Source organism: Microtus pennsylvanicus, chromosome X (assembly GCF_037038515.1).
Source record: "Microtus pennsylvanicus isolate mMicPen1 chromosome X, mMicPen1.hap1, whole genome shotgun sequence".
NCBI lineage: Eukaryota > Metazoa > Chordata > Mammalia > Rodentia > Cricetidae > Microtus > Microtus pennsylvanicus.
The window spans coordinates 4123129-4267307 of NC_134601.1; the positions used below are offsets into that span (position 1 = coordinate 4123129).

Below are 144179 nucleotides of genomic sequence, written 5' to 3' on the forward strand. Positions count from 1 at the left end.
AAATTTATTTGACATACCAACCACAGTTCCCCCTCCCGTCTCTCCTCCCATTTCCTCCCCCCACCTCCTTTGTATCCCCACCCCCCCACATCCACTCCAACTCCGGCTCCATTCAGGAGGGGTAAGGCCTCCCAAAGGGAGTCAACAAAGCGTGGCATATCAAGTTGAGGCAGGACCAAGCTCCTCCCCACTGCAAGGCATCCCACCACAGGGAATAGGTTCCAAAGAGCCATCAGGCATAAGTCCTGCTCCCACTGCTGGGGGCCCACAAAAGACCAAGCTACACAACTGTCACCCACATGCACAGGGCCTAGGTCGGTCCCATGTCAACTCCCTAGCTGTCCGTCCAGAATCCGTGAACTCCCACTAGCTCAGGTCACCTGTCTCTGGATTTCCCCATCATGTTCTTGAGCCCCCTTGCTCATGTGATTTCTTCTCCCTCTCTTTGACTGCACTCTGGTGGTTTGGCCCAGTGCTTGACTGTGGATCTCTGCATCTGCTTCCATCAGTTGCTGGATGAAGGCTCTGTGATGACAGTTAGGGTAGTCACTAATCTGATTACAGGGGAAGGCCAGTTCAGACACCCTCTCCACTATTGCTGGGAGTCTTAGCTGGGGTCATCCTTGTGGGTTCTGGGAGTCTCCATGGCACCAGGTTTCTCTCTAACCCCATAATTCCCCCCTCTATCAAGATATCTCTTTCTTTACTCTCCCCCTCGGTCCTGCCCCCAACTTGACCATCCTGATCTCTCATGTTCCCATAACCCCATGCCCCACCCCCAGCTAGTTTACCCAGGACTTCGCATGTTTCCTCTTCCCAGAGGCATCCATGCACCCCTCTTAGGGTCCTCCTTGTTGCCTGGCTTCTCTGGGGCTGAGGATTGCAGCCTGGTTATCCTTCGCTTTACATCTAATATCCACATATGAGTGAGTCCATACTGTGTTTATTGTTCTGACTCTGGGTTAGCTCACACACGATGATTCTTTTTCTAGTTCCATCCATATGCCTGCAAATTTCATGATGCCATTGTTTTTCTCCACTGAGTAATAAATTGTAGAAATGTACCACATTGTTAAAGACAATTCTTAGAAGAAGTCCAGATTTTACTGATAGAGACTCCAACACCGAAATATTTCACTACTTTTTCTTAGCTTCTGGAAGACATTTTAAAAAACCGCAATATTCTAGGAAACTTCCCCAATATCAGCTCCATTCTGCAACAACAACAACAACAAAGCCCTGTCGTATCACAAGAACAGTTGAGACAACTTTAGTGACTGACTATGCTGCCCTTGACTTCACTGTCTAGGTTGCAAAACTTTAATCTTTGTGTCATCTGCACAAACATCCCAGATTAAGAGTTTTCTTTTAAACCTCAACATGAAGACATTTCATTTTCCCTAGCTATCTAAAACACTTGCAGTATGAAGCGTAAAATGCACATAAGATTATAAAGTGAATTTTCGGGGAAAGTTAAGGTGCAAATTAATATAGAAGAATTTGTTGAGGGTCGATGAGCTGGCTCAGGGGGTAAAGGCGCAAGCTGCCAAGTCTGGCCACCTGAGTTCGATCCCCAGGCGATGGAAGGAGAACTCTTCTGACCTCTGCAGCGTGCCTCATGTGGCCTTCATGTACCGAAACACAGGTAGACACACTTGCCCCCTCATGTGCATCTCTCTCTCTCTCTTTCCCTCTCTCTCTCTCTCTCTCTCTCACACTTATGCACACACACACATGCGCATGCACGCACACATACAACATAAATGAATATATGTATTAAAATTAAAAAAAAAATCTGTTGAGTCTGTTTTGCAAGTGTGGCGACTGAAGGACGTACTTCGAGCCTCGACCTGCTCCACTTCCAGGCCTGAAATAAACTCAGCCTTAGCCACTCAGCTTTCTCTGCTGACCTGCCAGGAAGAGAATGGTGCATATGGTGGGGGTAGCTGAGGTGGGATTAGGGCCTGTGACAACGTCAGTAATGTTTTGAAAAGTAAGTTGTTCCTGGGTCATTGTGGGCCGGGTGGACTAGAGGACTCTCTGGTAGCTTCCAGGGGTTTGGCTCATATCTACCGCTATTGTTGAGGCAAATGACAAATTTGTAACTAATTCAGCCTGTCCTTCATTGTCCTATGGCAGCTCCATTAATGGGTCCACCAGGAATGGCTTAGTCAGGTATGACAAAGTTTGGGTAAACTTTTCCTAGGTGGTAAAGATTTGGCAATATGTAGGCTACTTCCATTGCTCATCTCTAGGTGGGGTACTCAAGGGGCTCAGATAGAACAAGTGAAGGATTCCCATTGGGAATATGAAGAGGAAGGAGACACGGATCAGACACCGTTTGTAACCATTGCTCACAAGTTCGGTTGCGGAAGGTTTGTATTGTGACATGAAAATGAGACCGCCCCTTGTATGTAAGGAATTGGAAGTGAAGGCAACCTAAGGCAGAAGAGCAAAAATGCACGTCTTCTCGCCCAAGGTAAAGAGAAGCCAGCATAAGTCATGGGAGCGTTTCTTTCACAGATAGCCCCAGAACTGCTTTTGACACACATGAAAAGGAAAAGGGCCAATCTGCCACTCACGAGATGCTAGTCCACTTCCCTTCAGTAGGCAGTTGACTCTGTTTCTCATGACATGTAGATCTTAAAAACTAATAGCAGTTTTAAGATTTATTTTTCTGTGTGTGTGTGTGTGTGTGTGTGTGTGCACGCGCGCACGCGTGCAGAGTGTGCGGGTGCCCTCAGAGGCTAGAAGAGTGTCAGATCCTCTGAGGCTGCAGTTACAAGCAGCTGTGGGTTCTGAGACATGAACTTGGATTCTCTGCTAGCATGCAGTCTTCGCTGCTGAGCTGTCTCTCTGGCCCAATAACATGCATTTTTAAAAAGCTGTGCTCCAGGAAATACTTTGTGCCTGGAAAAAGAGCAAGAGCGATTCCCCGTTTTTAATGATAAATGTGTTTCCACTACTTACATTCATCAAACCTCTGCATTATTTTACTGATTGATAGTGGAATTGATTTTCCTTGGACTTTTGGGGATGTAGTTGGCACAGTTCTGAAAACAGATATTTCTTTTGATTCATTTTTCAGCTATGGCGACATTGCTGGTAACACATTCATCTTCCAGTCCATCACTTGCAGGGCTTTGAGTCAGCTCGTCTTTGACAGAGAATCCAAGTGGACGGGCAGAATGACATTTGCTGCCATAAATATGTACAATGTACAGCCGAGCCAATTTTGATGAGGGGTCATCAGGTGATTTTTGTCCGCTTTTCTCTAGCTTTTTTCTTTTCTTTGTTTGTTTTTCAATACAGGGTTTCTCTGTGTAGCCCTGGCTGTCCTGGAACTCACTTTGTAGACCAGGCTGGCCTTGAACTCATAGAGGTCTGATTGCCTCTGCCTCCTGAGCACTGGGACTAAAGGCACCACAACCGCCTGGGAATTTTCTTATCTTCCTGAGGACAAAATGAGTGACAGTAAGTTCCTGTCCCTTTATTTTTCTTTGAGACACTGTTTCTCTTTGTAGCCCTGGCTGTTCTGGAGTCGCAGTGTAGACTAGACCAAGCTGGCCTTGAACTCACAGAGAAGTCGTGTCCCCTGTCGTCCCCCGCCCACCTCTGTCTCCTAAGTACTGGGATTAAAGGCACACTGGCCCTGGTTCCTGTGTTTCTTGTTCACTGCTGATCCTCAGCTCCTACTTTGTGCCTGGCCCCGCAGAAGATGAGGAAATAGCAGAGGTGACAGATTGGGAGCGAAGAGAATTTGAGATCCTGAGACAAAAGAGACAGGGATAGGAACTGCATCCCTGTCCCGAAGTCGCAAGAGAGGAAGAGCACAGTGAAACCACACACAGCTGTTCTGGTGCGGGGATGAGCTGAGCGAAGCTGTGAGAGGAAGAGTCTACCTACACACAGCGTGGGTGCCATGTTATAGGCAGGGGCATGAAAGACCCCTAAAGTGATGCTGAGAGGCGTCCTCGGGGCTGCATAAATAGGCCCCCTCCCTGAGCCCTTCCCGCATCTATATTCTATCCCCTCCCTGAGACCCTTAGGACAAAACTGACTACAGCTGACTGGGAGGAGTATCTGGGTACTCAGGTGAGGGTTCTGTGACAGTCCTGTCCCGTGTCCCCGCCTTCTGCTTTCAGCTGTCAACTAGCCCCCCTGTCAGCTCTTTCGTCAACAGACCCGATTTAATTCCCGAGGACAGCAGTTTGCACCTACGCGCTGGACAGGATAGTCCCGCACAACACAGAGTCTCTGCTTTTTTGAAATCTTTATTATTTTAAAAATCTCTGTGCATGTGTTCATGCGTGCGTATTCCAGATGTGCACCTTGGAACGTGGATGTGCATGCTATGGTAGAAGTCAGTGACCAGGGGCTGGAGAGATGGCTCAGAGGTTAAGAGCATTGCCTGCTCTTCCAAAGGTCCTGAGTTCAATTCCCAGCAACCACATGGTAGCTCACAACCATCTGTAATGGGGTCTGGTGTTCTCTTCTGGCCTGCAGGCATACACACGAACAGAATATTGTATACATACTAAATAAATAAATATTTTAAAAAAAAAGAAGGAAAAAAAAGAAGTCAGTGACCAACTTTCAGAAGCCAGTTCTTTCCTTCCACCATGGCTTCTGGGAATTGAACTCAGGTCACCAGATTTGCACAACGAGCACCTCCAAGCCATCTCACCACCCACGGATTTACTTTTCAGTAAACACATACACACACTTAAGAAGTAAATCTACCCAAAACCCACAGCACACATCATTCCTAGGAGTCAAAAATCAGAATCGTAGCCCAGGCATGGTGGCAATGCCTTTGATCCCAGCTATTTGAGGTAGGCCAGTCTCTGAGTTTGAGGCCAGCTGGCCTACGTAAGCAAGTTCCAGGTCAGCTAGGGTTGCACAGTGAGACTTCCGTCTCAGAAAACAATTCGAATCTTCCAAAGACAAGGGACGAGATGGAATGTGCTCTTTGTCACCAATTCTATTCAACAGTACAGCACCAGAATATGAATTATTTAATAAAGCAAAGGTCAAGTAGCTTATTAAGTATAAATTCATCAGATGAAAATTGACTGAATTTCCAAAAAAAGTCCTAAGAAATGTAGGAAATACAAGCTTTTAAGATAACATTGGCAAAACTGTGTGAGAAATAAATATGTAAACATATATAGAAATATAAATCTTTTTTCTTTATTCTTCTCTCATATATTACATCCCAATCAGTTTCCCCGTCCTCTCCTCCCCCGTCTCCCCTAGGTCCACCCAACCTCTTTCTCCTCTCCGAAAAGAGCAGACCTTCCAAGGAATCAACCAAGCAGGACACGCTACAATAAGACCGATCAGAAACAAACATTTTTCACATGTAGAATATATAAAGTATATATATGTGACTATATAATAAATATCTATCAAACTAGTCAGTATGCAAGTAATTATAACATTTTACTGGAAGACATGAGAGAAGGGCCACATGGGAGTTGGGAAGACTTAGTGATTTTTCATCCCTGAGTTCATGTATATATTTTTAAAAATTACAATAAAAATCCAAAAAGGTTTTTTTTAACAGAAACTTGACAAGCGTATTTTAAAATTTACATGGGAGCTAAGTTCGCAAACACAAAAGGCACAGATGAGGCAGACCCGGCTTACACTTGTCAGGACCTTCTGTTAACCTTACTAATCCACAGTGTGCCACAGAGCGGAAGACCAGAGCAACAGCTTAGGACAGCAAGGTCCAGAGGGATCCATGTCCCGGGTAGAAACCCCATGTGCTCCAGAGGCAGCATCTGTGGGCAAATCCAGCAGGCAACATATGGTCCTGGGACAGTAAGCAATTTCTGTGAAATATTGCAAATGTCAGGGCATAGTGGGACCTGCCTATAATCATAGCACTTTGGAGCTAGAAGCGTCAAGAATTCAAAGCCAGTCTGGGCTATGAGGTGAGACCTTGTCTCAAAACCACAAAAGTAAGCTGGGTAAATGATTGGTTTTTAAATATTTTCTCGTCTCCCATCTCTCTCTGCCTCTCTGTCTCTGTCTCTCTCTGTCTCTGTGTGTGTGTGTGTGCAGTATAGGCATAAGCATGCCACAGCATATGTGTGGAGGCCAGAGGAATTCTCTGGGTATCCGTCCTTGACTTCCTACCTTGTTTTAAACAGGGTCTCTTTGTTGTTTGCCACTGCGTACGCCATGCTAGCCAGGCCACAGGCTTCCAGAGACTTTGGTCTCTGTCTCATGCTTAGCTGTAGGAGTTACAGATGGGTTACGGATTTCTGCTACTGCGTTTGGCTTTGGGGAGGGTCTACAGATTGAATTGAGATCAGCACGTTTGCTTACTCAACCATCTCCCCCCCCCCCGCACCCTCACACCAAATGTTTTAACTTCCAAACACATTATATACTTAAGGAAAACAATTACTAGACGGAAGAAAGTACAATATAACTTTAAGACTTCAAAATAGGAAAATATTTCCAGAAGAGGACACAGAAAATGCTGAACACAACAAAAAGGTTACTGTGATAGCACTGGCAATACTCTCATTTTTAAAAGGGTCTATAAACACATGTCCCTTTTATTCAGTTTCATTTTATATGCTCTTATTTCATATTGGCCAAATATCGCATGGTAACACATGTAACCATACTAGTCAGAGCAGAGAAGTCAGTACTTTCAATAATCAGGGAAAAATTAAGCCCAAAGTTTTTCAGAACTCTATGCTTATTTGTGAGCTGTGCTTTAAAGAAAGTGGCATAAAAGCAGGACTAGCCTGCAAGCCAGCTCGGTGGGTGCAGTACTTGACGCGCACGCCTGACCACCGGAGTTCAGATCCCATGGTGGAAGGAAAGAGCTCACTCTCCCGAGTTGTTCTCTGACCTTCACAAAAATCTAGATTCTGCAAATGATAGAAAATGATAGAACTTTCATCGTCTTTGTTTTTTGTTTGTTTGCTAGTGTGTGTGTGTGTGATACAAAGCTAGAAGGAAGACCATTTGCGAAGAAGAAGGGGACCATTTGGTGAAGGGAGAGGGTGATGGAGGGTTGAATATGAACAGAACATATAACATAGCTGTAAAAATATCAGAATTATATCACTTCATGCAATTCATATACAGTAATACTTTTTAAAAATAAGTAACACTGTAACACAAACATGAGAAAATTTTGGTAAGCTTTAAAACTCATTACCAAGAACCTGACCCATGAAAGAGAAACTTGGTAATTTAGAGAGTACTAAAATCAACAACTTCTCTGGAATGGATAATATTATGAGAATGAAAAGATAGGCCACTGGGTATAAAAACAATATTTGCAAAATACGCATCTATAAAGGACACTCAATGCATACACGGAAGCCTTCACATTGATCAATATGAAAACAATTCCATTTGAAGATGGGCAAAGGATAGGGCTGGAACAATGGCTCAGTGGATAAGAACATTGGCTGCTGTTCCAGAGGACCCACGTTCAGTTCCCACCATCCACATGGCCGCTTATAATTGTCTGTAGCTCCAGTTCCAGGGGACCCGACACCCTCACACAGACATACGTGCAGGCAAAACACCAATGCACAGAAAATGAGAAACGGGACAAAGGAAAAGTGGAGATGGCCAATAAGCACATGGACACATAAAGGAACTGAAAATAGCAATGATGAGATGTCACTACACACTTAGTGTGGCAGCTAAGATTCAAAAGCAGACAATACCAGTAACAGACAAGGGTGCCAAGCTGCAGGAACGCATCCATTGCTGCGGAGATCGCAAAACCGTGCAGCCCTTTTGAAAGACAGTTTGGCAATATCTTCTAAAGCTAAACATAATCTTAACATATGATCCAGCAACTGTGCTCCTTGGTATTTACCCAACTAATTTGAAATTTTATGTCCACACAAAAAAGCCTACATGTAAATGCTCTCAGCAACTTGATTCAGGAGCAGCCAAACCCCTGCCATGTTACCTCTAAACTAAGTAAACGAGCTGCAACCATCTATTATTGGGAGAGAAAAAGAAGCATGTTATCACGACACAGAGAGGACTGCTGGGTGCATATTCCTGAAAGAAGTCAGGTGAAAAAAAAGGCGATGTAGTGTAGGATTTCAACCATATGGTGGTAAAAATGAGTATCTAGCAGCTTTGGGAGAGGAAAGGGGCAAGGAAGGAGAGGCACGGGCTTTTCAAGACTATGAAATGATTTGATATGATAACACAATTGTGCTTATATACCATTGTGCACCTGCCAAACTCATTAAAGGTGGGAACACAGGAAGTGAATACTATTGGACTTGGACTCACAAGCTCCTAGTCCCAAGTATACTTGGGAAGTTGAGGCCGGAGGATCTCAAGGTCTTGGGGGGAGGTACTATCTCAAAATCAAAAGGATAGAGGGCTTCCCTAGTCAGCGTTAAGGGCCAGGTTCAACCTCAACTACTGGAAACAATACACAATAAAACAAACACGTATAAAACGAGAAGAGAGTGAACACTAGTGTGTACAAATCAAACAATTATTTAGGAGGCCAGGGTTTTCCCCAAACAGAATGTACTGTAATAAAACAATCTGATTATATTATAGATTTATGCAGTGGCTGACACGGGGTCATAGCTGGGAGTTTGATGCTAGCCTGGGTCTATACAGTGACTCTGTCTACCTCCCAAAAGAAACTAAAAAATAAATAAGAGTCCCAAAGAGAGGGAAGTAAGACATCTCTTTGCACATGAGCAGACTTTATAACACTAATGGCAAGCAACCAACTTGTACCTTCTGGGCTCTGCTTGGTAAAGTTGATTCCCTGGGCCAGTGAGTTAGCAATTCTGCAATGACTTTACATGTCCAATAACTTAAACAAGTAGAAATTAAACAACCCAGTTAACTGAATAGCAGCTGCTGGGAGTCAGGTTTCAGTTGGAGTGAGTTTACAGATAGGCAGAGAAGTTAGAATGGCCCATGGGTGATGTATTGAATAACAGCATGGACTCGCTAAGCATATATGTAGATGTTATATGTAGAAATAGCCATGCTTACATGTAAGTGCACGGGTTAGTATGCACACAGACATTTTCCTTGTTACATCCAAATGAAAAGATGTAGAAGCAGTGAGATTCCAGTGAGAATGAGCAAATCCAGGGGGCAGGGTTTGGTGTTGGTTTCTAATACAATTCTTCACTCCATGAAACCAGGCTATTTCTAGAAAACTGGTTAATTCTAGGGCTGGAGAAGGAACTAGACAATGTGAACTTAGGATGTATTGGCATTCCAGAAGGCAAAGGAGTGCCTAAAATAAACATTTGCAACGATGGGGGCAGGTCAAAGGGACACAGGAGCTCCCAGAAGAAACTCCCAGCGTTTACAACGCAAACAACCGTAGCTACAAAATAAAGATTCCTATCTGTGAGTCCAAACGTGAATAAATGACTAAATAAATTAGCATGTGGGATTGGACATATTTCAGAAGTTATTTCCATAGGAGAAATCTGGATCAGTTGTATAAGTACTCATCCTTAAGGCAGCATAGCGTAAGTTCTCACTCCCTAAGTGTGGGCTGTATACAGGGTCTTCCTACGAGATGTTGGGGGGACGGTGTACCTTGGCTGTCTTTCTCTCCACGCCCTAACATATAATTACAGTCTAATAACATCAGACAAATCCCTGTAGCAAAACATCAAAAAAGGTCTATGAAGCTGTCACAGCCAAGAGAAGCCAGGCCATGCTATCTGAATGCAAGATGGTCCTGTGGAGAGATTTCTGAAACACAAAACACATACTAGGCAAAACCCAAGACATCTGAATAAAATATGGACTTCAGTTGATGTTTTGCACTAATACTGGTTCATTGATTGTACCAAATGTCTTCAGTTAAAGTGTTAGGAACAAAAGAAAACAGTAATAGGACACACGAGGACTCTGTGTTAGCTTTCCATGTTTTCTGAAAGAGTAAAAATGTTCTAATAATCAATCTACCTTCCTATCCACGCCCCAGGAAAGGAAATTCACCTAATGGCATTCTAAGGATCTGGAGGCAGTAATTATCCCCTCCGTTCAGTCTGTTGCAAATCTTCGATTATGTAACATGGAGGCCTACAGGTTTTTTCTGAGAAAAAAAAAAGCGTAACTTTTTTTGTTTTTCAAGACAGGGTTTCAGTCCTGGCTGTCCTGGCACTCACTCTGTAGACAAGGCTGGCCTCGAACTCACAGAGATCCGCTTGCTTCTGGCTCCCAAGTGCTGGGATCAAAGGTGCATACCATCGCCTTACGACAGTTTTGCTTTTTTTCTACCTTTCTGTGTCTTTATTTTGGATACTAGCCGAAGCTTGTGCATGCTTTCCTGACGCTCTGGGCTCCCCCCCCCCCCCACTTCTCTATGGAGCCTCCTCCCCTTCTGCCTGGCAGCTGCTTGTCAGTCCTGTGGCTGCTGGCTGACCTCCATCACTGAACCCGCCTGCTTTCTTTAAAGACTACCCCTCTTCCTGGCAGCTTGCCTGTCCCATTGTTCTTCCCTTTAAACTAATAACATTGTCATCAACTGTCAAAAAAAGTTCAAAGAAGCAATTTTAGTTTAGAAAAACACCACTTTTTCTGTTTTTCGAGACAGGGCTTCTCTGTGTAGTTTTGGTGCTTGTCCTGGAAACTAGCCCTCGCCTCTGCCTCCTGAGTGCTGGGATTAAAGGTGCGTGCCACCACTGCCCAGCGAAGAAAAACACCACGTTTTAAAAAGACAGACTAAAGGGACACTAATCAGTGCTAATCCGTGAGCCTCGGGGAAGCAGGTATAAAAGCTATTTGAGAGAATGGAGAAATTTGAATATAAAATGGTTCGTGCTTGTTTAGTTATGAGAGTGGCATTGTGATCACGTGGGAGAATGTTCTCGCTCTTGTAGGACAGGCATACTGGCATGTTTAGGAATGTCGTAAAGTGTGACCCGTGAGTGTCTACGACCTCGCTGATATGATTAAGGAAGGAGGGAAAAGGACATGGGCGAAATAAACAACACTGGCAAGAAAGTTAGGGATGAAGGCCCTAAACGGGGACCCTCAGGCGTATCACACTGCGGTTTCTTTCACACTTCACAGGCTTCCGAATTCCAAAACAAAAATACAGGGAAAATGTCAGCATGATTTTAGATATGGGCAAAGTGCTAACTGGAGATTATCTGGAAAAATAAGCATGGAGGATAATTAGGGAAAATCCCCAGAAGGAATAGTGAGGTTTGGACTAGAGATGCCAAATATGAGGATATAGAGCTGGAGACAGACCAGCGAAGTAAAGCGGGTCTATGTTTATTACACTCAAGGATTTGGGTTAGACCCTCCAAGACCACAGAAAAAGAAAGAAAGAAAGAAAGAAAGAAAGAAAGAAAGAAGGAAGGAAGGAAGGAAGGAAGGAAGGAAGGAAGGAAGGAAGGAAGGAAGGAAGGAAGGAAGGAATTACATAGCAATGTAAAGCAGTTGGAATTTTTGTGTGGTTTCCCCCCTCTACAGACTGCCAAGTCCAGGAACAGATGTGAGATCATTCAATGTATGAAGATGACTCTTCCAATCAATGTGGAAGAAAATAACAAATGGGGTTGGGATAACCAGTTAGCTACTTGGATAAAAAGTATTCCTATTACCTAAATAAATTCCATATGAATGAAAGATTTAAAGTATAAAAGCAAACAAACAAAAATCCTTGAACCAGTATTGATGGCACATATCTGTAATCTCAGCACTTTGGAAGCTGAGGCAGGATTGTGGTTAGTTCTAGGCCAGCCTGGGATACACAGTAAGTATAAATCAGCCAATACAACAGAAAAGGATTTTATCTTAAAAAAAAAAAAAAGAAAAACCAGACAAATAAACAAAACCCCTTTAAAGTGCTAGAAAAGTATATTTAATTAATAAATGTAAAAGCATTCCTAGGCAAAGCAATTTCCCCATAGCCACAAATACTGGTAACTTTAACCACACAAATAAAACAAAGTTTGGGGTGGGCAGTGGTAGCACAGGCCTTTAATCCCAGCACTTGGGAGGCAGGAGCAGGTGGATTCTGGGAGTTCAAGGCCAGCCTGGTCTATAAGAGCTAGTTCCAGGACAGGATCCAAAGCTATGGAGAAACTCTGCCTCGAAAAAAAATTCAGAAAAACATAACTAAACAATTTTCTTAACTTGCAACAAGCTCAACTGAAAAATGAACACGACCACATAGTTCACTGAAAACCAAGAGACGAAGATGTGCACCATGTCTTCCATTAAAATACATTAAACCAGCTTGGTGGTGATGGTGCACACCTTTCTTTAATCCCAGAACTAGGGAGGTAGAGGCAGGCAGATCTCAGTGAGTTCTAGGCCAGTTTGATCTACTGAGTTCCAGGACAGCCAGTGCCATTACACAGAGAAACCCTGTCTTGAAGAATCAAATATAAAACAAAAAATAAAATAAATGCATTAAACCTTCATTAAAATGTAAGATTCCAATAATTTACTTTCAGATGATCAAACCAAAAACTGCTTCCTACCCAGTACTGGCATGGAACTGGTAAACAGTTCCTTCCATACTTTTTATGTATTAGGATACTGGGCCAAGATGTCTGAAGGTCACTTTGATAGTAGCTACTGAACTGAAAATGAAAAACACCCTTCGATTCAGAATTCTAGGGTAGCAATTAACCCTGTGGACAAAATCTTCTTAAATGCGTGTGATTGTATATTTGCTCCATTATTACTCAGTAAAATACTGGAAACAATCTAAATTCGCCAATGTTTGGAATAGTAGTTGAAAAATAATGTGTTTTTGTATATTTTGATAGAGATCTTATAAAACACAAGAAATTAAATGAACAAAGACATAAATTGATTGCATTAATGTAAAATAATGAAGTATATGTTGGGTGGCAACTAAAGCTGGTCACCTCTGGAAGAAGACATATTAGAGAGGGAAGAAAAGGGTTTTTTCCCCCAAAACACGGAGGAAAGTCTACTTATTTATAAACTACACAAGAAACAAGTACCACACAAATGTAACATATGCACTTTTCTAGCTATTTTTTGAGAATATTCCTTATTATCTAACAAAATTAAGTTTTTGATCATTCTAAAGCTGGTTTCTCTAATCAGGGGTTAATGTTTTAATTTAAAATTATTTTCACACATATATTTTGGTCATGTTCCTAAATGTTTTGATTTTCTGTATTACCATTTATTCCATGTGCGTATATTACATTTCCCTTTCCTTCCTAAATGAGAAACACTTTATCACGTTATTCTGAAATATCCTACATGGATTTTGATACTTGCGAGATTTATATATGGTACTTGCCCTTAGATTTTCATTAAACTTTTGATTTTTCCCTGATATTCCAATCATTTTTTTTCCTGTTTGTGGGGTTGGGTGTAGGATCTCAAACACATCTCTGGCTAGTTTGGGACTCACTTTGTAGATCAGTCAAAGATGTGTGCCACCATACCCAGCGCAATCGGGGTTTTTTGACTGTCATTTTAACTGCATGCTGTATTTGTGAGGCAGTGATTACATGTTGCTGCTCAAGGACCAAGTCCTGTACCCTGCAGGGAACTTGACAATTAGAAGTGACATTATGCAATGAGTGCAAAACCAAAAGCACATTAAGACTTTACATACACAGTGGGGTGTGGTGGTGCACACTGTAACCTCAGTATGTGGGAGGCAGATGCAGAACATGTAGGAACTCAAGTCCAGCCTTGATTATATAGGGAGTTTGAGGCCAGTAAGGGCTAAATAAATGAATCATCATTCCAAATATGTATGTGACAATAATTAAAGAAAAAGAAGCCATGAATTTGAAAGATAGTAAGAAGGGCTATATGGTATATGGAAGGGGTTGGAGCAGTAAGGGAAAGGGAGAAATTATGTAATTATAATCTCAAAAGCTAAAAAATATTTTTAAAGGAAGACTTGACATTAGAGTATGCATTTAGGAAAAAGGCATCATACTATTAGCTCACATTTTTCTGGAGACAGAGAAGCTGAAGAAATGAGATTAAACGTTAAAAACTAACAAAAACACTACTAAAAACAAGGTGAGACAATCACTTATTTATTGGACAGGGCAAGGTCATTTAAAGAGAGGAAACATATCCAAAAATGGGTTTATTGGTGTTACAGGCATCAAGGCTCACAAACAGTATTCGATACATCGTGGAAACAGGTCACGTACAGCCAGGAAGATGCTGTCATGTCACTCAAAAGTATGCCACAAGTGCTTGGGAAGCAATCATTAGGGAGTCACTGTGCATACTTGTCACCAATTCACACTCTTTACTCCCTGCAGCTGAGCTATTAGCCCATAGGATTTGGCTAGTTCCCTGGTTATGAAGTGTGTTCCTGCATTCTGGAGAACTTTTTAATGTCACTGAAAGCACATCAGTATAGGCTTACCTAGCATTAGCTCACATCGCTGTTTTTGAACTACCCTAGGTAGTAATGGACTCTCACACAGTATTGTAAATAAAACTCTGTACTGAACACACTTAGCACTGTTACAATGCACCCAAATCTTATTTATTTTATAGTACCGTAGTTCAAGAAGATAGCAGAAATTCAATGAAGTTGATTTAAAAAAAAAATTTGGGATGTTTACCTGGTCTGAGGTATACAAGCTGTCCGCAAAGGTGGACACATCTAAGATTTGCTATGTCAATTATTTGCCAAAAATTTTAGCATTATATTTAGCAGTATTTTCTTGGCTGGGTAGGCAAGAATAGATTGTAATATCTATTGTAGAAACTCAATAAATGTTAGAAGCAGTAGTATGGATGTTTGGCTAGAAGGAAAACTATTCTATGTAACAAGGTTAACTGAGGAGTCTGTCAGGAATTGGCTTTCTCTCTTTAAATCCATTAATTTATCAACTATTTTTTCCTGTGATACTGCGGATGAACCTAAGGCCTTGCACATGCTAGACAAAGCATTCTACCAGATTTACAACCCTAGCACCTCAACCACTCCTCTCACTGTATTTGGTTCTGGGTTCTCAAGATGAGTGTTCACTCCACATAGGAAACTGATCACAAAGACTAAATATTGCATTAATTAAATTTTAGTAAATGATCAGGTTATACATATATAGACTATTGGTCCCTAGGACCTAGGTGGGATACACTGGGAAGAAATCAGAGGTGACTACTAAAGAATACATGGCTTCTTTAGGAATAGTAAAATGGCCTAGATTTATCATGTAGTCGTACAATTTTGTGAGTATATTAAAAGTTACTTAATCGCACTCTTTTAAGTTTATATAACTTCTTTAAGGATAAGGTCTCAATGTGTTATTTCAATCTGGCCTTGAATTTGTGACAACTTTCCTGCCTTGGCTTCCTGAGTGTTAGGATTACAGCTGTGGGCCAGATCTGAAACTATGCCCTTTAAAAGGATGAAATTACAAAGCGTGTAGATTCTCAGGAACATTGTTATGAAAACACATTAAGGGAAGACAGTCTCCAAAGAGAAGAAAACGAGGCTCTTCAATCAAGTAAGAGTCAAGGAGAATGGCAGAAAGGCCTGATGGTACAGCATGCTTCTGGCATGCCATTTTGATTTCACTAGCATCACGTTAGTCCTTGGATTGACTTTTTTTTTGGGGGGGGGGTTGGGGTTAAGACAGGGATTCACTAAGATAGCCCATATTTGCCCCACACTTGTGATCCTGCTTCAGCCTCCTAAGTGCTAGGATTACATGCACATGCCACCACGCCTGGCTTGACTTCACATTTTTAGACTGTTTCTAAATTATTGTAGGCGATAAGTAGATTTCTTAGTTGTTCTCATTAGAGAACAGAGTCAGTGCTACATAGACTTAGCAAAACAAAAGAATCACAATCCAATGCCCAGGAGCAGGGATGTAGCTCAGTTTGTATAGTGCTTGCTTAGCATGCATAAGGTCAATCCCCAGGACCCAGAAAACCAGGTGTAGTGCAGCACCTATTATAATCTTAGTACTGAGGAGGTGGAGGCATGAGGATCATCCTTGGCTACATAGTGAGGTTGAGGCTAGCTCAGGTTATGTGAAATCTTCTGTACACACAAAAAACAAAAACCACAAAAACAAACCAACAACAACACAATCTTGTCCTCTGAGGCTGTGCATCACTGGGTAGAAAGGCTGAGTGAGGTTCTTTCTTAATGAAAAAAATGCCTCCAAGTGTAAGAACAGCTGGATCTCAAGACCCTGCCTGAAACAAACAAACAAACAAACAAGCAAACAAACAAGCTTCAGGTGGGTTTCCTTTCAAAATCTGCAGTTATTCCCTTTACGCCTATATAATTTAACAAAATTAATGTGTTGATGCTTGTGGAAAGCTATAATCTCTGCAAAGTAATGTGGAGCCTCTTAGTTTCCTAGCTAAAAAAGCGACTCCAATTTTCCTAAAAATAAAATTATTGTTTCTGAAAAACATTCAATGCTGTGTCCTTCTGCTCACCTTCAGCATGGCAGTGAAGATGGAGACTCCAAGCCAGCTCTCAATCAGAAGCTACAAAGCAACTTCTTAAATGACCTCAATTTTCTAAGACTAGCTCCAAATAATTAGAACATATTTGGCCCAATTTCTTTGTGTGTGCCTTTAGATTAAATGAGACATTTCCTTTATTTTCACTAATTCACCAATTTAGTATGAAATAAATAAGCCAAAAACTTTGAGTGAGTGAAACTGGCTAATGACAATCAGTTTTCCACAATCAATACTATTCTACATAGGCAAGATAATGAAGTCACAAATTCTCCTTTTGGTCTACTTTCAACTAGTCTTACACTATATAATCAGTGAAGAGTTTACAACAAAACAACATGAGTAATTTTACAGCAAGATGGACTTGTTAAATACGTATGACAGAATTTCTGACGCAAAATTTGCTCACTGCACACAGAATCTCAGAAGTGATGAAACAAGACAGCTGATGTTAGAAGGAATCTGGGAGTGGGGTCTGGAGAGAAACCATTGATAAAATAAAAATTGGCAAGTATCTGTAAAAGCAGAGTCACTCTTTATGGGACCTAAAAAAACCTGCAAAGTCACCATTTTGGTCTTCTTCAAGAAGTTGGTCTAATAAGAACTGAAGACCATTTGACTCTTGTGCTGCAAAATGCAGGTGTTACATGGTATTTTCAGGATTCCTAAAACCTGTAGTGCAAAAGAAAAGAAATCTATGAAAATAAATAATCACAAAAACCCCAATATTTTTCTGGGAAATGTGTTCGAAACAGTGACTTTTACAAAACATGGGAATTGTTTCAAATGAACAAAAACCTCTATACGAAACTTCGAAGATTCATTTCACAGATAACTTATACACCATTTGATTTCAACAATGTACAAATAAGGGCCATAGAGTATTTTAATTAGCTCCGAAATAGCAATATAAATACTGATGTTGGGGGGAGTGTTTTACACCCCAAACTCCAATACTCAACTCTGTCTGTCCTATTATTGAATTTGTAAAAAGCTTAACGGCGCAGGGAGTCAAGCTTTCGTAACTTCAATGACGTGTTAGAGGACAATGCATCTAGGTTTGAAGAACTTGGTGCATCCGAAGGCCGGAACAGCACTCGGCCACGATGATTAAACACATAAAAAGATGGATGATTCCTTAAGGTATCAAATGTCCTTAAAAAGAAAAAGAGCACCAAGTTTAGATAAACCTTTATAATAGCACATTTGAAAAATGAGCAGACTTCTAATTAATTATGAATTTGCTGTGAATTATATTTTTAAATAATAAATCTGAGATTAGACTACAAATGGTAATCACACTGTGTTGCATATTTTTACTATACAAACAATGTAAGAAATTTGGAAATGACCATAAAGTTCTCAGATTTTTTCTTCAGCCATTGATTCCCTCCAGAACACCTGTCAACAATAAGAAATACTAGATAAACTTCAGTCATCTCTACAAACTACCAGTAGATTATGATAAATCATATTTCAAATGCTAGCACACAGATGTACCTCTGATTATTCTCCTTTGGTCCTAAGCCTTAGACATTTCAAGGATCTGTTTTTCAAGTACAATGAAAAATCCTTTTTGGCCTTCTGTATGTACTATTGGCCAAACCCAACTATTTTGCTGCCCCTACTTGATGCCATTTGGTTTGGCTCCTTTCTTTTCTGGCCTCTTGCCTGAGATCCTTCAAAGACTCTCCCAGTGAGATTTGTATCATCTAAAAAAGTCCATAAATGTCCTGAGATATGAGTGGTTAGTGTTTGTTTTTAAATATTATTTTCCTAAAAAAAGAACCAGAGAATCTTCCCTTTATGGAAAAAAAAATCTCAAAGTTAGCCCCACTTAACCATCCAAATGGAAATATGGCGGGGGGGGGGGGGCTGGAGACGTAGCTCAAGGGTTAAGAATATATGCCCTTCCAGGGTTTAGTTCCCAGAATCCAAGCTGGGTGGGTAGCTCATTACTGCCTTTAACTCCAGTTCTAGGTGAATCCAATTCTCTCTGGCCTCCACAGGCACCTGCATGCACACAGTGCACAAAAACTCATGTAGCCACATATACATAAATACAAAAAAACCTTTTTTAATATCATATATTTCTTTTTAAAAATAATTTATTTTTTAAAAAACTATGTTTTCTCACTTTACATATAAATCCCAGTTCCCACTCCCTCCCCTTCAAAATAATGTTAAAATAAATGGGAATAATGAGGTAAATGGAAGGGGAATAAATTCCTCTAGTGTACAGATGTTTACTGTGAATTCTTCTAAGAAAATACTGTAAAGGGTTATTGTTTCTAAATAAAGAAGGTAGGGAAAATCCAGAAATGGAATTGAACAAACTGAAGTAAAAATATGGAGAAGGCAAGCAAACAAAAAACAGGAGAAACTTACAGAATAATGATGTTCTTTAATCTAGAGACAGAAAAAGGGCCGAGGACACAGCTTAGGTTCAAATGACAGAGGAAACAGAAAATTCAGTTATTCTTCCAAAGACTAAGCTGGGACAAGAGGATAAGAGAATAAGAAGGGGGAAGACAGAAGGAGAAGAGGGAAAAGAGGGAAGGAACCTGGATAATGTTTCTGAGCTATTTTCTATATAAGTATTCTCATCTGTCTTTCACATTCTAACCAACCAGTAATTTTAGGGCACTAGCAGGAACCACAGTCTACCACCTTGTTTTTACTTTTCTCCTTTTATGGTTTTGTTTTGAAGCAGGGTCTTCTTATGTAGCCCAAACTGTCTCGGAATTTACAATCCTTCTGTTTCATCCTCAAGAGTACTGGGCTTACAGGTGTATGCCATTATGCCTGGCTTTCAACTTCTACTTGTCCTATGACACCAAACACTGACTTGGTACTTTTGCCTCATTACTCCTACAAACTACATAATCAAAGGATATAAATGAAACCAACTATTGTGTAGCTAAAATCACACTGTAAATCATGTACAGAAAACAAATCTCTAGAAGTTAAATGCTTCTGGAAAGGAACTTACTTATTCTTTAATTCTGAAGTGGCATCCATGTCTTTGAACTCCCCTGCGATATGAACTATGCCATAACAGGTAACTGCAAAGGCCAGAAGTGTCTGAAGAACTATCTGTGAGTATAAAGATGCAGATTAACAAACAGCATGTGAATACTATTTGGAAAATTGACAATCCGCTTCCCCTCCGATGCAAGTTCTAACAAGCATTTCCCATTGCTACTCAGCAAGGAGTCACTTCCTGAAATAATTTGCACTCAGACACAATAAAATTTCTTAAATACAATAACACTTCTGATGTCTTAGGAAGTGAATTTAGCAACATGCTCAGAGAAGCAAAGTTGCCAAATACTGACTGGTACCAAGTCACTTAGAACTCAAGTACCAAACAGTGTCTGCTTCCAAGAGCAACTAAAACTCTTTTTTGTTATTCCATTACTGGTCAATATCGTAGAGGGCACAAAACATATATGAGCACAGTATAAAGAAGAGCAATAAAAGGTATCACGTACCCGCCAACCAGCTAAATGGTGTGGGAGGTCCTTCTGTCTATGGGTTGCTTTTATTGGTTAATGAATAAAGAACTGCTTTGAGCCTATGGCAGGGAAGAACAGAACTAGGTGGGGAAAGTTAGGCTGTATGCTGGAAAAAAGAAGGGCGGAGTCAGAGAGATGCCTTGGAGCCACTGGAGCCAGACGCTGGGAACTTTACCCAGTAAGCCACAGCCATGTGGTGATATACAGTTTAATAGAAATGGGTTAAATTAATGTAAGAGTTAGCCAATAAGAAGCTAGAGCTAATGAGCCAAGCAGTGATTTAATTAATACAGTTTCTGTGTGATTATTTCAGGTCTAAGCTAGCTGGGTGGCCGGGAACCAACATGCAGCCTCCTTCCTACAACTAAACTTTCAATTCTTCCCCTTCTCTTTTCGAAACAGGGTCTCATTATATATCTCAAGTTGGCATTAAACTCACCATCTTCCTGCATCAGCTCTTCCAGATACAGCAATTACAGGTGCATACCATCAAACCCGGCTTCTCAGAACCTTCCAAGTCCCTGTCCCATTATTTCCTTTCCTTTTTTCTTAAAGTTAACTACTGTACTTAATTATGTATTAATCAGTTCCTTGCTGTTTTTGAACAATTCATGAACTTCTAAACATGTTATTGTTTACTTTTCCTCATTCTGAATCTCATTTAAATGCACCCCAATACGTTCTTCTGAGTCTGTCTTCTCTCATCGTTATTTGTGAGATTCACCCCCACAGCAGTGGTCTTATCCTTTCATCGTGTTTAGTGCTTACCATAAGAAAACATCATGATTTATTTCATTATTGCTGTTATTTTTACAAGGTCAACAGAAATATTCCTATATGCCTCCTGGTACAGAGCATGTGTGCGTTCAGATTTATTACACAACACCAAACCGCTTTCCAAGCAGGTTGTACAAGCAACAATGCTTAATTTCATGTTTGAAATTAACCAACACAGCATTATGGGTCTGTTTTCTTAATTATAATTACACAAAATTTTAAAATTTGCTAATTGAGAATCCTAAGAAAGTTACTTTAAAAAAATATAAAAATACATGTATATGTTTGTATACATCTACCAAAAAGAAAAAGTGAAAGGAGGGTAAGTTAACAGCCACATATACTACATCTTTAGTTAAAAACAGAGACATAAACCCTGTCTCGAAAAACCAAAACAAAAAAAAAAAAAACAAAAAAAACCAGAGACATAATAAGCCACAAGCTAAGACTGTCTAAATTAAAACCCAATGACATCTGAAATGTTACTCTACATTCCAATCACCATTATACCAAAGAGATTGATTGGTTTTGTTGTTGTTAAGACAGGGTCTCAGTTCAATGTTGCTGAGGAAAACCTTGAACTTCTGAGCCTCAGGTCTACATTCCAAGTGCTTGGATTATAGGTGTGTGCCACCATGCCCACTTTATTGGGTAAAAAAGATCAAACACAGGGATTTGTATATGCCAGGCAAACACTGTACTGAGTTACATCCCTAGCCCAAAGGAGACTGTATTTCATATAACACAGCAAGAATGTGGTAAATCAATGAACTTTCATGAAAATATGTCCCAGAAAAATTATGGCCAAGGAAAACTAACTATAAATTAGGTGGAGTAGCACCCAGGAGATGAAGGCAGCAGAATCAAGAGTTTCAAGGCCAGGTTTGGTTATATTCACTTTCAGTGCTAGCCTAGGCCACACAGCCTGTCTCCAAAACAAAAGCAAAAACCAAAGCTAGCTAACTACAAGACGACATATATACTTAGTATTGGATAACGAATTGGGGGCTCTTCCCTGATGAGACATCTCTCCTACTCTCAGCATTCCTTAGTTGTCTGTGCTTCTTTGTCTAGTGTTGAGGCCCTATGGTCATCTCTTAAATCATATACATACAAGTAACATTATAGAAACTGAGCAGTTGTATTTATATATTTACAAATATATAGATATATACTTATACATGTAACAAAAATTAAAGAAATAGAGGCCATGAATTTGAGTGAGGGCAAGGGGTGAGTGCATGGGAAGGGTTTGAGAGAGGAAAGAGGAAATAATCCAAATATATTTTAATTTCAAAAACATATTTTTGTTTGTTTTTTTTTTTTGAGACAGGGTTTCTCTGCATAATCTTTTGGCTGTCCTGGAACTCACTTTGTAGATGATGCTGTCCTTGAATTCAGAGATACACCTGCCTCTGTGTCCCAAGTGCTTGGATTAAAGGTGTGTGTGCACCACCACAACCGGCTTAAAAACAATTTTTCAACTACATACATAATGTTTTTATAAAGGATGTAGTTTCAATCTTAATTTTGTTTTAGGGGAAACATAGGTGCCACAGTGTAAGGGTTCAAATCAAAGATAACTTCCAGAAGTTGGTTCTCTCTTATCATGTGGATTCCAGGGATTAAATTCAGATCATCAAGTTTGGCAGCAAGTGCTCTTTACCCACTGAGACATCTCACCAGCCCCCCAAAGCTGTTTCAATTGGTAAAACAAAGTACATGCACCTAAGACAACACTGTATATACATAAGAAAAAGCCTAAACTCTTGATAGCCCTTAAACTATTATGAATAAATGTGAAATTGCCAGGGAATGGGATCAGTTCTGCTGCTGCTATTCTTTGAATTTTGTGTGATTAGTTTATTATTTTTCATACCTATTATTTAATTCTGTTACAAAGAATTAACTATTTATATAAGTTTAAATCTACTAATAAATTATAAGTAGGGAACAGGCATTAATTCAGGTTAAACGCTACCTTCTTTAGTACAGTCAGCATTGCTTGCTTTTAGCTTTATTTTTCAAACGGAACTATTGGGCCAGTGAAATGGTTGAGTAGGTGAGGATGCTTGCCACCAAGCCTGACGGCCTGAAAATTTTCCCCTGGGACCCATATGGTAGAAGAGAATTGACTCCTGCTGATTATCTTTTGACCTACACACTTGTGTCATGGCATGAACGCCCACACACATAAGAAAATATTAAAAAAGGATATTTTATAAAAACTTGAGCCAAATGACAATTTTAAAAGGCCATTTTATACTGTGGATGCAGAAACTTTAGAAAGGCCCCCATTTCCTTCTTTAGTTTTTTGTTTTTTGACAAAGGGCCTTACTCTGTAGTTCAGGTTGACCTCAAATTCACAACAATCCTCATGCCTCAATCTCCCAAATGATGTGATTAAGGCTGTGAGCCACTATGTCTGATAAAAAGATCTAATAGAACTTTTTTTAAGATTTTAAGATCTTTAGATTTTATGGAGTGATAAAAGCAGGTGCAGCTGAGGCAAGGTAACACTGGCCTTTAGTCCTAGCATTCAGGAAGCAGAGGCAGAGGCAGAGGCAGAGGCAGAAGCAGGAAGATCTCTGTGAGTTTGAGACCAGCTAGGTCTATGTAGCAAGTTCCAAGCCAGCGAGAGTTACACAGTGAGACTCTAAGTCAAAAAAAAAAAAAAAGCAGGTAACAGATGTCATATCATGCCTGAAAATGATAAAAGAATAATAAAATAACATAAAAGTTACTATAAGCAAAGTGGCTTATTTTAAATATGAACTTAATGGACTATAAATGACCAACTTACATCTATTGGTAGTGATTCATCTTCCTTTTCTGTTAGTCGCATATAAGAACGATCTATAAACCAGAAACATACCATTAAGGAAATTGTAGCCCATTTTCCTTTCTTAAAATGCAAGAAAATCAATATACCAAAGAACTGGCCAACTTATATGCTACATAAAGTAATGCTAATCCCAAATTCCTCAAAACCCTCTTCCCATGCAGTCAGCAGCCTTACCTTTATGAATTAGCTTATGCTTGCCATGGCCCATCTCTATTACCTTAAATGACTGACAGATGGCCAAGTGTGAAACTGAAATAACTAAGCATAATTTTTCATTCATTAGTATAGAAAAACCTAGCCATTCTCAAACTTCCTTTCACTAAGTGGTCAAAGAAGTCATAATTATTTAACAATCACTAGGACTACAAATATCTTCAATGCTCTATGACCCTGCCATTGTACAGTGAACCCAAAGTGAAAACTAGAAATGTTTCTCTTCAGTGTAGTGGTGTAACTGGAGTTTCAGGACATCAATTTCTGTCCCCGCTACTACTTAATTCTGCTGCTGCCTTAACTGCAGGAGGCAGCAAGGGATTGAAGGATCAGGATTCGGAAACTGGTAACCCTGAATCCTACACAACACCAACTCTTTTATTTCCTATGATTTCTGCACCTTACTCAAGACATCCTTTGGAACCCCAACATGTATTTCATTTGTAGAGTATTAAAATGATGTGAAAGTGAGCCAGGTGGTGGTGGTGTACACCTTTAATCCCAGCACTTGGGAGGTAGATGCAGGCAGATCTCTGTGAGTTTGAGACCAGCCTGGTCTACAGAGGGGGTTCCAGGACAGGCTCCAAAGCTACAGAGAAACCCTGTCTTGAAAAACAAAACAAATAAATAGAATAAAATGTGAAAGTGGGCAGAGTGTTTCTTAGACTCACAGGACTACAGAACCACGCATCTGGCTGTATGTCCTCCACAGTAAAATGGGATGTGCAAGTTAAACAGGATTTACTTAGTTCATGATCGCTGCACGGCTATACTATGGCAGAGATGAGCATGCGACACGATTTCACATGCCACAACTAGTGTCAAAGGTGACGCCAGTCTTTTGCCAGCTCACGACGGCATTACAGAGGTCTTGCTGCAGTTACAAATCCACAATGCACTGTACTCACTTGAAAATTATAAAATCCAAAATCTTAATTGTAGATTAAGCAGGACAATTCCTACTCACTCGATAACGTACTCTGGACTTAAAATACCCAAACTGTTTTGAGTGAATGTGGTATGCTTTCAGGCAGAGTATATGTGAGCTTACAAAACTTATAAGAAAAGGAGTAAAAAAAAAATCAATCCAATATCAAAAGTAGTTTTGAATTAACCTTCTAATGTCCCACTTCTAGCTAGCTTTCTTGCTTGAATGAAATCTAACCTGGCACTTTAACACTAGCTAGGCATTTCTTCATTTTTTTAAATATTTATTTATTTATTATGTATACAATATTCTGTCTGTGTGTGTGTCTGCAGGTCAGAAGAGAGCACCAGACCCATTACAGATGGTTGTGAGCCACCATATGGTTGCCGGGAATTGAACTCAGGACCTTTGGAAGAGCAGGCAATGCTCTTAACCACTGAGGCATTTCTCCAGCCCACATTTCTTCATTGTTGAAATGAGGACACTGAACTTTCAGTAAGGGCCTTCCTTGCTCTACAACTGTATATATAATAGAGCCAAAGCTTACTTCGAAAATAACCCAGTACTCCAGTGTATCCTAATCTCCTCCAGGACACTGCTTCACAAACCAATGTGCATGGAAATCACCCAGGGATCTATTAAAACGAAGATTCTCATTCACTACGTCTGAGGTGGAGCCTGAGTGTCTACTAACAAGCTCCCAGGTGATGGCCACGATGCTGTCCTAGTGACCACGAGCAGCAAGGCTCTAAGACACTTCCCGCGGGTCTCCTATACATACACACTCCCCCTTTAGCATATCCGCATTATCTTACTGTGATGCTTTCTTGTAATTAGTTCTTCACTAGCTTATTAAGAATCGCCTTGTGGCACCGCGGAACCTCTAACATCTAAAAGCAGAAGCAACTTCAAGCAGTCCTCTGAGACAACAAATTAAAACTCACCCGACAGACGTTACCTGCTGCCCAAGGTCACACAGCCTCAACAGTTAAGCAAAATTTTAACAAGCAGCCCTTTAATGCTACCGGTCCACTGCTCTTTGCCCGCGTCACACTGCCTCCCGGAGGCAAACGGTCACTTAACTTCTCAGACTCTACCTGGACAGCCGAGCGCCCAGGATGCTGGCTACCTAACTGTCACGAGGCCACAAGCATTCAAAGTTCTCAATCCCACACTTTGTCTGATCCGACATCTCATGTCTTGAGCAATGGAACAGACACCGCTCTGAATCCGCTCTCGAGTCTCAGCCGGCTCGTCTAACCTTTCTGTGGTGGCTGTACCACAGCCCTCCGATCTCAACCCTCACCGAGGACCCAAACTGCTTTACTTAGTCACCCCAACGGCTGTACCGCCGGCACTGGGTCCGACAGTTCCTCGGGGAAGCGCCCCCACACAGCCCTAGGTGTCCCACAAGCAAGAGGTCCCCGTCCTTCAGGCACTTACGCTGAGCAGCTGAAAAGGCAGCGTGGGCTAGGGCAAAGAGGCCGACACCTACAAGCCCTTTCCACAGCGATGGCGCCATGATTTGGAAGGAGCGGCAGCCCAACAAAAGGAGGCAAAGGGCGGCGGGGCTATTCCTTCTTTCACCGACGGGCGTCCACGCGGCGCAGGAACATGACGTCACCAAAGCCCTAGGCGCGAAGTGCTGGCTGGCGTAAAACCCTGTGCGCCGTGAGAACGAGGAAAAAGGAATGCTGGGAAGAAGGGGAAAGCGACAGGGAAAAAGGTCCTTGGGCCTCCCCCGAGTCTGCGCAGTGCTGCTGCGGCGGGAGGGGCGGAGCTGAGTCGAGGGCGTGAAAGAACAGGCTAAGCGAGACCAATGGGGAGAGGAAGGAGAGCGCCAGCAAATAAGCGCTGGACTTGGTGAAGGGGCGGGACTTACGGAAAGGCCCAAGAGGAGAAGAGGGTGGGGCTGGTGGCCAAGGCTGTGGGTGAAGGATTCAGAATCCTAGCGGTTGGTATTTGGAGTTGGCTATTTGTGTGATTTGGTTTTCAACGAGTCTTTTGTTTCACTAAGTCTTCCCTATGCTTCTGGCCTCGGAGAAGTGGTGCTGAGAAAGATTACTGGGAGGAGGAGAGCATTTGAGCATCAATGTCAGGAGGTAAATAAAGTGCGGAGGGCGAAAACTTGGTGGGAGGTGGGTGGAGCCCTGAACACTTTGCTTGCCGGAGATGCTCAGAAAATTAATTCAGCTTGTAACTTTTCTACTTTACCTTTCTTCAAGAAAGATCCACGCGAAAAGGAGTGTAGCGTGGCAGAACTGTTTGGTCGTGAAGAACGCTAGCATGCATTAAGGAAAAAATAAGACAACAAAGGAATGTTTAAAACAGCCTGATCAGGATCCAGATGTAACCTCCTTTCTCTGTTTTTGTCTTCTCCTAAAATGTAGGCACGCAAAAACGAGGTCTTCCCTTGATCTCTTCTTGCTCTGTTCTCTGTTGACAAGCTCATTAATTCGTTTGCACTTCAGACCAGCATAGATACTCCAGTGATCCCAAGTCAACTACTGCGTCTCAAATACCAGGCTTTGGCTCCCAGTCAGCATTCCCAGCCACCCGCCGCTGGATATTAATTTGCATGTGAGTAGACCCTGTGGCACATGATATGGCCACATTGATATGGCCAAACGTAACTCCCCCCCCCCTCCACTCTATGTAAGTTACTTCGGGTTACCTAATAACAATTTATCTGATGCAGTAAATGATTTAATGATTGGAGGGTTTTGAGAGGGAGAGTTATAGGTTCTTAGTTATAACCTTTTTTAGTTTAGAAAAAAAGGCAAATGTGATATTTCTTTTTTATGTGGTGATATTTCATTTGTGTTATAATAAATGAAGCTTGCCCGAGGATCAGAGTGTGGAGTGAATCCCTAGTTAGACAGAGGCCAGGCAGTGGTGGCGCACATCTTTAATCCCACCATTCAGGAAGCAGAGACAGGTGGATCTCTGTGAGTTCAAGGCCACCCTGGGCTATACAAAATTGATCCAGTGCCAGGGCGGTGGTGGCACGCGCCTTTAATCCCAGCACTCGGGAGGCAGAGGCAGGCGGATCTCTGTGAGTTCGAGGCCAGCCTGGTCTACAAGAGCTAGTTCCAGGACAACCTCTAAAGCTACAGAGAAACCCTGTCTCGAAAAACCAAAAAAAAAAAAAATTGATCCAGTCTAAAAGAGAAACAGAGTCACGGTGGTGGCTCACACCTTTAATCTCAGTACTTGGGAGTCACATACCTTTAGGAAGGTAGAGACAAGAAGGAATATGGCTGGGTGGAGAGAGGAATATAAAGTGGGAAGACAGGAGCTCAAGGCATTCAGTCTGAGGATTTATAGAGACAGCATGCCCCATTCTGTCTGAGGACTGGGTAGAAGTAAGAACTAGTGGCTGGTTGCTCTGTTCTTTCAGCTTTCACCTTGTAATATCTGACTCTACTTTTTAAAAAAAAATTGGTGGGGTTTCTTTTTATTGAAAATACATTTTTTTTTCACATAATGAATCTTTTAAAAATTTAAATCTTTTTATTTTACATTCCAGCCACAGTTCTCCCTCCTACTCGTCCCCTCTCCTCCTCTCCAGTCCACTCCTCCCAACAGGTAAGGGCTCCCATCAGGAGTCAACCAAGTCTGGCACATTAAGGTGGGTCAGGACCAAGCTCCTCCCCACTGCATTAAGGCTGAGCATAGGATCCCATCATAGGGATTGGGCTCCAATAAATTAGCTCATGCACCAGGGATAGATCCTGGTCCTACTGCCAGGGACCCCTCAGATAGTCCAAGCTTCACCGCTGTCTCCCACATGTGGAGGGCCTAGTTGGGTCCCATGGAGACTCCACAGCTGTCAGTCTAAAGTTCCTGAGTTTCCGTGAGCTTGGTTCAGCTGTCTCTGTAGATTTCTCCATCATGGTCTTGACCTCCCTTGCTCATACATTCCCTCCTCCCTCTCTGTGATTGGATTCCTGTGGTGAGGGCAGAGGAGGAGACAGAGACTGACTCTCATTGTATAGTCTCTGCTGGCCTTGAAATCATAATTGAAAATTTTGTGCCTTATCCTCCTACCCAGTGCTGGGGGTTTTGGATTGTAACACTATCAACAGTTAAGAGTTTTCCAGAAGTGTGTGAGTTCTGGGTCACTTCTTTAAAGACAAAAGAGGTTATGGAGAAATACACCCACTCAGAAGTCTGATATTTGTATAAGCCACCAATGTATTTTCCTAGTCTTCAGGGAAGTGACTCGATTCTAGAAAAACAGTTTTGCTTTCTGTTAATAAACATTTGCATATCTCCCCATCTCGCTCTTACTCCCTTTCTTGCGTTCTCTACTTTTTTTTAACCTTTTGCCTAGATGCAACTAGTGACAGCACTGTTTTCCTGAGAACACAATCAAACTGCATCAGACACATTCCTAAGTAACCACAGAAGTGTCTGAATTATCCCCCCTGCCAAAACACTCCTTATATGTGCCATGGATTAGTTAATGATACAGGTATTGTTGGAGGTGGGGATAATAACAGCTAAAGCATTTATAGAGAACTGTTCCCCAGGTTAGTGTGTTGACTAGAGCAACGTGTCCCAGCATTGGGCCTTTGTTTCATGCCAGCCAAGTTCTTAAATATCTTCAAATTTTACTTGTGAACATTTTAATCTCTGTATTTTCCCCTTTATCTCCCGTACTCTGACCTAGTTTGAAAATTCACCTTTTTTGCAAATGTGTTCCTATTACAGATATCTATAAGAAAAATATATAAAATTATATTATATGTTCTGAAATGGCTGATGGGATGTGTTAGTCTGTGCTGCCAAGTCTAATGACCTCAGTTTAATCCCCAAACCCACACGGTGTTAGGGGAGAGAATGATTTCCTTAGAGTTGAATATGGGGAAATGTGTAAACACACTGAATTAATTTTTTTTTGTTTTTTAAGACAGGGTTTCTCTGTAGCTTTGGAGCCTGTCCTGGAACTAGCTCTTGTAGATCAGGCTGGCCTCGAACTCAAAGACACCCTCCTCCCTCTGCTGGGATTAAAGGCCTGCACTACCACCACCCTGCCTGAATTAAAGATTTTAAGAAAACTTTTTAAAGCCATTTATATCTAGAACTATATCTCTGGGTAACAGATTCTAGGATTCTATAGCCTTCTAGGCAAACTAACCTGCTTGCCTGCTCTGTCTAACTGCCTGCCCTTCTCCTTTCCTTCCTCCTATCCTCCCCACTTCTCGGACTTATCAGCAAGCAAGGAATTGTATAGATCTTTCTCAGGGAAGGAATCAGATCAATAAAACAGCAGAAACTGAATCATTCAGACAGGCAGCTCTGCCATCCATATAGGTTTTCCCTAACACATCCATCATGCAAAAAGTGCTGCTCCAGGTTCCCTGAAGACGTGTTCAGGATCTGCCAGAGAAGAATTCACACATTTTTTTTAAAACAATAGCAAAAACCAGGAGAAGCAGAATCCCTTCAACACATTTTATCCTTGAGCCAGGCAGATGTGTAGCCCTTATCAGGGCTCACGCCTTTCTACAGGCAGCTTCTGGTGGCCCTAGGCAGCTCCCTAGAGGCCAGAACTAGAATCCAGGTCCCTGTATTGAAGCTCTCTCGAGGAAACTAGCATTTTCAAAATTGATGTTGCATCCTTTTATTTTCTTTTTACAGGCATAGTGTGTACTTGGAAGAAATTCAAATAAGAAACACAACAAAACATGTATCTCAAAAGATTAAGTAGCACCTTGGTATTTTGAGAATCCAACCTTTTCCATTTTTGTTTTGTTTGTTTGTTTGTTTTTTCAAGACAGGGTTTCTCTGTGTTGTCCTTGGCTGTCTTGGAACTTACTCTGTGGACCACACTTACTCTGTGGCCTTGAACTCACAGAGATGTGTGCTGGGAAATAAAGGTGCACACCACCAACGCCCAGCTTGAGAATCCAATTTTAAGATTGTATTTACGCGACTTCGCGGCTTTGAGATTTGTTTGCTGAATTACTTAGACTACAATCGTTTTCTAGAGCATGTACCCTGGACTGGGCTGAGTTTAGACCCTGGATTTTCCTTCTCTACATCTGGGAAATTGGAGGAGTGCCTGATCTCTGTGCTTCAGTTCCGTCACCTGTAACTTGAGGCTAGCCACAGTGCTCATTTATAGGGCTGTTGTCAGAGCTGAGCATGCTGCTGCCTGTGAGTGGTGAGTAGTCTCACACACTGTAAGCACTCAGTGAGTGTTGACTGTTGTTTTATTAGTTAAAAAACATTTATTTTTAAAATTATGCCTGTGTGGATGTGTGGCTAGGTATGTGCACACGAGTACAGGTGCCTACAGAGGTCAGAAGACCAGTGTCTTCCCAGAGCTGGAGTTCAAGATGGTTGTGAGGAGCTGCCTGATGTGGGTGCTGGGAACTGAACTCAGGTTCTCTGGAAGAATAATACACGCTCTTAATTACAAAGCCATGTCTCCAGGCCTCAATTTTTTATTTATTGTTACTTTCCTATCACTGTGGATGTATGACATTGGGGGAGGGTGGAGCTTGTGTCCATGTGTGCCATGGCACAGATGTGGAGATCAGAGCACAAGTTCATGGAGATGGTTCTCTCCTTCCATCTTTACGTCAGTTCTGGGGCTCAAACTCAGATCCTCATGATTATACAGCAAGTGCTTTCTTTACCTGCTCAACAATCTCTTAATCCCCATTATTGTTTTAATGTGTGTGTGTGTTCGTGGATATGAGTACCGGCGAGTGCGGGTCAAAGGACAACCTCAGGTGTTGGTCTCCACTCTCTACCAAATCTGAGTAGAGATCCTGTTTGGTCCAGGATCTCCTTGTTTGCTGCTGTGTACCCTAGACTAGTTAGCCCTTGAGCTTCCAGGGATTCCCTAGTCTCTGCCTCCCCTCTTGCTGGAGGAATACTGGGATTACAGATTGTGTTATCACATCTAGCCTTTTATATGCCCTGGGTATACGAACTCAGATCTTCTTGCGTGTGCAGTAAGTATTTTCCCCACTGACTGCACCATTTCCCTAACTCCCATTATTATTATTTATTATTGATCCTTCTATTTTTCCAGACTAAAGAGGTTCCCTATCCCATTAAATCAGTCGCTTCTCCCATTTGATTATGTTTTTTGTTTGTTTTTTTTTTTTTGAGACAGGGTCTGACTGTGTGACTCTGGCTGGCCTAGATCTGCCTGCCTCTGCTTCTTGAGTGCTGACCCTTTGATATTTGAATTCTTGTGACCATTTCTAGATTGGGTGTATCTCTCAGGACTTTACTGATGCATCTGCATAAAGTAACCTAGGTTACTTGTATGAGGTTAATACAAGCGTGCATTTCAGAGAGCCTCCCTAATGACACTGAAAAAAAATCTTACTTTTTATTCACGTTAGGATGGTCACACGAGGAAATAAATTGTGTGAAAACTTTTGCATGTTTATGCTGGATTCAAAATGTAGCTATGACTTCTCTAGCATTCACTTTATTATTGCCTCAGGACAGCCCATGATGCCCTCCCTCTGTTCTTGGGAAAAGTCAGGACCTCCCACAGCTTCGATACTGAGCAGAGGGCTCCCGAATCTATCGTTGGTCCTGAGCATCAAGCTACGTTTCTAACTGCCTACTCCAATATCTGCATGTGGATTTCCCACCACTCTCCCTTTTTTTTGAGGGAGGGGAACAGGGTCTTATTGTCATTTATCCCTGGCTGGCCTGGGATAAATGTAACACAGGTTAGCCTCAGATTTGTGACAATTCTCCTGCCCCAGCCTTCTGTGTGCTGGGATTATAGTTATGTGTCACCATGCCTGGATTCCCACCAGCTTCTTACATCAAGCCTGTGCGTAGCCAGGTTCAGCCTTATGACATCCTATTATTGCTGCACACAGGTCTGTGTTTTCCAGTTATGCAGACTCAAAGCCATGAAGTCCTTTTTCGGTGTTTTTTTTTCTTTTTGGCAGTGCTAAGGATCGAACCCAGGGCCTTGCATATGCTGAGCGTATGCACTGACCTGCTCCTTAGCCATCTACACTGTATCAGCTTGCCACTTTATTCCTACATCATACAGTACACTGAGACCCTGTAGCACCTTGGCACTACTTCGGTTTTATTTTTTCCTCTTTTTTGGTAGGAGACTATGGTTTCTTGAGTGAGGAGTGTTCCCCATAGGCTTGGGTATTTGACTATTTGGTTCCAAGTTGGTGGTGTGTTTGGAGTGGTTTAGGTGGTGCGGCCTTGGTGGGAAAAGTATGTCATGGGGGTCAGGCATTGAGATTATGTAGTCCCGCCCTCCTTCCAATATGACCTCTCTTTGAAGATGTGCTCCTAGTCCCCCTTGCTGTTGTCATGTCTGCTGCTTGCTGCTATACCTCCCCAGCATGGTGGGCTGGTATCCCTCTGGAACGATAAGTCAAAAGAAACGCTCTCTCCCTTAAGTTGTGTTTGCTCACGGCATTTTTCTCGATGACAGAAAAGTGACTGACTTGAAGAGGGCATAGAAGCTCCCTGTGTGACACAGGCCTCAAAAGTTTCTTGCTCCCTCCTCAGCCTTCTGAGCCCTGGCATGGCAGGTGTGTGTCACCATGGGCAACTACTTTCCTAAACTCTTAGCTGACCTCCCAGTGCTCATCTCGTTGCATGTAATTTATTTCCTTTTCTTCTGCCAAACCTAAACCAGGGAGACTTTTGATTGCGGAAATGGACGATTTAAACATTTCAGTTGCGTTGTAGATCTTCTGTAATGTGACTCTAACCAAACTTCCCCACCTTTCTCCAAGTGCATGAATTAGTTAACCCACTGTTTATCAGGCACGTCCAGGGAACTAAAGATTGTGCCGAGCACGGCAAAACTTATCGGTGCTTTTCTGTTATCAAGTATTTACTGAGTCCTTACCGTGTACCTGGTATTACAAAGTCCTCTTTCAGTTTATTCTTGAATTGAGTCTGTGTTCCCATGGATATTTAACGCCATCTGTAAACCTGAGGATTTCCTTTGCACTCGTTCAAATTCAAGAGAGCCCCATCGATGCATTGATATGATATGTGTTATTGAATACATTTCACGTTTTCTTCTGTATGCATATGTGTACATGTGTGTGTGGGTGTGTGTCATGGTTCATGTGTGGAGACCGTGGGACAACTTGCAGGAGTCAGTTTTGTCCTTCCACCATGTGAGTCAGGCTTATTGGCATATGTCTTTACCCACCAAGTCACCCTGCTGGCCCCAGGGCGCTTATTTTGGATAAGTTTTGTGCTAGGTGCTGGTGCAGGAGACATTTATGATCTTAGAAAATGAATATGCTAATGCATCAGGAAAGCTAGGATAGAGATTTGCCCAGGGGATTCAGAGCCCTTAGGAAGAGGAGCCCCTAACTCAGTTTGGTGACTTTTGGGACCTTTAATCTGAGCTTTTCCAGCCAAGTAGAAGTTAATTTTGGAAAGAAGGGGCTGTAGGCCCATTCAAGCAGGAGGAACGCATGGGAACACATAGGAGATACACACGAAACACTCATGGAACTACAAGGTGGAATATTTTTTTTGTTTCAGAATATCTGGAGTAAAATCTATCAGGGAAGCACAGGCTATAACAGTGAAGAAACAGCCTGGAGCCACAGTGCTCCAAAGATGTCCCCATGTTGAGGGGCCAGAACTAAAGTGGGGGCACTGGAAGGATCTGGAGCAAGGGTGTGACCTACACAAGCAGAGTGGAACTTCAGAAAGTGCTGTCTCATAGGAGTGTGGGGGAATGATTGACAGGGATGAAGGCAGAAGGGCAAACTTTTCCAACAGAGGGTCAGATAACAAATACCTTAGGCTTTGCGGGCCCCCAAGCCTCTTTCAAAGTTACCCAACTCTGCCCTTGTTACAGAAAAACAGCCATAAACCGTAGGCAAACAAAGAGCGACACTTTTTCCACTGCTCCACCATGGAGGGACATGGAAATCTTGATTACTGCTGCTGTCACATCACAGAATACTCACTTGGGGCTTTTTAAAATTAGCATTTAAAAATGTCAGAACTGTTCTTAGCTTCCAGTCATAAAAGCAGACGACAGGTTTCTTTTGGGTCCCAGGCTGTCATCTGATCTTTGCTAATACCCCACACTAAGGGATATATATGATCACAGAAAGGATAGAAATGCTTTTGAGATGCTTATCTCTCCAGCAAAAGGAGAAACGGTGGTGCAATCGTTAATGGGGAAGCTTGAAGGACGATACCTGGGCCTGTTGACAGAGTAGCAGGGGACAGAAAAAGAGTCACTGGACGAGGTGGGGGTGGAGGGTGGCTTAGAGTGGCTTCTGGCAGAAAGGAAGTGAAGGGATGAGCTGGATGAGGGAATAGGTTTCTAAAGGAGGAGGAAACACCTTTTACGGGAAGCTGAAGGGGAGGAAGGATGGGAAGACATGGATGTGATAGTTCATCAATTGGAGGGTAGGAGCTTCCCAGAATGCTTTGAATTTCTCAGTGAAAACAAACAAGGCTGAATTCTGAGTTGTCTGACTGATTACTGGAGTCCCTCAAGGGTGGTGGAAGGGCTGAAAGGAAGCCAGAAAAGCCTATAAACCAGACTCACAAGTATGCTGTATGTGTAGGAGTGACCAGGAAGTGGTTAGGTAGCGAAAACAAGGAAAGAGAAGGTGACAGCTTCCCATGAAGGGTGGAGGAGTCAGGGCTCTGAAGAGTAAGGAGGAAGCAGAGCGTCAGCTCCCTTAGGCTACATGATACATGGTGTGATGGTGCAGGCACTCGAGCACGACACACATGTTGTCATGTAGGACAGGAAGGTTGTGAGGAAGTGAACCACCTCCACTTGAAACTGCTTCAGGGCAAGGAAATGGAGGGGACCACGAGAACTGTCCCTTGCAGGGGAAGGGGGGGGAGCTGGGAAAGTACTGCACAGAAAACGCTGACCTGATGTGGACTCGCACTGGCAGGGGTGGCAGTAATGAAGAGAAATGGAGCTGGGAATGAGAGGTGGGAACAGTGTGTGTGCATGTGTGCGTGTGCGTGTGCGTGTGTGTGTGTGTGTGTGTGTGTGAGAGAGAGAGAAAGAGAGAGAGAGAGACAGAGGCACATTCTGAGGGAAGCCTAAGTCCATGGCTTTGACTGTTGGCTGAGTTGGCGCTGTGTAGTCTCTCCTGGAGCTGGGCTCTCTAGAGGCTACAGATGGGCAGGGTATTGAGTTGCTGGGGCCATGGAAACTGGTGGTGGTCCGGGGCTGGAAGAGGTTTGTTCACTGTGGTCGAGCAAACAAACCTGTGGCTCCTCCGTTCTTAAGATCAAGAAGCTCATCAGAAAGTGGTTTTGTGGACAGGCAGAATCACCTTGGGGTGAGTGGATTTGCTCAAAGGAGGTCTGGCCTTTCAGGTGTTCAGGGACATCCAGCCAGTGCTGCAGAGAGCACAGCGGCTCCTGGCCTGGGTTTCTTGCCCATGTAACAGGCCTAGCCTGGTGTGAACAGGGAAGTGCGATTGGACTGGAGTCAGTGGGAAGGACGAGTCCTGAGGTGTCTTGGGAAGACAGACCGCCCCAGCTACTAATAGGGATGGGCAGTTACTGCTGGGAAAATTCCTGGCCTGTCGGCCAGAACCACCATTCTAGAGTTGGTTTTCTCTATCTGAAGTCTCACTATCCTCACAGAGCTTAAAGGGTTTGTTAGTGACGAGGAGAAAAGCTTTCAGGATGGGACTTTTTACACAAAATGGCCGGGCTGGGATTGATAGTAATACTAGTGATCTCTGAAAGCTTTGAGGAAGGAGACATATTCATAAGGGGAAGAATTAGCTCCTTTACAGGAGAGACTCAGTATATACTCCACAGGTAGAGGCCTGAATGCTTGCTGACAGGCCAGGGCTTGAGACTTGTAGCGGTTTTATGTAGAAGTGAAAGTCTAGAGCTCAAAACCTCCTAAAGAGTGCGCCCGCAAGTATGGAGACTTTTTGGAGAGGTTCCCAAACACAGCTCAGCTATGGAGGTGAACTATGAAAATCTTGCCTTGTGAGTCCAGGGGACTACACAAAAATTTCTCTGGGGCAGTTTTGTGTGTGTGTGTGTGTGGGGGGGGTGACAGGTAGGGAGTCAAAGAATGGTGACACTTGCCTTCAAATGGCAATCTAAAAGAACAACAGGAGAGGGAAATAGCCTCTACCACCAAAGATTTCTCCCCAGAGGGAGGGAGGTGCTTCTGGGAGGAGGGAAATCTGAGCACAACTTGGTTGACTATCCTTTTGAAAGGCTGATGAAGCTCTGTATTCGTTTCTGACACAGGAGATGACATATATCAAGCTTTGACTGCTAAAGAAAACTCAATAATATGTATGATCCATGCCTTTGTGTGAGTTCTTTTATGAACTCTTACCGTGTTTTCCCCCCAATAATGACAGAATAAGGGGATTCCGATTAAATTACAGTGCTGGAGACTGAGGCCACTCCCAAGGGGACAACTTCTTATCCTGTTAAGAGACGCTGGGGGACGATATCCAGATGGGTTATGAAGATGGATTCCTGTCCCCTTCCCAGCTGTCAGAATAGAATCAAAGTAAAGAGCGCACAATCGGCATCTGATTACACTGGGTCCATGTTTCTTCCGTAGTGTTTTCTACGTGGGTTAAATTTGGACAGATCTCGAGCTCTAGGTGTGCCCTTAGGTGGTCAGAGCAGCAAAGGAATGGTGACGCGCAGGCGGGAGCTGTGGCGGTCCCTTTAAGAGTGGAGGCAGCGCGGGGCGGTGCCTGCACCGCTTGCTCAGCTGCAGCCCCGCCCCTTTCCCGTGAGCCCTTGGGGAGTGGTCCCACCACGGGCGGCTGCGGGTGAGGAGTGGGGCGGGGGCAGGGGCGGGGGTGGGGGGTGGGGGGAAGACATGGCTGTGCCTCAGCGCAGCTGGCGGCTGGCGCCTGTTCGCCGTGGCGTCTGCCGGCCCAGGGCGCGTCCGCTTATGCGGCCCCTCTGGTTGCTCTTCGCAGTGAGCCTCTTTGGCTGGACCGGGGCTTCGGACGGCTCCCGGGGAACGACAAGAGCCATGGACGAGGAGATCGTGTCCGAGAAGCAGGCGGAGGAGAGCCACCGGCAGGACAGCGCCAACCTGCTCATCTTCATCCTGCTACTCACCCTCACCATTCTGACGATCTGGCTCTTCAAGCACCGCCGGGCCCGCTTCCTCCATGAAACTGGCCTTGCTATGATTTACGGTAAGTGTCTTGGACCCCTGTCCCCTTACTGGTACTATCCCTTTCTCTGCCTGCCGACTGCTTCTCCTCCTGTCCTAGTCCTGCTCGGCCTACATTATGCTCCCCTTCTCATTTCATTTTCCACCTCGTCTTAAACCGTCCTGGGTTTCTCTGGCTCATTCCCCCCCCCCTTTATTTCTGCTACGCCCCCCGTTTTTCCTACCTCGTTCTCAGCCTCGCCTCCCCATTTTCTCTGGCTCTCCTTGCTGTTTTTTGCCTCCGACCCCACCCCCTTTTTCCTCTGCACCCCTCTGCCTACCAAGCTAGGCACCAGTAAGGGTGGGTGTTGAAGATGGGAAAGGGAGTCGGGTGCGGTGGCAGGATGGGACTTGGGGCGGAGGGAGGGGAAGACATCCTTGTAGTCTGTCTCTAGGGTGTCAGTTTGTTTAAGGTTCATTGAAGCTGCTGTAGTAGCTGTACTGGCAGCATCTGGCATTCATTTGGAACCAGAGGCGACCTTTACTCATTGCCCAGCTTTTGCTATGCCTCCTTTCCAGATGCAGACGATAACCTTACTCCAGTGGAACCCACGCAAAATCAAAACCTGAAGTACACTACAGAAGGCTCAGGACATTTTAAATGTCGTCCTAATTTATTATATTCTACCTGTGATACCTGATGGGGAGACCTAGGGTTGATCATTAGGAGTCAGGCTTATGAAACTGAGGACGAGTGAGAGTTAAGGTTCCTCAAGCAGCATCCTACATACGATATGGTGAGAACAGTTCAGCCAAATAGTAATTAAGAATCTTCACGGTTATGTATAGGGGTGACTTGCCGTTAGCATGAGGTTATTGACCAATTGCTGTGTAAATGATTTTGGTTCTTGAGTCTCAGTGTGCGTTCTTTTGAGGTTATTTTTCTGTGCGTGGTGCGGCACATGATACACACGCGTGCCCGTGCACACACACACACACACACACACACACACACACACACACACACACACGCACACACATACAGAGGGGGGCAAGAAAGGAAAATCAAGCCATGGGCTTAGAAGCATTTTGAGCAATGCTCTAACCTTGCGAGGGGGGAAAGAAGATATTGCTGATGGTCTCATATCTGCCTAGGAGGGTATGGCTGAAGAGATGAGGGCAGACAAACAGTCCTGTCTGTGCAGTAATGTGTGAAGATTGTCTTCATTTGGTAGAGTCTTCAATTATAGAGGGTTGTTTCGAAGATTTGAAGATAGGTATATGAAGGTTTGGCACTAAAAGGTATTTTTCCATGCAGCCCCCACCCCCTTCCAGTAAATCCAGACTTCTAGGTTGTGCATGCATCTCAAGGGTAGCAAGAAAAGGTAGTTGTCTGCCTTGAAAATGCATGGGCTCAGGCTTGATTTTCGTTAGTAAGGTAATAAATTCTAAGCATGAGGAGTATTCTTGTTTACTAGGATATCAAAAATGTATTTCTTTTTCTTTTCTTTCTTTTTCTTTTTTTTCCTTTTGGTTTCTCAAGACAGGGTTTTTCTGTGTAACAGCTGTAGCTGTCCTGGAACTTGCTTTGTAGACCAGACTGGCCTCAAACTCACAGAGCTCTGCATGTCTCTGCCTCCTGAGTGCTGGGATTAGAGGCTTACACCACCACCACCCAGCCAAAACATTGTATTTCATTTGTAGTGCCTCTTAAGGCTAATTGGTCATACAAGTTGTACATTTTACCTGATTTCTCTGGGTGACAATGTGTGTAACTCGTCTACTATCTTCAACAAACATTTACTAATTAGTTTATTATTATATAGTATGTACAGAATCTGTAGACTTGTAGGATCTTTAAGGAATGTAAAGACAAATCATAAAAGGTATATAATGACATTTGAACTTTGGGTAAATGAAAAATGAGCCACATAGTATTACAATAATCACAGATAATCTCTTTCCTATTGAGAGAGATGTTTTTACTTGACAGTTGATGGTACAAGACTTAAGACCAGGGATTGGCATTTTTAAAAGGGCTAGATGGGGCTGGAGAGATGGCTCAGAGGTTAAGAGCACTGACTGCTCTTCCAGAGGTCCTGAGTTCAATTCCCAGCAACCACATGGTGGCTCACAACCATCTGTAATGATATCTGGTGCCCTCTTCTGGCATGCGAGCATACATAGAAGGAATGTTGTATACATAATAAATAAATAAATCTTTAAAAAAAAGGGGGGCTAGATAATAAAGATCATTGATTTTAAGGGTCATTCATATTACATTTTAATTTCTGTTTTTTTCTCTTTGCAAAATTAAAAAAATGCAAAAAAGGGGGAGGAGGCCAGAGAAAGAAGGATCACTGGGCAAGAGAGTACTGGCTGCTCTTGCAGAGGACCCTGGTTTGATTCCCAGCCCCCACAAGGTGGCTCGCAGCCATCTGTAACACCAGTTCTAGGGGATTCGATACATATTTCCGGACTGTGGGTAGTGCATACACATACTACACCAACATACATGTAGGCAAAGCGTGCATACACATAAAGTGTAAATAATTATATTTTAACATTTAAATCTTTAGGTTTTTAAAAATAAATGAAAAAAAGCGTCTTCTCGGCTCTTGGGCCATGGGAAAACAGACTGAGTTCTGAAGCTGCATTTACCTCTTCTATAGCTCTTGCACCATCATAGCTGTTGTGTTACTGTGTATCTGTAGTTCCATTTCTAGGTGAAAAGAGAATTTCTGTACATCTAAGCTTCAGCTGGATGGCGATCTAGTTGTGATATCAGTTTCACTATGTAACTACTTTCAGAAAAATGTTGTTTGTGTTTTTGATTGACTGATAGAGGTGGTTCTTGCTATGTAGCCTAGGCTGGTCTTAAACCCATGGCAGTCTCGCATCTGCCTCCCTAGTGTCAAGATGACAGGCTTACATCACCATGCCTACCTCTTTTATCTTTGTAAGAAGCAAGGGTAAAAAGCTTAAACCACAGCTGGGTGTGGTGATCACTAAACTCAGGAAACAGGCAAGAGTATAGCAAGTTGGAGCCCTTCTGGGCTGCAGAGGGAGACCCTATCTTAAAACAGCCAAACGGAAAGTAGATTTAAGTCAATTATGTAGTCAGTTTCTAGACTGTAATTTATATATTTAATAATTGCTCTAGTAGCTGGGCGGTGGTGGTGTGGGTCTTTAATCCCAGCACTCAGGAGGCAGGGGCAGCAGACCTCTGTGGGTTCAAGGCCAACCTGATCTACGAGAGCTAGTTCCAGGACAGACTCAATAGCTACAGCGAAACCCTGTCTTGAAAACGGATTCTTAGCCATGCGGTGGTGCACACCTTTAATCCCAGCACTCAGGAGGCAGAGGCAGGTGGATCTCTATGAGTTTGAGGCCAGCCTGGTCTACAGAATGAGTGCCAGGATAATCAGGGCTACATGGAGAAGTCCTGTCTCAAAAACCAAACAAACAAAAACAAGAAAACAACAAAACGCCTCAGGCTCCTCTGTGTGTGCATGTGGAGGTGCATCATGAAAAACAGAGCTCAACATTGGGTGGCTTCCTCAGTCACTGTCCGCCTTAGTTTTTAAGACAGGACTTCTCACCGAACCCAGAGTTTATGGATTTGTCTAGAATAACCGGCCAGCAAGCCCCTATGAATCTTCCTGTTTCCATGTCGGTAGCACCAGGATTACGGAAGCACTCTGCTGTAGCTCTGTTTTTACGTGGGTTCTTGGGATCCCAACTCAGATTCCCGTGCTTACACGGCAAGCACATTGCCAACTGAGCCTTTTCCCCATCCCCTGCAAACACAGCATCGATGCTCCCACGTGTTTTGTTCACTGGGCTAGTTTTCTTAGGAAGCTCTAGAGTGAGTCACTGTTAGTAGACATTGTTGAGCTAGTTAATTAAGTCTGAAAAGTGATCACTCACTGCGTGTGCTTACAAATAAGAAGCAAATGACAGTAAAATATTTGTTTCGCCTTAGGGAATCTTGTTTGGTTAAGTCGTACGATTAACTATTGCTCTATCTGTAACCCTTTCTTCAATGTCTGTGATGGGTGGCATATGATGAAAAAGGTAGGTAGGTGCCACATTCCCTGCCCTCAAAGTAGTACAATCTAGTGACTAAATAGCTAGTGTTTATTGCACATTACAGTGTGTGAGACTGTATTATTCACGTTTAAGTAGCATCTCATTTAAACCTCATAGCAACTCTGTCATATGGGTACTATTATCTTTCTCATTTTACAGTAGACCAAATTAGGCCTCAGAGAGGGTAAATGATCTGCTTGATAGCATTTGTTGAGTCAGGATTAAAAGAGTCTATCTGGTTTAACAGCCCCCTCCCTTTTTTAAGCCAGTAAATCACAATGAATGTCAGTAAAAGTTTTGACTTTCTTTGCTGTCTTGAAATGCATGCAGTCATTGTCACAGAATTAACAATGTTCTCTTAAAAGATTTTATTTTTTATTATATGAGTGTTTTGTCTGCATATGTGTCTGTGTAGCACATGCATGCATTGCCCTCAGAGTCTAAAGATCATATCAGATCCCCTGGAGCTGGAGTTCCGCATGGTTGTGAGCCTCCATGTGGCTGCTAGGAATCAATCCTGGGCTCTCTGCCTGAGAAGCAGCGCTCTTAAACCATGCAGCGACCTCTCCAACCTTCTCTAGCAGCAGTTTTGAAACAAGTTATTCAGTTTCTCTTTTTTTTTTTTTTTTTGGTTTTTCGAGACAGGGTTTCTCTGTGGTTTTGGAGCCTGTCCTGGAACTAGCTCTTGTAGACCAGGCTGGTCTCGAACTCACAGAGATCCACCTGCCTCTGCCTCCCGAGCGCTGGGATTAAAGGCATGCGCCACCACCACCCAGCTTTGAAACAAGTTATTGATGATTTTATGAACGCATACTCACTTTCGGTAGGAGGCCCTGGGCATTGAACCCAGGACCCGACTCATGCGAGAATAAGCATCCTGTCATTGAACTTCACCTTCAAAATCCTCATTTACTCTTTATTTTGAGACAAGGTCTCACTGATTAGCCCCGACTAGTCTCAAACTTGCTGTAATTCTTCCTCTGTCTGTTGAGTGCTGGGACTACAGGACTTTATTATTATTATTATTATTATTGGGGAGTGTGCATGTTTGCATTGTGTGTTGGTGAGTGCGGGCACGCATACGGCACAGTGCATGTTGGGGGTAAGAGGCTAACTTTGTGGAGCCAGTTTTCCAGTGCTTGAACTCAGGTCATTAGGCTTCTGTGGCAAACTCTTACCAGCTGAGCCATCTTGCTGTCCCCAAACACTTCTGAAGGTGTGGACAGTGTTGTCAGCTCTGACTACACTTCGTTCTTCAGTGATATTACACCCATACTTTTGAGCAGCAGGGTTTTCAGGTGCAGTAGGCAGGGAGACAGGGCTGGGGTTGCTGAGGAAGCCATGTTGCATTATCTAGAGAAGCCGACAGTGGGTCAGGTGCTGCCGAGTTCCTTATCCTTAGGAGCATTTTCAGCACAAGTAGATCGTGAATGCACAGGCAGGCTAGGCTTCTGTTTGTGAAAACTGCTCTTGTCACCTGTTATTAATTTAAATTTTATAATAGCAATGTATTCTACTCCTCCATATGTGTAGGATGCTAGCCGTTTCTGCCTTATCTTCTAGACAAAGCACTCTTTTGTGACTGTCCTCTTTACTGGGAATTGCTTTAATTCCATGATTAGGATTTGACATTTAACAGAACTTGAATTTAGTTGATCTGTCAACTTTTTCCAGAGAAATTCCAGTTTTCCATCTGCTATAATGAAATGTCTGTCTTGTTTCCAGCATAAGTAATTGTTCTTTATGCTGTTGTTTTATTGTCCAAGGTGTGTGTTTTTAATCTGCCCAAGTGCTTAATCCGGGCACCTGCTATTTCAGTGTGGGTTCAGGCATGCAGAGAAGCCAGTGAACACTCTTCCTTGCATTGGAAAGAATTTATGCTTCTGTTGGTAATATTTACAGTAGTTAAATGGTGAAATTTTAACATGTAAATGCAAAGGGATAACTTTTACTGAGCTCCTCAGGAGAGAATGGTTGTCTCTGTGTCACCTACACAGAGGAACTCCATGGATGCAGCCTTTCTTCCCTCCTGGTTATGGCTATCAAGGATTGCTGATAACCAGTCATGACATTCATCCTCCTCTCTCATGACCCTTTCTCTGGCCCCTTCTCCTTCACTCTCCCCTGCCCTGTGGCTCCGTCCCTTTCCCTGCTTTCTTTCTTTCCTCGTATAGAGGTTTGTCTAAGCTCAAGATGGCGCCTTACAGTGCTCTCCACCACGCCCAGTTGTTTTTGTACCACTGGTTTGTATTAATATGCTGGGCTTTAAACTCAGCGCTTTGCACTGCCTGTTGCTCTTGCTGCAAGATATGCCCCACCAATCTAGGAGAGGCAGGAGACTTTAAAATGAATCTTCATTTTCAGATCTGAGCATTGGCAAATATTTTTCAGACTGATATTTTCTCCGCCCCTTTCCCTACCAGCTACTGCTTTTACAGCCCTGTTTCTTTTTTTTTACTTAATTTTTTTCACGTAATATATTTTGATGATATTTCTTTTTCCTGAACTCCTCTGAGATTTCCCCCCTTCCCTACTCTCCCAGCTTTGTGTTCTCACTCACTCAGAAGAACAAAGAAAAAAATCAAAACAAATACACAAGTAAGATAAAAAATAATGAAAGTCTCCCCCACCTAAAAAATGAAACAGGGAGTCTATTTTGGGTTGGTTAACTACTCCTGGGCATGGGGCCTGCCCTTAGTGTGGGTGACAGCTCAGTGACACTCACTGGAGAAAACTGATTTCCCCTTCCCAGCAGGGATCACTTGCAAATAGCTTCTTGATTGGGTGAGACAATGTGTCCACTTCTCCTTCCTAGTGTTAGGATTTTGTCTGCTTTGAGCTCATGCAGGACTCGTGCCTGCTGTCCTGGTCTCTGTGAGTTCATATGAGTAGCTGTTAGTGTGTATACAAGATGCTGTTTGCTTGGAGTCATCGCCACCTCCCTTCTTACAATCTTTCTGCATAGGTCTCTGAGCCTGTAGGGCCAAGTTTGATAGAGACATCCCATTTAGTGCCCAGTGCTCCACAGTCCCTTACTCTCTTCACATTGTCTGTTTGCGGATCTCAGCATTAATTCCCATCTGATGCCAGAAGAAAGCCTCTGAAGAGTTGAATGATAGAACGATTCTCTGTACATCCCCCTGATTCTGTTTCATTTCTCCCTCCTCTGGTCTGGCTTCTTATCAAGGCGACCCATACCTTCCTGGTTGCTAAACCCGGAGGAGATTTCTCCCTCCTTAATTATTTAACATTTTATTGTAGCAATTGATAATTTTTATCATTTCCTCAAAAAATGAAAAGTTCTGCTTCTTCCTGAATTTTTAGCCACCATGTATTTCTTCCTATTTCTTTGGTTTTCCTCCTTAGGTTCATTATCAGTTTGTCGGTTCCTATTGGCCCCTCCATGGTAGTTGTTAACGGAGCAAACCCAGGACTGACAGCTGTAGTCTTCTTCCTGTACTTTTTGCTCTCAGTTGGTCATCTCATATATGTACCTAAACTTTCCTAACTGATCACTAAGTTGAGGCTCTCTACTTGTGCTCTAGACTCCACATCCTCAGATGAAACTCAACATGTTTGAAACTAAACTTGGGGGCGGGAGAAACGCCCAGCAGTTAATGGCACTTGCCCCTCTTCAGAGGGATCTTAGCTCCCAACACCCATGTCAGGCTTCTCCCAACTGCTGACACTACAGCTACAGGGCACTTGATGCCTTCCTCTGGTCCGCTGTGGGCACCTGTGCGTATGTGACAGACAGATGTGCACATACAAATAAAAGTATTTTAAAAACGAACTTGGACTTTCACCTCTACAAATCCATTCTCTCCGTGTGTTCCCACTTCATTAAATAGCTTTATTTTCCTTCTGGATGCTCAGGCCAGCATAACCACCTCATTGTCAAGTCCATTAAAGCTCCTCTAGTCATTCACCTCATTCTCCCTAGCCTATTCTGCTCGGCCACCAAAGCTCTCGAAAACATGCTATCTTCCAACGACCCCCACTTCTGGCATTACTCTCTTAAATGAGGTCCAAAGCTCTTATTGCCTAATGATTGCAGTGTTCACCTAGACAGCCATTTAGACCCTCTCGAGTCTAGACCAAGCTTTTAAAATAGAACGCTAATGTCAAGCTCACACTTAGGGCTCTTCAGTGATTTCTTTTTACTTCAGGGCATTAAAGTTCACCTCCCCCCCCCTTTTCAGCACACCTGTTGTTTTTTATGATTTAGTCCCTGCAGATCTTCCGGACTTCACCTCTTGTCGGCTCATATTGGAGCCACACTGAAACACCTTGTGATTACTCTTACCAGTCATGTTCCTTGAGTATATTCTACTATATATTCTACTATACCTCTACCTGGTAATGATATTAGTTACTTAGGTGACATTGCTGGAAAACCCTCTAATGTCCCATTCCCTTAGACTTGGTTAAATATCTCTTTTCTGTAATTTAAAGCATCTTGTATATGGGTGTGTTGCATTACGATTGTTAAAATTGGGTTTATTTTTTGGTAATGGGACTGAGAACTCTTTGAAATGGACATTATTTTCATCTGTGAACCCTGGGGATGTATCTTGCTAATTTGGCAGTTTGCATCTTAAATGAATGGGTGACCAGTCACAATAAAAGACTGTGAGAAGGTAAGTTGGCAGTTTGCATCTACAACAAAGGTGAATGTCCAATATTATATACTAAGTGAAAGAAGCTAGCACAAGAGGTCATACATTATAGGATTTCATTTATATGAAATGTCCACTAAGGCAAATCCATAGAGATGAAAAGTAGATTTTTGACTTCTAAGAGCTGGAGCTTATAGGTCTAGAGAGATAAATTAGTCATAAACTACTTACTGTAAAAGCATGAGAACTTGAGTTTGGGCCCTCACCCAAGGAACAGCAGGCATAGTGGCATGTGTGTTCAAGTACAGCTCTATGGTGGGAGGGGGGCAAAGATAGGTAGGTCTCTGGAGCTCACTGGCTACCTAGTCTAGCCAAAATCAGTAAGGTGTAGGCTCAGGGAAATGCCCTGTCTTGAACAATAGAAGATTGACTAAGGAAGACACCCAATGTTAGTCTCTACTACACAGATGTCCATATATGTGCACGTATGTATGTGTGTACACATCTATACGTACTCAATTTTTTAAAAGGTAAAAAGAACCAAAGGCTAGAGTTTGGGGATAGGGGAGTAGGGAGTATCCTAAAATTTTGGCAGCATTGAAAATGTTCTTGAATTAGTGGTGATTGAGTTACACTTTGTGAATATACAATTTGTGAATATACTAAAGACCATTGAATTGTGTTCAAAAGACTAAGCCTTATAGCATTAGAATCCTGTCTCAGTAAAACTGTCATTAAGCATTGCAGTTTATCAGCACAGTTTTATAGAACGCAGACAATTGTGTGTATCTGAATATGTGTAGGAGTAAAGCCTGTATGCTGATCACATAGGACCAGAATCAGGACTTTTCTTTGATGTATTGATTTTGAGGTGGGTATTTTAAACTTTAATTCTGACATTTCAATAGTAGAAGAATTCAACCAATTTATAAATAATAGATTTACTTTGCCATTTATTAAATATATATTACTTGATCTCTTATGTATGTGTGCTTTGAAAATAACACAGGGAACAAATATGTTTACCTTGTTAATCAATGCGGGTGGTCCTGGCCCACACCTTTAATCCCAATACTTGGGAGGCAGAGGCAGCAGATTTCTGTGAATTCGAGGCCAGCTAGTTCCAGGACAGGCTCCAAAGCTACAGAGAAACCCTGTCTCAAAAAAAAAAAAAAAAAAAGCAAGGGGAAAAAAAGAAAACACTGCCTAACTTTGTTAATTGATGGTTGAGGGTTTTACAAAAACACATTTTTGTGGTCTTGGACTTAAACCCAAGGAGTAGCACTAAAGAAACACTTTGTTTTTTGTCCTTCTTGTTTGGAAATAGGGTCTCATGTCCAGGAACTCACTATGTAGCCCAGTCAGGTTTGAACCCAGTCTTTCCTCAGCCTCTTGAGTGCTAGGATTATAGGTGTGCACCAAGTTTGCCAGGCTCCAAAAGTATACCTTTCCAGTATGAGTGTGCTGTTAACTTGACACCCCAGAGAGCACAATCTGTTACAGACGATTTGAAGATATTCTCTTAGTTAGTCCCTTTCCGTATTGGTTATGTATGTAGTGACTGAAAAGTGTGGTCTGTGCTATTAATCTAGGGCACATTTTCCCTTCTGGCCTACTCGATTATGAGAAAATTGGACTCTTAGACATGTGAATTCAGTAGTACTTTAAACTGTAATAGCATTTGGTCTAAAAATTAGTTCTGATCCTCCATGGACTCTGATCAGAAATTTTCTGTTCTTAATCCAGAGATATATGTTGGTTACAAATAAGCAGTTTCTGTCTGCATGAGGAGCTGATGGGGTTTTTTCATTTCCAGGTGTTTTGGTGGGGCTGGTGCTTCGGTACGGCATTCATGTTCCAAGTGACGTGAATAATGTCACCCTGAGCTGTGAAGTGCAATCAAGTCCAACTACCTTGCTGGTCAATGTCAGTGGAAAATTTTACGAGTATATGCTGAAAGGAGAGATTAGCTCACATGAGCTCAACAATGTTCAAGATAACGAGATGCTCAGGAAGGTGAGTTTTTAGTTGAAGGGGATGTTTGGGTTTTTGAAAAGGTGTGTAATGAGCAAATAGATGAATCTTAAGAAAACTGATGACCCGTTTTATTTTATTTTCTTAATTTTTTATTTTGAGGCAGTTTCACTTGTGTGCTGCCCTAGAACTTGTAGCAGTCAGTCCTCCTGTCCCTGTCTGCTTGAGATACGTGCATGCACTACCTACCTCTCAGCTTGTGCCACTATGCCTAGCTGTCATTTTTAATATTTAAAATAATAGTTAGCTTTTAAATGTAATAAAACCTGTTAATAAATATCATGCTGTTAGGGGTGGACCTATGTTTTATTTTCATGATTAAGGCCAAATCTATAACTCTCTTTATTTGTACTCTATATAATGTTTTTATAACTGACAGTGGTCAGGACCTGACTTCAGAAGAATATGTAAGCATTTCTTCAATTTGCAGATGGCCCTATTGCTTTAGGGTACACTAATACATTGGGTTCAACTTCTGGGGCCCCAGTAAGAGCTTCAGTTACTGTACCATGCTTCCTATGGGAGGTTGGGTTGTGGTCTCACTAGCTCAAGATTCCTGGGAATGCTTGCTTGTATTCCTCTCAGTTTCTCTGAAGCTGCTCAGTACCACTTCACACACTGCTCTGTCTTCACCCGCCCTTTGCCTCCTGTCTTCTAGTTAGCAGTACCTGATTTTTATAGTCTCTTGATTGTGTTCCTGTCTTAGGGTTTCTATTGCTGTGAAGAGACACCATAACTTCGGCAGCTCATAAAGGAGAACATTTTTCTCAGGGCTGGCTTACAGTTCCGAAGTTTAGTCTATTATCATCATGAGGGAAACATGGCAGTGTGCAGGTGGGTGTGGTGCTGGAGAAGGAGCTGAGAGTTCTGCAGCAGGATGGGCAGGCTGTGGGAAGAGAGAGACACCAGGACTACCTTGAGCACCTGAGACCTCAAAACCTACCCCAGTAACACACTTCCTCCAACAAAGCCACACCTACTCCAGCAGGGCCACACCTCTAATATTACTTCCTTTAAGCCTATAGGGGCTATTTTCTTTCAAATCACCACAGTTCCTATCTGTAATGGTTTTTTTTAAAAAAAACCCACAAACTTTACTTTGCAACCAGAGTACTTAGCAGCTATGGAAAAGTCCAGTCCTTAAAAATGTTTGTATGGTTAAGTGGATAGCTGCATTGCGTTCATATCAAATTCTTCTGTAATCTTCAGAACAGAAAGGGCCATCTGCATTGTTAAAATAAGTAGGTTTTAAAATGAGTCAACTGTGAGGAGTGAAAATTTTGAGTTGTATAAAAAGTTTTAACTAACTACAGTATTATGCTATGTAGCGTTTATAGAGATTCCCGTGTGATCCTTTAGTCAATGATAAGTATAGCTCTGAATTCTCTTTCTCAATTTAGGTCTCTTTTATATAAAGCTAAAATATATTTGTGCTTTTTCCACTTTTTAAGATTTAAATTTTTTTGTTTTGAGACAGAGACATGCTATGTGGCTTTTGCTGGCCTATTACTAAGTAGTTCAGGCTGACTTTGAACTCATAGCAATTCTCCTGCCTCAGACCGTTCCCAACATTTAGGGATTACAGGTGTGTATTATTTGTGTTCTGCTAAGAATTTTAATGTAATATTTTTGTACTGTTTCCATAGAAATGGTATAACTCATTATTTTAGCATTATCACCCTAAATTTTATTGAGAAGTGGGAAAATAGCTATACTGTAACACAAAATTTATGTGCCTAAAACATGGAAGTATTAGATTCCCTATTTACTTTTAAGTTAGCATATAAAATAATGGGTTTTATTATGTCATTTTCATATGTATGTGTCATTATACTTGGCTCTAATTTGTCTCCCTCTCCTATTGTCCTGTACATGCACGCACGCACGCACACGCGTGCACGCGCGCGCACACACACACTCAAACACACACACACACACACACACGCACGGAGTGAAAAGAAAGATTGCTAAATGAGACAAGAATCTTTGCCAAATGCATATGAATTAGGATGTTAAAATCTAGGATAAGCAAAGAATCATAAAAATCCTCTAAAATCTATCCAGTTAATAAATGTGCCAAAGAAGTGAATAGTTATCAAAAGAAGTAGTACAAATGGTCAATAAATAAAATGTTCAGTAGCAGAGAATTGCAAATTTAAACTCCTACATGAAATGTTTTGAAGCTCACTCAGAAGAATTCTGCTGTTAACCATTTTAACCTTGAACCTTTTTCCTTTCGATAGTTTGATAGTGTAGTGAGATATTCTGAAGGAAATAATCTCAAAGAATTCTGTGTTTTAACAGGTTACTTTTGACCCAGAAGTCTTTTTCAACATACTGCTTCCTCCTATCATATTTTACGCAGGTTATAGTCTGAAAAGGGTAAGTGCTTTTTGCATTTCCTCTGGTTTAACTAGCCTTAACTTTCCCACGCTTTGATAGGTCTTAAATGTCCCATGCACTTCTTAATACTTGCCAATTCAGAAACAGACCATGTCTTCCAAATTCTCCTTCCTTATCGAAATGTTGAAATTTATGCCAGTTCCAGAATGCTTTCTCTGACTGACTTCTTCTAGAGAACGATTCTTTTAATATTAGCATAGCAAAGTACAATAGAAAAATGTTCTTTCTCAATACTTGGTAGATATTCTAACAAAGCTTAACTTCTTTTTTGTCAGAGACATTTCTTCCGGAACCTTGGGTCTATCTTAGCATATGCCTTTCTTGGAACAGCGATTTCTTGTTTCGTTATTGGGTAAGATTTGAAGCTTGAAATGCCTTTTAGGCTTCAGATTTCCTAAAAGAATACCTTTGACTTGTGTTTATGTGTTATTGTAATCTCAGATGTGTTTTGAGAACTTTTGTGGTACTCATTAGTAATAAGTTTTTTGACTTTTCTTAAACCTAAAGTATTAGCCATATTTAGGTATTTGTTAATTCAACCCAGGGTTAATGACAGAGTACTATAGTAGATTCCTTTTCTTACCCTTCCTTTATTCTAACTTCTTTAGTAGTTGGCGTTTTTATAATATAGGACTGTGTTTATTGTCAGGTCCATAATGTATGGCTGTGTAACCCTGATGAAAGTGACTGGACAGCTCGCAGGAGATTTTTACTTTACAGATTGCTTGCTGTTTGGTGCCATTGTATCAGCTACAGACCCAGGTATGTTTTTGGAATGGAGCTAAAATGCTTCAGTTTGCACTGTTTCCAGTCAAAGCCCGTGTTTATGCTCCTTTAGGGTATAGAATAAGGATTAGCACTATGCTTTCCAATTGTGGAGGAATAAAAACTTAATTCATTTTGGTTTAAGCACATATTTGGTTGTTTTACTTTTTTATTACATTTGCTATAACTGGTTTACAAATTGATGCTGTTCTTATTAGAGCTATTAAATATTTTCTTCAGAAATTTAAATTGGTCTTCATATCCTAGTGATTGAATATAACAAAAGAAAAGCTAGGTTATAATTTTTAAAATTGATTATATATTTTCTTTTGCATTTCTAGGCAACCATTTCTCTGAAAATCTTCTGTTTATATCCAACTGTCTGCATTTTACAGTAGAAAAGAATTTGGACTTTTGTTTGTTTATTGAGACGGGGTCTGGTAGCCCAGACTGACAAGCTGGCCAGTAACTCACTGGGTAGCCACGGATAATTTAGATAAGCTTGAGCTTCTGACCTTGAACTTGTCTTCCCTTAGCACTGGGTTGATTGGAGTGTGCCACCACGCCTGCTTTGTGCAGCACTGAGGATCAAACACAGGGCTATGTGCGTCCTTGGCATGCACTCTACTATTTTTTATTTTTTTGTTCTTTTGGTACAGGGCCTTACCGTAGCCTAGGCTGGCCTCAAATTCCTGACAGTCTCCTACATTGGCATTGTACATGCTGTGATTGCAGGCAGAAACTCCATGCCTAACTAAGAAAGCAGCTTTAAAATGGCTACTATAAGGCAGCTATGCTGATAGGAGTAGTCTTCAATATTAAAAAATGCTTTTTTACAAAATTGGCCTTATGGCTATAAAATTGTTATTGACAAAGCTTGCTTCTTTGTGATTTCATTGTGAAATCTCTAAGAATTTGTGTTAATTAATAAATTTAATTGCTAATGAAGTTTAAAAAATTAAATGTGTATTGGTAAACTAACAGCTATATTCAAATGAAGAATCTGTAGAAAATTTAGAATGAAATGGTTGGGGTTAACATCCAGAATATATAAAGAGTTCAGTAAGGTCAAAATTAAAGGAATAAGTAGTCCAATCATTATGCTGTTTGATGAACTGATAAGATATTCCTCAAAAAAATGTGCAAATGGCCAATAAGTACATTTTAAAAATGTTCAATGCTTTTAGTCACTGGAAAAATGAAAATCAAAACTGCAGAGATTCCCTCTCACCCCAGTCAAGATGTCTATCATCGAGAAAACAAATAAAAACATATGTTGGTGAAGCTGTGGGATGGGGTGGAAGAACTCTTGCTGGATGTGGTGACGTAATTCTAGCATTTGAGAAGGTAAAGCAGGTGGATTGCTATGAGTGTGAGGATGGTTTGGGGTACAGAGTAAGAGCCTCAAGAAAAGGGAACCTTAAATACTTAGTTTAAGCCGGGCGATAGTGGTGCACGCCTTTAATCCCAGCACTCGGGAGGCAGAGATAGGCGGATCTCTGTGAGTTCGAGACCAGCCTGGTCTAGAAGAGCTAGTTCCAGGACAGGCTCCAAAGCCAGAGAGAAACCCTGTCTCGAAAAAACAAACAAACAAAACAAAAAAACCAAAAAAAAACTTAGTTTAACTAATTTTATTAGTTAAAAATAAACTAATTTATTAAAATTAGTTTAATAAATAAACTAATTTATTAGTTATAAATTATAACTAATTATAAGGAATATAAATTAGTTCAACCACTATGGGAATCAGTTTGGGAGTTCCTACAAAACAAACAACCTAAAGCTAGAACTACTTTATGATCCCGATATATTCCCCTTTATGTCTAAGGATTGTAAATCAGCATACTGCAGAGATACCTGCACAGCCATGTTTATTGTGGTGCTATTCATAGTAACATGCTGTAGAATCAGCCTGAGTATCCGTCTACAAATAAATGATAAAGGACGTGTGACATGTACACATAGATGCACACATATACACCATGGAGTTTTATTTTGCATAAAAATACAGTTATGTCATTTTCAGAAAAATGGGTGGAACGGGAAATCATGTTAAGTGAAATAAGCCAGACTGAAAAAGACAAATTTCACATATTTTCTCTTGCTTGTAAAGCAAAATTTAAAAAGAAAAACCATGGGGGGGGGGGGGTGTTGGGCCACGGAGGAGGGGAGAGGAAGCTTTAGTTAGGATGTAAAAACAAGAAAATAATAAAAGAAAAAGAAAAACCATGGAAGTAGAAGGGGAGTTAGTTGGAAAGAGAGGAAACAAGCTTATTAGAGGGACAAGTAATGGTAGTGGGAGGAGTCTGATCAATGTACATTATCTATCTATCTATATATACACAAATACACACACACGTATACACACACTCACACACACATAAATGAAAACATCATAGTGAAACCCATTAGTTTGTACAATTAACAGACAGTAATGAATGTAAATTGGAAGAAAGACCAGCATAGGGGCAGACTAAAGGTTTTTTGCTCTTCTTTGCTTGGTGTTGGGAGCCTTGTTCGTGGTCAGCAAGTGCTTTGTCACTGACCTATGTCTCTATCCCCTAGACTGAAGATTTAAATCCTGGGGTCAAAGTTTTCTTTTACTATTAGTCGGGATTTGGTAGAGGTTTGTTCTGTTTCAACTTTTGCCCTTGTGAGTTAATCATCTTCTTTAATTGTCACAGAGCACCATGGAAACGCGTGTCCTAAGGTTATCTTTGAATTCCTTTCTTAACTCTAATAACACAGGGAATGATAGAAAGGGGGGAAATGTGTTCCATATGCTAGAGAGAATTCTAAAAGATTGCTTAGAGCTCACTAGGTAGAGTGGTACATGCTCGTAATCTCCACACTTGTAAGTGGAGGCAGGAAGTTCAAGAACTTGTCTCCAGCCTGGGCTATCTAGTGAGACTGATTCAAAATGAATATTTAAAAAGCCAAATGAATAAACAAAAAGAGTTCCCAGAGGATCATTTCAGACAGACATTTGTATGGTTTAATATTTTTATTTTTTGTAGTGTTGAGGATAGATAGAAGAATGTAGGGTCTCATGTATACTAGGCAAGCAGTCCATGGCTGAGCTATATCCCCAGTCCCTTTGGTGCTAATTAATTAATTAATTTTGTATTGGATTTATGTGTGGTGCATGTGTTCCTGTGAATATATGTATACGTATGTGCATGTGTGTGGGTGTCTTCCTCTATCTTTTTCCACCTTAGATTTTGGAGACAGGATCTCTCAGTGAACCTGGAGCTGACCAATGTCTAGACTGGGTAGACAGTGAGCTCCAGGGTCTTCCTGTGTCTCCCTCCCCAGCACTGGGATAACAGGTGCACTTATTATGCGCCTTTCCATGTGGGTGCTGAGGATTTAAACTTGCTTGGGTCTTCATGCTTGCATGGCAAGTACTTTACTAACTAAGCCATGGCCCCAGCCCTCATATTTTTGACTTTTGATACAGAGCCTTACTATGTCCCCAAGGCTGGCCTTTAATTTACTCTCTAGCCCAGGCATTCCTTGAACTTGGTGTTGCCTTAGTTTAATATTTTGTTTTGATTTCTTTGTTTGTAATTCAAGGTGAGCTGACACTCATAGCCCAAGTTAGCCTCCAACTAATGGTAATCCTTCTGCCCCAGTCCCCTGAGTACTGAAATTATAGGGAGGAGCCATCATGCCTAGTTGTAGCTTAATGTTTTTAAAAACTGATATCATATTGTTTCTTTATAGACTGCACCGAGCCTGGCCCCTTATATTTTTCAGGAAGCCAGTGGCCTTGGATAGAAGCAGGTGCCTTGACCTTTCTAAGGCAACAGTACTTCAACCTTCTGGTTTTGTTTTAGTTGAAGTATTTCCTGACTATCTCAAGTAATAATATTTTGTTTAGATAAAGTTTGACAAATTTCTTTTCTAAATTATGTAATTTCTCTAGTTCTATTATTTTGCATTATCTTTTTAGAAGTTTGAGCCATAGGTTCTCTATTCAAAATTTGACAGTATTTTTCCACTCTCCTTTTTTTTCTTTTGGTTTGCTTTATAAAATCCTATTCTTGGGGATGGAGAGATGACTCAGCAATTAAGAGCATTAGTTGCTCTTCTAGAGGACCCAGGCTCAAGTCCCAGCACCAATTATCCTGTTCCAGAGGATTCAGTGCCCTCTTCTGGCCTCTGTTTGTACCAGCAACGCACATGGTACACGGATGTATATGTAAAGGAGATACTCACACACTTAAAACAATAAAATAAAATCTCCCTCAAATAATTTTTTCTTTGAAGGGTTTAATTTTTTCTTTATTTTGTGTGTATGGGTGTTCTACATGCATGAATGTCTGTGCACCATATGCATGCCTGGTGTTGGAGGAGGCCAGAAGGGGTTGTCAGGCCCCCTGGAACTGGTGTTAGAGAGTGTTTTAAGCCTCCATGTGGATGCTTGGAACAGAGCTTGTTTCCTGGAAGAAGAGCTCTTAACCCCCGAGTCATTTCTCTGGCCCCCAGTTTTTCTTTGCTTTTCAGAAATTCATGCATGTATATGTAGATGTGTGACTTATCTGCACTTTGATATGTCTACTCCTGTGTTTTGTAATAAAAATTATATCTTTTAAAACACAAACTTTCTGTTTTTATGTTTCCTATTTGAAAATGCTCTCTTGTTTCTGGCTTTATTAATTTTTCATATCTGCTTGGATTTATTTAATGGGTGAGCAATATGTGACCCAGGAATGAAAGCTGCAATATATCATATCAATCTTATCTGATTTCTAAAAATTCCAATATAATTGCTTTCCCCAAAGACGTGAGTATTATGCTTTCTGGCCTTACCCTGTAATATTCTGATACATTGGCTTCTTCATCAGTTAAATATGGCAGTTGTTATTCTGGTCATAAATCTTGTGCCAACCAAAAAACTGAAGTTGCATTTTCATTTCCTTAGGTCTTTACTAAACTTGGTATGGTTTCAATTTTCAGGTTAAATAAAAGCAAGTCGTAAAGCTCCAAGGGAGAAGGGGTGTTTTTACAGAAAGAATACTTTTCATATTTTCTTCTTTATTAAAGATTAATTGCTAATTTGTAAGAAATTCTGAATATATTCTTTATAGAAAATAAGTGTACAAAACCAGATTTCAAATTTGCATGAGGACTGTAAGGCAACTCAGGCCTTCAAGATTATTTTCAGTTGTTTTTGAGAACGGTAGTGTTGCATGTAGGTCAATTAAGAACAAATATTGTCAGAAAATTACTAAATCTGTAATTCAGTAAGAGAGCGTTAGAAGGGAAAACATGCATTTCAAAATAATATCTAACAGCTATTGAGGGACAGATGCTGGGCTTGTGATGTCTAAGTATTCTGATTCTTTCTGTCTACTAGTGACTGTCCTTGCCATCTTCCATGAGCTCCAAGTTGATGTTGAACTCTATGCTCTTCTCTTCGGTGAAAGTGTCCTCAATGATGCCGTTGCCATAGTGCTGTCCTCGTGAGTGTTGATTTTCTTTTTATTCTCTGAATAATACATGCAAGGGTACTAGCTTCTGAAATTCAGTTGTTGAATAAAGTACATTATAAATAGAAATATTTGGAACAATGAGTCCTTTTACCTTGCTCTGGCAGGAACATGTGTTTTCTGGATAATTTGGAAAAATGCATGGAAAAAATGAAAGAAAAATTGACATATTCCCATCATAGAAATAATTCCTATAAAAATTTTAGGGATGTTCCTTCTACTCTTTTCTGCTTGTAATGTTTTTACATAATAGTCATTTTAATGTCTGAATTTTATTATCTGTTTAACATTAAAACACAAATACTTTTTTGCTTAGGCTTAAGTTTTGAATTTGAAAAACTACATGAAAAGGTTTATATAGAAATTCTGTTCTTTGCCAGGCAGTGGTGATGCACGCCTTTAATCCCAGCACTTAGGAGGCAGAGGCAGGAAGATCTCTGTGAGTTCAAGGCCAGCCTGCTTTACAGAGCTAGTTCCAGGACAGCAGCGGCTACACAGAAAACTCTCTTGAAAAACTAAAGAAAGAAAAAAATAGAAAGGGAAGAAAAAAAAGGGAAGTTTTGTTCTTACTTTCTAATCCTGGTTTTCCTAGCAGCTTCCTAGAACTGTTCAATAAAAAGTTTCTTTTATGATTTACTATTTCTTTAAATCCAATGATAGGGATTTTTTTATACCTCTTTTCTGTTTTTATTTTTAATTTTTGGCAGTTTTGGGGATATAGTCTTGCGCATGCCTGATCCCCAGCCACCCATTTTTTATTTTGAAAGTAGCTTATACATAGGTGTATTCTAGCTTTATTTTCATATCAAAAGAATTTGTTCTTTGCAGCTTTGCGGTATTCTTTGTGATCCACACTGTAATTCTTTTCTCTCTTTCCCAATCTCTTACTACTGGCTATTGAAGAACTTTCAGTCCTTTACTTTCCCAAAGGAAGTTATAGTGTTTAACCTACAACTTTCTTCATTTTGCAGATATAGGTATATGGTAGAATAAATTCTTAGAAGTGACTGAGATTTGTGGTCGCTTTAAAGGATTAATGTGATTTTAGTTTTATTTAATATTGGTAAATTGCCAGTCAAAGTATTGTATCATTTTATACTTCAACCACCATGATATGAGAATATCTCTTCCTTCAGAGCCTCCCCAGTAAACTATTATATATTTTTGGAGACAGGGTTTCTCTGTGTAACAACCCTGGCTGTCCTGGAACTCGCTTTGTCGATCAGACTGGTCTTGAACTCACTAAGATCCACCTGCCTCTGCCTCCCAGGTGCTAAAATTAAGTGTGCATCACCACCGCCTGACTTTTCTTGATAATAATTGTTGAATGAGTAATTCCTTTTATCTAATTATAGAAATTGCTGTATGTGTTGTTACAAGGTATTTGTAGGTGGAAGGTGTTCTGCACCCCTGACGAACTCACTCTTACCTAAGGGCATACACAGTCATGTGGGCAGCTGCCCTCACCTTACATTAAAACTTGCCATGAGCAAGATGAAAAAGCCCTTCACAGTTTCTCATTACTTTAATTTCTTTCCTTAACTTCTATTTTGTTAGCTCTAAAAGAGTCATAAGTCATGGACTCTGTTTTGCACAAGCTGACTGCCTTACTGTGCAGTGAGAAACTACCATTTCACATATATAACACTAAGCCCTTCAGTGAGCTGGATAGCAGGATTTAAAGTTGCAAATCCCTTTTTGTGAATGCTCTATGTGTGTTGCTTCCTTCCCTGGTCCCACAGTTATTTAGTCCCAAATAAACACACAGAGGTTTACATTAATCATAAACTGGTTGGCCTAGTAGCTCAGGCTTCTTATTAATTCTTATAACTTATATTAACTCATAATTCTTGTCTATGTTAGCCACGTGGTTTGGTACCTTTTTTAGCAAGGCAGTCACATCTTGCTCACTCTGGGTTTGGCTTCTTCTCTGTCTGGATGATGACTGTTTACTGAAACTTCGCTCTTCCCAGAATTCTCGTTGCCCTGCCTATACTTTCTGCCTGGCTACTGGCCAATCAGCATTTATTTAAAATACAAGTGACAGGGTACAGACCATTGTCCCAGAGCACTGTTAGACACAGCCAGAATTTTCTATAATTAAATCAAGAAATGAACCCTAATGGCTATAAGTAATATTGGTGCTGCTGCTGAATGTGAGTACCTTCAATGATGATAGGAGCAAAGTCAAAGATGTATGCTATATAAAAGGAAGACCAGATGGACAGTGCAATCGTAATTTATATACTTCAGAAACATGAAATGATAAAGATCATTGAAGTTTCTAGTATATAAGTACACCTGAGACCTCCAGTCCTAAGTGATTATCCCAGACAATTAACTTTACAATTTTAATCATCAACTGATAAGCATTCCTTTCCTTTTGCTCTAATGAGTTAAGAATCCCCCTCCCCAAAATATCTTAATTCTGTTCTAGTCCTATCTTAAATGGCTGTTCACTGTATTTTACATTTTTCATCAATAAAATAACCCATTTCCTGTAACTTTAGCATATCATCAATGTTAAGAAAAAGGAATACACAGAAAACATTTGAGCTTTGGTGATGAAGCAATTTCTTTACAAGAGAAAGCTTTCCCATGGATGTTTTCACAAAGGGCCACACTTTTCCTATTATAGCCTTTCTCAGACTGGGTTCTTTGAGTGAATGGAGCCTTCTAGAAAACAATTTGAACGATTTATTTCTTAATCCTCTTAAGGATAATACATCAGTAGTAGCTTTCTGAATTAACTCATGCCATCTCTGCTGCAGCCTTCACGGGAGGCATAACAGGGGAGCTGTTAGCTATGTGTCTTGATGGAGCTGAGCAGATGAGTTCCTGCCCCCAAATGAGAGGGAAAGCAGTTGTGTTGCTTTGTCATGGGAAGTTACTAGATGGCGGTATTTAGTGGTATATTGACAGTCATCTTGCATTCACCTTTGATGCCTTTCAAAGGATGTTAAGTATACTTTACTTGTATTGCAATCCCTTAGTTTGATAATTGATGTTTATATTCTATAATTTGTGAGAGAATTGTTTGGAAATTAACAAATTAAGGCAACATGTTAAAATTTATAAAATTTATTTTGGAACTTGTTTATGTTTCTGTTTAGTGGAAGCCAATTCTCACCTTCCATCATGTGGGTTCCAGGAATTGAACTTAGGCTATTAGGCTTGGAAGCAAGTGTCTTTACTCACTGAGCCATCTTGTTGACCCCAAAGATATGTTTTAAAGTAAAATTTCTAGGCCAATGGGTATAACCTTTTAAAAAGTAAGTGACATTGCCATATTTCTCTCCAGAAATGGGGGCTGTTTTGGAAGCTCTTGATCAGCACATAAAGAGTTGTAGATGAAGTAATACTTTGTTTCCGTGAAAATAGCACAAAGAAATAGATCAAAGTATAAAAACCACAAAGATATTATTCCATGCTGCTGTAGAAACAAATATTAGGAGGAGCCTTGAAAAGTTTTTTATATTTTTATTTTTACTGTTGTCTTACAGGAATGAAGTAAACAGGGCCTTTTACATTCCTTTTGTATGCTAGGCAAGTGCTCTGTTACTGAACTTTATCTCCAGGCCCTAGAAGCAAATTTTAAAGTCTAGCTATGTGCAAATGGTTAAGTAAATTATGCCTGTTAATACCATTATAAGTCTTAAATATCTTCGTTTTGTAACTCTTGTGTCATTGTTCATTGAAGGAAGCAGAGTTCAAAACTAATATTGCATTAAAACTAGGCATAGTGATGCACATTTGTATTCCCAGCACTTGGCTGGTAAAGGCAGAAAGATCAGTAATTCAAGGTCATCCTCAGCTACATAGCAAGTTCAGAACCAGCCTAGAGTACTTACAGAAACACGACTCAAAGAATGCAAAACATTATGCATGTAACAAAAGAAGAGAAAATAAATACAGAAGGATAATAAGACGTATCTGTTAAGGCAGTAGATGATGGGGTGGATTTTCCCTTGAGCCATATGTTACATTAATATTTGATGTGAGATGTCCTTCTGTGTATGTGTTATTTTTATTGGCTAATGAATAAAGCTGTTTTGGCCAATGGCTTAGCAGAATATAGCTAGGCTGAAGGAGATATATATATATATAGAGAGAGAGTAAGCAGAGTCAAGGAGACACCATGCAGTGGCTGAAGGAGAAAGATGCCAGTGAGAACCTTACCCAGTAAGCCACAGCCTTGTGGCGATACTCAGATGAATAGAAATGGGTTAATTTAAGATATAAGATCTAGCTAGAAATACTCCTGAGTCATTGGCCGAACAATGTTGTAATTAATATAGTTTCTGTATGATTATTCGGGCCTGGGTGTCTGGGAAACAAACAAACAGTCTCCGCCTATAAATTTTAGAATTTTTTGAAAAGAATTTATATAAATATTTATGCCACAAGATGGGATATGAAAAAAAATGAGTTAAGATTTCAACCCAGAGGCCAGCATTTCCCTAAAATAGAAGGCACAAGCCTATCACGTTTTCCATGTGTTCTTCATTTTAGGGGTTAAAGAATAATGGTTAGTGTCAAACTGGAATTTAGACTAGTCCAAAGAGAACAATCTCAGGAAACAAAGCATACTTATTATGGTTTATTCAGTATTTTGGAAAAAAAATTATCAAAGAGGTTGAAAGTTGCATAGAAAAGTATGTTTTCCTTCCTGTAGAGTATTTTAGTGTTATATAGCATAGTTATATCACATTTGTAGCTTAGGTTTTCTGTCCTGCCAGCCAGGTCCCTAAATAACTACACTGAGTCTTGTTATTAATTACAAATGCTTGGCCAATAGCTTAGGCTTGTTACTAACTAGGTTACATTTTAAGTTAGCCCATTTCTATTCCTTTACTTGTTGCCACGTGGCTCATGGCTTGTTACCTCATTTTGTACACATTCTGTTTCCACTGTGTCAGCTGGCAATTCCTGAGGCTCAGCCCTTCTTCTTCCCAGCATCCTCCAAATCTGGATACCCCAGCCAGTCTCTCCTACCCAGCTGTAGACCAGTCAGCTCTTTATTAATCAATGGGAGCAATATGTATTTACAGTGTACAAAGATTGTTCCATAGCACACTTACAATGGTGTGACCTTTTGTATATATGTAAACATAACATGCTATTAAAGGTCATTCCATGTTTATCAAAATAATATATACACTTTTAGTTCCAAAGTAATCTAGATATTTTGAGCATTTAAACACAGATGTGTAAAAACTTGATTCAGATTGAGAGTTTGAAATTTCTTAATGCTGTTACTAGAAATTGATGTTGGGCTTTAATCAAATAGATGCTAATTAGGAAATTTATACTCTGGTCTTAAGTTTTTAACAGTTTAACCTGAGAGATACAAAAAGAATTTGTTATGCGTAGTATAGGTAATATACTTTTAGCCTTGAACCAGAAAACAATTATAGTAAGCACAGAGTGAATTCTTTATATTCTTAAAAAGTGTTTTTCTTCCTCTTCTTTAACATGGCTTGTATAATGTCTTTGAATCTGCACTTTTCATGAATCTGGTACCTGAATTAACTGAGATGAGAATTGATTCAGTAACAGTAAACACTGTTAGCAAAGACCTGCTGATAAAACTGGTTTTCTTGGTTATCTTTATTTCCTAGGGTGACTGTTAGAAAAACTCTTTCCAGACCATGTTTGGAATTTGAGTTCAAAACAGATTGTTCATTTTAATTGCCTGGCTTGACTTGGTTCAGAGTGACTCTTAGTTGAGGGTGGAGGATCCAGCTAGGTATGTCTAAAGAACTCTAGAGTGGATCCTAATTCCTTGGAAGGTCTCTGAGCCCATTTGCTTAAAGAAGTCTGTTTTAGTGAGTAAGTACATATTAGGCATTTGGCCCATTCTGGCATTTTAAAAGTTGGAAAAATCTTTCATTTTCCCAAAAGAGGAACCCTATGCAATGGAGTTGAATATTGAGCAATTTTTTATTTTTATGTTCTCATGCCTCTTCAGGAAACAAGTAGGGTTTGTTTGTTTGCTTGCTTGTTTTCATTAGTATGTTAGAGCTTTGGAGCCCTCAGAACACATAATTCTTAAACATAATCTCTCTCTCTCTCTCTCTCTCTCTCTCTCTCTCTCTCTCTCTCTCTCTCACACACACACACACACACACACACACACACACACACACGGGCCGGGAGGGAAGGAGGGAGGGAGGATATCTTAGTATTGAGGATGAACAGGCTTGGTACAGCTTTTAAATAGAGGCTTTTTACTCTTGAAAGCTATATTTTCCTTCTAGCTGTATGTACTACAGGATTTTTTTTTGTAGCCTTATGTAATTCACATACAAAGAGTTGGGGGGTTTTCTTCTGATTTTGTCATTAAATGCTTCCAGTTTTTGGTTTTTTGTTTGTTTTGTTGATTCAGGTTGCCACTTTATAGCCAAGGCTGTCCTAGAACCAGAGCTCCTCCTGCCTTAGCTTCTCAAATGCTGAGTTCGCAGGTGTATGCTATTACATCCAGATTTGGATAATATTTTAAAAGTGAAAGTTGCTACTAGAATTGAGCAATCTTGTCTTTTTGTAGGTCAATAGTGGCATACCAACCAGCTGGAGACAACAGCCACACCTTTGATGTCACAGCCATGTTCAAATCTATTGGAATCTTCCTTGGGATCTTCAGTGGATCTTTTGCAATGGGTGCTGCTACAGGAGTGGTGACAGCTTTAATATCCTTTTATTCTAGTTACTTTTTCTTCTTAACCTACTGAGGTAGTTCAATGAGGCATGGTTTTTCCAAGTTCATGACTAGAATTGCTTTTATAGTTACCAATCTTTTAACTAAGAAGTTGTTCTGAAAACATGAAACAAAAATCTTTGTTAATATGTAACTTATTGAATTCCATTGTTTTACATAGGCTCAGTGTCTTAAAACGTGTGTGGGGAGCAGGGTCTCATGTAACTCAAGCCGGCCTTGAATTTACTATGGAGATGAAGATGACTGGGAAGTTCTGATCCTCCTGTGTCTTCCTTCCAAGTGCTAGGAGTATAGGCATACACCACCATACCCAGTTTATGCATTGTTTAGGCAAGGCTTCTGCCAACTGAACTATATCCCTATCCCTTATCCCCTCTTTGTTTTTCATATATATAATGCCTGTATGCCTATTTGGCCTATATGTATGTCTGTGCCCTATGCGCATACATGATGCCTACAGAGGCCAGAAGAGCTTGTTGGGTCTCTTGAAACTGGAGCCACTGGGGGCGTGGGTGATTGCAACTGAATCCAGAGATAGCCTTTTCTCTACCCCCTACCCCCTTTCTTGAGACTGGATCTTATTATGGTAGCCCAGGTTGCCCTCAAATTCATGATCTTCCTGTGTTAGCCTACTGAGTGCTAGAATTGCTGTCATGTACCACGATGCTAAAACTGCCCCTTAACTGTCACTGTAAGAGACAAAGCTAGCCCTTTGAGGACAATTTTTTTTTATTGAGAAAAGGAGAAAAAAAAAAACAAGTTTTCACCTCCTCCCAGCCTCCCATTTCCCTCCCCCTCCTCCCATCCTTCTCCCCATCCCCCCACTCCTTTCCCCCTCCCTCTCCAGTCCAAAGAGCAGTCAGGGTTTCTGCCTTGTGATAAGTCCTAGGTTTGAGGACAATTTTTAAAGTTATTGGTTAAATTGGAGTAAAGTAAATAGACTCCCCAAAGTCTTTGTGTATTCTGTGTGACTGACCTACCATCTTTGTCACTCGTGTCTCCTTGCTTGATAGAACAAACAGAAAATGTGTGGTTCCTGGGTGAGCACATATATGTGTTCATCCTGCCTTTCTTCCACCCTTCCTTCCTTCCTTCCTTCCTTCCTTCCTTCCTTCCTTCCTTCCTTCCTTCCTTCTTTTATTTTTTTAAAACAATCTTTTCTCATTTTACATACCAATCCCAGTTCATCCTGCCTTTCTTGATTACAACTTTCTTTTATTCGCCAGCACCCTGGCCTGGGAGTCCAAAGGACCTGAGCTGTCACAAGAAATACAGGGCAAATGATGATTATATTCATTCGGAAGACATTTGCTGATGCCTGCTATATTCCAGATGCTGTATTCTTGGAATCAAAATTAAGACAAACATGGCTCCTGCCTTGCAGACACAAATATGATAGTGGTTTTCACTTTTGAACCCTGGATCTCAGTGTAGGAAATATTGAGTAGGACTGGATGAGATCTGAAGTTTCTAGCTATAATTTTTTTATTTTATTTATTTGTACGTATGAGTGTATGACACGTGTGCAGGTGTCCCCAGAAGCCAGCAGAGGACATTGAATCCCCTAGAGCTGAGTTATGGATGGTTGTCAGCCACCCTCACAATCCAGCTGAGGCCATTTAGATGAACATTGAGTAACCATTGAACTGCCTCTCTAGTTTCATCCAGCTCTGTCTTTTAATACAGTCTCATGTAAAACATGTGTGATTCTTCTTCTTCTTCTCCTCCTCCTCTTCCTCCTTCTCCTCCTCCTCCTTCTTCTTTTTTAAGTTTTTTTCAAGACAAGATTTTTCTGTAGCTTTGGTTCCTGTCCTGGAACAAGCTCTTGTAGACCAGGCTGGCCTTGAACTCAGAGATCCGCCTGCCTCTGCCTCCCAAATGCTGGGATTAAAGTTGTGCGCCACCATTCCTGACTATCATTCATGGCTTTTTAATTGCTGAGCTGAGGCATAGAGGGCAGTAAAAGGGCTTTGAAGGGAACCAGTATAGGCTTTATCTCTTCTCTGGTACAGGGTCCTCAGGGCTAGGAAGTGTATCTTGTGTGTTATTTGTTACGGTGCTAGTTCATGAACTGGCTCTATATTCTAGCCCTAGACCTATTACAACTTGGCACCTGACATGCACATTTTTTGGTTACCATAAAGGAGTGAAGTGCCTCAGTTTCTTCATCATGGCATGAATGCTTTATAGTACAGATGAGTTAAAAGATCAAATAAATGTGTAATTCCATGGAAGTTATATGTTTTTATAAATGCTAATTGTTGTAGTTATGGAAGCTGTCTTGCTTTGGGCCACAGCTTAATAGAGTTTTGGCATGGTTGTGTCTCAGTGTGCTGCTCTTGTTTCTGTCTCTTATTATGTCTTTTCCGGCAGAGTATAGCATACCTATAAATCAGTAGGAACATCTAATTTGTGAGGTTTCCTCACTGATAGGAGGGCAGCTCCATAAAGTCCCATTCTAAGAATTCTTTACCGTTTTCCTTTGTGCCTTTTGTGTTAGAGAGGGTCAAGAGCCCTTCCCTAACTTCCCTAACTACCTTGAATTGGCTATTAATTTACTAGTTATATTTGTGTGTTATTATATGGTTTTGTTACCAAGCTTAACAGTCTTACGTAACAAAGTTCACCAAGTTGAGGGAGTTCCAGTTGCTGGAGACGGGTCTTTTCTTCTTGATGTCCTGGAGCACCTTCCTTTTGGCCGAAGCCTGGGGTTTCACAGGTAGGTCACTGTCTATGAGGAGTGACTTAGAGAACTCCTCTCCCAAGTGAACCAACCTCCTTTAGTGTTTGAACATACTCATTATGCTTGGGAGTCAGGCCAGAGGTTCAAATGTAAAAAAGATTTTCAGTGCAAGAAATTGATTCCTCCCAACAAAATAAGTCAAAGTAAATGAAAGTGTCAACATTATGCATGGAATCTTATTCTGTAAAATAGGAGATTTAGTATACAATTTAGGGGCCCTCCTTTTCCGTGAACTGACATCTCTGTCTTTGCAGGTGTGGTGGCAGTGTTGTTCTGTGGCATTACACAGGCACATTATACATACAACAATTTGTCCACAGAGTCTCAGCATAGAACAAAGCAGGTAAGAGAGACTTTAGAGTTGGTGAATAAAATTTTCCCCCTCTTAGCAAAACAAAAGGTTTTATTTTTCAACTTAAATATCTGTGATCATTTCAAACTGATGGCTTCTCTTCCCCTGACACTAAAATTGGATGGGGGCCGGGCATTGGTGGCGCACGCCTTTAATCCCAGCACTCAGGAGGCAGAGGCAGGCAGATCTCTGGGAGTTCGGGGCCAGCCTGGTCTCCAAGAGCTAGTTCCGGGATAAGCACCAAAGCTACAGAGAAACCCTGTCTCGAAAAACAAACAAACAAATAAATAATGGATGGGACTGGAAGGGTGTAGAGTAGTCTAGGGCGGCAGTTGGGCAGCAGAATAACCAGAGACTGTTTGAGCTGGACTTTGGAAACTAGTCAGTTGGTTTCCCATCTCCTCATATCTTCCTAATCCAGTGGCTGCTAAGAGGAACAATTTGAAGCCACACTCTGACTTGGTCAGAGTTCCTGCTGTGAAGTGTAGAAAAGGTTAACCTGTCTGGATCTGCTAAACCACACAGGGACTAAGCTTCCTGCGCTCTTCATCCTGTAGTACTGCTGCTCCAAGAGCCTTAAGGGGGACTGTCATTGACTGGGCACTGTGTGAACAGTCTACCTGAAAAAATTCTGAAGGAATTGGGTGTATCATTTTCCGGTCTTAGGAGATATAGAAGGCTGATTAATAAACAAAGTGTATAGGAACTAGGAACTTGCAGTTTTGCAGAAGGCTAGAAAAGGTGAGTTGAGTCTAGAAAGGAACAATGGTAAAGCAAAATAGCAGTCTCTCTCTCTTTCTCGCACATGCATCCCATGCTTTCCCTAACACTGCAAAAGAAATTAGGCTCCCCTTCGGGAACATTTACATGGAGGTTACACTGAATATAGAGCAGTAAAATAGCCAGGGGTTTGGTCGTTTTTAGATGGCAAGGTAGACATAAAAACAGCAAGCTAAGAGCTTACAGCCTTGTTGGTGATATGCAACTTGCACGCAGAAAATACACATAACCACTAGGAATCATATAGTATGGGCTTGAGTCTGTATAGTACAGAACATCTGGGGAGAGACTAAACAGTTTGAGGCTTGAGGAGATGGATGTTATCATAGTAGAAACGGTGCATCTAAAAGATGGGCAGGATTTGGAATAGCCTAGTGGAAGCATAGGTTAAATTTGGCCTTGACTATTTTGTGAACTAGAATGTTCTTATAATATGAAATGGTTAGGAGAATATTCTGTAAGGCTATTTGGAACTCAATTTTAGTGTCCCTTACCAAAGTTTTCTCAAGCCAGAGTTAACACTCATCTTTTAATGTATGTATAGCCTATGCAGTTTGTGTACTAAACAGTTCAAGATGAGTTGTGATAGAAACTTTGTGCCTGCAGCACCTAAAATGTTTACTTTCTGGCACCTCTCGGGGTTTGGGAATTAGAGCTGAGCCTCTGGATGCACTGTGGCTCTGAACACTGATTCTACTGTTTTCTGGCTGTGTGATCAGGAAGAGGTTAGAGAATTCCACCGTGTTTTTGTTTTTTCCTCCTAAATGGAGATATAATGCTACTTTCAGCCCGAGTCATGAGATTAAAATGTCATAGTGTACATGGAGTCATTGCTTAGTATGGTGATACTAAGTAATACTAAGGCCTATAGTAATAAGAAAAAAGACTGTACTTACAGCCATTAAACACACAAATAAGAATAAGAGTATGTTGTCATTCAGAGAAACATATATGCCTATTTTAATGTTTGTTCTTATTTTTGGTAATAGTCAATTCTGGTTTTTTGTGAAGTTTTGGGGACTGAACCCAGGGTCTCTTATTTGGTGGGCAAATGTTCTTCTACCATTGAGTTATATCCTCAGACCTTCCAATTCTGCTTTAAAAGCTATTTCTAACTCTGATTTTGAAAAGAGTAAGTAAGCCAGATGTGTGATGTATGCCTATAATAAAAATGCTTGGGAGCTGGGGAGGTGGCTCGGTAGGTAAAAGTGCTTGCTGCGCAAGTGTGGGGACCTGAGTTCAGATCTCTAGGATGCATGTGAAAGTTGAATGCGTAATGTGAATGTCTGTAATCCTAGTGTTCCTAAAAGAAGATGGCAGTAGAGACAAGAACATCACCGGAAGCCTGACAGTCAGCTAGCCTGCTAGCTGCAGCAAAAACAAAACCAATCAACAGAGAGACCCTGTCTCAGACAAAGTGGAAGGCAAGAACTAACCCCTGAGATTGACACCTGACCACGTACATTTTGTGACACAAACCTTTATATCCACAACACAGCACATACACACAAACACGTGTACTTAGAAGGAAGCAGAATACTGTGGAATTCAAGGTCATCCAAAGCTACAAAGTAAAACTTTGCTCCAGAATTCCCCTCCAAACAACAACAAAAAGTGAAAACACCAACTAATCTGCCCAAAGCCCTAGAGCTAGCAAGTAAGGCAGGTGTGGTTTAAGCACAGGCAGTTAGACTCCTTAGCTCAGGTTTCTTATCTTTCCTATTGTTGTGGGGCAGGTGACTCCTGGGAAAGGTCAAGGGAGCGTAGAGCTTAGGGAGAACCTTCACTTCACTGGAAAATTCTTGTCTGCCCATGTGAAAGGGTAGACCTTCGTAGGCATCAGGGGCTGCTGCTGAGTTCATACTCCATAGAGAAGCACTGTTGTTAGAAGTCTTAGCCTATAAAACAAGAAGCTAATCACTCTGCCAGGGCAAAAGAAGTTGAACTGTGTTTTGTAGCCTGTAGGAGAAAGTATCTTGAAACTCAGTTTAAGTAAGGTCCACTGGGTGGGAATGAGAAATGGGCATGAAGGGCTGGCTGCTTAGGTTTCAGAGTCATGTGTAGAAATGATGAAAGCTAGGCTAGGGCGTTCAAAAGGAAACATTGGCTTTGGGGAAGAATGAGCGATGATGAGGCCTGTGAGAGGAGCTGATAGGAACGTGAGGGCACACCATTTCTGGCCCTTTCTGTGGCTTTGAAAATATTGTCTCTACATGTACTCCCCTCCGGGTCACATGATTTTAGGTATATATATGAGCTTTACATATTTAAAATATCTGCTCATTTTTTTAGTGTGACATTTACTTACTGGAACCTTTTAAATTTCATTTCAGTTGTTTGAGCTTCTCAATTTCTTAGCGGAGAATTTCATCTTTTCCTACATGGGACTGACGCTGTTCACCTTCCAAAACCATGTCTTCAACCCAACATTTGTAGTAGGAGCATTTGTATCCTTTATCTAATGTGTCTGTTTGGAAAATGATTTTAATTGAGTTCTTCATGTGGTTTCCGGCATGTAGTTGATAAAATACTTAAATGTAATTTTTTTCTTGAGAAATCAAGGATATAAATTGTTTTTTCTCAGTTCCATTCTAATCATTTTTCCTGTTCTATTTCTATTTGGGTTTATTGCACAAAAATGTTGACAGATTGCAGTGACAGAGGTCTCTCCTACCCTGCTGACCTCAAAGGTAAAGTATTTGTCTCTCGCTAGGCATGGCAGTACCTAACTATAATCCCTGTGAAGATACGAGTACCTGAAATGTCAGATCTTCTTGACACGCCCATTTCTCAAAATCCAATTTGAAAATGGAGCAGTGGAGTAGCTTGAGAACCAGCTGCTTCCCTAGGAAAACCCTGACTTCCATCTCCAGCATAGCACAATAGAAGGAAGAAAAACTGTTGTCTGTTACTAAAGGAGAGAGAGAAACCTTGACTATGGGGAAGTGTTAGAGTCTGTACCGTAAGGCAACGTGTCAAATATGAGGAAGGTTGAATAAGGTCACATCTTTTTCTCTGTTTCATATAAATGAACACTTTTATCTTTAGAGCAAACTTAAGGAGCTGACAAAGTGTCTCTGACGGTAAAGATGCTTGTCACCGTGCCTGACAATCTTAGTTCATTCCTTGGGACCCATGTGATAGAATTTGAGAACTGACTTGTGCAAGTTGGCTTCTGACCTCCACATGAATAAATAAATGTAATAAAATAAATAACAAAGAGTGAAACCAGGGGCTGGAGAGAAGGCTCAGAGGTTAAGAGCACTGGTTGCTCTTCTAGAGGTTCTGAATTCAATTCCCAGAAACCACATGGTGGCTCACAACCATCTGTAATGAGGTCTTTACATGGTGCCCTCTTCTAGCCTGCAAGCATACATACAGACAGAACACTGTATGCATAATACATAGATAAATCTCTTTTTAAAAAGTAAGAGCAACTTGAAAGAAGAATTTGAGAATATGAAAGCTATCCTCATGGCAAGATGGGACAGGTGGACTCTGAAGTATATAGAGAGGCCTTGGCCTCTGCTCAGAGCAGCTTCCCCAGCGAGTGAAGGAAAGGTGGTGAGAAAGTGGAGCTCCTAGCTGATAGCTTCTGTTTTATAAAGTAGGAAGTGATAGTGCCTGCTGAGAGTTGAGTGGTGTACAAGTTCTTTGTTGTGTAAGAAATAAGCTGGAAACTTAGCATTCTTTACCTCACACAGTATCTGGGGACTAGGAATCCTGGAATATCTTAGCTGAGTGATTCTGGCTCCATAGCCTCTCAGGAGGTTACAGTGCTGGTAAGGCGCTCAGGATTTATCTGGGGCTGGAGGAACCATGCCAACCTCACTCATGGCTGTCATCAGAAAGGACCATATTTCTGTAGGACATATCTATAGGGGAAGTTTCCCAGAGTGAGTGAGCTGAAAGTCCAAGATGGAAGGCAAGGTGCCCTTTATAGAGCAGTTGTTGGAAGTGAAATCTCATCATCACTTCTGCTGTATCTGCTGGTCATACAGACCAACCGTGGTACAGCGTGAGTGGGAATCACACTCCCTAACAGGTGGCAGGGGTCATTAGGGACCATCTTGGAGGGCTGGCTCCCACAGATAAGTTTGGGGGAAGGCAGAGAGAAAGTTTATCAAGTAGGCATGGCGAGTTAGGGGAGAGTTGACCAAAAGATTGCAACATGACTGCTGAGCATTAAATGCGGACCAATTTGACTAAGAAACAGGTATTTGTAAGATACCAATCTTCCATGTCATGTGAGTCTGACCAGGAAGATTAGTGGTAAGCACAGAAAAAAAGACACAGTGGGTCCATTGAGGTTTATGGTTTTGCCGAGTGAATATGGTGGAAACAGAAAAGAACAAAGTAGATGTAGGCTGTGGAGAAGAAGGGAAGCGAGAAGAAGCGGGCTGGCCATCAGAGGCAGGACTAGCGTGGTCTTTGGACTGAAGAGCCAGATAGCTGGAAAAGTGGAAGGAAAGAGTGTGGTCAGGGAAATGAATGCTTAAATAAGTGGTTTTCAAAAGAAGCAGTAAAAACACTTAAGAATCAAGATTCTGACAGGGAGCAGTAAAAGTTCTAAAAAAAAATTTTAAACCATACAAGATCTATGTTAGAAAGTGAGATTTTATTGAAATGCTATTCTATAGTCTTACAGCAAAACAACAAAGTCCTGTCAATAAGAGGAGCATCTTAGCTGGAAGACAAGTGCTGAGTTCAGCCGCTCTAGCACTCGTCACTATTAAAATTTTTTTGAGTAGCCACAGTACTTTAATCTGTAGTAGTTAGCCTAGAAATAAGGTTAAATAATTCCAAAGTTTCTGAGTTTGTTAGAATTTGAGATTATCAAGAAAGAATCTATGAAAATGATTTTTAACAAGGTCAAAGCTGTCCTGTCTCTAGGTTATATTTGCTTTCGTGTGACAGTGACTCAAATTGACCCAGGTTTAAATGAGTAAAATGAGACAGAAGTTTATTTTTTATGTAAAAGTTTGAGTTTGTGTGACTATGGAATTGTTATGAACTCGGGCAGGCTTGGCACTGTTCTCTGCAGGGAGTTGCCTGCATTCTTGTGGTCCATGGCAACCTGACCCTTTGCCTCCTAATTATCTTTAAGGGCACTGCCCAGAAGTGTACATACCGCTTGCACATAACAAGGCTGGCAACACCTACCTGCACGGGAAGCTAAGACTCATACTCTATCTGGGATGCCTGTCAAAAATTGGGACTAAAAGGGAGGAGGGTCCTGTGCGCAGAAGAAAAGACTAGGCATGTGTTTGTGAAATCTAGCAGTGTTGCCACACACCTCCCATGCCTTTTTGCTGCTCTTACTTTTTCCTTTTTTAGTGGAATTACTTTCAAAGAAATTTTAGATTTTAGTGTCTTTATGTTTATGACAAGAATAATGAAGACAGCACAGAAAGCTGTCCTATACATCACGCCCAAGTTCCCCGTTAGCACCTGACATCAGCATAGTACATTCGTCACAAGGAAGGAAGCCTGTACTGGTCCATTAAGTCAAGTTCATGCTCATCCTGAGTCCCATGGCCTTCCTACAGCCTACTGTTGCTATATCAAGGTCCTAGCCAGGACAGCACATTGCATTTGCTGTGTAGATTTCTTTGGGTTCCATTTGACTGACAGTTTCTCAGTTGTTCCTTGATTTTAGTGAGCCCTGAAAAACTTGGGAATAGTGACTAGGTGTTTTGTAGAGTGTTTCTCAATTGAAGTTGTCTCGTGGTATCCCCAAGATGACACTGGGGTACACGTGTTTTTGGAGGAATGCTGGGGGGAAGTGAAGTGCTGTTGTCATCACCATGGAGACGGCACCGATTTCCTAACATTAATGTGCTGATGTTAGTTTAGTCACGTGGCTGCCAGGTTTCCCCATTGCAGGGTGGCTCCTGTTTCTCTATCTTGTCCTGCTTGGAAAAGAAGCCACCCCATGCAGCCCGCGTTTAGGGAGTGTGAAGTTAGGGTTCATCTCCCTGAGGACTAAATTTTTACAAAATGGTTTGTAATTCTTTACACAGAGATTCGTCTGTTCTCTGTCACTTGATGTTCTGTTCAGTTCTTTATTTCTAGTATTATTTATTTGAATAATGCATATTCATTGTCTTATATATTAGATTTTTTTATATTTATTTATTTATTATGTATACAATATTCTGTCTGTGTGTATGTCTGCAGGCCAGAAGAGGGCACCAGACCTCATTACAGATGGTTGTGAGCCATCATGTGGTTGCCGGGAATTGAACTCAGGACCTTTGGAAGAGCAGGCAGTGCTCTTAACCACTGAGCCATCTCTCCAGCCCCCTAGATTATTTACATTTTAAAAAATTTACTTTTTCAAACTGTCCTAGCTTTAGTCATCAGGAGCTTGTTTGGTAGCCCCCCACTTCTATTTGACATGCCATGTCATTGTGGTTTGGGGATTGGGGTTTTGTTTTTTAACATTTCCTTACTTTCTGGAAGTATAAGATGCTTCTGCTCATTTTGTGCACTTTATGACCAAGAACTGTCCATTTCTCCAAGGAATTCTGGTTCCTTTTATTGGGAAAGATGGTATTGGAAACCAAGATCTGGGTTTGGGTGTGCTCAGGGATACTGGTCTTCTAGACCAGTTCTTCTCTACCTATGGGTCATGATCCCTTTGCAGACCTAACAACGCTTTCACAGGGGTTACTCAAAACTATCAGAAAACATACATTTTTGTGTTACAATTCGTAACAGTACCAAAACTGCAGTTATGAAGTAGCAGCAAAAATAATTCTATATTTGGAAGTCACCACAACATAAGAAATTGTGTTAAAGGGTTGTAGCATTAAGGAAATGGAGAACACTGTTCTAGACCCTGTCCGTGGACAGAGGAAGGTGCTGTCCATGTATTTAGTAAGTCATGTACATAATACATCCAGCCATAAATATTTGTTTGTAACCATTGGCATCTCCTGTCATGAGTTTATACTGATGTCTCCAACTGTAACCTATTACCATCAACAGAGCACTGTTTCCCTTGTTGGTTAGTACACGTCCATTCAGTTATTTAGTTGTTCAGTTGCAGTATATGTAGATGTTCATGTGCTGCTTAAAGGTGGAGAAATGTTTGGAGAAATGCGTCATCAGGCGGTTTGGTCACTGTGAGCATCATACAATATATTTATGTAAACCTACATGATATAAATAAGTTATTTAAAGGAGCTTTTTGATTCAGTTAGGAGAGTTGATAAATATGAGATATATGGGGGCTGTTGCTGATTTAACAGCATGCTATTTCACAGGAAGCTTTTTTCTTTTTTTTTTTCTGGTTTTTTGAGACAGGGTTTCTCTGTGTAACAGCCCTAGCTGTCCTGGAACTAGCTCTTGTAGACCAGGCTGGCCTCAAAATCACAGAGATCCGCCTGCCTCTGCCTCCCAAGTGCTGGGGCTAAAGGCGTGCACCACCACCACCCGCTCACAGTAAACTTTTTTTACTCATGCCATGGGATATGTGTGGTTGTCTGAGAACAACTTTTAAGACTCAGTTCTCTCCTTCACTATGTGGGTCCCAGGAATTGACCTAAGGTTCTCAAGCTTAGCAGCAAACACCTTTACTTACTGAACCATCTCCCCAACTGGTGCAAACTTTTTGTTTGGTAAGTAGAAAGAATACACTAAAATAATGACAGAAAGTATATACTAGATATATAAATATATATAATATAGTAGATATGTAAAACCAATAACAATCACTTCTTACCAGCTATTGTGGACTACACATAATTGCATTGCTGTTCTTGTATATGGGGCAGCATAGTAGGTTTGTTTGTGCCAGCATCAGCATAGACATGTGAATAATGTTAATCTGTCATTAGACAAAAAGAATCTTTCACCTCCATTATAATTATATGGGACCACTGTGGTGTATGTACTCTTGGCTATATGACATTGCTAGCATTGTTGGTACTTCCCTGGAAAACAACTCCATCAACAAACATTCCATTTTCTCGTTTTTGTTCATTGAATTTTAGGTGAGGTCTCATGTATCTCAGGTTAGCCTCAAACCCATTGTTTATCCAAGGCCAACTTTCAACTCCTGCCCTCCTGCTTCTACCTCTTATGCCAAGGTAATCAGTATATAATTGTTACATGCACCCTTTTGCTGTTGGCCTTAGCCATTGCACTCTCTTTGAAAGGTGTTTGCATCAACACTCTTTCAACCACGCTGCTTTGCTTTTACTGTTCCATTTCCCTTTCTAGTCCTTTTAGGAAATGTAGTGGGGATGGCATTGTTTACCCTGCAGTACAATTTGTAATTCTAAAGCACGGTTTCTGAGACAATGAATGGGGAAAAAGACACCCAAACTGTTTCTTACTTAAGACCCATCTGACTTGACATGAAATCTGATCTTTTTGCAGGTTTCTGTGTACATTTCGTGAGACCCAGCAGGGCTTTGCAGGAGTTTCAATGGCATGAAGTGACTGAGCTGCCCTTTTTGTATTTTTAGGAAGGACTGGGCAGTTTTGCTGGCATGACTCTTCTTCCTCTCAACACTGCAGTGGAAATGATGTGTCTGTGCTGTTGATCATAAAGAAGGCCCTTTTTTATACATCTTTTTCTTCACTTTGTAAATCTACATGGTGGACATACGCTATCAAGTCTGGTAACAACTAGTCACGTGATTATTTTCATTTAAATTCATTTGAATGAAATAAAATTACACTGGCAGTTCCCTGGTCATAGTGACTGTATTCCAGCTGCTCTGTGGATATAGACCATTGTGACAGACAGCACTGTGTTAGACAGAGTGCTTGCTTGCCATCTCAAATGTGTAGCTTATATTCCCAGTAGTCAAAGCAATGATCCTTAACCTCTTAATGATTTTAGATTGCTATTTTCTTGGGAAGAGCTGCCAATATTTATCCCTTGTCTCTCTTACTTAATTTGGGCAGAAGAAGTAAGATTGGATCAAATTTTCAGCACATGATGATGTTTGCTGGTAAGTTGCAATTTCTTCTCTTTTCTACCCCCAAACTACCATTCGCGCTGCATATGCTAACTTCGATAGCTGAAGCTGGAGGTATTGTGTTGGAGACATTGACACTGAATCCTCAAATAGAAAACTTCTTACCATTTCCCTGTCTCTTTTGTGGGAACTTTTCACACTCCACTTCCAAATCTTCGGTTTCAAAATACACCATACAAAGTAAATAAGTTAAAGATGAATAATATTTTGCAGAAAAACCTGCAAGTGCATATTTATATCAGTTCTAGCCAATAACTGCCAAAAATCTACAAATAGCTTGCTTTTTTTTCTTTTGCTCAGTTCTAGGATTGAACCTAGTGCCTTAGGCATGCCAAGCGAACACTCTACCATTAAGATGCTATATTACCTATATCTATATTTCCCCAGCTTCTCCCCCTAAAAAAGTTTTGCTTTTGAAGATTGGGTCTAAGTTGTTCAGACACTGACTTTGAAATTACTGTATAGTTCAAGCAAGCCTTGAATTTATTTGTGACTTTCCTGCTTCAGCCTTCTGTGTAGCTGACCCACCACCAGACCTGCATTTGCCTGTCTCTCAGTGGACAAATGGGGCAGAGAAGCAAGGACCTGATAAAGCCCTTCTGTGGAAAATTCCTAAATGATAAAAAGAACAAACTTTTATTCACATAGTAGCATGGATGAGTCTTTGAAGTATTATGTTGAATGAAGGAAGTCAGTCTCAAAATTTGCATGTATGATTCTATTAATGTGATATATTTTTTAAGATTTTATTTCATTTTATGTATATGACTGTTCTAGCTGCATGTATGCCAGATGGTTGTGAGTCACCACGTGGGTGCTGGGAATTGAACTCAGGACCTCTGGAAGAGCAGCCAATGCTCTTAACTGCTGAGCCATCTCTCCAGCCTGATGTGGTATTTTTAAAAGACAAAATAATAGTGATGCAGAGCAGGCCGGGGTGATGAGGAACTGGGCTAGTGGGTAGCACAAAGTAATTTGGACAGGAAGAGTAAAATTTTAGCTCTGTTTTGATTGTGGCAATGGTTCCATTGTCAAAACATTATAAATTGAATTTACTATACATAAGTTACTAAATTTTAAAGAATTGTTAAGAGATCGAGCTGGATATGGTAGCATATGCATGCTGTCCCAGCATTTGTGTGACTGATGCAGGAGGACTGTAAATTTGAGACCAGCCTGAGCTACAGTAACAAGACCCTGTCTGAAAAGTCAAACAAGCAGAAAATCAATGAAAGTCAGTATTATATACTAACTCTGGCGGTCATTCTTTACATATGTTAAATATTTTATATTTGTCTATATGCTCTCAAGTTTTGAGGCTATGTTTTATGTCTCTGAGTTTATATAGTCTACATTGGTGAGGAGTTATTGAAGAAATTCTTCCGCTGTTTCCTATAGGCCTTCGTGGTGCAATGGCCTTTGCCTTGGCCATTCGCGATACTGCCACTTATGCTCGGCAAATGATGTTCAGCACCACACTTCTGATTGTGTTTTTTACTGTGTGGGTATTTGGTGGTGGCACTACTGCCATGTTGTCATGCTTGCATATAAGGTAAGTCGGAACTGGGGACCTCATTTTCATATTCCATGTTAATTCAGTTTACTTTTATTTTTAGTCATTAGAAGATTTTAAGCTTTGTCAAATCTTTTCATTTCTTTTCCTTCTTAAAAAGTGCATAGCATAATATAGAAATGTAACATGATTAATAGAAACCCAGGGCAGAAAGGGGTTCCACCTGAATGTCAGAAAAGCAAAACAGCCAGCCACTGACTCTTATCTGTACCTCAGTCTGAAATGGCGATGCTGCATCCAGGAATCTCGGAATGAGACTGTGTGAGAGCTGTCTCCTCCCCTCTTGTAATCCTCTCTAGGGCTGGGATTAAAGGCATGCACCACGACCTCCCGGTTTCTATGGCAAACCACTGTGGTTACTGGGGTTAAAGGTGTGTGCCACCAATGCCTGGTCTGTAAGGCTGAGCAGTGCAGCTGTTTTACTCTCTGATCTTCAGGCCAGCTTTAGTTATTAAAATACACATGAAAAGCATTATTACTACTCTGAAGGTTAGCAGTCCAGACCTTTGCTTTGCATTTCCGCAATGGGCAACACTGAAGTGCTCTGCAGACTGGTTTTGAGATGTGATGACAGAAGAAAACGTGTACAGCGTGAGCATTTGCCCTGCTAAATATCATGTTATTTCAGTAACAGCATATATCCTGCTTGCTTTAACCAAATTCCTGTTGTAATTTTGTATTGTTTTTAGGCTTTAGCTATTTCCATCTGAGGGTTTTGCTGTCACTACTAACAAATGAATGCTCGAAGCCACCGTGCCCTTGTTTAATTATTTCTTTAGGATGCATTTTCGGAAGGGGGATTGATTAAGCCATAAGATACACATGTATTTAAGGCTTTTGGTCAGATTACCAAATTCAATCCATCGGCATTGTGTAAGAGTCCAGTTCACCAAACTCTAATCAGTACTAGACATTATTCCTTTCATCTTTCCAGTCAGCACCATTTCTGACCTCACAAACCTACCAAGGCCAAAGTGATGTAGTCATGGTCTTCAGTGTGTACTGCTTAATGTATTCAGTTTGAAAGCTCTTTTGTATCTCGAGTTCTGCATTTGTTTCCATGGATACAGCAGCTTGTGTCTGAAGTCTTTGTGGATTGCGGTTCTGTGTTTGGCTGAAATGTCATAGATGTTAAGAGCTACCAAGCTTCCAGGATATATGGGCCTCATTTGAAAAAACAATGTTTCACCTAATAAGAGAATCTGTCATTTGCTTCTTTTTACTTTCTATTATGCCTTTTATTCAAAGACAAGCTAACCCTTAATTACACAGTAAATGTTGTTAATGTCTTAATCTCTCTTTACTATTCAAATCCCTTCTAATTTTTGTGTTATTTCTGTGTATAGTAGATAATATAGTACAGCATATGCTTTTATACATCCAGTAATGTTCTTATAATCCTACTTACCACTTGTAAGAGGACTTGACATTTATTAAGCACCTACTATGTGCCAGGCATTCTGTTAAGTGTGTTTAGTAACCATAGTAACTATTTTCTAAAAAATACAGGCTTTAAAGAGTTGTTAATTGCCCAATATTCTACAAATAATTAAGTGGTAGACAGCGGAACTTCTGTTCCTTGCTCCTTCAGACATGATTCATCAAGAAATGAGTGGTAAATTTTGAAAAGAGTAAACTGCTTTCTTTTCTCAAAAGCTTGGAACTGAAGACTCTTGCAAGGAGAGTCAAACCAGTGTGAGCTAGCTTAGAAGAACTAGAACTCATCAGTGGAAAATCAGTTTGTTCCCCTCACTGCCCTCTACTCGCAGCAAACAAAAGTCCCATCCTTACCATCCTCCTCCAGAGAGAAAAGAAATCCCACCTCTGTCACTAGATTTGAAAGCTCCTTGCCTGGCCCCATCTTGCCTACTTTCCAGCACAGTTGGAGGCTTAATCATATCCACTGCCCTGTAGTTTTAGACTACTCCTTAGTTTCTTGTTTTATTGCAGTGTTTGGGCCTGCTTGTGAACAGAGATTATATGTTAATTTTTAAATGTTTTAATTAATTGAAATAGAAGTGTATCACTTTCCTCCCTCTAATCCCTCTCAGGTACCTTCCTTAAACCCCTCCCATCTCCCTCCACTCTCAAGTGAGGCTATATATTTTTATAGTCCTTACTGGGTACTTTATTGAATGTAGTGAATCAGACTAGCATGTCAAGTAGTTATGAAACATATAGTCTTAATTTTTATATTTTAATTCACATTGTTGCTTTAACTTTTAAACATGTATTGACTTAAAATGATATTTATCACATTTACTTAATAGTTATATCACATATCTTTCATGTTCTCTATTTTAACTATTAGTAAATTCTTAATAATTAGCATAAATAGAAAATTTCAGTACTTTTAAGGCATTTACTATTCTGTAATTATTATTAGTTTATCTTTTTATTAGCATTTAAAGCCTAGAAAGTTTTTTCCTTCCTAGCAATATTAGGGAGTAAAGGTGAAGGCTGTGTTTTAAGCACCTCTTCTCTTCTACCTATTTAGTGGTGTAATTTTGAAGCTGCTGAGTTGGGACTGTTGAAGATTTGTGTACCCATCAATTTAACCTTTGCATTCTTGGTCCTTCCTTCTTAATTTTGGGCAAGGCCTTTGATCGTTCAGAGCCTCAGTTTCTCCATGTGTAGCATGCCTCCCATTCCCTGGAGTTGTGAGGATTTAGCGAGCTAGAATCTGCACAGCTCTATACAACATTTCAAGTGTGTCTTCTATGCAGTCACTCACTAAGTATTTATTGAGCACTCACAGTTTGGTGGACACTCCTTGTTTCAACTTCCAACTCACTAGTTCTTAGCAGATTATTTTGTCTTCTTGGAGGATAATTAACAATATTTGGAGACATTGCTGACAGTCACCACTAGGAGAAGGGACTGCCATTGCTATCTAGTAGGTCAGCACTCTGTTTAGCATCCTACAGGGCACAGACTTGGCTACTGTCTAGACTTGCAATTAAAGAATTATCTGACCCCAAATATCAGTAGTGCTAAAATGAAGTAACCTTATTCAAAAGGACAGTGACAATAAAAAGATAGAAAAGATCTATATTCCCATTTTGTTAGAAAAGTGATAAAAGAAAAACATAGTAAATAAATAAATGACCGTGACAGTTTTAGATGATACTAAATGTGATGGAAATTAAGATGTTGTGATTGTGACTGGGAATGTGGTATATATGATACGAAGAAGCCAGGGAAGGCCTCTTGGGAAAGTTATATTTGAGCTCAGTCTGGCCGGTTCAACGACGACCAGGAAGAGCAATCCAGACAGAGCAGTCCAGCAGCAAAGGCGCAAGGCAGAAACAGATGTGGCCTGTTTGACACAGAGAAAAGCTTACATGATGAGAGTGATCAAATGGTAAGTAGAGAAAAATAGGTGGACAAGACCCTAAAGGATCAGGGTTCTGAAAACTACCCGTGAAGGGCCAGAAGCAAAGCTTTTAGACTCCCTCAGTCACGTGATCTGCCTCAGCCACACAGATCTGGTGTCACAAGCAGCCACAGGTGATGTGGAATCACATTAGTACGGTTGTGTTCCAACAGGACCTTATTTACCACTGGATATACATGAGGGCTGTAGTTTGGCTCTCCTGTAGGGTCTTGTAGTATATAGTGAAGACTTTGGATTTGAAAATACAGTGGACATCTTGAGGATATTAAAGCAAGGGAGTGACATGCTCTAATTTCTAGTGTAAAAAGATTATGTCCTCTCTTTCGGGAGCAGTGGCTCCCCAGTGAACGAATCAGCTTGCACCCTTTCACCTCGTTTCTGACAGTCACAGTTGGCACCCTGTCATTTAGCAAGCACACATGCTCTGCATTTCTTTGTCTCTGAGCCTTTGCTTGGCCTGGGATTCTCTTTCATTCTTAGGAACTGACAGAACCACCCTCCCCTTCCCCATTCTTTTTTCTTGGAGTTGCTGTGTAGCATTGGGTCTGTCTGTCACAGCAATTATCCAATTCATCCTTGTGATGCAGTATTTCTAGAAGAGCTACCCATTACTTAGCACTAGTGATGCATCAAGCACTTTAAAAGTTTCTCAGTACATTTTCTCATTTAATCCTTGCAGCAACACTTGGTGGTGATACTAGCTCCATTTTCTGTGTGACATAATTGCAGTCTTTAGGGCCACATAGCCTGATTGAGCTCACATAGCTAGAAATTACCCTGGATTAGTCCTGAGCTCATCCTGTCTTACCAGCAAACTCTGAGTCTGCTATAGTTGAATCTGTTTCTCCACTAGTCTGTGAGCTCCTTGAGGATAGGACCATGTTTGATTCATGTCTATGCCCTGTGCCTAACGCAGTGCCTGGCAAATAATAAGTGCTCTATAAATGTTTATTCCATTGGTTTTGGATAATGTGCCATTTGAATGTTTAAATGTTCTATCCTCTAGACCACTAGATGTCACTTGAGATGCATAAATGTGGTGAGAATCCACTGTGCCTGGGAAGCTGTTAAACAGTGTCTGGCCATTTTTAACAAAGTGAAAATGAGTCTTTGTTTGAGTTTTCAATCTGGTCATGGTCATCGCTTTTCAAATACTTGACCGTGACTCCCTTGCATTCCAGATAGAGTTTTGTATCATTTTCCTCCTCTGAGTGTTATCTTTGCAGATGTTGTTACAGCTTCTTGTACTGCTGTGTTGTCTGTGCTATCTGTAGTTGGTAACTGAATTAATAAACATTTGAGCACCTATTGTATGTCAGGTACTATGCTAGACTCTGGGGATACAGAGATGAATTGAGACATGGCCTTTACCCTCAAGGAGTTCACAGTCTTTTTGGGGAGACGGACAGGTAAATAACTATACTGTGCTGTGAAGTGTGTTTAGAATAAGAACTCTGTGCTACAGAAGCACAAAGGAGAGGTAATTCTGTGTGAACAGCTCATAGAGCAGCTACTTTGGCACCTGACAAATGAGTAGAAAACTGAGGGTACTGAGGGAAGGAGGGGCATGAGCGAACAAAAGTATCGACTCTAGGAGCTGACAAGGGTCTGGGAGAGGAGGGTTAGAGTATGATAGGGCATATGGAAGAAATTGACTGGCAGAGGGGGGTGGAAAGGTAGGTTGGAGTAAAGGGTGGTCACTAGTGGGTACAAAGTTTCGGATGTCCTACAAAGTACTTTAGACGTGACAATCAGGGTTGTAAGTTGTTTTCAGAAGCTTCTGTGAAAACAGTGACCTAGAGAGTTCCATGCTATCCAGAGTTAACTCTCAGGGAGAGCCTGGCAGCTGGAAAGGCTTACTCAACAGAATCCATGAGTCAGGATAAGGGCTGAAACAGCGGGGATGGAAGGAGAGGAGGGCTGACAGGCAGGGCAGGAGAAAGAACAGAGTTGGCAAGTTCCAAGACTAGAGAGGAGACTCAGAACAGGCCAATGAAGTTGTTCCCTGGGATGCCCAAAGAAGGAATTTGATGTAGGTACATAGGAATTATGAGGAACCAAGGTTGATGTCCATCAATTACCCTGCAGTCCCCTTCGACTGGACCCCCTTCTGTCCTCTTAACAATATTTCCACGAGAGCCGTGCTCCAGCTGTGGTTGGAATCTTTCTAATCATTCTTACTGAGGAATTGGGGCAGTTTCTCTCCCTCATTACTTAGAGTGGACTGACATTCAGAGCAGAAATGCTGTTTTACTGAAACTGGTAAGTGGGATTTTAGGAATACAACATTTGCCCTGTTTGCCTTAGACCCAAGGCTGTTTCTAAAGAAAGTGGAAGGCCGTCAGAAATGTCCCCCACAATCTATAGAGAAAAGGGAACATTAACCATTTTGGAGCTTCTGTGTTGAGAAAAATATTTGCCTGACAGTGTACATATGTGAGTAGATCTTCTATTGGCTTCCAAAATCTCATTTGCTCTTTGTGTTTTTCCTTTAGGGTTGGTGTTGATTCAGACCAAGAACATTTGGTAAATATGTGCTTGTGTTGTCCCTGGCATTTCTGTTCAGTGTTCAGTCGTTTGGAAAGAAAACTGTCTCTCTTAGACTTCATGCCGCTTTTTAGATCCTGTTTTGTTTGCTTTTAACTGACATGCCTGACTTCTCACTACTCCATGAAACAGAACCATAGTTTAGACAGCAAGTGGCTATCAAGGGTGCCAGCTTTCCTATCTGTGGCCATCCTGGGGCTTTGCCATGGAGGAGAATAGGCTCTTCAGTGCGCCTGGGTGTTCCAGTGACTGCTCTGGCACGGGTAGCCTTTTTCCACTCTGGTTGCGCATGAAGGCTTGTCTCTGATGTCAGCCCCACTCCAGCTGCTCTTCCTGTGTAACTTTCAAATTGGATGACCAGCAGCTGCCCTTGAGAACTGTCTAGAATCTTCTGAATGTCCAGCTGATGCCCCTGCATGTTTGGGGGGTTACACTCTCTTAGCATAAGCCTCAACTTTTCCAATACAACGCCTCACTTCCTTCCTTCAGTGTGTCAGTTTCTCAGCCGCCCCTATGATCTGCAGACTTGTAGACCGAACACAGCAGAACTGTCTGCCCTCAGGAGACTGACCACCCTTTCTGATATTTTCCACCCTCTTTTGCAATGGTTTCTGAGCACCACTGAGTAAGTGGTTATCTAGTACACATTACATGAGGTTTTTGAAGATGGAAAATATCTTTTGAAACATAATTCCTATTATTTTCTGAAAGAAGCCGTGGTATATTTTTCTACACTGTATGCTTTAAAAGAAAGCATTTACTCAGTTCATTTCCCAAGTGCTAATTTTGAGTGATGACTGTGTGCGTGTGTGCATGTGATATAGTAAGTTCTTGCTAATTTTGTGGTCAGAATCTTAAAGTAGAATTCCCTGGACAAACCAGATTATATACTTTTTCATCCTGCCAGGCTTTTGAGATAGTTCCAAGGGCTGCTTGTGTCTCAGTAGTGATTAAACATTACATTTGCACAGCCCTGTTACCCTTCACCATGAAGGAGAAAGAAGGGAAAGAGCCAGATAGGTGACTAGCAGTTGTGGCAAACAGAAAGAGTTTTCCATTGCTTTCTGAACCCCATGGGCAGACGTTAGCAAGATGGCCCAGTGGGTAAAGGTGCTTGCTGAAAAGCCTGACAGCCTGACTGACAGGAGGAGAGCTCATAAAGGTGGAATGAAAGAAGTGACTCCGCAAAGTTGTTCTCAGACCTCCGCATGCATACTGTGTGTGCACCCCCCCACACACACACACAGAGATGAAAGAGATACAATTGAGAAATGGAAACCCCATGGGCATCTCAATTGCATTGTTTACCAGTAATTGCTTATGTCCATTATGAGGCTTGAGGAACATTCTAGTCAGTATGAAGCTTAGGGGTACACAGTAGTTATATGGTAACTGTAGATGATTTGCTTTACAAGACGTGAAGGCAGGGCCAACGAGATGGCTCAGTGAGGGAAAGTGCTTGCTGAGCAAGTCTGGAAGTCCTGAGTTCAATCCCTGGAACAGATGCTGGAAGACAACAGTCTCTAATACACCAAATAAATAAATAAACAAAGAAATGAATAAATAAATAATAACAACAATAATACAATAGTAGTAGTAGTAAAAGTAGTAATAGTAATAACAATAAATTTAAAAAGAAGTGAAGGTAAAACTTTGAAAATGAGGCAGTTCCACGGATCAGAAGTATAGCTCACTGATAGAACGTGTAATTAGTTTGCACAAGGTCCTGGATTCCCTCCCCAGCAGCAAAAATTAAAGAAGAAAATAAGAAGTGAAGTCATGAGAAACTTAATGATATAAAAGCAAGTTCAGAAGTTCTTGCGTGCTTGTGAGCACATGCAATATTCTCAGATATTTTTATAGTATTTATGTATGTGTGGATTCAAGTTGAGGGGCAAAATAAACTGGGATTGAAAGGGCAGGAAAGAAACAAAACCTAGACTCTAAACTCTATGCCCTTAAAAAAGCCACAGAACCATGGAACATTAGTTCTGGAAAGGGCCTTGGTGAATCTGTATTGCTTGCATTTTATATGTGAAGAAACTTAGGCCCAGAGAAGGAAGGAGGTTTGCCCCAATAATTAATGTCAGTGAGCCAGGACTGGAGCTGGATAGCCTAACTGACTATGATCATCCCATATTACAAATGAGGGCATTTCATATTTTTGTAAGCTATTTTAGAAGCTGTCTTTTCGCTGGGTTAGTCTCCCTCCTAGTCAGTGAGTTCTGCCATAGCATTTCCTTGTTTTCATTTTGCCACTGTGTTCTGAGCATAGTAGCAACTTGAAAAGGCCAGTTATTTTTGAAGTCCATGGCACAGCTCTCCAAATATAGGGTGAGATGTTTTCTTCTGTAGGTGCCACTGCGTCGGCAGTGCAAGTCTTTCAGATTGAGGAGGGGAATTAGTGTGCACCGACTTTTCTTTAAGCTGTATGTGTGTTCGTGTGTGTGTTCACACATGGGTATGTATGCACGTGCCACAGTACATGTGGTCAGAGTCCAGCCTTGGGTATAGTAAAATAGGATCTCTTTGACGTTGATTGCTATGCACACCAGGCTTACTGGTCCATGAGCTTCTGGAAATTTTCCTGTCTTCACATCCTATCTCACTACTAATTAGCATTGGGGTTACAGAGAAGTGTTGCTATGCCTGGCTTCATGTAGGTTTTGAGAATTCGAACTTGGGTCTTCATGCTTGCATGACAAGTACTTTTGTCACAGAGACATCTCCTTAGGCCGCCACATTGATTTTTTTATATTTTTTGAAATTATAATTACATATTATTTCCCTGTTTCATTCTCCCTCTGGCCTCTCCCTTATATCCCGTCCTTGTTCTCCTTTTCAAATTCATGGCCTCCTTTTCTTGAATTGACTCCATGTTGATTTTTAAGTGGCGATATAATCATCAATTAGTAAGCTGCCTGAGTCAGAGATGCTTAGAAAAACATTGCAGTTTCCTACACAAGCCACCGAATGGCTAATGTTACCCGTGTTGGACACTATCTTTGGTGAAGTCTATTTCTGTTTCTACGAAGGAATGGCTCTAAATAAACCTGTCTGCATCTGTGGTATTGATTTATGTATCATCTGTCTGCAGGGTGTTCCTGAAAATGAAAGGAGAACTACCAAAGCAGAGAGTGCCTGGCTCTTTCGGATGTGGTACAACTTTGATCATAAGTATCCTTAATGATAAAAGACGCTGGTCCAGGCGTGGATAAGCACAGCTTAGTGAAACGATTCAGTGCGAGCATGGGTGCACCTGTGAGTGTCTGTGTGGGGAAAATGCTAGGGACGAACCCAGCAACTTATACATGCTAAGCATGTACTGAGCTACTCAGCTACAGCTGCAGCCCCGGAACAGCTCTTTTGCCTTCCTGAAGCATAAATATAAAACCTGGCTCTCTCCATAAGTGTAGAAATACATTCCCACCAATGAATTCCTTTGCAAACCCAGGGAACCAGTAGGCACTGGTTACAGTAACAACTGACTGTACGGAGAGAAATCCAGAGCCTAAATGACATAGCTAATTTTTTAGATATTGGTTTATTTGTTGAGTAAACTTTAGTATTTGATGTCCTTGAGATAATTTGGAGAATTCTGTGGGAGATTTGTCACTGTACTTGCTAGGGTGGAAGGAAGCCTTAGGGGAAAGCATGAGATGAAATGCACTTCTCTAGAAGCTGCCTTTCCCCTCTGAGTTAAGGGCAGAATGTCTTTTCTTCCTCAGCCTTTCTCAAGACCAAATATTCTCTTTTCAGAATGCCTTTGTGATCAAAAACCTTGTATGTTTAGGAAAAATACTCTTGCCCTCATGATTAGAAGCCACTGCTTACTATATTCTGTTTACTAGATTTTCACCTCCATTTCTGTAAGTACTTCAAATTAAATTACCATGTGCATACAAAAATCCAAGCATATCTGTGGCATTAAGGCTCCCATTAGGGAGTGAAGGCCAGGGTTTTTTAAATTGCTTAAAGATTATGTCATTACTTTTGGCTCCATTACCAGCATCTTGGATGTATGCCATTCCCATATCTCTTGGGGGTTTTTCATTCTTCCTATTTAACATTTTTTAGTTTTCTGGAATAAAACGTACATTTTCTACATTCACAAAATAATTTCAATGATTCCAGTTTATAAAAAGAACTTAGTTTCCTGTATAATCTTGTAGGAATAAACACCAAAAACTAAATTCTAGTCATTTTAATGCCCAGAGCCCTGATAGAATTAATTATCCATCAGTCTAGATTTTAGTTCCTTTATTTAGCCAGATTGTTACAATAGAGTTATAATTTAAATGCAATGACATATGTGAATCTTAAGAATACAGTTTAATGAATTGTGGCCATCTATCCCTGTGTACCTACTATCCATGCAAATATTTGTGTATTTATAGCATAGTAGAAGGTGCCCTGTGCTCTCTTGGGTCAGTGCCACCTTCCCTAGCATGTGCTACAGAGGAGTAACCCTGATTCCGAGTGCCATCAGCTTGAATTAGGTATAGCTGGTTTTGATTTTTATTGAAATGATCACATTTATTCTTTTTGTGTCTTTGTTCTTTCACTGACATCTGTGTAATTTATCCAGAAGGCTCTGCATAACCATAATTCAGTGAGCTGGGGTTCGGGTTTAGGGCATTGTGCATACTAGAGAAGCATTCTGCCTCAGTCCTTGTTTTGTTGTTAAAAGCCTCCCTAGTTTTCCCAGGCTAGCCTTAAACTTAGGATCCTCCTGTGCCTGCCTAGCCTCAAACTTATGATCTTCCTGTGTCTGCCTCCTGAGTGCTGGGCATACAAGCATGTTTCCTCATGCCCAGCCTTTTCTTTATTTCTCTAATAGGCACAGGGTTCTTTAGAATTTTCTTTTGGCAGATTGTTTGGTAATTTGATATAACAAGTCCCTGTTCAGTACTTACTACTAAGTAACAGAGCCTTGGTCATTTTTTTAACAGCATTCAAAGAATATATCATTTCTGTTGTTAGTGGCTTTGTGTAGGCAGAGTGTGTTTATAGAGGGAGCTTTAATCTTTACATAGACATTATTAATATAGGCACGTTTGAATGGTGTCCTTTAAGGATTTATTTTTATATGTATCGTGTGTGTATGGCTGTCAGGAGAAGGAATGTGCTCTGGAGATAGTGAACAAACTGCAGAAGTCGGTTCTCTCTTACCCTGTGGAGCCTGGGGCTGGGACTCAGCTTGCAGACTCGGCAGTGCCTTCACCCTCTGAGCCATCTTGCTAGCTTCAAACCTTGGTCTTTAAAATTGTTTTTGAGGTGAACTTGCTGTGTAGCCGTTTGTGTCCTTGAGTTTATATTCCTCCAAGCGTTGGGATCACAGCTGTGCACCACTGTCTAGCTAATAACTTTCGTGTGGTTTGCAGATTTCCCCCAGGGCCTAAAGCATGCTAGGCAAGTGCTCCACCTCTAAGCTACATGCCCCAGGATCTCATTTGATAATGTCCTTTCTCCATTCTTTTCCCTGTGTTTTCCTCTTTTTTCTAACAATTACCCTGAATTACCAAATCTGATGAAATGAGGATCTATGCTATAGGAGTTTATTACACATTGTTTGTTGTTGTTTTGTAAGTCTTGGGATTTTGTTTTCTTTCCTCTTTCACCTCCTTTGAGCTTCATAGGAAGCGAAGCAGCATGATACAGAAATTCAACCTAGAGCATTCAGATTCATCAGAATCCATAATAATGATCCAAGCCAGTTTATCAGTATATGCTACTGCAGTTTTTATTCTTCCCTCTGAACACCATCGTTCTTTACTTTAACTTTAATTTTCTTTAGTACCAAACTCAGGATGAATTTTTGTTTCTTCAGTCCCTAAAAGCAGAAAAGCAATGGGATGTCATGCAACAGGCTCACGAGTAAACGTCAGACTAGTATCGGCTAGCAGATATGTCCCCATTTCCTTAATTGTGTGAGCTCTCTGTGTGTCAGTGTCCCTGTCTGTGAAATGAAGATAGTGAAAAGGTCTCTCTTTGCTGTCAGTGCTGTAGTATGGCGGTAAGATGAGCTTGTACGTGGAAAGCCCTTTGTCGGCCTCTGAAGAGGTCGGCATGCTGTGGCAGTGCTCATTTTAAGGGGACTGTTTGGGGCTGAGGTGTAGTTTAGGGGCAAATACAGCACTTGCATAGCCCTGCAAGGCCCTGGGTTCGCTCCCCAACACCTCTGTAACAAGTTCCTCATTCTCTTCAATATGTAAAGAAATGAATGCACGCATCCCTTAACCGTGCCTGCGCAGCTATCTGAAGCCCCTGCTGACCCACAGTGGGCCTCCTCTCACTACCACTCTCCCAGCCTGCTGTGGGCCCATCGCCAGATGCCTCACCAGCCCCCAAGCATATGAAGTAAGTGGCATTTGTTTTATTAACTTACTGCTGTTGTCTTGAGACAGGTTCTAGCTATACAGGCCAGGCTGGCCTCAAACTGGGATTACAGGCATGCCCTACCTTGCTCCAGAGTAAGTGCTTTTTATGCACAAATCAAATTCTTTAGCAAGTTCAGTTTGGCTATTCTGAAGGTAAATTTCTGGGTTTTATTTTATTTTGGTTGGATTTCTTGGTCTTTGAGGTATAAAATCTATGAGAGGGAATGAAAGTATATTTTCTTCAAGTAGAAAATACACCGAAATATGTAAATAGCACTAACACATTTGAAAATAGACTAATTCCTTATCTTACAGCAGATGATTTTAGTAGGTCATCCTGTTTTCATTATTTTAATTTATTTGCAGTATGTGGCCTGACTTCAGCCGTGGGTGTGTATGTTTCTGTGCCTTCATTAGGCTCGTCACAGTTCAGTTGAAAGGATTCTCAAACAATTTTTTTTAGATTTCATTACGTTTATTTAAACTAAAAAATATGGTATTATGTAGATTTTCCTCCCACAGAAAGAAAATCGTAGTGAAATGGTATGCCATATCACACTGTGCTTTGCTGGACAGTTTTGATATCTGTTAAATACAAAAGATGCTCTGTGATTTAGTATCTATAACTTTGGGGTTTTAGGGGAGTGTATCCATGTCTGGTCCATGTAGCTGGAAGGCATAGACACAGCTAGACAGAACCTAGATTCCATATATTTTCCCTTTATCTACTAACGTGATTGATGATTTGGTAAATTTTAAACCAAGAAGAAAGTGAAAGTCGTGCTAACTAGTCTGGATTCTAAAATGTAAACACTTAATGGCATTGACTGGTCTTCCCTATTACAATGCCCACCAGTTTGGGCTGCGTTAATGTAACACTCAGAACCCTGCGTTAGTGGGAAGCTGCCATGCAGCAGTACAGTCCTTGCAGCTGATTGTGTTTCTCAGAGCAGATTCCGTGGGGCGTTGAGGAATAGTAGGCAGTATAAGGGTGGCGCCTGGGCCGGTAGCTGTGTTTGAAGTCACTGTACATTTGACAGATAGTGCTAGCAGTGTAGGGAGAACACTCTGTGCTGCTTTGACTCCCTCCTGTGTAGCCCAAGTATGGGTCTTTCCCATTGTATCACATGACTCTTCATAGTAGTGGTGTTGGTTCAGGCAGAGGCTTGGCTCTCAGACTCCAGAGACTCAATAACTTACATTATCTACAGCCCAAAGGTTCACAACTCTGTGTGGTGTGTGTGTGCGTGTGTGTGTGTGTGTGTGGTGTCCCAGGTGTGATGGCACATATTCATGATCCCATCTCTTGAGAGGTGGAGGCAGTTTCTAGAACCAGGAGTCCAAGCTCATCCTCAGATACACAGCAAGTTAGCTATTAGCTTGGGCTAAATTGAGACTCCGTCTCAACAATAACAAATAAGTCAACAAACAAAAACTTGTCTCCAACCACCATTAAAAACCCACAAACAAAAAGGAAACAAGTATGTGCCCTGTGGTATATGCCAATACAACACATCACCCTATGAGTTTCCTGGGGCTGCTGTGACAGACAAAGTGATGTATTTTACAGTTCTGAGGCTAGAAGTCTGAGGTTAAGATAGAGACAGGACTGCTTCCCTACAGGCCTCTTTCTTAGCATCTGATGCTTTGCTGTCAATCTCTGGCATTCCTTGACGTTTAGATGCTTAACCCTGGTCTGTGCCTTCATCACCTCTTGGTGTCATTTCTCTGTGAGTGTGTCCCTGTGCTATTTATGCTATTACAAACAGCACTTATGGTGACGGTGGTTTTCAATAAGCTTTTGCATTTTATTTTGCAAGTTTATTCAATGTTAGAAATTCTAAGTATGTAGAATTGATTTTAAGGGGATATTACTAGATCAAAAGGAATGTGCCTTTTACATTTCTTCAAGACCTCAAACTTAAAAGAAAACATTGATTAGAAAGTGCTAAAGAGCCCCCACTGACCTGCAAAGGAGCCACAAAGCTGTTTTAACTAAATGGCAGACACTAGTTAGGTTTGTTGTTACTAGTTAAATATTAGACAGGAAGTGATTTCAGCTGATGGGTGTCTATAGACTTGTTTTTTCAATTGACCTTTTTTATTTTAATCTCTGAGCATTTAAGGAAATTTCTAGCAATAGTAAATTTCTGATAACCAGAAACACAAACAGAGAAACAAATTTGCCAGTAGCTCCATTATAGAGTGCTTATGTTGAATGACATTCTAGATGTTTCTATACCTGCATATATGTTCTTTTCTTTGCCAAATGGACTATATATTATTGACCTCCCCATTTTATAGAATTGTATTAGGTATACTGTTTTGGAAACTTCTTTTCCATTAGAACAAAAGCTAATGAACCCGGAAAACAGCTATGTAGTGCAAGTTTCCATGTGTTCCCATGTGCCGTAATGTGTTGTGTGGCTGGAATAAGAAGTGCTTAGTCTTGTATCATAGCCTCATTTGTCTGTTCTCCTGCTCCCAGGTCCCAGACTTTTAAGATCCATGAGGGCAAGCTGATAATGTGCAAAAGCGAGTGCTACTTGCAAACAAAGGGCAAGACCCAGACACTGTGGGAGCACATGGGATGGACAGCTAGTCTAGAGCAGAAAAATCACAGGAGACTGCCAGGGAAAAGTCAGGAGAGGGGACTGGTGACTCGGAGGGGACAGAGGGGACAGCGTGCCTGATTGCCGGGAGGGAAGAGAAAGACAGTGGGATAGCTTGTCAGTGCTTCAGTCCACCCTGCAGGGCAAGAGGCTGCTCGAGTGGGGGCGCAGCTGGTTATGGGAGAGGAAGCCGAGAGCAACAAGTAACACTGTCTTTTAGTCAAGGGTAGGACTTAAAATTTTATACAGAATGCGCTGGGCTACCACCGAAGCATTTTAGGTAGAGGGTTGTCAGATCATCTCCTTTTGGAAATGATTCTCTGAAGAGCAGGTTTATCTTACCACCTTGCCTGGCTTTGATTCTTGTATTGTTTAACTACTCTTAAACTTTATATTGTTTGCATTTAGAACCAGGAGCAATTGAAAGATGATGACTCCGACCTTATTCTCAATGATGGTGATATCAGTTTGACATATGGGGATTCTACTGTGAATACTGACTCCGCAACAGCCAGTGCCCCAAGGAGATTTATGGGCAACAATTCTGAAGATGCCTTGGATCGGGAGCTTACATTTGGGGACCACGAACTAGTCATTCGTGGAACACGCCTGGTTCTTCCGATGGATGATTCTGAACCTGCGTTAAATTCATTAGATGATACAAGACACAGTCCAGCCTAAACTTTCTAATACTCACTTAGTGGTTTATAAACTTTGCACATGTGATTGTGAAGAAATGTGTACTACCTACAAGTCCTAGTGCATGTCTCTGAATGTGTAAGCTATATAAATGCTATTTATATGGCATAGAAGAATATAAATACTCTGTAGAAGGCAGATTGTCTGTTCTCTTTAAGTTTTGCTGGCTGCACTACATTGGCCAGATCTGTTTTAGAAAGTTATTTCCACAGTAATGTTGTGTGTTCTGTTAGTTTTATGTTTCAGTTAAAGTATAAAAAGTGACAGATTGACCCTTTCTTATATTTATCTGACACTTAACTGGAGTACTAAGTTCTTGTGATGTGAATTAATTTGTGTGTGGCAGGGAAGGGGGAGGGGAGGGGGAGGGAAGGGGGGGAGCTCTTATTCCCTCGGGAACCTAAGGAGGAGAGGTTCTTTTGTTGGAGAACTTTTGTTGATTGCTGCTGCCTTTGTCATGACTTCTTTCTTTCCCTTTTCTCTGGTGGCCCTTTGTGGTGCAAGGAGCTGATGGCATTTTGATCTCACCCGATTCAGGTTGGGGACTGAAGTGTGGGGGCTGTTTTTCCCCAATTGATGTAAAAGAACAGATTTCTTCACTACAGCACGTTGATGCTCTGAGAAAGAAGGCTACAAATGACCTCCAAGACCTTATTTCTTTTCTTTCACACCAAGATCATAGGAATTGCATCCAGCTGGCTTAGCCAAAGTATAGGTGTATATAGTTCAGGGCACTTGTTTCAGATTTGGGGGCACTGGAGCAAGTGGACACGGGGCATAAGATGGTGTTGGAGGTCTCTCTTCCCAAATATGTAAATATTCTATACCAGATAACTCGAAATAGAAAATGTAATTGCTGCTTCAATGTTGTTGTGTGTATAGTAAGCCTTGTCATCACAAGTTTTTATATCAACTTAAAACGCTGCTCTTCAGCAGCCAATCAGGAGCAAAATGGAAAAATTTTTAAACTTACAATGTGTAGTGGTCACTTGTTAGTCAGTAGTTGGTGTTAGAAGTTAATTCATGTTCTGTACTACAGCAAAGGCAGCTGTAAGAGAAACACAGTACTCTGCAGTGTCTTTGTGTAAAGTGGGTGTAGTTGTCTTCATTATCATGTGACTTTTTAATATTAGATGCCTAAGCTGCCATGTGTTATTTTTTGATAGTTTTCAAGGAAGAGCACAGAACAGCTTTTTATTTCATATTCATAGTATGAAAATGGTTTCTATTTTGTAATGCTGCAAATACCTAAAGGTACATTGAACACTTGGAAGGGGAATACTTCTTGATGCTGATTCTGACCTGTTTGTGATTCAGGAGAAAAAAAAATACAAATTTTGTGGATCCCCCGCCCCCCGGGTCTGAGTAGCTTTGCCTTAAATCTAATCCAATTAGAAAATTAATTACTTCTATGACATTCAAATTTTCCACTGAAAAATGCCCTTCCAAACAAAACATGCACTTACTCCCTATAAGGGTTCTGTGCCATTGTAAACACTCCTGGAGCTTTTAAAGGAATTCTATTGCTGTACCCTTCGTGGCAGCCTTGACTCGTGGCCATGTGTTATGTAGTGGTAGTGACTTTCCTGCTATGCAGGGCTCCTCCTGTGACGTGTACATTTTATATGATGTGTGGCTCTCCATGCAGTAAATAATTTCTTGTTAATGTATGTTTGGGGGAGGGGGTTGAATGTCAGCATCATTGACCCACACAGTTATTCAAGCTGTAAAAGGGTATACAGTAATTTAACTACTATCTTTTTATTCTATCAGGTTACTGAGCTCACATTATAAAAATGGCTATAAATACTGAGCATGAAAAATTATGTAACCTATCTCTTTCCGCATGCATAAGACTTCTCATTAAGGAACCTGATAACGCTCGAGTCCACTAAATCTGCCTTCAGTACTTTATCAAAGGGGAACCAAACTTGTGCTTACGTCTTCATCTGGAAGATTTTTCCCTCTCTCGTCTGTGCACACATCTCCATGCAACAAGAAAAGCACCTCTGTTAAGATTGCCGTTGGAATTAAAGACCTGAATGAACTTTGATGAAGTACAGTCTGAGGAACCATCATGCATGAGTGAATTGCTCTCTTGGACCTGTTTTTCTGTTGTTTGTGAAACCTACATGTTTGATTGACTTGAACATTGCATCTTTCAGAGTTCTTTTTTAAGATCTCTTGGCATTTATCCTGGTCTGTGTTTGGCAGTGTGCTGTTAAAGTACTAGACTTCTAATCTTTATGTGCTTTTTGTTTTCCCTTGGAGTACTTGGAAAGATGTTATAGTGGTTTCTTTTAGGAAAATCTGTCATTAAAAAAATTATAGCCTTGCAAATAACCACTCGCTGTTATTTGAGTCCCAGCTTATTCTAGAGAGACATAAGGAATGCTGACTTCATTTCTTTTTCTACCTATATACATACTGGAAAAGGGAGAGGACTGGAGTTTTAAAAAGCAACTTGACAGTACCTAACTTATGAGGTGGCAGAGTATAAGGCTGAATGTGTTTGCTCTTGGTCACAATCGGACCATTTAAGAAATACTGCTCAAAACCATCAAGTTCCATTATATTGATTTGTAGGCTGTTAGTGCAGTAGCGGAATGTGGTGAAAATAGTTGCATTGTACTGCAGGTGGGGCAGTTGCGGAACGGCAATTCCAAGTTTGCCTGCAGAGCAGAGCACAGCCACATCAATTGTCCTTCACATGAAAGGTACGTCTCTCTTTGTACAGGAGATGTTGTGTGGGTTAGCATTTGGATTAGTCAGGGTTCCCTAGAGAAACAAAACTTAGAGAATTCATACGATTTAATTAAGAAAAAAAACCTCACAGGTAATGCTTAGCCTGTGGTTTTAGTTAATTAATTCCAGATGTAGTCAAGTTGGCAACCAAGAATAGCCATCTGACAACAACTTTACTATACATATATACACACACATATACATTCTAGTAAATCCCATGTATATAGTAATATATGTGAGATTTATTGGAATGGCTATATATATATATGCATATAAGTGTATATGTGTATGTATATGGGATTTATTAGATTGCTGTAAGGCTGTGGTCCAGCTATTCCAACAATGGCTGTCTGCCCATGGAAGGTCCAAGAGTCCAGTAATTGTTCAGTCCATGAAGCTGGATGGTTCATCTGGTCTTCAGTATACACTGGTATCCTGAAGAAGTGGGCTCTATTGCCACTGAAGGAATGGACTTACCAGCGAGAACAAGCAGCCAAGAAGAGAGTGCTTCCTTCTTCCATGTCCTTTATATAGGCTGCCAACAGAAGGTGTGGCCCAGGTTAAAGGTAGATCTTCCCACCTCAAAAATCTGAAGTAGAAATCACTTCAAATGATTTAAGAAAAAAAAAATCCCTCTTGGGTTTTAGTTAATACCAGATATGGTCAAGTTGACAAGCAAGAATAGCCATCACAGAGTTTGCTAACAGCAAGCTTGTCTGTCTTGCTAATGGTACAAATCATGCTCTCAGTTCAGCTACATTGCTGTTGCTATTGCTACACTCCAGCTTCCTTACTCATTGCTCATTCACTGAAGGCACAGGTGAGACACCCACACCCAAGGCCCATGCCTCGAATCAATTTGTTTTTCTCACCACACAAAACCCTTTATTAGATTTGAGCAGGCACCTTCGTTCTCATTAGTGCTAGAATATAATAGATGTTCTTGAATTAATTGCAAAATTCTCCACAGGAAATACTTATCAAGATGGTCCAGGATGGGGCTTGTAAATAAACCGGAAATGTTAATAATAGTTGTGTTTTTTGAGTCCCTCTTGGGTACACATAATGTGTTTACAAGGTATTTTGATTGTTTTAATTTTATGACGTAGCATACCCTCTTTTTTTCAGTTGAGACAGAAGTGCAAAGTTGATATGACTGGTAACCCATAGAGCTATGACTCAAATCCTCAGCCTGATTCCAAAGGTCCAGATTCTGTTGTTTTGTTTTTGAGACAAAATCTAACCGTAAAGGTCAGGCTGCCTTTGAAACAAATGAACCTCCTATCTCAGCCTCCTGAGAGATGTAATTACAGGCATGTACCACCACACCTAACATAAGTCCAGTTTGTTAACCACTACTGACTCTAGGCACGGACTCCGTACTAAACTAAGTACAGCCTGAAGATGAGACAGGAGTTGTAGACTTCAAGCCTGCTGCCCACCACCTGCTGGCCATCAGACCAGGGTAAGAGATGAAGTCTCAGCTCCAGCCTGCATTTCCTGTCTTGTTGGCTGCCTTACATGAGTCTCTGTGGTGGGAACATCCTGACACCCATCGCCGAGGGCCCCTCCTGTGTCTTGTCCTGAGTGAGGGAGGCTGGTTGATTAGCAGCTCTGCCTTCCACTCCCTTCCACTATCTCTTAGACTTTTCCAAGGGCCTATCTTTCATGCCAGAGTATGTGATTGTGAACAATGGCTTTGGAGTCACAGAAGGTGGGCTAGTGTTTTAAAAGCCCAGGCTTTTTTTTTTTATCTCAGGCCCTGCTACTGAGTGTGACGTTGACCAGTTACGTAACTTAACCGAGCCTTTTCATTCTCTCTCGTTGCTGTTCAAGGGATCTGAGCTCATCCTTTGAGCCACATACAGTGGGGCTAGCAGCAGACAACTGTACCGCAGTCTCAGCTCTGCTCCGCATACTGTACGGAAGATGTTGTCAGTCATCTCTTGGTGGGCCTTGGGAATCACTCATGGAAGAAGGACTGCTTGATTTCTAGTGGGGGCATATTGATTTCAATAACTTCAAACACAGTAGTCATGAAAGCCATGACCGACATGTAAGAACCCTCCCTGGGGTGCTAGCAGGGCCCTGTAATCTGCTGATACAGGGGTTGAGACTGACTTTTCTGATAAAGGGATGTTTAAGTTTAGATCTCAAGAGTCAGTCGAGGGCCAACTGAGTGACGTGATGAGGACCATTCCAAGCAGAGTGAAGTGACATTCCTTTAGTCGGGTGTCTGTTGAGTGACAAAACATGCACTGTGCTCTACAATTCAGCACGGAACAAAATAGAGCTCCTCTCGCAGCACTTCCAAAGCCGCCGCAAGGACAGAATCCTAGTTCCAGTGTTAGTCATTATAATGAGTGCCCTGAACCAAAATGTGCCCCCTGCCACTTCCTCCCTCCCACCCAGGGTAAGACGACCCCCTCCTGTATGTCACCTTAAAAGCCTTTGAAAACAACTGATAATGTCTTTTCTGAGCTTTTGTGTGCCCAGGCTAAACAACCCTATTCTCTTACTATCTCCCTTCCAGCCGAGACCACCCTGGCTTGCTTAGTTTCTGTAGCTGCATCAACCCCTCCTAACAATTAGCAGGCAGACTGGACCAAAGGCGCCCTCCTCCAGGGAAAGCAAACCATAAATGCACATACATGAAATAATGAAAGGGTGGAGAATTGGCCAGCAAAAAATGGGACAGAGGCTAAGCCGTGTGAGGAGAGGGGGCGAGAGAGGAAGAGGCAGGGAGAAGTTGAAACAGTCAGCAGTCTGTGGGTTCATAAACCAAACTCCAGCCTTAGCTACACAGCACTTTTAGGGCCAGCTTGGGGTATGTAAGACCCTCCTGTCTCAGACCAACAAGCAAAGCCCTGATGCAGGTAGAGAATGAGAGTGAGGTAGAGGGCTGCTTCAGAGCGCATGCTCAGCACAAGTTCGTTGACAGGAAAAACTGTCTTCTTGTCCTTGATTCAGCTGGCAGATTGATATAGTAGAATAGAAGAAGCAGTAAGTAATAGAAAGGCAGAGTCCTAGCCCTGCTTGCCACTTTCAGAAAGCTGCGTGAATCTGAGCCTGCTTTATAAAATGTCAGCTGAGAGGCTCGGAGCATTTGGGGAGCTATTACTGTATGCCAGGCTCTGTGGTAGGTGGTGGACTGTGATTTCAGCTGCAGACTCGCCAGCCCTATTAGAGGCTCAGATGAAGTGATGTACGTTAAAGAAGGCTGACTGAGGTTGGACCTTCTGTATGGTTTTGCTGATGAGGCGCTATTTGATTATGATAGGGAAAACACTTCATAGACTGCACCTCCTCCACAGTTGCCTTAGCCGCTGCTGTCACGGCTGAAGCCTCAAGTCTATGAGTCTATTTTCTGGTAACCCAAATAGTGTTTTTTTAAACTATGAACCCACATTATGGTTGTAGCTTTAAAAATCCTACCCTCCACGTTCAGCTAGCTGCCAGTGCTGTCGAGTAGGTACTGGGTTCCTTTTCAGGGACAAAGCTTAACCTGGAAGTCATTTCTTTTGTCGTGACAGGAAAAGATATACTGAAGGCAGTCCGAGTGCTTCTTGGAAATGAGGTTTAAATTCACCTATTCTGTTGGAACTGAAGCGGTTCCCTGTGCATTTAGATACTAAACCTACAAAACTCGCTTGAGAGGTAGTCGATTCTCGGGCGCTCTGGGAGTCACGAGGCTGTGCTGCTTGCTTTTGTTGTTTACTTGACTCTTCTATACAGCTGTGTTCCCATGTGGCTCAGGCAAAAAATTATATGAACTGTTTTTCCATCTGAAAAATCTGGAAGACTCCTGTCAGCTAATGAAAGTCGCCCTCCCCCGCCCCCATTTCAGGGCTGTTTTTGTGTGAGAAGGGAAGATAATGGCAATTAGACCCCCTGGGTGTGCTACAAAATTGATTTTTTTTTTAACACTTTGAAAAACTCAACAAAGTTCCATTTTCTAAGAGGAGCCAGGAGTTTGATATTTAACGACCTTGGCCAACCAGTGTTTTAAATTCTAACTTGCAGTCAACAGACCATTAGTGTCTCATCTGCGCTGAGATTTGAGCCAGGCTAGGGGCAGGGGAAACACAGCACAGAGTTGCTTAAGCCATGGTTTGAGCCTAAAGGAGAATGCAGCAGGTTAAATAAGCGCTTCACAGCGGTGGGCTAAGCATGAGAATGAGGTGGTGAGGTGGGATCGTGGTCCTTCACATTTCTGCGGAATATTGCCCACCAGAAAGGCCCACACCAACATCCCTGGAAGCTGTGAGTGTGTACGTGTCTCATGGGGCACAGGGCTTAAGGTTGCCAATGGAATGATCGTGGGGTAGGAAGTTAACTCTGGGCTGTACAAATGGGGGCCAACTCAATTACACAGGTCCTTAAGATTCATGAGCTGTTCCTGGCCATGGTCAGAGCAGAAGAGCTGAGCGCAGACACAAACCCAAACACACTTCACCTGGCTGGCTTTGAAGAGCGAGGAAGGGGGCCTCTGGAAGCCAGAGCCTTCAGCAGCCTACTGGCACAGTGGAGTTAGCCCAGTGAGAGCCTTGTCAGACTGTTGACCTACCAAGCTGTGAGGTGACAAGTAGGTGTTGTTTTAAGCCATTAAGCTTGTGGGAATTTATTATGGCAGCAATAGGAAGTTAACAGACTCCCTGGGAGGGAAGGAACATTGTTTCTGTTACTTCTTGTTCAGAATGGCTAAGTCATGCCAGGCATTGTGCATGGGACTAGGGCACAGAAAGAACGGAACTGGTCATAGACAGTTGGGTAGAGGAGACTAGGAGCCATACAGACAGCTGGGATACAGCGCAATAAGGCCATGATTGAAGAGTCCAGGCGATGGACTCCCAGGCTGGGGAAGGATGGGGGTGTGTACTGGAGAAGACCTGTCATTTCTAGGATGTTAATCTAGCTGTCACTACCATGTCCATGTCACAGGCTGGTGTAAGGGAGTTCCCTAAGCCACCATGTCCAATGTATCCCTTGAAAATGGCGGTACACAGGAGACAAAACCAAACCTGGTTTTAGAACGATCACTCTTCTTGTAGCTAGGGCTACTTGGATAGGGCCAAGAATGGACATAGAAGCAATGATTCGAAAGGTTGGCTAGGGAGAGAGTGTATAGTAGTTTGGACTAGAGAAATGTCACTGAGGACAAAGAGGAGATCATTTAGTATGTAGACTCGGCAGTAGTTATAGACGAAAGAGAGTTGGGCTGGAGAGATGTGTCGGTCGTTACGGAGAGATGGGTCAGTGATTAAGAGCACTTGTTGCTCTTGCAAAGAACCCTGGTTCAGTTCCCATTACCCACATGGCTCTTACAACTGTCCATAAGTCCAATACCTGGGAATCTGATGCTTTCCTCTGACCTCTGAGGGTACACAGATGACACACATACGTTCGGGCAAAGCATTCATAAAAATAGACAATTTCCAAATGTGATGATTAAATGGGGGGATATTCCTATGATCTGAGCAATCAGATTGGGCACAATGGATGCCAGACAAGGCAGTAACTAGAATCTTTAAAAATTATGTAGGCCAAGAGATTGTGAGATGTGTCCAAAAAAAAAAATCAAATTTGCTTCTGAGCACATGCGTGCATGCGCGCACACACACACATATGCTGCATGCTGTGTCTCACTGTGGAGGCTTAAAACATCAATTTCAAAGTAGAATAGAATAGGATAGAATAGTGATTATTAGAGACCAAACAAAGAAGGATGGGAGAAGGGAATGTAGAAGGAAGTCGGCTAATAGTAAACACAAATAAGAAGAAAGCATCTTAGTGTTCTGCAGCACAATAGGATGACTATAATTTATAATAGTCCATTATGTGTTTTTCACAAATACACAAGGGAAGAGGTTAAAGGCTCCAACACAGAAAATGATAAGGAGATGGCAGTATGATTTGCCTTGATTTTATCACAATATGCTGTTTTCATGTATTGAAATATCACAATACCCCAGAAATATGTACATTATTATGTTAATTAAAATAAAAATAGGAACATAAATGAAAGAAGAAAAAGGGACAAGGGCCCCAAATGAGGCTGGGAAAGAATACAGGCTCGAATAGCATCAGGATTTGTAAGCTCGTCTCCATTATAACCTAGGAACATCTGGAGCTTTTCCTCTGGGTGGTGCCTGGGAAAAATAATTGATTTAACCAAAGTACAATGGATGGAGGAACAAAATCATTTCTCCTCCTTAGAAGAAACAGAGCTTCAGCAGTTCTCAGGAATGATGGGTGGTGTTACTAGGAAACGTTTCAAAGTGTGTCACTCTGGACCTTAGTGCATCCATCACTGGTCTTGGCTGGGAGAACGAAATATATGTGGCAGGCTCTGTTGAATGCAGTTCTTAGTATTTTCCATGAGGGTCAAGGGCCAAGGAATGAATATTGGATGTGAAGTGGAAGCCACAGCTGGCTGGCCAGACCCTCTCTGCTTCTGGGGAGATTTACACGCAAGCTTAGCTCTTTTCCTTTTTCACCTTCCCCGAAGACTATTGGAACAGTTTCTGGCACATCGGTGGGGTGACCAAAGTCCTGGTGTGTGCTGTGCTCTGGTACCCTGTGCCATTCATCAGCTTTCGTCATCAGAATTGAAGCTGACATGTTAGGGAAGTCGGAGCCAAATAGCAACTGGTGGGAGAGATTTCATTGAACGTGCCTGGATTCAAATGCTTTAAAAATTGATTTGTGCTTCTCAATAGAAGAAAACCAGTAAACGACAGTATAACTTATTTAAAAAAAAAAACATAGAGGCATATATGAAGATGAAGGAAACATCTGGTTTTTGTTTTCTCAGATTTTATTAATTCATCTGAGGTGTGAGTCACCAGCTCAGTCAGCCAATGTTTCCAAACTTTGTTGCCTCCAGAACAGTTGGGAAATTTGACTTTAAAACTACCTTGAGGAAAAGATGTTCTACAAAGAGGTAGGTGTGTGTGTGTGCATGTGTTCATGCATACATGTACTCCCCCCATACACACACACGTATAATGTTTGTCTTGAGTGATACTTCTTCAAATTGCTTCTATGTTAAACCATGATCACATTCCTTTCTAGGCAAGATTTTATTTCTTTGGGTAAAGTTGAGGACTGCTAGGATGAGCATGTATGTATGGTTTCTAAAGTCATTCTGATCTATATATAAACTTATCACTTCCTAAACACAGCCCTTTACCTAGGAAGATAACTTTGATGACTTCCTTTAGCCTTTCCCAATAGATGGCAGTTAGATATGTATCCCCTAGAGATGCCAAGGAATCGGGCCATTCCCCATCTCTCCACTCAAGATGTTCTTGGACTACTACCAATCCTAACCTGATAAAAGGCTATCAGGGTGAGAAATCAGGAAGAGTCAAGTGTTTTCTTCCTGAGCCTGAACTCTACCACAGTATGGTATAGCCATGTTTTATTCTCGGCTTGTCCACATCTCATTTTCAAGATGGCTGCCTCAAGTTGACAGTAGGCCAGAGCTTACAGACCATGACAAAACTGGCTTTTCTGTGTAATGATGAGAGCATCCATTTTCTGTTATTACACTATACTCTACCCACTTGAGCTCCACTCTTCCTGCCCCATTAGCAGGGATGGCAGTGGCTGGATTCGAACCTCACTGTCTTTCATAGGCCATCAATGGCTTGATTAGCGCTCTCTGTCTCTCCCTTCTCTTCCTCCTTTATTTCTTTAACAGACTTAGTGCCTGTCCACTCTGGGTACTGAAAAGACCAAGGCTAACAAGTCTTTAGGCTATTTTTCTTGGAAGGGAAAACTCCAGCATCTGTAAAGACTGTAATGACAATGAGTTTTCCCCTTTGCCTACTCCTCATCAGATTGACTTTAGATACAGGACCATCAAAGAGTAATGATAAATTATCAATTAATGTTGGTTCTGGTCCAAAGGGGAATATTTTGACAGTCTGTTTTAACCATATAAGCAATGATTCCAATAAAAAGTTTTATGAGGTGTTATTACAGATGTAAATGTTTCCTAAAGATATCACTTGAGTTGTAAATCATGTTCTTAAATTCATACTAAAGTCACCTCATTAAATAACAAGGGGAGCTATGTTTTTTAAATAAACGTTGGTCTCCAGGGACGTAGAAAAAAAGAAACAAAGAACAAAAACCAGAACTCAAGTCCTAGCTGTCCAACCTCAAGAGCCTGACAGGAGTATGAGATGTTCTCGAAACGATTTTTTCACTTGCTTTGCGAGAACACCTCCTCCTAAAGTCTCATTTTCCTACGCCAAACTGGACATAGGAGGCAGAAAAACTCGTTCACAACAAAACTCTGGCTTATTGAAGTGCGGCCGACAAAGGACGGAGTTAATCCTCGCTAACGCACAGTCCTGGGAGGTTTGAAAAGTGTGTGCAGACATGTCACGGTCACCACAGTGTTCTGGAGGGTTTGCAACTCTCCAGAACAGTCCACCGTGCCCCTTTGTACGTTAACTCCCTCTCCCTGGCTTCATGGGTCTGCCAGCACGATCTGTTTTCTCTCTGTAGCTCTGGCCTTTTCCAGAATGCCATAGAAACACAATCACACAGCATGTAGCCTTTTGCAGACTCTCAATTTTTAGCTTTTATTATATTTAATTTTCTATTTTGCATGTTGGGGGTGGTACATGTGCCATAGAGTGTGTGTGGGAGGTCAGAGGAAGACTTTGGGGATTTGGTTCTCTCCTTCTACCATGTGTGTAGGGACCAAACTCCTATCTTCACGCTTGATGGGAAGTGCCTTTGCCAGCTGGGCCATCTTTCCAGTCTTCTCTCAATTTTTAAAAGCAGTAACATTATTTTTCAGGTAATAACATTTTCATTGTGGTAGATTTTAGATATTTAGCTAAGTAACAAAGAAATACAAAGATTCTTCACTGTGGTAAACATGGGATTGCAGCTGTCTCTTTGGCTTGCTGTTTCCTTTTCTTTGGGTATATACTTTCCCATGAGAGTTCCTGAAAAGAAGCTGTCTGTCTGTAAAGACTCATTAAAGTTGCAGTTCTGTGGGGGGTCGGAATGTTGCAGGCCTGGAGGCTAATGACCTTATCTCAGGAGAGGGTTTAGCCCCCTAAATAGCCATCCCTCATGAGGCTAAAAGATAGAAATCTTTGCGAATTGGGGGCTGGAACAGCAGTTACGAGCTCTGGATGCTCTTCCAGAGGACCCAGGTGGACCCAGGTTCAAAACCCACTACTCACGTGGCAGCTCACACTTGTCTATAACCCTGGCTCCAGGGTTTCTGATACCCTTACAGACATACATGTAGGCAAACACCAATTCGCATAAAATAAACATAAATTATAGAACAAAAACCTTTGAGAATCTATTAGCAGACAACTAGCTTCCACCAACCCAAGAGCTGAGAATGCCTTCTGATAGCAGCTTAGGTCTGTAAAAGAACCCCCCCCCCATCTTGATGTAACCACCAAAGCATTTTAAACTTGCCTTGGCTTATGACTTTCTTTGTTCTGTAGAAATATAAAACGGCTTTCACATTGGAACATGGAATTTGTAGTAACCTAATTCCGTGTTCCTGAGACATGGCCACTCACATTTAGCTCCAGAATAAACCATCTCTTATTCCCCTGAAGTCAAGAGCTCTGTTTTCTGCAATTGCCACACCCAGCGGGAGCTTGCTGGATCATGTGGTAGGTCAATTGAAAGACTTTTGAGGACTGCCTTCCTGCTTCTCTCCATCCAGCTTATGGCAATTGATGCTCCCACCAGTGTGCTGTAACAGCAGGCCTCCCATGCAGAGCCAGCCCAAAGTGGTATTGTCAGGAAGATAGGAGGGAGAGGAGGTGGTCTGCTTAGATGCTGCTGAGATAAGCATGCGGAGCTGGAAATAATTAGTGTCTGTTGCTTACCTGGTGAGGGCCTTATCTGCCTGCTCGGCCTCGGGTGGGAGAGAAGATTTGATAGAGGCTGCCCGTAAGTACCAAGATACGAGCAGAAAGAGACAGACTGTCTGGGCAGAGGTAGACCAGCAAGAAGGGGAGCGAGAGATAAGGTAGGGCGGTGGACGTGTGATCAGGAGACCAGTGCAATCATTCACATGTATGGAATGCCATACTGAGATACATTCTTTTGTACAAAACCCCTCATGGAATTGGATACTGTAGAAAGGGGAATTTTACATTATGTGGCTTATAACCTAATTAAAAGGTGTTGTGGTTTTTTTTTTTTTTGTTGTTGTTTGAAAGAACCAGAGGTAATTGGGGGTCGGGGAAGGACAAGGAAAACAGTTCAAGTTGCTATCAACTTAGCCTTTGCTCCAAATCTTTGGCTAGGACTCACAGGTAATGATAGCAGTTAGCGATTGTTGACTCTGCTAACCCGGGCCAGGCCCAGGCTTAGGTGCTTCACACAAACTGCCTTAATGGAGGCTCACTTCAACTTTCTGAGCTAAGCATGAGTGCCCTGCCTTACAGGCTGGGAAGAAAAAGAGGCTTGGAGAGGCGCTGTGAATGCCTGTGGTGACAGAGTGGCCTGCTGAGGTGGGCGTGGGGCAGCCAACAGCCAGGCGACTCAGCTCTTCCGGCTAGGAAGTAGTTCTGCTAGCCCCGCTGAGATATGGCCAGTGCCACAGCAGGCCATGGGCCCCAAGGCTCAAAATGAACTCTGAAATGCGGATTCCCGCAGGTCTCCTGGATTCTGGGGACCTGCTGAAAAAGCCTGCAGGACCCTGCTTTCCCTTCCCACGTCTCCAAGGCTTGTGAAGGTGGCTCCTTGGGTGGTGGAGAAATGATGTTGTGCTTGTGCTTGGCTCCGTCTTCGTTCCCACAAATGCCCTTAACATTTTCCAGTTTCTGAATGCTTTTGTGAAGGAGCTCTGATGTGGTCGATGGCATTTGTAGTGGGAGCCAAGTCAAGCCTTCCTGGGGAGGAAAGCTGGAAGCCTTTAAGGGACTCTTCAGCACTCACGTAGGCCACAGCCTTTTGCTCGGTATCACAGGAGGCCTGCACTGCCAAGCACAGCACTCGCTTGGATGCCCCTGCCTTTCTGCCTATGGGGAACCAACACCCTATCAATCTGGCTTGGGCTCGCAGTGGCCTTATCCAGGGACAGCTTTACTGGAACCTCTGATCCACTTCTGTGGTTCAAGGCCTTCTGGAGCCAACTCAAGATGATTTCCCTTTCCATATTTTCTGCATGGACTTTGCGTCTTGTAGGCCCTTGGAGAGTTTGGAACTAAGAGGTATCCATATGCCAGGAATCCCCACAGCCTCTGTTTTGAGGGTAGACGAACACCATATGCTGTGGATCTAAACCTGAATGGCTTCCCCCAATGCAGCACAGGGGTCTTGAATCACTGGCTAACCCCTCTTTCCCCTTAGCAGATGGAGCAATGACCCTCTGGTTGAGGTTACATGTGCAGATAGAAATTTGGCTCCAAAATGTCCCAAACTTGGGTTTATGCAAGTGCCTCTTCTCTTAGCAAGGCAGGTGGTGGGCAGGCCACTGTCCCCCTGGGGGACTAATTGAAAAAGGCAAGAAAAGACCAACAGACAGGACTGGCCTACTGCCTTTGTGCTCAACGCTTTCCAACATGGAAAAGCCTAGAGGCGGGCTTACATTGTGATAATGACATTGTGGAGTTGAAAATGCCGAGAGTAAAAAAAATGCCTAAACTGCCGAATGTCAGAGGTTGCCTTAGCTTGCTTTGCATATGTTTAGACCACTTACAGTAGCTTACAGTTAGGCCGAATCATCTAAGCTAGAACCTCAGATACTGAAGCGTTGGCCAGCTCACGTAAGTTTTGGACCATGGGACAGAAAGTGGAAACCAGAATGGCTGTAGGGATTATGCTTAGGCACCATCATAAAGTAGCAGAGTTGTAGTCAAATTGTATTCAACAGGGGACCACTCTGCTTGCAACACCTTCCTTGACAGTAGTTGGTTATCCTTCTAGCCATTCATTCATCCAGAAACCATTCATTTATCAAGAAACCAACTAGAGTCACCTGGGAGGAGGGAACCTTCATTCAGAAATTACTTTCATCAGATTACCCTGATGTGGGGGGGCCCAGCCTGCTTCGAGTGGCGCCACCCATGGCTAGGTGGTGATGTAGGAGGGTCTTGTCACATCACTACAAGGTGGTCCTGACTTGTATTTAAAAAGCAAGCTGAGCAAGCCATGGAGAGCAAGCCAGTGAGCAACACTCCGGTTCGATTGTGGTCTCGGTTTCAGTTCCTGCCCGGGCATCCCTGAACGATGGACTGTGATGTGGAAGGGCAAGACAAATAAGCCCTCCCCTCCCCAGATTGCTTTTGGTCCATGTTTTAGTGCAACAACAAAGAAGCCAACTAGAATAAGGATCCCGTGTTAGCTGCCTTGAAAGTACTGTTCCTAAAGAGCAAGCCTGGCTCCCCTCTTTGCTCTGCCTTCCTGTCTCACCATGTGACCTCTTCCTTCACATGCTCATATTGGAGCGATGCCAGTTCCTAGGAGGTCCTCACCAGAGACCAAATCTCTTGACCACCTTGGACTTGCAGATTCTGAAACTGGAAGCTGACTACTCCTATTCTCTTCATGAAGTTACACAGCCACAGGTGTTTGGTTCTAGTCATAGAATAACAAACGAATACAGTCATGTAATCTAAAAGCAACAGAACTAAACTTGAGCAATCTATGTGCATCCAGGGCTTGGGGCTGTGTTCTTTGCAACCACTGTGTATCACTGTACACTCCAGAGTTAGCCAGCTAGAGCCCACTGTCCACTTTAGACCACCCAAGCGCTATAGATAGTTTTCACGTTTTTTAAATGGCTGGAAAAATCAGGAGTGCTTATGTCACATGTGTCAAATATTAAATTCACAGATCAGTGTCCCTCAGTAAGATTTGAGTGGGACAAAAAACATATCCATACATTCATGTTTTATCTAATCTTTTCCACTAAAAGATAGCGTTGAGTCTCTGTGACTGAACATGCCCCAAATTTAGCAGACTATGTTTGCTGATCCCTGGCAAGAAGAAAAGCCAATCTCAGTGGACCTCTGAATTCAGCACCCTGCCCCCATCACAACACGGGGAGATCTTTAGGTTGTTGAGTTAGCATTTTGGATGATAGTTGCCTTTTAGCTGTTTGAAGTACTTCTTCCTAGAGTCTGTGAGGCCCAGGATGCTTAGAGTGGTGTCAGGTTTTCCATCAAATGTTTAGATGGAAATGGAGGCAGCAGACTTTGAGGTTATTTGTGAACAAAGCCCTGAAAGCAATTCCGTTGGTCTTTGGTACGAGGCGCCAAATTATCTCAGGCTCCCGTGGGAACTGTGTGGTGAGCCTTATATGGATAGAATTTCCTAAACTGGGCTTGCCATACTCTGCAGCACGGTCAGATCTGCTTTAACAAAACATGTTTATGTTTAAGCTGAAAGATAAAATGGTGTTCATTCATTTGTTCTTTACAGCTTGATATTTTTTTTCCAGAGGTGTGCCAGAGACTTTATTGTCATTTCTCTTCTCTTGGCTGCTCACCAGAACCTGATGACAAGTACCCGGCGGGGAAGAGACAGAAATCTTTAATAAATAAATTAATTAAAAAAATTAAAAAATAAAAAAACCCAGCTTGATATTTTTAAGCGCATATATGTTATGGGATGGCAAACTCCAGCTACTTAACACATGTAGTCAGACCCATGTTTCTGGTTCTGTGAGCTTCTCTTGTCTTCATTTCATCAAGCCATACTCAAGAGCACATGAATGCTGTCAACTCCTGCACACGTCTTATTGTTGCATCAAAAATGACAGTTGCTTTCCTTTGGCACTTGCCACCCTTCCCAGTTGGATGTAGGTGGGAGGATGTGTTTCTGTAAGGACTGGAGTGGGCGAGACGTCACTCCATCAACCTACTAGCTTCCTGGGATTCCAGTGTTTGGAGCTGCTGATAAAGAGCTTTCACTGCGTGCCTGGAGGCAATGGGTCTGGGTGAAGCATTCCGTGGGTGTTAGCTTACTCACGCCTTATGGCATCCCTTCACTCACTCATTCAACAGATATTCATCGAATGCCTGCTAAATGCCAAGTCTGGTACTGTGTCAGGGCTCCAACAGCGGATGCAGCAGAGACATTACCTGTTCCTTTTCAAAGCATCCACCATCCTCATGAATCCAACCTGCAGGTGGAGCTGAGGATGATCAATAAATCATAAAATTCCTTAGAGGGATAGGTCAGAGGGCAAGGCTGTCACAGACCAACAGAGGCAATAAGACACAGTGTTAAATAGCACGGCAGCTTCAACTGAAGAAATATAGCAAGATTCCCAAGGTGTCCAGGCAGAGGGGTGCTAAACACGCTTGAGGAAGCCAGGAAGCAGCCAGAGGAGGCATTCTAGAACAGCAAGCCTGGCTGGGAACTACTAGACCTGTTGAGATTGAGGCAGGGGCAGGTCTTGGGAGTTCGGGTAATAAGTGTTTTGGATTTGAGCTGCATTAAAGAAGATTCACACACACACATACACACACACACACAAAAACGCACGCACACACACACACACACACACCATGCTCTGCCTTGATAATGTCCTGCTTGTCATCCAATCCCGCTGCTTTCGGTTCAGTTTTCTAGGAGGCAAGAGTGTTCCAAAGAAACTGCCCGATGCTTCTCTACACAAATTTCATGCGTTGGGAAGTGGGTTTTCCTCCTAAGTACTTTGTATTTCTCTTACAACTTTTCAAAGCAGCTACCATATGGTATTTCTCCCAAGTGAGAGATTATTGTCCCTCTATTTGGGGGGAACTGAAATGAAGTCATCTGTCCGCTGAAGTGACAGCTGCAAGCAGAAATGTTCTCTGTGGAGCAGCAGGCCGCCATCTGAGCTCAACCCAGCGTCCCATCTCCATGAGTGCTTGCCCTGTCAGTCGTCTGTTACTGAGTTCCCCCCTTCCCTACTTGTTTCCCATTATATAAGAGGGATTTTTTTCCCCCAGAGATGAGCTCTGGCTTGTTCTGAATGTTTTAGGTGTCAAACATCCTGTTTTCCTCTGAGTAATATGACCCTGCCAGCGACCCACTGCATTTCCGAATGACATCATGGGATTCAGCTGAGAACTGCTGGAGAAAAGTGATTATGGGAGCCAAGGGACCTCGGCTTGCCCCCTCTACCTTCCAGTGAGGTTTTGGGAGATGTTGAAAAAGAAGCCCGCGGGGTGTGTATCATCTTTGCACAAAAGCAGGGGGTTGGCAAACGAGGGCTTGATCCTGCAACTCTCTTTCTGGCTAATTTCGCAAAGAACATTCACTTGGCACACATCTGTCCTGATGTGCTTCAGTCCTGGCTATGGTCATTTTTGCACCACCTGTACATGGAATTGAGTTGATATGCCAGAGCCCATATGGCCCACAAGGCTCAAAATCTTTCCCATATGATGCTTGCAGAAAAAGTTTGCTATGTGATTTTTGCTTGTTTCGTTGAGGCAGAGTTTCCCGTAGTCCAGGCTAGTCTAGAACTCACTATGTAGCCAAAGATGACCTTGAATTTCTGATCTTCAGAGTACTTGTGAACAAAATGGTGTCACATGAGTTGGCGAACTACGACTCGTTCCCTTCCCCTTCTCCTAAACACACTGTACAGGAAAGTAGGGAGTGGGCTTGAAAAGCGTAGTCATTTACGTGCCATCGTATCATGCCCATCTAGTACACGAGAGTTGTGCTTCCAAAACAAGGTCTCCTGGGAGGTTGCAACCTTATTCTAATGGTCTTGTCAGTCTGCTGGACATTGTTGCTCCTCAGAGCCAACAGTGGGACACCTGAGTGAATCCACTTCTTCCTGGAGCCAAGGTAGAGCCACTCTAGTTGGGACATTTGCCTCGTTGGACCAGTATCTACTGATGTAAACAAAAGCCACAGAAATCAAGCAGCAAGGCTACTCCAGTGTACTAGTCGTAGATTCTAATGGTGATCCCCTGAAAGCTGCCCGCCATACACTGTCCTTAGAGGCTAGGCAGTCCCGCCCTGTGTTAGGGGAATCTGGCACTCTGCTTTGGAAACCTCTGTTGAGATTTGGATGAGTGGTTTCAGCGTATGGATCATTCCATTTCTCCCTAGTTGAAATAGTGTGTGGCTCTTGCCTCTCTATTTAGGGACTGACTCCCTACTTCAGATGACTGCCATCTGCCCCGCATTTCCTCGTCTCCTTCCAGCCACTGTCAATGGCTGTGGCTTGCTGTACTTATACCCATTTGGCTAAAATTGGTCTGGCCTAAAGTTGAGGAAACCCTTGGCTCCATTCCGTGTCTCACAGCCAACTTGTGAGTCCCTTAGGAACAAGCATGTGGCATGCTGTGGGTGGGCCTGGCATTGTTGGGAAAGACTGGAGGCAGTGGGCTGGGCATGTCAGCATTTGGTGATCCCATCCATCTCCGGGACCACCATGTGCTCTGGACTGCTGTGGGGAAGGAGTAGAGAGGTTAGTGGTTTTGGAAAACCATGAAACGTCACCCATTGCTCCACACTTCTGCTTTCTCATTTTCATTCATCTCAGTTTTCAAAGAGGAGATTGTGTAGCCGGTCCTGAGGCAGAATGATAGCCAGTTAAGCCACTTGCTGTTTTTGCCCTTTTTCTCCACTCCCCGCCCCTCATTCTTTTTCATCAGGAGCTGTCATGATAGCACTAGGGATGTAGAGGCAGGGGAATCAAGAATTCAAACTCACCCTTGGTTATATAGTGAGTTTGAGACCAATCTGAGTTGCATGAAACCCTACCTCAAATAAATAAATAAATAAATAAATAAATAAATAAATAAATAAATAAAATAAGGCCACTACCTCTCCCCCAAATGTCTAAATTGTACAAGTTCCCTTTGCTTTATTGATTTGTCCTCTACCAGTGTCTCCAATGCCCAGCTCCAAGAAATGCTTGTTCACATCCATATTTGTTTACGTGCTTACCATTGCATTGAATGAGTGCCTGGTCGAGGACGATCCAATGGGTGGCTGAGAAGCACTGAGCCACAGCTGGAAATCCTCCCAAATGTGTCTGAATTTTCAGTGCCTCCGCTCTGAATCAATTAGGGCAGTGGTTCTCAACCTGTGGGGCACGGCCCCTTTGACAAACCCTTATCTTCAAGAATTATTTAGGTTATGGTTCATAACAGTAACAAAAAAGTACAGTTATGAAGTAGAGGTAAAAATAATTCTATGGTTGGGGTCAGCACAACATGAGGAACTGTATTAAAGAGTCACAGCAGGAAGAAGGTTGAAAACCACTGACTTAGGGGGTAGTTGGGTGAGGGGAGGTGCTCTTTTGTTTTGAGGTTTTCTGTGCTAGGGACCAGAGGTTAAGTTTGAACTGTTATCTTTAGCCCTGAGTGGGGGGGACAGGACTTGATTATGATGTATTGGAGCTGGGTCATCCTATCTTGGTACCCAAAAGGATTGCTGAGAACATCAAACCCTTGGCAGAGATAATACAGGGAACCTGCTGGTCACGTGTTGTCTTATGTGTTCTCCATGAAGCGGTGTCCTTTGCGCATGTGGTGGTCCAGTCCACACGGCCCCTTCCAAGGGCAGGAATTATGCCTCCTATTGTTTTTGTAGCATGCCACCGCAATGTGTGTAAAAGCGTGCACATGGGATTTGGGGTGTTTGCTTTTATAATTTGAACGTTGTGTCTTTTCTAGTAGTACTTAATAATCAGGCGCCTTTGGGATGTGAATCTTCCAAGGGTCAGATCCCACAGGACCTCCATCAAGCAGGCAGCAATGTGAAGGAATTTGGGCTTTGTTCATAATAAGTCTGGCAACACTGGTCCTTGGGAGACTTCCAAGCTGGCATGTTTTACTTCCAAAGGGAGGAGCAGGAAGGGGGGCTCTTGAGAGCCCTTTCTTTAGTTTGCAGTTTTCAGAGAAGCAGGGGGGCTTCAGACATGCTTGCTGGGAAACTTAGTGCCTCCCTTTTGAGACAGAGAAAGGGGTTGTCTTGGCAAGGGCTCTGTTTAGGTTCACGTCTTAGTATTCACAGGAGTGAAAGGCTCTGCTTAATAGGTTGGAAAAGTTGCTCTGGGCAGAACTTCTGGAGTTGGAAATGACGGCTCTGTGGCTGCTGTGCTGTGGGGGCGGGGCATGTGGAGTGGGGAGGTGGGAAGCGGAGTGCTGGAGGCAGGGCAGCGATGGAATGTGGGGGCTATTACCCAATGTTACATTGCCCTCCAGAAAAGGTGAGGCTATTCAAAATAGCCACAGACATCTGGACAAGTCGGTCCTGCCCCAGGCTTTCTCATTAGCCAGATAGCGTGGAGTTTGTTGGGCATATTCTTGTAAAAGTTGTGTCCCAGGTCTTTACCTGTCACTGACTACTCAATCTCCAGTACCCACCAAAGGTTTTGAGAAGGTACCCGCCTCTGCTCGTCCCCCCTTCAGCCCACTATGTGCTGAAGCCTCTTTATTGTTCTTCCCTAGCAAGGGTCTGAAATAGTTCCTGCTGACGTTTAAAAAGAACTTTCTCCAGTGTTGTCCTTTAAAGAGTGCCAGAAGTGATTCATGCTGGAAGAATGCAGGCCACAGCCCTTAGCAGGCCACTGATGACCCGTCTTGGGCCCTTGCTGACCCTCAGACTCCTCTCTTGATCTACTACTTCCACATATGAAGACCATCGCTCTTTTCCGGGGGTGATATTTGACTAATTGAATATTCAATTAATGATTTCATCATTCATCAGTTCACCCATCCAATCATCCAGTACGCGTTCATCCAGCATTCGGATGCCAGCTTTTAATCTGTATGCTATGTCAAAATGTGTGTGTGTGTGTGGGGGGCGACGGGTCCTAGTCTGGCTCTGCAGGCCTGGTGACATGGCTTTGGTTCACAGATCCTACCGTGGAAGGAGAGAACCAACTCCTGGAAACTGTCTTTAGTGTGTGCACACACACACAGACACACACACACACACACACACACACACACTACCGCCACCGCCACCACACCTAGAATCTGAAGAAACCGGGGGCGGGGGGGGGGAGATGGAAATATGGGAATCTAAAGCCAAGGGGGAGAGTTCTCATAGAGGAAGGGCAGCCAGTCAGCAAAGAATTGGGAGTTGTTTCAGTTAAGACCTTGGAATTAGAGAGGCAGTCCCAGGAGAAACAGGTAGAAAGGTGGGACACAGAAGAACTGAGCTCTGAGATGCCCTAATCACTCCATTTAGAGAGGTCCAGCGCAGGAGGGGAACAGCCAGTGAGAAAAGAGAGAAAGACAGCTGTTTCTCAGCAGGGCAGCAGTTGGGAAAAGCAAGTGCTTCAAGGAGGAGGGAGCTGGTGACACGCCTCGCTACTGCTGAGCACAGATGCGGACAGAGAATGACTGTGAAATTAGCTCTCCCCCCCCCCGCCCCCCAGGTCTACAGTGTCCTTGGCTAGAGCTGGTTCAGCAGAGAGGAGGGAGTGGAAACCTGGCGGGAGCCAGTGGCGGATGGAATGGCTTATAGAGAGGTGGCAATGGAGCCGCAGGGAAAGGCAACAGTCTGAGGCTGGAGTGCTGCTTTAGGTCTACATCAGGCCTTGGCTGCTCCACACTGTCTCCCTGGAAACTAAGACTCAGCCCTCAGTGGATGAGCAGGCCACATTACTCAGATGCCTTCTATGTTCATGCAACACACGACATTTAAAATTCTCCTGAAGGGAACCATGACTCCACTTTACAGAAATGGAAGCCTCATAAGAAGATCTCCCACAGCTTATAGACACTCTTTGCAGGGCTTCTCAGCTCTCCATGACATAGGAATACCCTTTCCTCGCCATCTTATTTCCTCAGCTTTTCCAAAGTTCCTGTGTCTGGCCCTGCATCAGTCCGCTTTCTGTTCCTAATAGCGCCATGCCGCTGAGTGAGCGAGTTGGAAGGAAAAGAGGCTTTCTGGACCTACTAGCTCTGGTCCCAGGTTGGGGAGCCACATGTGCTGGTGACTTCCTTGCTGGCAGAGTCCCTAGGTGGCACAGGCAAGAAATGGGGAGTACAGGAGAGTGTGAGACACTTACTAAGCTGACTTTAATAACAGACCTAATGTGCAGCTCAAGCTCCTATCCCATGAAGCCTATCCTCCATGGCTGTATTTATCCAGTCATTGGAGCAGAGCTCTGATATGTCTTAAGTGACCCATCTATCTTTCCTCGTTTTTGTTGTTGCTGGGCAGTCTTGCTCTGGAGTCAAGTCGGGCCTGGAACTTGTGATCCTTCTGCCTCAGTCTCCCACATTATGGGATTGCCATGCCCAGCTGCTCCCACCTCTTAGTATCTCCTGATACAGATTCATTTTCAACATGAGTTCCACAGAGAATGATATGCAATTATATAGGCGTGTAGTGGGTGTAGCATACTTGTGTAAAGCTCATTTGTTTTGCCTGTGAGCAAGATCCTCCCATCCTGACCTCTAAGTTTCTTGACCTTCCCTCCTCTGATCATCTTGTCTGCTCCCCCTTAACTGCTTACTTCCATGTGTGTACCCCAGACCTGCCCTCACCATTTTTATTAAAACACCCAGAATATCTCCTTGCATAGCTAGATAGGAAAAGGTATTTCCTACTGTTAAGCTCACCCTTACCAGTGATGCTTTCTGTGTTTTAAAATGTATTTGCAATTTTAAAATTAAAATACAACCTGTCATGTGTCTCTTCACTGTCTCACAAATTCATGGCCCCCTTTTCTTTCTGATTCTAATTATCTGCTGCTTACATGAGGCTTCCCATCTAGCCAGTCCCTTCTCTTTCATTGTCCCTCACCTCCTTCCTGTCCGCGTTCTCTTACCTCACTGTACTGCCTAATGCTGTGTCCTTCCCTTGCACACATTCTAACTCCTTAGCCTTCTTACATCTGCCTCTTCACTGGGAAGAAACCTCTGAAGCTCAACCAGCTTCCAGCTAAGTACCTGTGGCTGAGCTGGTCCTCAGACGAGACAGAAAGCCATACTGCCTGATGATGATCTTACTTTAAAGTCTGGGTTCTTCGAGTTGCTTAGCAACCTATTTGCATACTTCACTCTCCCTCATTCCTTGAGGACTAGGTTCTATGTGCTCCCTGTCTCTTCAGATTCCAGTAGTTCCCCTCCCAACTCTCACTGTCGGTGTGGGATCTTATTTTTTATATCGTTGCAGAAGCAGATTTGGTCAGAAGATGCAAAGCAATTTTCAAGTCACCTGCCACCAAATAAATCACAATGACAGAAATGTCTTTCAGCAGCAGTAATTCCTCCAGTCCTTCGTTTGATTCTCACCCCCTTTTATCTGCTCAAGGAAATGTCAAGGAAATGACACAAAATGTTCCTTTTCATCTAAATATTAATTTCGTCTGAACTATTAGATCATTCCTGCCAGCGAGCAAACACATCTCTTGGGCCATGCAGCAGCTGCCTTCCTTTTCTCTTTCTGTTTACACTAAAGCCTCTTAAAAGAGTATCCTAGATATGTACCATGGTTTCAGTAGCAAGACTATATTCTCTTGAACCTAATATTTCAGGAAACGGTTACATAGCCAGTTCCTGCGCTGTGGTATCTGTGTTGATTTGATTGAGAACTGTCCCCGTAGCCTCTTGGCATTGAATGCTTGGTCTCCTGAAGGTGACACTGTTTAGGGGAAGTTAAAGAACATTTAGGAGGTGGCAACTTCCGGGACACACTGGGGGGCAAGTGTTGAGAGTTCACAGCCTTATTCTGCTTCCTGCTCCTCCTTTATACTTCCTGTGTACAGATGCAAATGTGACCTGTGCCCTGCTGCCAGTCTGTGCCTTCCCTGCCATGAGCCGTGAACAGAGAATAGTTTTTATTCTTTTAAATTACATTTTACTTTAATTTTATTTACTTTGCATCCTGACTTAATTCTCCCTCCCTCCTCTCTTCCCATCCTTTCCTTCCACCATTCCCACCGTCCCCATCAACCTACCCCTCCTCTGCTCCTGTTCAGAAGAGAGCAGGCCTCCCATGGGTATTAGCAAAGCATGGCATACCAAGTTGTAGTAAGACCAAGCTCCTCCCCTTGTATTAAGACTGAGTAAGGCAACCCAATATGAGGAATAGGGTCCCAAAAGTCAGCCAAAGCATTAGGGACAGCCCCCGCTCCCACTGGTAGGAGTCCCATAAGAAGACCAAGGCACACAACTGTCACATATATGTAGAGGGCCTAGGTCAGTCCCATGCAGGTTCCCTGGTTGTCAGTTCAGACTCTGTGAGCCCCTAAGAGTCCAGGTTATTTGTTTCTGTGGTTTTTCTTGTGATGCTCCCGACACCTCTGGTTCCTACAAGCTTTCCTTCCCTTCTTCTGCAGGATTCCCAGAGCTCAGTCTTCTGTTTGGCTGTGGGGTCTCTACGTCATCTGTTTCCATCAGTTGCTGGATAAAGGCTCTCTGATGACAAGTGGGCTAGGCACCAATCTGATCACAGGAGAAGGCAGGTTCACTCTATGTATTCATTATTGCTAAGAGTCTTAGCTGGGGTCATCCTTGTAGATGCGTGGGAGTTTCCCTTGCATGAGGTTTCTAACTGACCCCAAAATGCCCCCTTTCCAGTCATCTATTTCCATTCATCCCATAACCCATTCTCTCAAATGCCATCCCTACCCACCCACAGTCCGCCCAGGAGATCTCAACTGTTTTCCCTTCCCAGAGAGACCCCTTGGGCCCTCCTTGTTCCCTAGCCTCTCTGGGTCTGTGGATAGTAGCATGGCTCTTCTTTCCTTTACAGCTAACATCCCCTTAGGAGTGAGTGCATACCATGTTTGTCTTTCTGGGTCTGGAAGTATTGCCACACCCTATCTCAAGCTCTACTACAGAGTAATAAAAACAGCATAATATTTTCATACAAACAGACAGGTGGATCAATGTTATCTAATCAAAGACCCAGACGTAAATCTACATACCTATGGACAACCGATTTTTCACAAAGAAGCCCAAATTATACAATGGAAAAGAGAAAGCATCTTTAACAAGTGGTGCTGACAAAACTGGATGTTGGCATGCAGAAGAATGCAAATAGATCCATATCTATCGCCCTACACAAAACCCAAGTCCAGGTAGATCAACGACCACAACATTAATCCAGATACACCGAACCTGACAGAAAAAGTGGGTAACAGCCTTGAACACATTGGCACAGGAGACCACTTCCTGAATAGAACACCAGTAGCACAGACACTGTGATTGACAATTAACAAATGGGACCTCCTGAAACTGAGAAGCTTCTGTAAGGCAAAGGACACGGTCAATGGACTAAAACGGCAGCCTACAGAATGAACAAAGATTTTCACCAACCCCATGTCTGACAGAGCACTGATGTCTAAAACATATAAAGAACCCAAGAGGGCTGGAGAGATGGCTCAGCCGTTAAAGGCTAGGCTCACAACCAAAAATATAAGAACCCAAGAAATTGGACACCTAAAAAACAAATAATCTAATTTAAAAATGGGGTACAGGCCTAGACAGAGGATTTTCAACAGAAGATTCTTAAATGGCAGAGAAACAGCTAAAGAAATGTTCCACATCCTTAGCTATCAGGGAAATGAAAATAAAAATGATTCTGAGATTCCATCTTATACCTGTCAGAATGTTTAATATCAAAAACACTGATGACAGCCTATGCTGGAGAAAAGGTGGAGCAAGAGGAACACTCCTCCACTGCTGGTGGGAGTGCAAACTTGTACAACCTCTTTGGAAATCAGTATGGTGGTTTCTCAGGAAATTGGCAATCAATCTACCTCAAGACCCAGCTATACCACTCTTGGACATACACCCAAAGATGCTCAACCACACCACAAGGACACGTGCTCAACTGTGTTCATAGCTGCATTGTTCGTAGCAGCCAGAACATGAAAAGAACCTAGCTGCCCCTCAACCGAAGAATGGATAAAGAGAATTTGGCACATTTACACAATGGAGTGCTACTCAGTGGTGAAAACAATGACAGGAGATTTGAGGGCAAATGAATGGAACTAGAATACGCTCCTAAGTTGCTTTTGGTCATGGTGTTTTAACACAATAACAGAAAGTAATTAATTTAGGTGATCATTTGCCACCATTAGTCAGTAATCATTCAGACATATTGGAGGACATATCATGGAAAAGGCCATTGTAGCCTGTATCAGTGAGCCAGACTTGAAGTACCACTCCCCTGCCACTGCATGAGTGTCAGTAGTTACGTGACATGTGAAACCAAAAACCGCATCCACTTCTATCTAGGTTAAGGAGCCATTCCCCTGTTCAGATGGGGTTAAAAGCATAACCAAGCACCCAGTGGTCCAGCCTAAACGAGGAGTGCAGTCTAACTTCCAAGTGCCAGATTGAACTTTTCAGTCTTGCTAGCAGAACACCTTCATGTTGAAACTTTAAAGCATTTTGTTCAAGGTATCCTCTGTGCTTGTTGACTGTGGTCATAAAACATTTGGTTAAAAACAGCTTACATTTATTTATATTCATTTTCTCTTCCATACTTCTATGCCCTAGGTTTTTTTTCCTTCTTAATTCAATCTATTAAAAATATAACTGGTGAAGATGTAAAAATGCAAGTTTTCTATATTCCTTGTCCACATTTTCCCATCCCATTCATATTGGGTTTTGCTCTTATTAACGTAGCGTATGTATTTGGAAAATGAAGCTGGCTATTAAGGACCACATAGTGCTGGAGGGCAGTAGAAATTAGAACGACTCATTGTCCGCTATGTTCAGCGAGTCCGGTTTTATCCCAGGCTTTTTCAGACCCAGGCCAGCCGGCCTTGGTGAGTTCCCAGTAGAACATCCCCATTGTCTCAGTGTGTGGGTGCACCGCTTGCGGTCCTGAGTTCCTTGCTCGTGCTCCATCTCCTTCTGCTCCTGATTTGGACCTTGAGATTTCTGTCCGGTGCTCCAATGTGGGTCTCTGTCTCCTTTCATCGCCTGACGGACTCGCTGAACATAGCGGACAATGAGGACTACTGAGAACTCAAAAACAATGGCAATGGGTTGCTGATCCTACTGCACGTACTGGCTTTGTGGGAGCCTAGGCAGTTTGGATGCTCACCTTACTGGACCTGGATGGAGGTGGGGGTTCCTTGGACTTCCCACAGGGCAGGGAACCCTGATTGCTCTTTGGGCTGATGAGGGAGGGGGACTTTATTGGGGGAGGGGGAGGGAAATGGGAGGCGGTGGTGGGGAAGAGACAGAAATCTTTAATAAATAAATAAATTTATAAAAAAAAGAAATTAGAACTACAACTTTGCAGCAAACAGACTTCTCTTGAGCTTTAAATCAGTTCTAGTGTTTAGGAAAAATAGTAAAATATGAAAACAAAACACCCACCCACCACATCCAGACAAACTTTTTTTTTTATCCAATACAGTTTCCCGAGGGCTGTTGTCTAGTGACATCTCCACTGTGGTGCCATTTAAATGTGTTCCTTTGTCTCTGGTAGTTCCTGATATAAGGCTCTAGATGCCTATTGACAGTGGGTTTGCCTTTGCTTTTGCTTAACCGCTTTATTAAAAGGAAGAGGCCCATCAGCAGAGGCTGCGGGGGGGGGGGCACAAAAGAGGGCCGTGGATGAATATGATCTAAGTACATTACATCCATGTTTGTTACTAAAAAGCACATCATGGGAATGGTATGTGGTCGCATTAGGAGGCATGACACGGTAATAAATTCTTGGTGTGACATTAGCAGCTGTGGGTGGGGCGAGGTGGTGGCAAAGCGGTGATATTATGCAAGATCATCCTTTATTGATTAGCTGGACTACTTCTACAGTGTGATGACCTAATCTATGATGTGGCTTTTAGTTGTGCAGTTTCTAGAGAAATCCAACTCTTTAGGGTTTGTTTGCAAAGTAAGGAGTTGCTCCCCTAACATCCATCGTCTCACAGTAACCAGTAAGTTTTATTTTTAACTTCAGTCTACTCAGCCTTAGTATTCTACTTCAACAGGTCTTATCAAGGCTATCAGTGACTTTCATGTCACCAAATGGGATGGTACAACCTCTGTCCTCCTCGCCCCTGTTTTTTTCTTTTTGAGACAGGGTATTATGCATGCTGTTCTGGCCTTGCACGCATTATGGAGTCAAAGATGAACCTGAATCTTCCCATCCCCGCCTTTCCAGTTCTGGGAGTCCTGGGCTATGCAGTGCTGAGGACTGGACCTAGGACGTTGTGCATGCCAGACAAGCATTCCGCCAACTGAACTGCAGCTCCGGCCCTGCCTTTTCTTTTCTTTTGTCTGTTTGTTTGAGACAAGGTCTCACTGTGTACCCCAGACTGGCTTGGAAGTTACCAGCCCAGGCTTTCCTTGGGCTCATTGTGAGCCTCCTCCTTTAGCCTCCTCAGGTTTGTAATTACAGATAAACATGAACTGCCATACCTGACGCTCCTTGACTTGCTAATCAAACAAGTCTCTTAGGCTTATTGAAATCAGAGGACAGACTAAGGCTCCGTTACACATTTTTTTCCTTTCCTTTCCTTTCCTTTCCTTTCCTTTCCTTTCCTTTCCTTTCCTTTCCTTTCCTTTCCTTTCCTTCCTTCCTTCCTTCCTTCTTTCTTTTCTTTTCTTTTCTTTTCTTTTCTTTTCTTTTCTTTTCTTTTCTAGATAAGAGCTTCTCTGTATAACAGCCCTGGCTGTCCTGGAACTCGCTTTTCAGACCAAGCTGGCCTAGAACTCACAGCGATCCACCTGCCTCTGCCTCCTGAGTGCTGGGATTGAAGGCGTGCTCCACAACACCCAGCACCCCCTATTCTCTTTATCCTCAGGCTTTCATGATCTTACTGACTTCCTTGGCTTTATATGCAGTCCCTAGAGTGACAGCACCAGCCTGAACCTCTGTCCCCTCTATCAGAACACTAGAGTTCCCGCCACACTCCTGCTTTACCTTCACAAGGATGGCCATAGACGTGTCAAATGTAATCTTTCAAAACTAGCAGCTGATCTCTGTTTTTCTCGTAGTTTTCACCTCAGATTATGACAGTTGCTCCAGCAGCAAAACTTTAGTTATCTTTAGCTCCTCCCCTTTCTCATCTAAGCATTTACCAAATCAGGAAATCCTGCTGATGCTCAGTTCAAAATACCATATCTGAACGTGCCTCAGAACCTCTGCTGATAGCACGCTGGTGATAGCACGCCATCACCGTTCGTCTGCTCGCTCCAGTTATCTTGCTGCTCTCACCTCTGCCCCTTCCGTAGTTCATCTTCTGTCTGGTGGTGGGGATGTTCTGGATGTCTGAGGTGGGGATGTTCTGGATGTCTGAGGCGGGTGGTGATAAGGTTGTCAGAATACATGCCACACACGCCACACTGGCTCATGCCTCGCATGATGGGCCCTGAAGCCTCTCATGCTTCATAGCCTGTTCTCTTCCCACCATTTGTAACATTCCACATCTGCCTTCTTGCTGTTCTGGTTTCCTTCAAGTTTCTTGAGTTGCTGTTCTCAGTGCCGGAATCACGTTTCCCCCAGATAGCCTCCTGGTTCCTTGTCCTGACTTTCTTTCACTTCCTTCAAGACTTCGCCGACAGGACATCATCTTAGGTGATGTCCCATCAACTACCACCCTCCCATGCCAACCCCCCCCCATTCTGCCGTGTGATTCGTTCTCCATAGCAATTATGTCTTGTGACAAATTACCTACTTTTTACTTATCAATTTTATTTCTCATCAGTCGATTTAGGATATAGCACTAAAGGGATCTTGTTGACTCTGTTTCCCTCCAACAGTAAAAGTAAATTTGGCAAAAAGGGATGCTCAAGACATTTTATTTATGTGATTAAACATGAATATCAAGTACCAATTGGCAAGCACAGACTGGGTGCCTGGACACTTACCATGATCTAACTTAGTTTGTATGACACCTCCTCAGAGGCATGCTATTATCCATACTCACAGATGCGAGAACTGCACCCATGGTGACATATCTGTTATGTTTATTTATTAATTCGTTCGGATATGTAGTGAGTATGTGTGGAGGCCCGGAGACAGCCAGTGGGAAGCAATTCTCCCTTCCCTCTGTGCGGGCCCTGGGGATCAACTTCAGGTTACCAGGCTTGGTGGCCAGGACTTTACTCACTGATTTGTCTCACCAGTTCTATGCTCACACATCTGGTAAGCATCGGAAAAAATGGAAGGGAAGGAAGGAAGAAAAGAAGGGAGGGAGAAAGACAGGGAGAAACAGGGAGTCCAGATGGCCAAGGTCCTACTAAAAAAGGGTTGAGTTCCCATGGACTTTAAGCAGTTGATTGACAGCCATAGAGTAGACGGTGGTCTGAGGAACCTTGATGGACGGTGCCTCTCTCCAGATGAGACGTGATCAAGAATGGCTCCAAGGAGGAAGCAAGTGGGATCTCAAAGACAAGATGAAAATATGCTATATGAAGATGTCTAAATCAAGCTTGCACCAGACTCACAGTCTTGTCTCCCTTCACAGTGGCCTTTGCTACAACATGGTTACTCTAATAGTATCCCTGAACTCTTAATTCAAGCACACACATGGAGTCCGAACAATGAGATTCCAAATTATCAAGCCACCTAAAAGCAAGCGATGCCCTTCCCTTGTGAGGTTTTCGGAATTGGCACAGCAGCCACAGAGAACAAACAGGCCCATTCAGGCTCCAGTGATAAGGGAACTGACGCACGAATCAGGAAAAAAGAGCCATGTGATGGGAGTAGGAGATGAATTCTTGTCTGGCGTGGAAACAGTGTGCAGCACAGACAATTTGTCATGCCGTATCATCGCTGAAATTATCTCCCTGCTGCCTGGCAGCAACAGGAGGCTGTGCTCCGGCAGCTTCTTGCTGTTATTTCACCAAATGAAATCTGTCTGCTTCTAGTTTTGTTTACGCAGTGTTTTGTTCTCCTTTAGTAACGGAATGTATTGAATGACCTTATCTACTTAATAGTTATAGATAGTTGAGACGGGCTTGCTGTAGCCACAGAACAAAACAAGCATTTCATCTGGAACGGGGTCAGTTTGACCAAAACATGCTTGCATCATCGTTTTGATTTGATGTCATTTCTACTAAATTAGACATCATTAAGTCATAAACTTTTCTCTGAGTGTCATGATTTCCCATGGGCTTTTTGGAGTGGCCAGGAGACCTTGCTTAAAAGGATGCTTTTAAGAAAGGCTTTTCTTGCCAGGCACGGTGATGGCACGTCTTTAATCCCAGCACTCAGGAAACGGACTCAGAAAGATCTCTGTGAGTTTAAGGCCATCCTGGTCTGTATAGTGGGTTCCAGGCCAGTCAGGGATACACAGAGAGACACTGCCTTAAAAAAACATCAAAAAAAAGAAGAAAGAAAGAAACAAAGAAAGAAAGAAACAATCAAACAAACAAAGAAAAAAGAAAGAAAGAAAGAAAGAAAGAAAGAAAGAAAGAAAGAAAGAAAGAAAGAAAGAACGAACTACCTTGGTGGATAAGACTGAATGCTCTTCTAGAGGACTTGGCCTTTTAATTTCCCGCACCCACTTGGTGACTCACAACCATCTGTAACTCCAGTTCTCAGAGATCCAACACCCTCTTCGTGCCTTTCTTGCACCAAGCATACAAGTGATGCGCAGATGTGCATGCCTATTCCTAGAATGAAATGCTTTACAAACATGTCCACTGACCACATTTAAAGAGCATGTGAATAACACGGCAGAAGTTTTAGCGTTTTCCTTTTGAGGCAGGGTCTCACCATGTAGTCCTGCCTCTGCCTCCTGAGTGCTGAGATTAAAGGGGTGAGTGGCCGCAACTGGCCTCAGCATATTTTCACCTTGTCCTTGAGATCCCGCTTGCTTCCTCCTTGGAGCCATTCTTGATCACTTCTCATCTAGAGAGAGGCACTGTCCAGCAAGGTTCCTCAGACCACCATCTACTCTATGGCTGTCAATCAGCTTCTTAAAGTCTTCCCATGGGGGCCCAACCCTTTTTTGGCAGGACCTTGGCCATCTGGACTCCCTGTCTCTCCCTCTCTTCCTCCCTCCCTTCTTTCCCTTCCATTTTTTTTTCTATTCTGAAAATTGAGTCTAGGGCCTGCACATGCTGGACAGCTGCTCTACTGTTTGGCTGTGTCTCTGGCCCCTTCTTTTTCCTTTTTAGATAGGGTCTTTACTGAGTTGCTCAGGCTGTCTTGAAACTCAGTCTGCTGCCCTCCATGTCGCTAAGCTTGTGATTTTATTTTTGCCTCAGTCTCCTTAGTAGTGAGATTATAAGCCTGCACCACCAAGCCTATTTTGTTTCCTAATATGTAACCCCAGTTGGCCTTACCATCACGCTGACCTATGGGTGTAGCTCTGCTCTCAGGAGTGAGTAACTATGCCCCCTTCCATAAACTAGCCTTTCTAATATTCCAAATAAAACACATTCCACGTTCTTCCACCCCCTCTCTTTGGTCTCCAGCTTTTCCATATATGGCTAGGTTAATTTTCTCATTACCATCTTAACTCTTGGCCCCAAGATCCTCTTAAATTTGTCAACAACTTTTGAAAAGTGTTGCGTCTAGCCTCTAAATCTAAATCTAGTTTGAAAGCAAACAACTCGTTGAACTCTTGTTCGGCTCTAAAAATTACTGCCTTCATGATAAAGACAGTTCCAAGACTTTATTTTATCTTCCTGCTTCTTTCTACGGTGCTGCTCTGCCCTGTAGAACACAATCAAGATTGGAAAAGCTTTTCGGATGATGGGCTAGAGCCAACAAGATGAAATATAACAGAGACTATGCCTCTGCAAAAGCAGCTAGCATTATATGAGCGGCTGCCATTCCCATGGCTATGGCTGACTCACAAAACTTGTGGTTGACTAAAGCCCCCAAGTCAGCCTCCATGCTGCCAAATCAGGTCCTTCTCGGGCTCTGCTCTAAGGCTATTAGACATTAAAACCATCTTGGTGCTTTCAACTCATTCTTTGTGCCTTCCTGGATCTTTTAAAATTTGTATTTTTAAATTTATTGTTAGAACAATAAAAAGTTCAGAAGTCTTAAGTGTTCCATTACACATGTTTGTGTACACCACTCAGATCAAGGAACTTGCCACAAATCCAGAAGGCTCTCTTATGCTTTTCTATAGTCAATAACTAACTCCCACCCCAAGGTAACCGCTACCGTGATTTCTAACATTATAGAATTGTTTTTGCTGATTTTGGAACTTTATTTAAATGTAATCATATAGAGGATGTTTATTTGTGGATGGCTTCTAAAACTCGTTATGACTGTGTGAGTGATTCGTCCATATTTTTGCATACAGTAGTTGTTCTTTTTCATTGTTAAGTAATCATCTTCTGATGATGGAAAATTTGGTTGCTTGTAATTTGAGATTAATATAGCTAACATAATAAACATTCTTTTAAATGATGTTTAGAGATTTATATTAAGTATAAAGCTAGGATACTTTCTAGTTTATAGACAATATGTTGTATCTTGCTATGACATATACTATCAAACATTTTCTAACGTTTTGTCATGAAACTTTAGACTAGTGGTGTGGCTGGGTTGATAGCGTGTTCACTGCGCCTACAAAGCCCGGGGTCAGTTCTCAGTACCGTATAAACCAGGCAGGGTACACATGCCTGGAATCCCAGCTACTAAGGAGGTAGAGGTTAGAAAATCAGAAGTTGAGAAGATGAGCAAGGAAGTCAGGACTGCGAGGGGTTGGTCTGCCCACTGAGACAGTGTGCCTGATCTAATGGGAGCTCACCAAATCCAGCTGGACTGGGACTGAATGAGTATATGATTAAACCGGACTCTCTGAATGTGGCTGACAATGGGGGCTGATTGAGAAGCCAATAATAATGGCACTGGGTTTTGATTCTACTGCATGTACTGGCTTTTTTTGGATCCTATTCTATTTGGATGCTCACCTTCCTAAGCCTGGATGGAGGGGGGAGGGTCTTGGACTTCCCACAGGGCAGGGCACCCTGCCCTCTCTTAGGACTGGAGGGGAGGGGGGAGGGGGAGGGAGGGAGTGGAAGGACGGGAGGAAGTGGAATTTTGAATGGTATTATTTATAAAGCAATAAAAAAGAACACCAGAAGTTCTTAAGGTCACGCTCTGCTACACAATGAGTTTAAGGTCAGCCTGATACATAAGGCACTATCTCAAAAACAAGAAAGTTCTTGTGGCTACTTAAACTGTGGTGGTCACTTTTATGTGTCCTTTGTTGATATGTGGTCCCTAGGCCAGGCGGTGGTGGTGCAGGCCTTTAATCCCAGCACTGGAGAGGCAGAGGCAGGCAGATGTCTATGTGTTCGAAGCCAGCCTGGGCTACAGAGTGAGTCGCAGCACAGGCTCCAAAGCTACACAGGGAAACCCTGTCTGGGGAAAAAAACGGATTTGTGTGCAGGGTTAAAGACAAATCCCCTCCTTGTGCAGAGCAGATTCAGTTCCAGGCTGCTCTGCGCATGCGTTGGCCGCACAGGTAAGGCGATCTGCTTTACTGGCTCCACTGACTGAAAGGGTGATCTCACCTAGAAACACCATCCATAGCCATATCTAGACGCAGTGCTTAATATGGATGCCCCGTGTCCCAATCAAGACACACATTTAATGCAAACCACAGGAGGAGTTTTACAGACAGAATTAGGTGAAAAGTCTAATAAAACCAACTTGTGTATCCAGCAACAGAGGAATGATAAGGAAAATTTAGTATAAAAATGGATTTTTTTCTCAATAAAAAAAATGTCATGTCATTTGCAGGAAGATAGATCCAACTGGACATCATTATATTAAATGACTCAGGCTCATCTCAGCAAAGCAAATATTGCATGGTCTCATTTGTGGATCCTAGATTTTATATGGTACATGAAACTGTATATGTATATACGGCATACAATAAACAAAAAGCTTCCCAGGGCAACAGAGGTGACTGGTGGCAGGGGAAGCGGGGAGAAGAGGAGGGTAGGAAATATGCTCGAACAAAGCAGCCAGAAAGGAATGAAGGGAAGGGTCTCAAGGAGAATTTATTCTGGATCGTCCTGGGTGATCTCCATGTGTGATGATAAATATCCTTGTATGGGACAGAGGAGAAGATGCAGACTCAGAGATAAAAGCAAGCCACAAGCGGAGATATAAGCCACGTGACGATGAAGGTAGAAACTGGAGTTACGCAGTCACAAGCTGAGGAACTTCCAGAGGTTCCAGAAGTTGGAGGAGGTAAGGAAGGACTTTCACCTAACCGTTTCATTCTGTTAAACCACTGGCCCCCAGGAAGAGCAGGATAAAGGTCTGCTGTTTTAAACCAGCCAGTTTATCATAGCAGCAAGTCCCACTTCTCGTTCCTACCCTGTGTTTCCGACAGTCCATGCCCAGCTGAGCACGCCTGAGCGGTAGGTCTTTTGTCATTTTTGTACCTCTAGCTTTTAAGCTGCGTGTTGTGCCCTTTTTATTTTACTACTGAAATAAGGGAATATCTTATTTCATGGCCCTCAAAGCTTGGGCATTTCTCGAGACTGTCTTTGAACTGCCATTTCTGCTGTGTGGTTCCAGTTTTTCAATCAGAAACAGCTCTCACTCTCTCCGCAGGGCTCACTACCTGACTGACCTTAGGCAAGCCATTCAGCCTCACCCTCCTTTATGTGCGCTCTCAGGTTCACAACACTCCCCCTGTTGTGGTTATTGTGAACATTACAGATAATGGGCTCTTGGCAGGGTGCGGCAAATGCCAGCTTTTGATATGTACTGGACTTTATTGTATGAGATGTGTTGAACACATGTACACAAAAGCTCCTGCCTTCCCTCGACCTGGGTCTTCATGTGTGACAGTGATTGTCGTCCTCCAAAGCGCAGCGACACCTCCCATTGCTCCATTCCTCACTCTCCTGTGCAGCCTTCCTAACCTCTAGGCTGTTCCTTGCAGACACTCACCGCATGCAATGTTTTCATGGCCTGGATATGTGTTCCCTCTGTGTGGAACACTTGTAGTACCTACATGGCTTGTTCCCTCAATTCCCTCAGATCTTTGCCCAAAGTACCATGTTCCCCAAGAGGGGGCCCCTCACCACGTGGGGCAGCACAACCTTTCTGACTCCTTTACTACCTTGCTCTACGTTATGTTTCTGCGCAGACTCTATTTTTGTTTAGGACGTGTTGCCTCCATTAGAATTCAAGCTCAAGATGGGATTTTTGTCTCATTCATGAACTGCTCTACCTCTGTTCAGAACAAAGTGCTCAATAAATATTTCTGGAGCGAATGAATGGATGGATGTGTGCACAGCCTAGCGGAGGAGTCACAATATAGTGGCATAGTACTATGATGAGTTTGTACAGGCTGCGCGAGGAAGTCTTAATCTGTGCTGGGGTGGGGGTGGTGAAATGGAGGTAAGAATTATTAATGAAAACTTCCTAGAGCAAGTAACAGCTAAATGGGAATCCTTGAAAATGAGTAGGAGCTTCCAGGCTTAGGAGGTTATAAAAGGAAGCCTGGTTTGATGGCCCTACTGAAATTCTGTAATGAAACTGTCTAAACAACACAAGAGGCTAAGGGGATAGAGGGATGGCTTAGTGGTTACGAAAACAGACTGGTTTTGCAGAAGACCACTGTGGTTCCCAGTATCCACAGCAAGTGACTCACAACCACCTCAATGGGGAATCCAGCACCAACACTCACATGTACATAACCACACACAGATATACATAATTAAAAGTAAAATAATTCTTTAGCTTAGAAAAAAACAAAAGAAATGGAGGAAGAAGAAAAGAAATCAAGCGAGCAAGAAAAGTTGAGAGGAAGAAAGAAAAGGGGAAGAAGAGACAGAGGGAGGAAAGGAAACAAATATATTAGATATTCTGGGAAGATCAAATAGAGTGTTGTAAAGTACTATAGACAAGAGAATTAATACATTTAAACAGTTTCTTATGACAGGATGGAAGGAAAGTTGGAAAGAGGAAGGTAAACAGAGAAGAGAGAGAGGAGAAAGGAAGGATGCACAAATAAGAAAGGGGAGTGGAGGAACTGTGTAGAAAGAGAAAGAGGGCAAGAGTAGCTGGGTGTGGCGTCACAGGCCTTTAATCCCAGCACTCAGGAGGCAGAGGCAGGTGGATCTTTGTGAGTTCAAGGCCAGTCTGGTCTACAGAGTGAGTTCCAGGCTAGCCAGAGCTGCTATACAGAGAAACCCTGTCTTGAAAACACAAAACAAAAAAGGGAAAGAGTAGTTTGGAAGAGAAAGGGCTAGAGGAAGGAAGGGAGGAAGGAACGAAAGAAGGAAGGAAGAGAGAGAGAAGGGAGAAGGAAGAGAGAAAGAGGAAGAGAGAAGGAAGGAAGGACAGTATTCACCCAAAGCTCACAGAGCACTGTGGAATGATTACGGAAACAACACGGTCGTGGTAGGACTGTTTTCAGGCCACGAGACATGCAGGAGGAAGAGTCATTCCCTCTATGCAGAAGGCAGAAGCTGTGGGAGGGAGGAAAAGGAAAACTGAGAACACCAAAGGCCTGATTTGTTTAGGTGGACAGAGGGGAAACAGGCCCAAGGGGAAGCAGGACTGAGCTGGGCAAAGGCGAAGCTTCGAGAAAGCAGCAGTGCACAGGATAGTGAGCGGGAGGTAAGGAGCAGAGTGGCCAACAGGCTCCTGGCCACAGAGGCCTTTAAAACCACAGTAGAAGGATGTCAGGAGTCATGAAGAATGTGAAGTAGGGAAGGTATTGAGGGCAATGTTAGAGATTTAATATTAGCTTGTAAGGCAACCATTCTGTCTTCCTCAGGAAGAACCAACTGTAAATGGGACAAGGCCTGGAGGCAGGAAGATCCATCAGAAACGTGCTGGAAATAGTGAGCAAGAGATGTTATGGCAGCCTATGACCCCTTATCCAAAGTTTAGGCCGATACCAGAAGCCCGTTGAGTCCTCAGGAGTTTGTGTAGCATCCTGGATATCAGGCACTGACATGCAGTTTTAACAAGACTCCTGGGTAAGAATATCCATGTGCGAGTTGGAAAAGACCTGGCCGAGAATAAGTGGGAGTCAGGAGAGGGGTATAGATATGGAGAGTTGCTAAGAGGAACTGATAGGATTTAGCTTGAGAACTATTGATCCCCACCCTTTGAAATAAAGTCTCATGTATCCCAGGGTGGTGTAGAACGCACTCACTCTAGGATAACAACGTTAGATAAGCACTCTACCAACTCAGCTACATTTTCAACCCTATACTGACTGTATGAGTCTCCTGCTTACGGTTTCAGAAGTTTAGTCGTTATTGAGGTGGGGAGCATGGCAGCGTGCACGGTGCTGGAGCAGTAGATGGGAGAGACTGGACTTGGCAAGGGCTACTGAAACCTCAAAGCCCACCCCCAATGACACACCCCCTCCAATAAGGCCACACCTCCTAATCCTTCCCAACAGTCCCCTAAGTGGGAACCAAGCATTCAAGTATATGAGCGCATGAGGGTCATTCTTATTCAAACCATCACCACACTGATCCTTTTTAAATTACTTCATTTTTCCCTTTGCTGTCTTCTCTGGGTTTTGTCAGCTAGGGCTCCAACTGACCCCACACCCTCCTATTTTCATCCCAGCCGAGAAGCGGGCCTTCTCTTTGGATCTGGGCCCTGGGCCCATGTATAGACAGCAAGTTGATTCATTTTCAGGGTCCTCAGCAGATGGCTCCTTAACCAGCTCAAAAGTCAATAAAATGTAAACTAAAACAGCGGAGGATCAGTCTCTCCCCGCCCCCACCAAAGTCAAATGAGATTCCAGCTGTTCAATAATTTCTTTAAGTCTCGTCAAAGACAACAGTTCACTTTCGCTTGAAAGTGGGCAAGGGGGGGGGGGAGTAGGGACATTGACGAGTGGAACATGAACTCTTTTATCCTATTTGCAAAGCATAAAAGGTGCCCTTGCTTTATTGCGGAGCTTTATTGTGCAGACACATCTTAACGCCAGTGGATCGCGGGTTTCCAAAAAGTGTCTTCAAAATAGGAGAGCTGCTGGGTGAGTTGATATAGTACGCATCATTAAATACCAGAGGTGCTAAGGAAGAGCCACTCCCTGTGAGTAATCGCTCCCTTATGCCTTTTTAGGAGGGCACTGACTTCATCCTTGAGTCAGTGTGTTCATTCCTGCTCTATTTGAAATGACAGTTACTTCAGCTGCTGACCTCTTGTTTCTCGCCCTCCCAACATTCTCAGAAAAGCTGCCAATTAAGGAAAGAGAGCTCTTGTTATGAGGCCATGACAGTCGTGGTAGAAATGCGTGGGGTTTTGTTCTGAGCAATTTCAAGTTGGGAACAGACAGACCACTAATTCAGCAGGTGTTTGTTGCTTGGCTACCAAGGTGAAGGGCTTATGTTAATGGGCTCGCTCTTTTCAATCAGCAGAAGCCAATTAGGATAAATCTATGGGAAAAAAAAAAACAAACTCACAGGCAGGAAGTTCGAGTGCAAATAGAGTTTCCAGGAATGCCAGTGAATAAGGTTTGAAAAATGCCCCGTGACTAAGGGAAAATGCAGGGGCCAGAATCCCAGGCAAGTTCACACCCCACGAAAAGATTGTTTGGGTCTTTCTGTTGCCATTGTGGGATGCTAGCTTGGATACTGGGTGGGAATGCCATGGCAGTTGCTGTCACCAGTGACTCCTAGGTGCTATGTCCTCGGGACTGTGGTGGTTTGAAAGAAAATGGCCCCCAAAAGGAGTGGCACTGTTAGAAGGTGTGGCCTTTTTGGAGGAAGTGTGCCACTGTGGGGGCCGGCTTTGAGTTCTCTTTTGCTCAAGCTTCCCTCAGTGTGACAGTCGACTTCCTGCTGCCTGTAAGGTGTAGCGCTCTCAGCTCCAGCACCACATCTGCCCGCATGCCATCATGCTCCCTGCCATGATGACAATGGACTGAACCCCTGAAACTATAAGTGAGCCCCCCAATTAAATGTTTTCTTTTAAGAGTTGCCATGGTCATGGTGTCTCTTCACAGCAATAGAAATCTAACTAAGACAAGGAGGAATTCAGAACTGGTTCTTGCTTCTTTGCCACACTGCATCGTGATCTCAAGTGCCAAACAGAAGTCCTCGGTTGCCTGAGCTTAGGGCATGTGCTCTTGTCTGGCTTCTGCGGGTGAAGGACATAGACTATCTGACCATTTCAGTCTCTTCAGTGGGAGGTAGCCCCTGTCTCTCACATAGTGGGTATTTTGAGATTATAATTTACCTCATTTCTCCCCTCCTTTCCCTCCCTCCAAATCCTCCCATATACCTCTCCTTGCTCTTTCAAAGTCATGTCTTTTTTCTTTTTTCATTAATTGTTGTTATATGCATATATATACACATATGCATATATTTTTAAATATAACCTGCTCAATCTGTATGTTATTTGTATGTGTGTTTTCAGAGCTGACCATTCGGTATTGGATAACCAATTGGTATGCTCTTCTCTGGAGAAGACTACTTCTCCTATTTGGAAGCATTTCTTAGTTGCCTGTAGACATTGATGCAGGGTTGAAGCTGCATGGGCTCTCTCTCATCCTCTTTGGCATGTCTGTTGGCTCCTGACACTTTCGTTAGCAGAGTTTTAGGTTTTATAAGCATAGATCCCGGCATCCCTAACAAGCCTGGCCTGGCCCACTATCCCCAGTGAGCCAATTAGAGGGCTGTACACTAGTGAAAAGCAGAGAAAGACTGGATTTATCCAGTATAACCACACTGGAAAGAGGAACAAATAAAGAGGTTTGGTCATGCCCAAAGTCCATCTTCAAAGAACTTCCATAAGGTTTCGGCTTAAAGAGAGGGTGAGAGATATGTCCAACTAGGTAATCCTGGGAAGGGTGTGGCTCTGTCCATGGCTGACCCGTAACTGTCAGGGTCACGGCACCTGGCTCCGTCTGGCTTACAAGGTGATGGAACAGTGTGAAATCTCTTCCTGGGAGATGTGTTCCTCCTTTGGCTGACCCCGGGGCCTCAGCAGAAGATGCCTGTAGAAATCGAATTTCTCAGGGTCCGTTTTAATAGGAGGTGCACAAGTGTTTCTAGGTAGAATATCTTCATTCCGGGACGGTTATGCTTTCTGCCTATGGCATCTCACCCTGCCCCATAGCTTTAAGTTGCAGGGTTCAATGATGGCTTTCAAGTTCCCATCTGCAGCCACACTTCTCTACAGCTTCCCAGACTGCCATGTCACATGTCTATATGGCACCTTTACTTAACTGTCTTACTTAACGCAAAGTTGCCTTGCCAATAAGTTTCTGTTTTTCTGTTTCCTCTCGTATCACCCCTACAAGCCTATATCTCCGTTGCTCTCCTGCCTAGGTGAGTGTTCCACTAATCACTTCTAACCAAATCTCAGGGAACGGCCTCCATCCCTTTTCCCTTCATTTTCTCCCCCAAAGCAGAAGGGTTTCCTGTGATTTCTACCTCCAAAGTATAATGTATTTCAAATATCCCCTCTTTTTGCTACCTCCAATGCCCCCCCCCGTAGTCTAAAGCATCATCATTTTTTTGGTCTGCAACAACCAACTGTATCATTCAGTGTATTTATCAGGAAGCAGCACATTGGAAAGAGATTAACCGAAGAGGACTAAATGGTTCAGCTATTAACCAAGGTGCTGACAAGGCTAACCAAACAAGCAGAAGACAAGGAAACAGCAGGAGCAGGAACTGAAACAACACAAAGCTAGCCAGGACCCATTTGCTGAGGGAAGGAAGCAGACTCAGGAGTGGTGGTCATGAGGCCCCTCCCATTTCTCCCCCAGCCTTGGAATCTCCTTGTGCTTCCTGTGCTGTGTTTGACCAGAAGCCAGCCAGCAAAGGAGCTGTGGAGACGCCGTCTGCAGCAGTCAGTCTTCTGGGTCAGCGAAGGCCTAAGAACATTACAGTGGAAGACGGAAAGCAGTTAAAGGGAATAAGCCAAGCCCTTCTCACTGGCCACTCTGCTCCTTCCTATCTTTCCCTCCTCCTCCAATCCCCCAATCTCTTCTCCACAGAACAATCAGTGTCCTTTCATAACATAAATCAAATCATCCTGTGACAGAAGGGTTCGTCTCCAGTGGCTTCTTTTATCCTCAAAGTCAAAGCTCCATACTATGAGCTTTTATTCCATCTCCCCCCACCCCACACACACTTTTCCCTTGCTCTCTATACTGTCATGTGAGAGCCAAACTCATGCCAGTCTTGGTCTTTGCCTTCACTCTCCTTGTGTGGAGTAGTCTTCCTCTTCCTACAGCTTACAACTTGGCTTGCAACTCATTAATCATTCAAGTAGCAGCACTCATACAAAGTGCTGGAGATCTTGATTTGTGTGTGTGTGTGTGTGTGTGTGTGTATTAGGGTTTCTATTGCTGTAAAGAGACACCATGACCATGGCAACTGTTATAAAGGAAAACATTTAATTGGAGCTGGCTTATAGTTTCAGAGGTTTAGTTCATTATCATCATGTCAGGATATGGCAGTGTGCACACAGCCATGGTATTGGAGAAGGAGCTGAGAGTTCTATATCTTGATCCACAGGTAGCAGAAGGAAACCGTATGCCATAGTGGGTGTAGCTTGGGCATTATGTTTTTCTAGTGGAACAGACCTCGAAGTCAATCAAGTAGTTATTGGTTATCCCCATAACAGTTAATGCCAGTGTTGCACTAGTAGCTACATCCTGGCTAGTCAGTTTTGTAGTATGCAGGATCCAGCACTGGGTAAGATCATGGGTGAGTTTTCTTCCCCAGTGGTCTGTGTAGCCCCTTCTAGCACTATGAAAGCTCGCCAGCAGGAAGACAGTTTTCTGCTCAATTCCTGATTGATTTCTCTATTGTCCTACCACCAAAGTATGTGATGTCTTCAGCCATAGGGTCTAGTGTTGTACAACCAAGAGCAATAAAAGCATTTGTTGTTTTGGGAGTTTCTAGGGCTTTCCTGACTAACAGCCAGTGGTCTTTCTGTCATTGTTTCAGGCTTTGGGACCTTTTTTTGTTTTTTATTGAATTGGGAGTTCAGAAATCAGGGATGTAAAACAATTATCTGGCATGTGCAAAGTACAGGGTTCAAGTTCCAGCACTACAAAAAAAAGTTATATTTAGTTAATTGAATGTAATTTTATGCATAATAAAACTAATAGTTTGTTCCTCTCAATGGAGTTTAGGCACATATATAGCCTTGTGTAAACAACACCCCATTCAAGCCAGAAGGCATTTCTGTTACTCCAAAAAGTTCTTTAATATTTTCTATCAGGCAATCACCCCTCTTTCTAATAAGGCATTGAGTTTTCTATCCTACAGATTAGTTTTATCTATTCTTGAACTTCATGTAAATAGAATCATATATTACACTGGCTGCTTTTCTCTGTTCAACACTGCTTTTGATATTCATCAATTCAATGACTTTTCACCTGGTGACACATGCTCTTACTCAGTACATGGGAGACTGCGGCAGGAGGATCACAACTCAGAGGCCTGTCTGGGCTACAGAGATCCATCCAGGTTGTTGCATGTATCAGCAATTGGTTCCTTTGCCTGATGAATAGTAACACATCATAGTAATTTACCACAATTTCCCCTTTCTCTTGCTGATGTGTGTATATTTCATTCCCTCACATCTTGCTCGTGAGTATATGACTAAGACTAATTAGTAATCTTCTATGAGTTTTTTGCATATACAAATGTACTGAAGATTTATCTTGGATAAATATCTAGGGATGGAATTGTTAGATGGATAAATGCTTAGCTTTTTAAGGCTATATTGAACAGCTTCCCCACGTTGTTAAGCATTTTATCTTCCCTCCAACACCACAAGAGGTGTTTTGCTATTCTTTATTTTTGCTATTCTTTTCTGCTGACAGTCTTTTTTGAGTCCAGCCATTCAGGTTGTGAAATGTCATTTCATTTCAGTTCTAGCTTGTTTCCCTGTGGTTATTAATGTGGACCATCCTTTTGTGTGTTTCGTGGCTCTAATTTCATGCAATTATCTTGTGCAGTGGCCATTCAATTCTTTTGTCCATTCTTTCTGAGGTTCGTCTTTGGTCTTTTGTTAATTATATACTGTGGATAATTTTTAGCGGTCTTTGTCTTCAGTGTTCATTTTCTTAATGGTGTGATTTGATGGGGAGTACTTTAAAAACATTGAGACAGAGATTCAGTCTGTTGCTCTGGCTGGCATTGAATTCACAGGGATTAAAGAAGGTATGTGCCACCATACACAGCCTACTTTTTAAAATTTTTATTGTTTCATGGTCAGTACTTCCTGTACCTTCATTTTATTGTCAGTACTTCCTGTATCTTCTCTAAGAAATTTGTTGATTTGTTTATCCTTAGGTTAGAAGATAGTTACCTACATATTCTTTTTTTCCTTTTTGGTTTTTTAATTCAGGGCTTTGTTGTGTAGCTCTGGCTCTCCTGGAACTTGATTTGTAGACCAAGCTGGTCTAGAACTCAGAGATCTGCCTGTTCCCAAGTGCCGGGATAAAAGGTGTGTGCCGCCACACCCAGATTATTTATATTACTTTTCAAAATGCGTGTTGAAAGTACGATGCTAACTTGTTCCCCCACTTCATTGCATTCAGGGTAAGGATCCAATTACTGAGTCCCGACATGTTCTCAGCCCTGTGCTAGGTTCGTGGACTGTTCACATAGATAGCTTTTGCACTCCAGAGCCTCTCCAATTCTCACGCTATGCTATATATAGTCTGGAGAGATCATAAAGTGTCCTGCTCTAGGACCACAGACTCCAGAATGTTCAGCCCTTTGCCTGGCTCTGCAGGATACTTATAAGGAGCTCAAAATTATTGGCTAAACAAAGAGGATGCGTTTACAAATCTTTTGGACTTCTTATCCTTCTGTTAATATGTTTTAGAGGAAATAGCACTATTTTACAATAATATCTGCATAGTTCACATTTTCCAAATGAGATATTATCTACATATTTCTGTTTGGCCATGTATCGTTAACCAATAATCAGCAAAGTTCTGAGAAACTGATCTCTGGACCAATGCGATGACATTTTTAAGATTTGAGAAGAAAATTTTTCATATGTTATTCTAAAAACAAAAAAGCAAACATTTCATTTCTTTATTTATAACACTGGAGTGTATTACTTACACTTAATCTGTGTTTAGCAATCTGAAATAGGGCCATAAGAGTGTTTGCATTCCTGGGCTTCTCTCACATTTCAGACTTCAGCTGAGGGAGATGAACACATTACCAAAGCAGCAATCTGTAAACACGCACAATCAACCCATATTAAGCAATTGTAGAATATGGGTTGGGTAACATCCTGGTTTGGAACTTTAGTTCCAGTTAAATTTCTGACTCCAGCTAAACTACTCAACCTCCCTGATTTTTGGGCACTCCATCTTATAAAATGGAATACATATTATCTTTAAGATTATCTATTAGATGAACTACTCTAACAAATAGACAGTTTTCCAATAAGAGGCCATGTCATTGCTCGCATGAATCACTATTTGTTCCCTCCCCACTCTGATCCTGGAGGCCGAATGTAACACCTCACACACGTTTCCACTCAGGTACATTTTAGCTCGTGAATCACTTTATTTGAAGCAAAGAAAATTCTGTCTTCCTGTTACAAAGCCTCCTCAGGTGTTATTATGTAAAATGTTTTAAAAAGATAAATAAAATTGAACATTTAGAACACATGAATCTTATAGTATATATCTTTTTAAAAATCATTTTTCATATACTGTATCTGGGTTGCAGTTTCTCCTCCCTCATCCCCTCCCAAACACCCTCCCTCCCCAACCACTCCTCCTCCTTTCCCTTCAGGAAAGGGCTGGCATTCCAGAAATATCAACCAAACATGGCATATCAAACTGCAATAAGAGTAGGTACCTCCCCTCATATTAAGGCTGAATGAGGCAACCCAATAGGAGGAAAAGTGTCCCAATAGCAGGCAAAAGGGTCAGATGTGATCTTTCTTAACCAAGATGCATTCTAAAAATTATTTAAATTGAATGCAATATTCTTAATCTAGTAGGAACCACTAAAGAATTTTCTTGTAGGTTCCTATGCCTGGAGAAGCTATGGTTTATCTTATCACCAAGGTAAACTTAGTCTTGCTTCCTTCTTTTCAAAGTTCACTAGGAAACCTCTAGACAGATTTGTGATCCTCTGTGCTGCCATTTTAGTATGCTGTTTTAACTTTATTTTCAGTTACATTTATTTTCCTATCCATATTTTCTCTTGGTCATAGCCAATCTATTCATGGCTTTTTATTCGATAATATTACCTGGCTTCATGTGACTTACCTCATGTCTTATTTGAACAAAGGCAGGATATAACTGATTGAGCCACCACCTCGGTTATTCATTAACTAAAAGGAAAACAGTATAAACCCAAGAAATAGAAGTACTCTTTCTCCCAGTAAAAATAGACCAAAAAGGAAATGGACTTAGTTTCCTCTTGGCCTACTAGGTGGGTGTCCTAGTTAGTTTTAACTGACAACTTGAAACAATTTAGAGTGATCTGCGAAGGATGTCTCAATTGAGGGGTTACCCGAAGTCAGACTAGCCTATGGGCATGTCTGTGGGGAATTGTCTAGACTATCAATTGGTGTAGGAGGGCCCAGCCCACTGTTGGCAGCACCATTCCCTGGGCAGGTGGTCCTGGCATGTATAAGAAAGCTAGTTAAGCTTTGAGTGAGCCACTGTTCTTCCTCCATTTTGGTTTTAAGATCCCACTTGAATTCCTGCCCTGACCTCCCTTAATGTAAGAGAAAGTAAACCCTTTCTTCCCCCAAGTTGCTTTTGGCCTGAGTGTTTTATCACAGCAACAGAAATGAAACTAGAACACTAGGTAACTTGGCCATAAGGCTCTACAAGAAGAGGTCTGCATTTAGCCACTAGATTCACATATCTAGCTGAGTATCTTTGAAATAGTTAAAGAAAAAAAGATAATGTATAATTCTTTCAGCCATTTTTCATTTCTCCCTTACACCCCATGCCTATTGAAAGTTGACAGAAATGAGTGTTGAGGATCCGAGGTCAAAGAACAAAAGAGTTATGCCCTTGGAAAAGGACTTGAACTTCTCACTATGGTTGAAAAGGTTGGTCTTCATTTCTTTAAGCCCATTTCCTTTCACTGGCTCTCTTGCTCTATAGGCCACATTGGCCTCCTTACATCTTATCTTTTCCCATTTCAGAGACTTCAGAACTTTTTCTTCCTACTGCTTGGAAGATTCTTTGCTCTGCACTGGTCAGGCAGAGTCCCTTTTCATTCATGAAACCTCACCTGAAATAGCACCTTCTACAAAAGACCTTTTCGAGGCCTGAGCCAGTGAACTCCACAGAAACAGGCCTGAGCCAGTGACCTCCATAGGAGGAAGTACAAGGGAGTGCCTCTGAGGGAGCAGGCCCAAGTCACAGATGCTGCAGACAAGATACAAATCAGGGACCTTCAAGGGAGCAGGTCTGAGCCAAGAGAACTCTGCAGGACCTGACCCAAGCCCAGGACATCTGTGGGGAAAGGCCGGAGCCACCGACTTCCGCCAGAGCAGGCCCTAGGCAGTGACCTCCACAGGAGCAGGGACTGACCTCCACCAAAGCAGGCCCGAGCCAGGGACCTCTACTAGAGTAGGCCCAAGGAAGTGACCTCAGCAGGAAGAGCCCCAAGCAAGCAACCTCCCATGCACAGCAACCCCTGGGAGCACTGAGCAACCCCTGGGAACACCGAGTGACCTCCAGGATAAATGGAACTGTGGCCCTGACTACACCACGAGGAGCAGCCATCTGAACCTTGGATCCACTGGCACCTGGAAGATTGATCACCAGAGACACAGCTCCAACTACACCAATCAGAAGAAAAGAGGGGTAAACAAGGTAAGAACACACGCAACACCACAAAGAGCAACACGACACCAACAAAAACTAGTGGCCCTACAACAGCAAGACTTGAACACCCAAATATAGATGAAGCAGAAGAAAATGACCTAAGAAATAATATTAGCAGAATGTGTGAGACCCTTTAGAAAGGAAATGAAAATTTCCCTCAAAGAAATGGAGGAAAAGACAAACAAAAAATTGGAAGAAATCAACAAATCCCATAAGGAAAACCAAGAAAAATCAGTCAAATATATGAAAAAAATCAAGACTTGAAATCAGAAATAGAGACAGTAAAGAAAATGCAAGCTGAGGGAATCATAGAAACAGAAAATTTGAGCAAATGATCAGGAACCACAAGTGCAAACATAAACAGCAGAATACAAGAAATGGAAGAGAGAATCTCAAGCACTGAAGATACAATAGAGGAAATAGACTCATTGGTCAAAGAAAACACTAAATCTAACAAAAGCTTACCACAAAGTATTCAGGAAATATGGGACACCATGAAAAGACCAAACCTAAGAATAATAGGTATAGAAGAAGTCCAGCTCAAAATCAGAGAAAATATATTTAACAAAATCATAGACAGATTCAGTGCAATGCCCATCAAAATCCCAGAAAAATTCTTCAAAGACCTCGAAAGAACGGTACTCAACTTCATATGGAAAAGCAAAAAACCCAGGATAGCCAAAACAATCCTGTACAATAAAAGAACTTCTGGAGGCATCACAATCCCTGACTTCAAACTCTAGTAGAGAGCTACAGTACTGAAAACAGCCTGGTATTGGAATAAGAACAGCCAGGAGGACCAATGGAACCAAATAGAAGACCCAGATATCAATCCACACGTCTTTGAACACCTGATCTTTGATAAAGAAGCAAAAAATATCAAATGGAAAAAAGAAAGCATATTTAACAAGTGGTGCTGGCATGACTGGATATCAACATGTAGAAGAATGAAAATAGACCCATATCTAACACCATGCACAAAAGTGAAGTCCAAATGGATCAAAGACCTCAACATAAAGCCAACCACACTGAACATTATGGAAGAGAAAGTGGGACGTACACTTGAACACATTGGTACAGGAGACTACTTCCTAAATATAACCCCAGCAGCATAGACAATGAGAGAAACAATTAATAAGCAGGACCTGCTGAAACTGAAAAGCTTATGTAAAGCAAAGGACATGGTCAACAAGACAAAATGACAGCCTACATACAGAATGGGAAAAGATCTTCACCAATCCCACATCAGATGGAGGTCTGATCTCCAAAATATACAAAAAACTCAAGAAATTGGACACCAAAAGATCACATAATCCAATAAAAAAAATGGAGTGCAGACCTAAACAGAGAACTCTCAACAGAGGAATCTAAAATGGCTGAAAGACACTTAGGGAAATGTTCAACATCCTTAGTCATCAGAGAAATGCAAATCAAAACAACTTTGAGATTCCATCTTACACCTGTAGAAATGGCCAAGATCAAAACACTGGTGACAACTTATGCTGGAGAGGATGTGGGAAAAAGGGAACACTTCTGCATTGCTGGTGGGAATGCAAGCTGGTACAACCCCTTTGGATGTCAGTGTGGCGATTTCTCTGAAAATTATGAAACAACCTACCTCAAGACTCAGCAATACCACTTTTGGGTATATACCCAAAGGATGCTCAATCATACCACAAAGACATGTGCTCGACTATGTTCAAAGCAGCATTGTTTGT

The 144179-nt window shown here is 42.2% G+C and overlaps 2 protein-coding genes across 13 annotated transcripts; one reads left to right on the plus strand and one right to left on the minus strand.

Annotated features, from left to right (window-relative positions):
* Positions 1 to 14035: 14035 nt before the first annotated feature.
* Mmgt1 (membrane magnesium transporter 1) lies at positions 14036 to 26468 on the minus strand. 2 transcript variants are annotated; one of them, XM_075957170.1, is made up of 5 exons: positions 26186 to 26450; positions 23560 to 23612; positions 19454 to 19557; positions 17424 to 17616; positions 14036 to 17133 (listed from the first exon to the last, which is right to left on the minus strand). In XM_075957170.1, exons 1-4 carry the CDS (start codon positions 26262 to 26264, stop codon positions 17457 to 17459), a joined length of 396 nt encoding a protein of 131 aa, XP_075813285.1. In that variant the 5' UTR covers positions 26265 to 26450; the 3' UTR covers positions 14036 to 17133; positions 17424 to 17456. The 2 variants fall into 2 exon arrangements, with proteins under 2 accessions (XP_075813285.1, XP_075813284.1); XM_075957169.1 differs by having other exon boundaries at positions 14036 to 17616; positions 26186 to 26468.
* A 154-nt stretch (positions 26469 to 26622) lies between these two features.
* Positions 26623 to 96410, plus strand: Slc9a6 (solute carrier family 9 member A6). Of its 11 annotated transcripts, XM_075958411.1 has the most exons (20): positions 26635 to 26844; positions 27133 to 27322; positions 28272 to 28330; positions 30739 to 30914; positions 37681 to 37905; positions 48390 to 48589; positions 50912 to 50989; positions 51286 to 51362; positions 51660 to 51772; positions 57138 to 57243; positions 63818 to 63953; positions 66596 to 66707; positions 66986 to 67074; positions 70197 to 70310; positions 76721 to 76832; positions 78258 to 78411; positions 84325 to 84355; positions 87474 to 87553; positions 90631 to 90736; positions 93777 to 96410. In XM_075958411.1, the coding sequence occupies exons 4-20, from the start codon at positions 30896 to 30898 to the stop codon at positions 94047 to 94049; spliced, it is 2025 nt and encodes a 674-aa protein (XP_075814526.1). In that variant the 5' UTR covers positions 26635 to 26844; positions 27133 to 27322; positions 28272 to 28330; positions 30739 to 30895; the 3' UTR covers positions 94050 to 96410. The 11 variants fall into 11 exon arrangements, with proteins under 11 accessions (XP_075814534.1, XP_075814526.1, XP_075814527.1 ...); XM_075958412.1 differs by lacking the exon at positions 28272 to 28330 and having other exon boundaries at positions 26642 to 26844; XM_075958410.1 differs by lacking the exon at positions 30739 to 30914 and having other exon boundaries at positions 26648 to 26844; positions 27214 to 27322.
* The last annotated feature ends 47769 nt before the right edge of the window (positions 96411 to 144179 follow it).

Excerpts from the sequence above, each read along its gene's own strand:
- Mmgt1 (XM_075957169.1), bottom strand. The coding sequence starts at position 26,264 with ATGGCGCCATCGCTGTGGAAAGGGCTTGTAGGTGTCGGCCTCTTTGCC. Across the intron at positions 19,558-23,559 it reads ATGAATCACTACCAATAGAT|ATAGTTCTTCAGACACTTCT; the intron begins GTAAGTTGGTCA and ends TTATACTCACAG. Across the intron at positions 17,617-19,453 it reads ACTTCAGAATTAAAGAATAA|GACATTTGATACCTTAAGGA; the intron begins GTAAGTTCCTTT and ends TTTCTTTTTAAG.
- Slc9a6 (XM_075958410.1), top strand. Across the intron at positions 37,906-48,389 it reads TGGCCTTGCTATGATTTACG|GTGTTTTGGTGGGGCTGGTG; the intron begins GTAAGTGTCTTG and ends TTTCATTTCCAG. Across the intron at positions 50,990-51,285 it reads CAGGTTATAGTCTGAAAAGG|AGACATTTCTTCCGGAACCT; the intron begins GTAAGTGCTTTT and ends CTTTTTTGTCAG.